The sequence below is a fragment of the Canis lupus genome, chromosome 5 (genome assembly GCF_003254725.2).
Source record: "Canis lupus dingo isolate Sandy chromosome 5, ASM325472v2, whole genome shotgun sequence".
Classification (NCBI taxonomy): domain Eukaryota; kingdom Metazoa; phylum Chordata; class Mammalia; order Carnivora; family Canidae; genus Canis; species Canis lupus.
This window is the reverse complement of record NC_064247.1, coordinates 33,021,184-33,137,500: the sequence shown is the minus strand read 5'-3', so window position 1 is coordinate 33,137,500 and position 116,317 is coordinate 33,021,184. Positions and strand designations below refer to the sequence as shown.

At 53.9% G+C, this 116,317-nt stretch overlaps 7 protein-coding genes, 2 long non-coding RNA genes and 16 other non-coding genes across 40 annotated transcripts; 14 read left to right on the top strand and 11 right to left on the bottom strand.

Annotated features, from left to right (window-relative positions):
* Positions 1-755: 755 nt before the first annotated feature.
* On the top strand, positions 756-16,087 carry AURKB (aurora kinase B). 12 transcript variants are annotated; one of them, XM_049110192.1, is made up of 11 exons: positions 756-1,453; positions 3,167-3,522; positions 4,372-4,481; positions 11,764-11,836; positions 13,462-13,564; positions 13,674-13,728; positions 13,978-14,169; positions 14,476-14,614; positions 14,730-14,878; positions 15,440-15,614; positions 15,782-16,087. In XM_049110192.1, the coding sequence occupies exons 4-11, from the start codon at positions 11,789-11,791 to the stop codon at positions 15,953-15,955; spliced, it is 1,035 nt and encodes a 344-aa protein (XP_048966149.1). In that variant the 5' UTR covers positions 756-1,453; positions 3,167-3,522; positions 4,372-4,481; positions 11,764-11,788; the 3' UTR covers positions 15,956-16,087. The 12 variants fall into 12 exon arrangements, with proteins under 12 accessions (XP_048966149.1, XP_048966148.1, XP_025284228.1 ...); XM_025428443.3 differs by lacking the exon at positions 11,764-11,836 and having other exon boundaries at positions 758-1,453; XM_049110191.1 differs by lacking the exons at positions 4,372-4,481; positions 13,674-13,728.
* On the top strand, positions 922-993 carry TRNAP-CGG (transfer RNA proline (anticodon CGG)). The gene has a single exon. It is a non-coding gene; the product is annotated as a tRNA-Pro (tRNA).
* Positions 1,437-1,508, top strand: TRNAD-GUC (transfer RNA aspartic acid (anticodon GUC)). The gene has a single exon. It is a non-coding gene; the product is annotated as a tRNA-Asp (tRNA).
* Positions 1,936-2,007, bottom strand: TRNAG-UCC (transfer RNA glycine (anticodon UCC)). The gene has a single exon. It is a non-coding gene; the product is annotated as a tRNA-Gly (tRNA).
* Positions 2,536-2,607, top strand: TRNAW-CCA (transfer RNA tryptophan (anticodon CCA)). The gene has a single exon. It is a non-coding gene; the product is annotated as a tRNA-Trp (tRNA).
* Positions 16,088-25,902: 9,815 nt separating the features above from the next.
* BORCS6 (BLOC-1 related complex subunit 6) lies at positions 25,903-27,725 on the top strand. Its single transcript, XM_025428446.3, has one exon. The coding sequence runs from the start codon at positions 25,979-25,981 to the stop codon at positions 27,032-27,034; it is 1,056 nt and encodes a 351-aa protein (XP_025284231.1). The 5' UTR covers positions 25,903-25,978; the 3' UTR covers positions 27,035-27,725.
* Positions 27,726-28,384: 659 nt separating this feature from the next.
* TRNAI-AAU (transfer RNA isoleucine (anticodon AAU)) lies at positions 28,385-28,458 on the bottom strand. The gene has a single exon. It is a non-coding gene; the product is annotated as a tRNA-Ile (tRNA).
* Positions 28,459-28,792: 334 nt separating this feature from the next.
* On the bottom strand, positions 28,793-28,866 carry TRNAT-AGU (transfer RNA threonine (anticodon AGU)). Its single transcript has one exon. It is a non-coding gene; the product is annotated as a tRNA-Thr (tRNA).
* A 255-nt stretch (positions 28,867-29,121) lies between these two features.
* On the bottom strand, positions 29,122-29,203 carry TRNAS-GCU (transfer RNA serine (anticodon GCU)). Its single transcript has one exon. It is a non-coding gene; the product is annotated as a tRNA-Ser (tRNA).
* A 410-nt stretch (positions 29,204-29,613) lies between these two features.
* On the bottom strand, positions 29,614-29,685 carry TRNAW-CCA (transfer RNA tryptophan (anticodon CCA)). Its single transcript has one exon. It is a non-coding gene; the product is annotated as a tRNA-Trp (tRNA).
* Positions 29,686-36,856: 7,171 nt separating this feature from the next.
* Positions 36,857-39,171, top strand: TMEM107 (transmembrane protein 107). 2 transcript variants are annotated; one of them, XM_025428447.3, is made up of 5 exons: positions 36,861-37,099; positions 37,288-37,355; positions 37,468-37,568; positions 38,556-38,652; positions 38,898-39,171. In XM_025428447.3, exons 1-5 carry the CDS (start codon positions 37,013-37,015, stop codon positions 38,965-38,967), a joined length of 423 nt encoding a protein of 140 aa, XP_025284232.1. In that variant the 5' UTR covers positions 36,861-37,012; the 3' UTR covers positions 38,968-39,171. The 2 variants fall into 2 exon arrangements, with proteins under 2 accessions (XP_025284233.1, XP_025284232.1); XM_025428448.3 differs by lacking the exons at positions 37,468-37,568; positions 38,556-38,652 and having other exon boundaries at positions 36,857-37,099.
* On the bottom strand, positions 38,891-45,660 carry LOC125755113 (uncharacterized). Its single transcript, XR_007410741.1, has 2 exons — positions 39,610-45,660; positions 38,891-39,256 (listed from the first exon to the last, which is right to left on the bottom strand). It is a non-coding gene; the product is annotated as an uncharacterized LOC125755113 (long non-coding RNA).
* LOC112647673 (U8 small nucleolar RNA) lies at positions 39,587-39,722 on the top strand. The gene has a single exon (XR_003128420.1). It is a non-coding gene; the product is annotated as a U8 small nucleolar RNA (small nucleolar RNA).
* Positions 45,661-52,233: 6,573 nt separating the features above from the next.
* VAMP2 (vesicle associated membrane protein 2) lies at positions 52,234-56,031 on the top strand. Its single transcript, XM_025428449.3, has 5 exons — positions 52,234-52,332; positions 52,835-52,955; positions 53,410-53,568; positions 53,668-53,719; positions 54,299-56,031. Coding segments are annotated over exons 1-5 (351 nt in total). The 5' UTR covers positions 52,234-52,330; the 3' UTR covers positions 54,316-56,031.
* A 1,767-nt stretch (positions 56,032-57,798) lies between these two features.
* On the top strand, positions 57,799-72,687 carry PER1 (period circadian regulator 1). 2 transcript variants are annotated; one of them, XM_025428451.3, is made up of 23 exons: positions 57,799-57,897; positions 63,367-63,771; positions 63,875-63,973; positions 64,079-64,233; positions 64,330-64,451; positions 64,544-64,745; positions 64,901-64,952; positions 65,090-65,232; positions 65,620-65,698; positions 65,776-65,882; positions 66,038-66,191; positions 66,280-66,388; positions 66,480-66,611; positions 66,839-66,944; positions 67,049-67,220; positions 67,308-67,438; positions 67,651-67,827; positions 68,255-68,497; positions 69,411-70,021; positions 70,448-70,634; positions 70,807-70,996; positions 71,288-71,438; positions 71,793-72,687. In XM_025428451.3, the coding sequence occupies exons 2-23, from the start codon at positions 63,497-63,499 to the stop codon at positions 72,078-72,080; spliced, it is 3,885 nt and encodes a 1,294-aa protein (XP_025284236.1). In that variant the 5' UTR covers positions 57,799-57,897; positions 63,367-63,496; the 3' UTR covers positions 72,081-72,687. The 2 variants fall into 2 exon arrangements, with proteins under 2 accessions (XP_025284236.1, XP_025284235.1); XM_025428450.3 differs by lacking the exon at positions 57,799-57,897 and adding an exon at positions 61,734-61,892.
* A 572-nt stretch (positions 72,688-73,259) lies between these two features.
* On the top strand, positions 73,260-73,333 carry TRNAT-AGU (transfer RNA threonine (anticodon AGU)). The gene has a single exon. It is a non-coding gene; the product is annotated as a tRNA-Thr (tRNA).
* A 443-nt stretch (positions 73,334-73,776) lies between these two features.
* TRNAS-CGA (transfer RNA serine (anticodon CGA)) lies at positions 73,777-73,858 on the top strand. Its single transcript has one exon. It is a non-coding gene; the product is annotated as a tRNA-Ser (tRNA).
* Positions 73,859-81,027: 7,169 nt separating this feature from the next.
* Positions 81,028-85,850, top strand: HES7 (hes family bHLH transcription factor 7). Of its 2 annotated transcripts, none has more exons than XM_035716432.2 (5): positions 81,028-81,818; positions 82,309-82,873; positions 84,284-84,379; positions 84,988-85,075; positions 85,402-85,850. In XM_035716432.2, exons 3-5 carry the CDS (start codon positions 84,284-84,286, stop codon positions 85,848-85,850), a joined length of 633 nt encoding a protein of 210 aa, XP_035572325.1. In that variant the 5' UTR covers positions 81,028-81,818; positions 82,309-82,873. The 2 variants fall into 2 exon arrangements, with proteins under 2 accessions (XP_035572325.1, XP_035572324.1); XM_035716431.2 differs by lacking the exon at positions 81,028-81,818 and adding an exon at positions 83,304-83,410 and having other exon boundaries at positions 82,844-82,873.
* Positions 81,514-81,584, bottom strand: TRNAG-GCC (transfer RNA glycine (anticodon GCC)). Its single transcript has one exon. It is a non-coding gene; the product is annotated as a tRNA-Gly (tRNA).
* Positions 82,916-87,592, bottom strand: LOC118354770 (uncharacterized). Its single transcript, XR_004815841.2, has 2 exons — positions 86,866-87,592; positions 82,916-84,442 (listed from the first exon to the last, which is right to left on the bottom strand). It is a non-coding gene; the product is annotated as an uncharacterized LOC118354770 (long non-coding RNA).
* Positions 86,444-86,530, bottom strand: TRNAR-UCU (transfer RNA arginine (anticodon UCU)). The gene is given in 2 exon segments: positions 86,444-86,479; positions 86,494-86,530. It is a non-coding gene; the product is annotated as a tRNA-Arg (tRNA).
* Positions 87,028-87,109, top strand: TRNAL-UAG (transfer RNA leucine (anticodon UAG)). Its single transcript has one exon. It is a non-coding gene; the product is annotated as a tRNA-Leu (tRNA).
* TRNAQ-CUG (transfer RNA glutamine (anticodon CUG)) lies at positions 87,586-87,657 on the bottom strand. The gene has a single exon. It is a non-coding gene; the product is annotated as a tRNA-Gln (tRNA).
* Positions 87,658-88,339: 682 nt separating this feature from the next.
* TRNAK-UUU (transfer RNA lysine (anticodon UUU)) lies at positions 88,340-88,412 on the bottom strand. Its single transcript has one exon. It is a non-coding gene; the product is annotated as a tRNA-Lys (tRNA).
* A 337-nt stretch (positions 88,413-88,749) lies between these two features.
* Positions 88,750-112,524, top strand: ALOXE3 (arachidonate lipoxygenase 3). 2 transcript variants are annotated; one of them, XM_025428452.3, is made up of 16 exons: positions 88,753-89,369; positions 89,510-89,716; positions 91,709-91,913; positions 93,008-93,089; positions 93,799-93,918; positions 94,184-94,309; positions 96,651-96,754; positions 97,198-97,370; positions 98,293-98,436; positions 98,523-98,726; positions 98,828-98,914; positions 99,416-99,585; positions 100,124-100,245; positions 104,993-105,093; positions 105,693-105,863; positions 111,471-112,524. In XM_025428452.3, exons 2-16 carry the CDS (start codon positions 89,570-89,572, stop codon positions 111,648-111,650), a joined length of 2,136 nt encoding a protein of 711 aa, XP_025284237.1. In that variant the 5' UTR covers positions 88,753-89,369; positions 89,510-89,569; the 3' UTR covers positions 111,651-112,524. The 2 variants fall into 2 exon arrangements, with proteins under 2 accessions (XP_035572322.1, XP_025284237.1); XM_035716429.2 differs by lacking the exon at positions 105,693-105,863 and having other exon boundaries at positions 88,750-89,369.
* The last annotated feature ends 3,793 nt before the right edge of the window (positions 112,525-116,317 follow it).

Sequence of the window (116,317 nt, the reverse complement as noted above, 5' to 3'; positions counted from 1 at the left end):
AGCAGGCACCGAGCAGAGGGGAGGCAGCGCAGGTGGCGGGCACCGGGCGCCACCGTGTCCCGCCGCGACTCCGGGTGGCCCCAGAGCGAGGGCACGCTTGAGGGCGTTAAGCGCTTAGAGGCTCCCGGAGCCCGGAACCCTCTGCGAGGCCCTAAGACCTGGCCTTAGACACTCGTGCGGGCGTTTGCCTCGGATCCCCCTACCGTCTGGGGGCCTTAGGCGGCGGGGGGGGCTCCTGCCTGGCCGTCCTAGGAGGTAAGGGGAGAGCGGAGGGGAGTCGGGAAGATAGCGGTAACCTGATCGCACTGGCGGGAAGTCCTGCAACCAGTGCTGGTGGCCAGACCCGGCTCGGTGCCCCGATCCCGCCTGTCCCCGACCCCGCCCCGCCCCGCCCCCCATTCGTTAACGACTCCTCTTCCGTGGGTCTTCTCGGCCCCGGGAATTATTCCCTGGCCTGGGCCCTGGCGCTGCTCATCGCTCCAGGAGGGTGGACAGGTGCAGGGGCGGATGGAGGCGCAGGTGTGCACCTAGGCAGCTCAGGGCTCATTCATCGTCCCCAACCAGGCACCTCTGCGCCAGCGCACTGGGTCCCAGGGCGGCGGGCGCGGCCCGTTAGAGTCGAGACTCCAGGTGACGGAGACCGTGACCACGGCGAGCAGGTAGCCCCGGAGAGCTGCGCGGGGAGGGAGGGGAGCGCGGGAGGCCGAGACCACTCCCTCCTACTTCCCCGACGTTATTTCCTGGGAGGAGTCGGAGCGCGCGGGCGGCCGAGCAGATCCCCAGAGCCCGCTCGGGAGTCGGCGGCGTCGGGGCGGGTGGTCCCCGCGCGCTCGCCAGGCCGCCCCCACCCAGAGCCGTGGCCCTGGACCGCATCGGGCCTGCTACGACCTCTAAAGGCGTCCGCGAGCGTTCTCTCACGTCGGCTCGTTGGTCTAGGGGTATGATTCTCGCTTCGGGTGCGAGAGGTCCCGGGTTCAAATCCCGGACGAGCCCCATTTGGTTTTGGCGGAGACCGGGACGCCCGGAGGCGCTGGGGAAGGGACCGGCGCCGCGCGCAGGCCTCCCCGCAGACCCCGCGCAACCGGCCAGAGCCTGGAGCAGGTTCGCCGGGAGCTCTTTTGCTCCGAGCGCACAGCCCGGCCGGCCTGCCCGCGGGGGGCGCGCACGGGGAGAGCGCACCGACCCGGGCCAGCCCTTCGCCTTCCCGCCCCCTTCTTCCTGCGCAGGTCCGGGCCCAGGGGGCCGGGGCTGCGGATGACAGGGAGCGGAACGGGCCGGGACCCACCACGACCCGGCCTCCGTGGGCTTGGGGGCAGTCCAGGGCGAGCGGGGGGTCTCCGGCTGTCTCTTCCCAAGCGGCAGGAAGGGTGCAAGCCCCGGCCGATCGCGGCCACAGCTCCAGATCTCCGAGCCGGAGAGCGCCTCCTTCAGCTCCCTCCTCGTTAGTATAGTGGTGAGTATCCCCGCCTGTCACGCGGGAGACCGGGGTTCGATTCCCCGACGGGGAGAAGCGGTGTGCCTTTTGCTTTCTTTCGTTCTTCTCGTCCTACGATAAAATCCTATTCACGGTGAAGTATGCGTCCCAGGGCGTGCGGTGGAGATTTTCTTTAAAAAGAAGGGAGAACGGGAAGGCACAAAGTAGAGAGGATAGCTGGTGCTGCCCCTGGCGCTCGGGCTCATATTCTAAAAGTTCGAGTTTGTGTTTTGCATTCAAGCAACTTGCATGTGAATCGTGCTGCCGAATGAGCCCTCGGTCCCCTCCGTTCAGTGAATGTGCTTAGAGACGCGGTCGGAGCGAGGACAGAAGCGCGCCGTCACGGGGCTCCGCTGGGCGTGCAGCCCCCTGCGCGGGCGGTGACTGGGCCACAGGGTCCCCGCGGAAAAGCCATCCCGGCGCGAGGTTTTGAAAAGTTTGTGGGGAGGGGGAAAAAGTGCTGCGTTGGCCGGGAATCGAACCCGGGTCAACTGCTTGGAAGGCAGCTATGCTCACCACTATACCACCAACGCCCGCCGCAAGTCCCTGTTCCCCACGTCAAGGATTCAGTGCGTGCCCAGGCGCGAGGCGGAGCGGTGGGTGGGTGTGGGCCAGGCGGGGAGACCCAAGGGGACCCGAGACACCCCTGTCACCCCGGAAGGGACAGCGCTTGACCACGCACAGCCGGCACACGACAAAGCAAGATTCCGAGGACCTAGTGAAAGAGGCTTTCTGAGTCGCTGATAAAACCGGGGTTACATTTAAGATTCTAGGGGAGGGACCAGAGCTGCAGCGACACCGCGATGGCTTTGTCACCCCCGGAAATAAGTCACACTAGCTGCTTCTCTGTGTGTCCTGAGGTTAAAGAGCTGGGCTATGCGCCAAGAGCCCCTAAGCATAGATTGCGCACGAGGACGAGGTTCCATCCCCAGGTGACCGCGCACGGCTCTGGAGGTGACGCGGGCTGAACCCCCGGGGGGGCGGGGCTGAGGCTTTGGCTCCGCCCCCTGCTGCTGACGATAGTTCTGTTCACGAGACCCGGGCGACCGCGGACGCGGGAGGGCCTCGTGGCGCAACGGTAGCGCGTCTGACTCCAGATCAGAAGGTTGCGTGTTCAAATCACGTCGGGGTCACGGAAGGTTGCAATTTTCGTTATCTCGATTTGCCTTGGTATTTTCCTTTCCGGCAAAGGAAGAGGAGGTTGAAATTCGTTTCATTGTACCAAAAGAATACTAACTCCGGCACCTCTAAGGTTTTGTTTTTTTCCCCCGAAATGTATGCGTTTTCTAAATATTCTAAATACAAATTTAGGAATTAATGTTGCATCTGCACTGTTTTTGTCAAATCAGCGGATAGCGATACCTTTAGTCTCGTAGATGTTTTAGGTATCCTAACGCGAATTGTTCACGGAACAGCCTCGAGTTCTTGTTCAGAAAAGGTACTTGGAGCAATAGAGATTCATTGTTGGAAAGGGTGTGGCAAGAATTGATAATTATTATAAGTAGCAATTAATTAATTAAATGCAGATGTTCCTCAGACTTCCTAAATGTCCCAGAAGCCTGGAGCCGTGCAATTTTGCTGCTTCTGGTCTGTTGGTGGAGGCAAAGGGAGCAGAGGAATGCAGGCCAGCCACTCCATAGGCCTTCTCCTTCCCAGGGGGAAATTTCTTCCTGGACATCTCTTTCCTAACAGGGCCTCCGTTGGAGGGACCAGGCCTGGGCTGCAGAAGAGGAATTTGGGCGGGCTCAGCACCACGCGCCTGCTCGCCGGCTGGACACTGTGCCTCGCCTTCCGCGTCTGCTCAGCTCCCCAGCGGCTGTCCGGGTGCTCCAGCCACTCCACTCTGTTGGAGTGGTCACTGTGTCACCTGTGCAAAGACGGAAGCAGGGAGTCCGCCCTCACGGCTGAGCTGTGCGTGCTCCAACTGGGGATTGCTGATGACTTAGGAAGGCGACAGCAACCCAGGAGCTCCTGCAACCCTGCCTCGGAAGGCATGTGATGGGGGCAGCATGCAGCCCAGCTCCCCATCACTGCCCACCCTAAGCAGAGTACGTTTTAGGAGATAAAAAATGGGGAATTATTTTTTTCTGTCTTGCATTCAACATTTATTAGCTGACATTCATTCATAAGGAAGATCCTTCTCTCGTCCACTGGGGCCAGGGGATGTGTTAATCATAACCATAGCTGACCCACAGGGCTTGCTGTGGGCCAGGCAGGGTGCTGAGTGCTTTAGTGACCTTATTTCAATTAGTCCTGACACCGACCCTGCAGGGCTGTAGAACTATGCCCATTTTATTTTTATTTTTTAAAGATTTTATTTGTTCATGAGACACAGAGAGGGAGGCAGAGACATAGGCAAGGGGAGAAGCAGGCTCCTCGTAGGGAGCCAGATGCGGGCTGGGGATCACGCCCTGAGCCCAAGGCAGATGCTCAACCGCTGAGCCATCCAGATGGCCCAAACTATGCCCATTTTAGAGGTGACACCCAGAAAGATTGAGCCGTTTGCCAAGTGACAGAGATTGCAGGTGGGTAGGCTCAGAGATTCACCTGTGACACCCAAGTCTACGGACTTTCTGATGCCTGGTGTTCCCTAAAAGCCCACCAGAGGAGTGACCAGGAAAGCTTGGTGGCCCCAGGGAGGGAAGGATGGTTGCAAAGGGTGGTTTACAGTCTGGAAGAGCCCTGGCATTAGGGATGGAATATTTCTAGCCTATAGACCAAATCCAGTCCACAGACGTGTTTGGTAATTAATTTGCCAATAGTTACAGCTCAGTAAATATTACATGTGTATCTAGATTTCTAGCTTCTCTTTAAAAATGGAAAGATCTGTTCACACCTGGGCTACACGTTCACACAGTAACAAGCCACTAGAGCTGAGTCTTGTCTCTCTCTTGCAGACATGCACCCCATGCTCCCCATCACTGACCATCCTTCATAGACCAACTTAGGGCCCATCCAGAAAATCTGGTGTTGGGCAAAAGCCTGGATTTTTGGCAGAAACAACACAGTGAGTTCCCACCCTGCCCTGTTTGCTTCAAATACGTAGCACTGATAGATGAAATCTAAAATACAGTGAGCTAAAAAGGCCATAGCTAGGCTTAGAAATGAACAATTCAGTGGTCCAAATGCAAAGCCCTGAACCGGGCTGATGGTACAGGTCTGCAGAGCTCCCGGCCAAAAAGTGTGCGGCAGCAGCAAGCTGTTGAGGTCTTATAAGAAAACAGGGACTGACTGGGGACAGGGAGGGAAGGCAGAGCTGCAGTGGTGTCCCTGTGTCAGAAAAGGAGGCTGTAAAAAACAGCCAACTCCTTGCCTGGAGCTGCAGGTGCGAAAAGGCAGGGGGGACTCAGGTGCAGCCCCAAGACCAGAAACACATGCAATGTTCCCTCTCATCAGTGATTGCATTTGAGATACCCTCGGTATCACAGAGGGGCAGGAGCCCCCAAATATCATTATAAGAACTGATTGGGGGTGCCAGGGAGGCTCAGCTTCCCACTCTTGGTTTCTGCTCAGGTCGTGATCTCTGGGTCATGAGATCCAGTCCTGCATGGGACTCCTGGGCTCAGCAAGGAGTCGCCTTGAGATTCTCTTCTTCTCCCTCCCCCTGTATGGGTTCTCTCTCTCCCTCTCTCTCTCTCTCTCTCTCCCTCTCTTTCTCATAATAAATCTTTCTTGAAAATAAATATTTTTTAAAACTTGATTGATCTAGGAGCAAGGAGGAAAGGTAATAGCAATGGCCAAATTATAGCTCAGGGAGAAGTGACCGTGAAGAAAGAGAGAGAAAACCACAAAAACTAAAAGCTCTTCCAGCCAAGAGGAAGTTACAAACGCAAATCCCAAAACAGATGAAGTTTCATGGTGAGAATGTAATTGAAACAGAGACAATCATTGGAACATAAATGAAAATAAGGGTATGGAGCAGTCTGACAAAGAATCTTAAGCAAGTGTGGTCCTGGTATGTAAAAAGGTAAATAACAAAATCAAATCATGAGACAAAAAGTCAAAACTGCAATTAAAATCATTTGCATTTGACTTGCAATCAACTCATTAGAAATCTTACACATGAATGACAGATGTCACCAAATAAGTCTGTCTTACATTCGAAACTGGGCACAGGGGAGCCCTGGTGGGGCAGCAGTTTAGTGCCGCCTGCAGCTCAGGTGTGAATGGAGCCTGCTTCTCCCTCTGCCTGTGTCTCTGCCTCTCTCTCTCTCTGAATGAATAAATAAATGAATCTTAAAAGAAAAAAAAAAAAGAAAGAAAGAAACTGGGCACAATCTGGTTGAGAGTTAGCTATTAAAAAAAAAAAAAAAAAAACACGAATTGACCCAAGACACAGAACAGAGGGACAAAGTTTTAAAAGCACAGAAAAAAGAAAAAAATAATAAAATAAAAGCACAGAAAAGAGGCAGGTCTGGCTCACTCAGTGAAGCATGTGACTCCTGCTCTCTGGGTTGTGAGTTCGAGCCCCACATTGGGTGTAGAGATCACTTAAAAATAAAATCTTTAAGATAAATAAGTAATTAAGGTGTGAAAAAGGAGGCTAAATGATGTGGAGGATAGAATTAGAAGCTCTGATTACCTCTAACATGAATTTTTTTTAAGACAATAGAAAATGGCACAGAAACTGTATATACATAGAGTTAATTCTTAAAATTTTGCCCTGGAGCTTTACCCGTATACCTTTTATTTCACTTTTTAAAAAACCAGAAGCAAATAGGGCAAAATGTGTTAATATTTAAAGAACTGAACAGTAGTTACACTTTTTTATTCATAGAGACACAGCTAGAGAGAGGCAGAGACACAGGCAGAGGGAGAAGCAGGCACCATGCAGGGAGCCCAATGTGGGACTTGATCCAGGGTCTCCAGGATCATGCCCTGGGCTGCTAAACCGCTGCGCCACCAGAGCTGCCCAGTAGTTATGCTTTTAAAAATATTCTTTTTTAAATATTTTTTATTTATTTTTAAATATTTTATTTATTTATTCATGAGAGACACAAAGAGAGAGAGAGGCAGAGACACAAGCAGGCTCCATGCAGGAGCCTGATGTGGGACTCGATCCCAGGACTCCAGGAGTTAAACCACTGAGCCACCCAAGGATCCCCTAAAAAGTATTCTTGATATCTGAAATATTTCATAATTTTTTGTGGTAAGATACACTTTTTTGTGTGTGTGGTAAGGTACACTTAACCTACAATTTACCATTTTAACCATTTTGATGTGTACAATGCAGGGGTTTGTAGTGTATCATGCAGTTGTGCATCAATCACCATGACTCTTCCAGACCCTTCTGAGTCTACTCATTCCTGAAAGAGACTTATTGGTTGATGATTAGAATTCACATCTCGGAACTACTTCAGGGGATATTCCGTTCTCAGAAATAAATGAGACTAACATCGGTGCCTCCTGAACATTATAATATCCTAACCATCTGCCCTGACCTTTGGATCACAAGCCAATTCTAACCCTTCCTAGTCTTGGGAAAAATTCAGCCCTAGCAAGAACAGTTGACAGCTCCTCATGACACCTCGAGAACTGGGATAAACAACAGAGATTTTGTTCACTAACTTGAACGGGCAGCTGATAGTTGCCTAGCCGATAGAACAGATAGTTTTTGTTTTGTTTTGTTTGTGAATAATGCGAATCCCGATGCTATGCTGGCCCATCAAATATTCCTGAAAGGCCAAATATCTTCTGGCATAATGTGCAAGTAGGAATTTAAAGACGTGGGGGGTGGGGGGCAGGGACACTGTATTGGGTCTATCAGGCATATCCCACCCAGGCACTGATTCCAGAAAAATCTCCCTTCACTAGGTCATGAGAAATAAAGTACCCTGGGGGTACTTTATTTATTTTAGAGAGAGAGAGAGACAGAACGGGGCGGGGGTGGGGGAGATGCAGAGGGACAGAGAAGCAGACTCCCCGCTGAGAGCAGAGCCCATCATGGGGCTCCATCCCAGGACCTGATCATGACCTGAGCTGAAATTAGGAGTTGGCAGCTTAACCAACTGAGCCCCAGATCTCTGATTTTTTTTTATATTAATCTCGGGCTCCCCAGAATGAAATTGTAAGCCTCTGTGGCACACACATAAGTCTGCCACCACCCCTTGCCACTTTCACTCTAGCGGCTGCAAGAGTCATGAGACACATTTTTGATGAATGAGAAATCTACTGGGTATGTCTAGAAAGGCTTCTCCCCGTCCTGATAAAAGGGGCAGAGAACTTTCGTGGCCATCTTGCAGTCATAAGGGACATGCCAGAGAATCATAGAAAGGCCAGTCCACATCTCTAACACAACCACCACCTACCTGATAACTTCTTGCTGTGTAAGAGAAAACAGGTCCCTATGGTTCATGCCACTGCTAACTGGGTTTTTTGTAACTTGCAGCCAAAAGCGTTACGAAGTGATGTAGAAACCCATAAGAACTTCATGGATTTAAATTTGGCTGAATCATACGAAAACAGTATTTTTGTAGATCAAACGATTGACTCTCAGTAGTTTTGCCTCGTTCATTCACCCTCTATGGCTAAGAACACTCTAAGTCTGTGGATGTGTGTCAGTCAGTATGCTTTTGGCAGCAAATGACTAAACTCTTAAGTCAGTGCGTTAGGGAAGAGACCTGCCAGTTCCCATAAGGAAAGTGCAAAATAAGCATCCAGAGGCTGAGGAACACCTCAAGGTCTTGGGTTCCTGACCCAGGCCTTCTCCAAAACTAACTTCATTCTCAGGCTGCCCCCTTCCAGAGCACCACCAGCAGCAAGGTGGGCTTTGTGGAGAAAAAAAGTTTCTGCCCAACATTCTGGACAAGAATCCTAAAATCTCCATGCCCTGGGTCACTTGGGTCACATGCTGATTCCTGAACCCACCATCCCAGAATAAAATATGTTGACTGGTGTAAATCAATCAGCATCCAATCCTGGACCTGCAATGGGGTCAGCTTCCCTCTCAGACCCAGAAAATTCTAGGTGTCTTCTGAAAGTGGGAATGGCTGGGAGAATGGACACTAACTAGATAACCACATGGTCCATTACAATAGGTCTCCATGAAGTTAGGGACCAGGAATTGGCAGAAACAAACTGACTACACTGGAAACTGACTACCCCGAAGAGCCGTGGGGAGTGGAGGCCGGGGGCGGGGAGCAGGTGGTCCCCTAAAGCAAAGTTAGGGTGTTGTTTGAAGAAAGAGGAATGGTGTTGGACAGGTGACGGTTACAAATACCCACTACTTATTCCACAGAAGGCCCCAAAATGTATTTATTAACTCTATTATGACATTAGTGTTTGGAAAGAGCCTCACAAGACTTTATTTTATTTTTTTAAAGATTTATTTATTTATGATAGAGAGAGAGAGAGAGAGAGGCAGAGACACAGGAGGAGGGAGAAGCAGGCTCCACACTGGGAGCCTGATGCGGGACTTGATCCCTGGACTCCAGGATTGCTCCCTGGGCCAAAGGCAGGCGCTAAACTGCTGAGCCACCCAGGGATCCCAACTTTAAAGAATAAGATAGTAATGGCACAAGAATGAACACAGGCAGAAAATGTAACAGAATAGAGAGCCCAGAAATATGTGGATCCAAGTATCTACTGTGACAATATATCAAGAATAGTTTGTTTAAGATTTACTTACTTACTTACTTACTTACTTACTTACTTATTTATTTATATGCAAGAGGAGAGTGGGGTGGAGGGAGAGAGAGAATCCCAAGCTGATTCCATGCTCAGGACAGATCACATCGGGAGGCTCAATCCCATGACCCTGAGATCATGACCCGAGCCAAAGCCAGGGGTTGGGTACTTGGCCCACTGAGCCACCCAGGGGCCTCAAGAATATTTCCCTCCCTCCATTTATCCTGCTAGTATAGTAGAAGAAATAATACCACACACGTTTCAGCTTACTTTTTTCAACAGTATAATCATCTGTAATCAACTAACATTTATATCTGTATCAGTTGGCTATTGCTATAATGATCTGGGGTTTTTTTTCTTCTTCTTTTTTTTTTTTTTTTTAACATTTTGACCTCCTCTTCACTCATTTCTCCCACCCCCACCACCTCTGGCACCCCCAATCTGTTCTCCATATTCATGAACCTTCCCTTGTTTTGTTTTTGGATTTCACTCATAAGAAAGATCCTACGCTATTTGTTTTTCTCTGATTCATTCTACTTAGCATAATGCCCACCAGGGCCATCTAGGTTGTTATGACTCACAAGATTACATTATTTCTCATAGCAGAATAATATTCTAATATTCCAGGATACACACAAACATACATATGTACACACCACATCTTCTTTATCCGTTCATCCATCTGTAAACATTTGGTTGTTTCTATATCCTGGCTGTTGTAAATAAGGCTGCAGTGAATGTGGGGATGCAGATATCTTTTTGAATTTTGCTTTCCTTTTTGTTGGATAAATGCTCAGAAATGGAATTGCCAGATCCTATGGTAGTCCTGTCTTTAAGTTTTTGATGAGCCCTCCATACTATTTTCCATGGTGGCTGCACCAATTTGCATTCCCACCACAGCACACAAGGGTCCCTTTTTCTCTGTATCCTGACCAAAACTTGTTGTTTCTTGTTTTTTTTGATGACAGCTGTTCTAACAGGTGTGAGGCTATATCTCATTGTGGTTTTGATTCATATTTCCCTGGTGATGAATTACGTTAAGCATCTTTCATGTACTTGTTGGTGACCTGTATGTCTTCTTTGGGAAAATATCTATTCCAATCTTCCGCACATTTTTAAATCAGATTTTTTTTTTTTTTTGCCATTGAGTTGTATGTGTTCATTAGATATTTTGGATATTAGCCCCTTATCAGGTATATGATTTGCAGATATTTTTTTCAACTACTAGATTGCCTTTTTGTTCTGTTGATGGTTTGCTGTGTAGAAGCTTTTATTTTTTTTTATTTTTATTTTTTAGAAGCTTTAGTTCGATGTAGCCTCTCATTTGTTTTTAGTCTTGCTTTTGCTTTTGGTGTCAGATTTAAAAATATATATAATTGCCAAGACTTATGTCGAGGAATCTACAGCCTGTGTTTTTTTCTAGGTGTTCCTTGGTTTCAGGTCTTATGTTCAAGTCTTTAATCCATTCTGAGTTAATTTTTGTGCATAGTGTAAGACAGTGATCCAGTTTCTTTTCTTTTTTTGCATGTGTGGCTGTCCTATTTTCCCAGCCCCGTTTGTTGAAGAGACCACCCCTTTACCCATTGTGTATTCTTGGCTCCTTTTCCAGAAATCGATTGACCATATATGTGTGGGTTTATTTCTATTCAGCTCTCTATTCAGCTCCATTTATCTACGGAGCAGTTTTTATGCTAATACCGGGCTGTTTTAATTACTACAGCTCTGGAATGTAGTTCAAAATCAGGAAACTGTGATGCTTGTGGCTTTGTCCTTTCTCAAGATTGCTTTGGCTATTTGCGTTCTCTTGTGGCTCCATACAAATGCAATATTGTTTTGTCTTGTTTTTTTGTTTTTTTCTATTTCTGTACAAAATGCCTTTGGAATTTTAATAGAGATTGCATGGAATCTGTGCTTTGCTTTGGGCAAGGATAGCGTTTAAATCCCACTGAGAGCAAGGTAGTTTAACAAATGGTGCTGGCATGAGGAACTCTCCCATCTGTCCAGAACAAAAACCCTAGTTCTTACGCACAGGAGGAAAACTTCCAGATATATGGAAATTTTAAGTGAATGAAAGAAGGCAGGCGAACATCTGACTCCAGGATGCCCCAGACTCGCCCCAGCCAGAACCCCGGAGGGCCGCCTCTGGCATTCAGCCTCTCTGATTGGGTCCCAAGGTCTACGTCACAGGGTTTCCAGCCAATGAGGGTCGGGCGTGGACAGCGCGCTCAGCCAATGGGGCCAGGGCGGGAGATTTGAAAGGGCCTCGGCGGGGGCCCGGCCCGGCAGGTTCAGTCGTTTGCCCGCGGCCAGAGGGTGGCTGTGCCACGGGCTCCAGGTGAGCTGGCTCCCCTTCGCGGGTCTTGCGCTGGGAGAGGACAGGTGATCGGGCAGGTCGGGGGTCCGTTGGGCGGCCCGCGCGCACCTGCGGGGCCCCTGGGAGCTCAAGGGCAGAGGGAGGGTCCTGAAAGGGCGGATGTGCAGGAGCAGGGGCTGGGGGAGGCGAGACGAGCGCCCGGGTGCGCCCCGATGAGCCAGCAAGGTGACCAGCTCCCTTTCAGCAGCCCCAGCCCCGCGCTTCCGCCTCGATCGGCCCAACCCCTCCCTCCCTCTCTCGCTCCCTTTTTTCCCCTCTTCTTACCGCCCTGTTTCCCTTGTCTGCCCAGCTCTCCTCCCCTCTTCCCTCTAACGATGACCCAGAAGGAGAACGCCTACCCCTGGCCCTACGGCCGGCAGACGGTAAGGGCTTCCCCACTGCCCCTTCCCCAACCCGCGTGGAGATTTGCACCTCACCTGCCTGGGGCTTTGAGGTCTGGCGGAGGGCGACCCCTCCCAGTCGTCTCCGCTTTGCCCCTACGTCTGGATCCCAAGAGTTCGCCGGCAGAATCCGGTCTGGTCATTTGCAACCACATCCTGGCAGGCGCTGCTGCCAACCGGAATCTGATCAGCCTGTCAGGACTTTTGCAGGGCTGGAGCCTACTTGTCATATATACAAACGATATCTGGGACTGGAGCAAGCGGGTTTGCCCTTGGGCCGTGATTCCCAACCCTTGTCCTGAACAAATAGGCTACACAAGAAGTAGAGATAAACCCTGAACGGATTTTTACTATAGGTTTAAAAGATGCAGGACATGTTAAATTAATCATTTGGAATTTGTTTGAGTGAGTGGTGTGAGATCCGGATCCAAAACGGTTTATTTTCCAGTGGTCCTGAGACCTTTTAGTGGACCCTCTACCCCCTGATTTGAAATGAGGCCTTTATCATATAAAAGCCCCATCTATATGTGGGTCTTTTCTGGACTCTCATTTTGTTCAACTTGCTTATTTGTAAGTTCTGTACTGATATCGCTACTCAGGAATGGGTTTTTAGGGCACTAGGCTTTCTTCTTTTGGCTAAGAAAAAGGAAGGTGCTCTCACAGGCTTTGCTCCCTGTTTGTGGGGCTGGGACATCCTGAAGCATCCATCTGTCCCCTCATCCACCAGCTCCTGCCCTCACGGAGCACTTAGTGAGGCTGGCAAGAAAGAGGCTGAAAGAGAAACCATTGTCACTTCTACAGTGGTCACTCCCACAAGAAAGTTGTGTATATTATTTTGAGAAAATGCAAGAGAGAAGTGGTCCCGAGCCACCAGAGTAGCCCCCAGTGTCTGCAAAGTCTGTTGTAAAGGGGTAAATATTGGAATCTATTGTAACATTCAAGACCTCAAGGACCTTATCTAAACCTTAATAGACTGAGGTTTTAATTTTTTTAATAATTTTTTTAAGATTTTATTTTTAAGTAATCTCCACACCCAACACAGGCCTCAAACTCATAAGCCTGAGATCATGAGTTGCGTGCTTTACTGACTGAGCCAGCCAGGTGCCCCTAGACAGTTTTTTAGGGGACTGTGAGAATGTCTCTGCTAACACCCCTGGAATTGTGGGTGGTTTTGTTTTTTTTTGTTTTGTTTTGTTTTTGTTGTTGTTGTTTTGTTTTTACCTGGCCCTCACCTCCCCAGTGGAGGCGAGGTGAATGAGTGTGGGGTTCTGGATGGTACCATAGAAGTTGGACAGTTTCATGCCTGAAAATGTGATGTGGGCCAGCCCAGGGAGGTGAAATGTTTGGTGTTGGGGTGAATCTTTTGCTCCTTACCTTAGGCCAACCTAGGTCACTTATTAAGAACCCATTTTAATACAGAGGGAGAAGCAGAGGGGCCTTGGGCTGAATAGCAAAACTATGGTCTCAAGTGTTCCTCTGTGAACAGGGGACGGGTGGGTGGCTGGCTGGGTGGCCCTACCACAAGTACTGAAATGCTGCTTGCAGCACATTCCAGCTGGGTGCCCAGGACAAAGGCATCCTCAGAGCTCCCCACTGCTCCTTCTCAGACTCAGCCTGGCCTGAACACCCTGCCCCAGAGAGTCCTCCGGAAGGACCCCGCCACCCCGTCTGCACTTGTCCTCATGAGCCGCTCCAATGGCCAGCCCACAGGTAACTGGGATGTGGTACAGGATTGAGGGGAGGCAACTAGAGTCTCCAGGGAGGGTGCAAGGCTGAAAATGTCAAAGGCGGGGCCTCAACTCACCTGTTGCTTCCTTAGCTGCCCCTGGCCAGAAGGTGGTGGAGAACAGCAGTGGGATACCCAACTTCTCAATGTGAGTACCCAAGCCTTGCTTGGGGTGGCACAAGAGAAGGTGGGACATGAGAGAGGTGGCCACCCAGGGGAGGAGCATGGATGCAGGAATGTGAGAAAGTCTAATTCCATCCTTAACTCATCCTCAACTCCCTGGGGAAAAGGGGCAGGGCTGAGCAGGGGCAGGCGGGCTGGGGGACAGGGGAGAATGTGGCCAGCTCGGGGGACCCACCAGCCACCACTTGGCCCCTTCCCCCCCACCTCCAATCAGGCGGTCCTTCACCATCGACGACTTTGAGATTGGGCGTCCTCTGGGCAAAGGCAAGTTTGGAAATGTGTACTTGGCTCGGGAGAAGAAAAGCCATTTCATCGTGGCTCTCAAGGTCCTCTTCAAGTCTCAGATAGAAAAGGAGGGCGTGGAACACCAGCTGCGCAGGGAGATTGAAATCCAGGCCCATCTGCAGTATGAGTCCTACCCTGCCACTGGCCCCAGGCCCTTTGCTCCTCCCCCAGCTCCTCTTTCACCCAACCTGCCCCATCCAGACTGCTCTGTACCTGTCCCAGAGCCCCTCTGAGCTCCCACTAAGCTCCCAGCCCCAGCCAGAGTCTTGAATCCAGAGAGCCACCTCTGGCTCCCCTTCACCACCACCAGCCCCACTGTCCCTGGTCTGGTCCAGATGTGACCCCAGTGTGTTCCCCCTGCCACTGTCATCGTTCCCATTTCCTTAGGCCAGGATGCCGCCTGAGTCCCCGTCCCTGTCTCCCGCAGGCATCCCAACATCCTGCGTCTCTACAACTATTTCTACGACCGGAGAAGGATCTACTTGATTCTGGAGTATGCCCCCCGAGGGGAGCTCTACAAGGAGCTGCAGAAAAGCCACACTTTCGACGAGCAGCGAACAGCCACGGTCGGGGAGGGTGGGCACTTGGGGCCTCCAAGGGGGCCGAGCCTGGGGGTCCGCTGCGTGGAGCTGTAGCGGGGGCAGCCTTGGCTAACCTGCTGTCATTCGTTGGCCCCCCCAGATCATGGAGGAGCTGGCGGATGCTCTGATGTACTGCCACGGGAAAAAGGTGATTCACAGAGACATAAAGCCAGAGAATCTGCTCTTGGGGCTCCAGGGAGAGCTGAAGATCGCTGACTTTGGCTGGTCCGTGCACGCCCCCTCCCTAAGGTACGGTGTGAATGGTGGGGGGGGGCATTCAGAATAATACTACTCCAGGCCTTGTTACCCAGACATGTGTGGGCTCGTCCACGCGTACCTATAGACGCGGCACTCGACTTACAAAAATAGGAGCCTCACAATTCTGCTGCCCAGACTTCCTACCTGGTATACTGGGGGACCCACTCATCGTGTCGCCCAGCTCATTTGTAATGACCTCGTAGCAGTATTGTAGCTAGATGTGTAACCTGGTCCATTTCTGCAGGACATGCCTGATGCACCTTGAGGCGTCCCCACCCAGTTTTCCCGTTAATTTTAAGATTAATTCTAAAAGCATTGCTCTTAGATCTGATTATTTTGAGACACGTCCCTCCCCATGGAAATGCCAAGAGGGTGTGTAATGCTACCCCTGGGGCTCCAGGTTATATCTTCACCCTACTCCTGCCCAAGGGCCCTGCCGGGAGTTTGGTCAAAACACTCCCCTGGCACATCCTGGGGTCGTCCGGCTCCCTGTTGGGCAGCTGGGGAAAGAGGGAGGTGGTCTTCATCCAGGTCCCCCACCCTCCCACCCAGGAGGAAGACGATGTGCGGCACCTTGGACTACCTGCCTCCAGAAATGATTGAAGGGCGCATGCACAACGAGAAGGTGGACCTGTGGTGCATCGGGGTGCTCTGCTATGAGCTGCTGGTGGGCAACCCGCCATTCGAGAGCGCTTCTCACAATGAGACCTATCGGCGCATCGTCAAGGTGGGAGGGTGCCCCAGTGCCTGGCTGGGGCTTTGTGCCCACTTAGGGGGGGCCAGGGGCTGGCAGGTGCAGGGGTCCTGTGTAATTTCTCCAAATGGAATGGGGGTGGTCAAGGAGGAAGCAGCTGGGATCGAGCTAAGGGGACCCTCCTTCCTCTCCTTCTGCAGGTGGACCTGAAATTCCCCCCTTCTGTACCCACGGGAGCCCAGGACCTCATCTCCAAGCTACTCAAGCACAACCCTTCAGAACGGCTGCCCCTGTCCCAGGTCTCAGCCCACCCTTGGGTCCGGGCCCACTCTCGGAGGATGCTGCCTCCCTCTGCCGTCCAGGCCATCCCCTGACTTGTCCCTATCACTTATTCGGTTGTGTCTGTCTGTTTGCCTGTATATGTGTAGTTGGAAGAAGGGGTGCCTGGCCTGTTTTTACCTGTCTTCTACCTCCTTTTTATTTAATAAAGGCTGAAACTTTTTATACGGATGAGTTTAGATGCTTACAGGTGGAGACTGCTGGGGGTGGGGGGTGCTTCCCCAGAGGGAGAGGATGGGGCCTGGCGGGCACTGCACCACCTACCCTCGTTCTCAGCACCTCCCCATGTTGCTTCTCCCTGCTCTGACTCCCAGGGCCTGGCTGCTGGGGCCTGGGCTCCCCTCTGCTGCTCCTGGACTCCCACTGCCTCATGTGCTGCATCTAGTCTTTCCTTCTGGTTCAGTCTCTGCCAACTGAACATAGCTGCACCCTAGAAGCCGTGTTTATTTTCCTGCTCTGGTCAGGATCTAGTATAGGGCACAAAGAAGTTACATAGTCCCTAAAATCACACACCCAGACAGTGGCAGAGCCCAGTTTTAAAGTCCATATCTGGGGGCACCTGGGTGGCTCAGTGACCGAGCAGCTGCCTTCGGCTCCAGGCGTGATTCCAGGTCCTGGGATCCAGTCCCGCATCAGGCTCCCCGCAGGGACCTGCTTCTCCCTCTGCCTATGTCTCTGCCTCTCTCTCTGTGTCTCTCATGAATAAATAAATAAAATCTTTAAAAAGCAAAAAAAGAATTTCCTTTTTACATCCCTGGTTTCTTTCCCTTCTCTCTGCCGATCCCATCCTTCCTATGGCCCACGAAGTCCACGGTGTCCCAGCCGCATTCCTTATCCACTTCTCTCATGCTAATTCAAGCCACCATCCTCTGGCTTGGGTCGTGGCAACAGCCTCCTAACTGTTCTTCCTGCTTCTATTCCTGGCCCATCCTCCACATGAGGAGTTCGGGTACTTTAGGAATAAAATCCAGACTAATTCCATGGCAAGGTCTGATTTTCAATCCTGGTTACACTCCTCAGAATCACCTGGAGGGTTTACGAAGGAAATAGAACTCTCAGACCTCAGTCTGAGAAATGCAGATATAATTTGCCTAGGTTGAGACCCAGACATCCATCTGTTTTAAAACTCTGAGTTTAGGGTGCCTGGGTGGCTCAGGAAGTTAAAGGGTCTGCCTTTGACTCAGGTCATGATCCCAGGATTCTGAGATTGAGTTGGAGTCTCTGCTCAGCAGAGAGCCTGCTTCTCCTCCCTCTGCTGCTCTCCACTCCTTGTACTCTCTCACATTCTGTCAAATAAATAAAATGTAAAAATAAAACTGAGTTAAAAATCCCTGCCTAGGGGATCCCTGGGTGGCACAGCGGTTTAGCGCCTGCCTTTGGCCCAGGGTGTGATCCTGGAGTCCTGGGATCGAGTCCCACGTCAGGCTCCCTGCATGGAGCCTCCTTTTCCCTCTGCCAGTGTCTCTGCCTCTGTGTGTGTGTGTCTATCATGAATAAATAAATAATCTTAAAAAAAAAATCCCTGCCTGACTTGGGGCTCATCTCCCAACTGTTCTTCCCCTTCGATCACTAAAGCGCTGGGCTCCTTGCTGTTCCTTGAATATTGCCAAATTTGTTTCCACCTCCAGGCCTTGGCACTGGCTCTTCTCTCTGTCTAGAATGGCACCCACAGCCTACCTTAAGCAATGGGAAGAATCAAGAGATCTGTGTCATGACATTTTGTCAGTGACAAAGGCAAAGAGGCATCATCTCCTTACTCATAAAAATTCCACATATTCTAGCAAGAGCCACCCCCTTAATTAGATAATGTGACAATATGACAATTCCATATCCCACATAAACCCTACATTCCACCCCACATCCCACACAGCCAACATCCTACTTGACCAACCCTACAAAGAACACAAGGGCTCGTGTCCTGGGCATGGGGGAAAACTGTCCTTGTTGACATTCTTTTAAGTAAAGATACTATGCTGGGTCCAGCTGACTGGAACATTTGTTCACTTTGGGTGCTTAATGATTACCTTATCTTTCCACTGATGGGACGATGGCAGGAAAGAAACAGAAAGCCACCATTCTTCTTCCTGGGGTGGGGGTGGGGGCTCTAGTTGTATCCTCCTGGTAGGTTGGCCAATATTTTGTTCTTCTTTTCTTTTAAGGTTTTATTTATTTATTCATGAGAGACACACAGAGAAAGGCAGACACAAGCAGAGGGAGAAGCAGGCTCCCTGTGGGGAGCCGGTTGTGAGACTCTATCCTAGGACCTTGGGGTCACAGGACTCCAGGATCACGACCTGAGCCAAAGGCAGACATTCAACCACTGAGCCACTCAGGTGCCCCAATAGTTTGCTCTTCAATGCCTGTCTAGATTTCCGTGGGTGGTGTAGATGCTGGCAAGACTGGCGAGTGGTGGTTGGCTCCCCTCATTGTAGCCTGATAGGCAGCGGGCAGATCTGCGGAAGAAGAAGCTTTAGCTGCTGGCTAGCACCCCTGAGTCTTACTCCTTTCTCCACTGTTCTATAGCCATGTGACGTCGGCCAAGTGGTTTAACCTTTATGAGCCTGTAAGATGGAAATAACAATTCTACCCTGCCTATAACATAGTCTGTTTTCAAGTGCAGTCATGTGTGTGTTATAAATAGCATTTAAAAATCTAGCCTCCATTAGAAGGAAAGCACAGGAAAACATCCACAAAATGAAAAGGCAACTTACTGAATGGGAGAAAATATTGGCAAGTCATATTTGATATCTGATAAGGATATCCAAAATATTTAACTCAGGAGAAAAAATATGTATATGATTCTAAATGGGCAGAAAATCTGAACAAGTATTTTTCCAAATAAGATATACAAATGGGGCACCTGGGTGGCTCAGTCAGTTAAGTGTCTACCTTTGGCTCAGGTCATGATCCCGGAGTCTTGAGATGGAACCCCACATTGGGCTCCCTGTTCAGCAGGGAGCCTACTTCTCTCTCTGCCTGCTGCTCTCCCTGCTTGTGCTCTCACTCACTCGCTCTCTCTGTCAAATAAATAAAATCTTAAACACACACACACACACAAATGGTCAAGAAGTACATGAAGAGTATGCTCGGCGGCAGTACTGATCTTCAGGGAAATGTAAATCAAAACCACAAGGAGATCACCTCACACCTGTTAAAATGGCTGTTATCAAAAAGACAAGAAGTAGGGGCACCTGGCTGGCTCAGTGGGTGGAGGATACAACTTTTGATCTTGGGGTTGTAGGTTGAAGCCCCTTGTACAGTTTATTTGAAAATAAAATCTAAAAGAGAGAGAGAGAGACAAGAAATACAAAGTGTTGGTGAGGATGTGGAGAAAAAGAAGCCCTGGTGTACTGTTGGTAGGAATGTAAATTTGTGTAGCCAGTGTGAAAAGTAGTATGGAGAGTCCCCAAAAATGTAAAGATAAAACTACCATAGGATCCAGTGATTCCAAAGAAAACAAAATACTAACTTGAAAATATACATGCATCCCTGTGTTCATTGCAGCATTATTTACAACAGCCAAAATGTGAAAGCAATTGAGTGTCTACCAATGGATGAACAAATAAAGAAGATATGACACACACACACACACACACACACACATACACACACACACAGTGGAGTATTATCTGGCCATTAAAAGGAATGAAATCTTGCCTTTTGCAACAACATGGATGGACCTGGAGGGCATTGTGCTAAGTTAAGTCAGGCAGAGAAAGGCAAATACCATATCTGGAACCTAAAAACAAGGAAGCAAACAATAAATCAACAAGAAAACCCAAAAAGCCCAGAGATACAAAGAACAGACAGGGATAGGGAGTAGGGGGTGGGAGAAATTGGTGAAGAGGGTCGAAAGATAAAAAAAATATGTATTTATGTTTATAAATATGCTATTATAAATGAATATTTATAAATAAGTATAAATATATAGTCTTATTCTAGAAAAGGTTTTAAGTAGTTTACAAGATACGTGAAACAGAAAATAATAGAAAAGTGGAGACACACTCCCCGAAGAACATATACAGATGGCAAATAAGCATGTGAAAGGATATTCAACCTCATTAGTTATTAGGGAACACAAATTAAAACCATGCTGAGAACAATGGCTAAAAGACGGAAGACAGGACCTAAAGAGTTTTCAGGTTTTCCAAAGGAACAGAAAATGGAATTCCCAACCAGGAGACAAATTCCCACACATGATCTGTAATTCCAAAGAAGTAGCTTTCTAAATTTGGAATAGATTGAAAAGACAGAGGGTGGAGAAGCCCCCTGGAGAAATTCATGTTCTCCTGGGGACCCTATACCTACTGAGTTTTGCAGGCTTATAAACCTTTTTTGGTCTGGTCTTTGGCAAGATTCTTTCTTGCTAAATTTATTTATTTGTTTGTTTGTTTGTTTATGAGAGACACACAGAGAGAGGCAGAGACCCCGGCAGAGGGAGAAGCAGGCTCCCTGTGCGGAGCCCGATGTGGGACTCAATCCCAGGTCTCCAGGATCAGGCCCTGGGCTGAAGGCGGCGCTAAACTGCTGAGCCATCCGGGCTGCCCCCCAGGTGCCCCTCTTACTGAATTTATATATTGTGCTCCTCAGCTGATCATGGGAATGAACGAACGAGTCTAATAGTGGGAAGAGCCGAGCTAGTTTCACACACTGTCTCCTTGTGATGTGACTTGGACATAAAGGGGGTGGTATTGATCTCACTGACTAATCTACTGATTTCTAATGCCACATGAAGCTGGTTCCTGAGATGGCTGGATGTGCGGCAGTCCTTCCGCGCCCATGGGGACAGCTGAGGTCAGGAAGATGGGTAGCAACCTGTTTCAAAGCGCAGGGTGAGAAATTTTCTCCAGGCTACCTGGGTGGGGAACTGGTCAGTTGGGACTATCAGTGGACACTCTGAAAGATGTTCCACCCCCAAAGCAGCAGCCAATGGTATATATCTGCGGAGAATGTCACATGGTAAAATGGAATAAAATCCAGGGATCTAATCAGATGGATGCAGATGTAGAGAGTGGATACAGAATAATGTACAAGAGAAGGACAAAAAGATTGGTGATTTGGGGTGCCTGGGTGACTCAGCTAGTTAAGCATCCAACTCTTGATTTCGGCTCAGGTCATGATCTCAGGGTCCTGGGATGGAGTCCCATGTGGTGCTCCATGATCCACAAGGAATCTGTTGGAGATTCTTTCCCTCCCTAACTGCCCCTCTTCCTGCTCATGTGCTCATTTTCTCTGTGTGTGTGTAAAATAACAAATCAATCAATCTTTAAAAAAAAGATTGGTTGGGATCCCTGGGTGGCGCAGCGGTGTAGCGCCTGTCTTTGGCCCAGGGCGCGATCCTGGAGACCCGGGATCGAATCCCACGTCGGGCTCCCGGTGCATGGAGCCTGCTTCTCCATCTGCCTGTGTCTCTGCCTCTCTCTCTCTCTCTCTCTGTGACTATCATAAAAAAAAAAAAAATTAAAAAAAATAAAAAAAAGATTGGTGAAAAAAAATAAATAAAAAAAAGATTGGTGGTTTTGATGCTTGAAGAAACACAGAAGTCAGAGCATCATCTTTGTATTTGGAGTTGCTGTTAATGTGGGATAGCTTCTGATTACTGTGCTTATCTTTATGAATACAACTACATACACATGGTTTCATTTTTTTTTACATGACTTCATTTTAAAATAAAAAAAAAAAGACAGATTGGCAGAATGAGAGTGGTTGATAGAGCATAAAGATGGAAAGAACCAGGGTCCTCCGTGATTTTGTTGAGCTACTGAATTTATCAACCTTGGAGTCCTCAGAAGCCTTCCTGCCATATAGGTCTTCTGGCTAATTTACTTGTAAGGTCAAGAAATATTAACAGTCTGTCATATCCTTGATCAATATTTTTTTCTCCCTCTCTGCAATTTGTCATTTAACATAGCTTATAGAGGAGTGGTTTTCCTGTGTTGGTATTCTCCAGTATTATATTGTCAAGTCTGTCATCTGTCTCCTCTGTGGCATCTGATTTTTGGTTTTACTTTAAAAAGACTTCCCCGGGGGGTGGGGATGAATGGGTGACGGGCACTGAGGGGGGCACTTGAGGGGATGAGCACTGGGTGTTATTCTGTATGTTGGCAAAGTGAACACCAATAAAAAATAAATTTATTATAAAAAAATAAAAAATAGGGATCCCTGGGTGGCACAGCGGTTTGGCGCCTGCCTTTGGCCCAGGGCGCGATCCTGGAGACCCGGGATCGAATCCCACGTCGGGCTCCCGGTGCATGGAGCCTGCTTCTCCCTCTGCCTATGTCTCTGCCTCTCTCTCTCTCTCTGTGTGTGACTATCATAAATAAATAAAAATTTAAAAATAAATAAATAAAATTTACAAACCTCCATACTGTGTTCCACATTGTCTGCAACAATTTAAAAAAATAAATAAAAAATAAAAAAATAAAGACTTCCCCACCTTAAAGCTTATAAAAATAAAACAAACATGTACTTCTGTTTCCTTTCATTATTGTCTGTTTTTCATTTAAAAATGTGATCAAGGGCAGCCCGGGTGGCTCAGCGATTTAGCGTCCAGATTGAGTCCCACATTGGGCTCCCTGCATGGAGCCTGCTTCTCCCTCTGCCTCTGTCTCTGCCTCTCTCTCTCTCTCTGTGTCTCTCATGAATAAATAAATAAAATCTTTTTTAAAAAAATGTGATCAAAATTATTTTTTGTAACATAAGGGATGAAATCATTGTGTGTTTTTTTTTTTCCATTTTTGTTTTGGTTCAAATCACTGGTCTCTTTTACTTGCACTATTTATATAAATTGATCCCAAATGCCACACTTTCTTCATATACCAAATTTCCACATGCGGGCATGGCATGGTTGGCAACCAAAAAAAAAATATGTGTATTCATGGAGTAGTGGGGAAAACATGGGCCTTTAAAAATACATTTGTCTAGGGGCACCTGAGTGGCTCAGTTGGACAAGGCAACTTGATTTCGGCTCAAGTCATGATCTCAGGGTTGGGAGACTGAGCCCCAAGTCAGGCTCCTTGCTGTGCATTGAAACTGCTTGAGGTTCTCTCTTTTTCTCTCTCTCTCCCTCAGCCTCTCCCCTCTCAACCCCCTGCTCATTCTTTCTAAAAAATAAAATAAAATAAAAACATGTGTGTCTAAGTAAATAAATATGAAAAGACATTTATCCCTAATTGCAACAAAACCTATCCTTTTCTATCTCCATGCACTGTGTAGTACAGGCCTCTTTGACCCAAATCAGCTTTTATAAAGTCCTAAAAAAAGAGTATTCCAAAGCCTCGTGAACAGAGTGTGCTCATGAATGAAAACATGAGTCCATCAGGCCACCAGCAGTGACCCCATGGCCACCGACACTGATAGGCAAACAGGAGAAATGAGCCCCTTCTGGGGTGGGCTCCCAATTCCCCTGCTGCTCATGGTGCAAGAGGTTGCAAACTATCTGTGGAAAATCCGGGAGGTAAATCATGAAGTCTCTGCAGGCCATCTGGCTTCTGTTGAAACTACTCAGCTTTGCCATTATAGCACAAAAGCAACCAGAGACAGTTCACAAATGAGCAAACATGGCTGTATTCCTGTAAAACATATGGACACTGAAATGTGAATTTCATATAATTACATGAATTTTCATATCCTTTATTTTTCAACCATTTATTTTATTTTTCTTAAAGATTTTATTTATTCATGAGAGACACAGGCAAAGGGAGAAGCAGGGTCCTTGCAGTTAGCCTGATGTGGGACTCGAGCCTAGGACTCTGGGATCACACCCTGAGCCGAAGGCAGATGCGCAACCGCTGAGCCACCCAGCCGTCTCTATTTTTCAACCATTTAAACATGTGAAAAACATCTTCAGCTCTCAAGCCATATAACAACAGTAGAAAGCGGATCTGGCCCATGGGCTGTACTTGGAGGACCCCTAATGTAGGACACACTCTGGTTGCTTCCATAGCCCCTCCCGGCTCCGCACCGTGTTACAGCTACTTGGGTGTCGAGGGAACTGACCCACCTCTAGCTCCAGGAAGAGCATAATTGTTTTATTTTATTTATTTATTTATTTATTTATTTTAGCATAATTGTTTTAGCCTGATAAGTTGGGTCTTGTCACCTTGCTGGAGTAATTACTGCTGGACACTCAGTCCTAAGTCCATCAGACATGGCATTACCCTGGCCAATGTGACCAGATTGCACATGTGATCCAGTTTAGGTCAACAAGATGGAAAAAGAAATTAACTTCCCAGACTCTAGAAATAGAAGCGTGAGACATAAATGTCTGTTGTTTAAGACACCCAGTTTATGGTATTTTGTTATAGCAGCTCAGGGAGACTGAATACAACCCCCCAAGATGAGAAAAAACAGCCGTTTTGCCACCCTGAGGAAGCACACTTGGGATACAGCTGCCCCCAAAGAAAGAAATCAGGTCCTTTGTGACAGCCCTTGAGCACTGGATCCAAGCTTCTCTGAACACACTCTGCCTTGAGATTGTTATTGCATGACACAACGCACTGCCCTTGTTTTATTTTATTTTTTAAAATATTTTATTTATTTATTCATGAGACAGAGAGAGAGAGGCAGAGACACAGGCAGAAGGAGAAGCAGGCTCCCTACAGGGAGCCCGATATGGGACTGGATCCCAGGACCCTGGGATCAGGCCCTGAGCCAAAGGCAGATGCTCAACCGCTGAGCCACCCAGGAGCCCCAGTCCCCTTGTTTTAATGTTGCTGTTGGTTTGACTCCTGTTTTGTATTACTTGCTAAATAAAGAGCCTCTGCCTGCTGGGAAGTAAAGGGAAGACAAGGGGGAGGAGAGAAGCTTAGAGCAGCCCACTGCCCTCATGGTTTATTAGTCAGGACTCCGGGTGCAAGTGACAGAAACACATCTTGAACTATTCAGGTCACAAAGAGGAAGTCAATGCTTTCCGTCATTTACTTACTGTATATTTAGGAAATGCCTACGATATGCTAGGCTCCATTCTCAGCACTGGGGATACAGATCCAAACAGACCAAAAGCAAAAATCAAAAACCCTTTACCCTCAGGGAGCTTACATGAGCAAGCAAGCACAGCTGTAGTACGTTACATGGCAGTAAGTGCAATGAACCAAAGGAAAATAAGGGACATGGGGAATTGCTGGGGAAGCTGGCTACAATTTTTACACAGGTTGTCAGGGGAGGCCTCACTGAAAAGGTGATATTTGAAATAAGGAACTGAAATTGAAATTTTCCCTGGTAGACTTAGCCTTAAAAAAAAAAAAAAAGGCAAGAACAAGTGTAAATTCCTGGGGCTGAGGAACAATAGTGTGACTCCAGCAAGACCAGCCAAGGGAAAAGAAGGAAGAGATGGGCCCAGACTGGCACCAGGGCTCTGCTCTTCGTGCACAGCCATTCATTTATTGCATATTTTATCTCGTGGCAAAAATCACACACCATCATCCTCCAAGGTGAGAGACCCTCCCACGTGCAGGGGGCCGGAGACAGAGGACAGAGTTGCAAAAGCACAGGAAAGCCTTTAAGCCTGCTTGGTCGTCCATCGTGAGACTCTCCGGACCCAACCATCCGAGCTCTGATGAGGATCCCCGCTGCATCCCTCCTGATGGACTGAGTGTGCTTCAATCCCCACGGCCCAACCAGGAGAGACTCGTTCCATCCCCACCAACTCTCTAGGAGCCGCATCTCTGGTGCCCGCGGGGTGTGTTTGCTAAGCAACAACTGTGGGCGTGACAGCTGTGGGTGCAGAGTCTGAGCCCCGCCCCCGGAAGGAGGACTCGGGTATTTCAGGGACTTCCTCTTTAAGACTTGCCCCGCCTCCTCCCGAAAGGGCGGAGCGACGGCGGCGGCTGTCCCCTCCTTCGCCCCGCCCCGCCGGTCCTCACGTGGGTTCGGCTGCTCAATAACAGCCCTTCTTCCGGGACTTCCTGGTCGCCACGACCAATCAGCGTGTTTTTCCTGTCCTGACCATTGTCAGCCGGCTGCCAATCGCGCGCCTCGACCAACGCCCCTTAAAGGCGCCGCCGACGCCGCGCGAGCCGGGGCGAATCAGTTCCTAGGTGCCTGCCCCCAGCTGCGGCATGGAGTCGTCCCGGGGGCGGCCTGGGCCCGAGGCGGACCTTCCGGCTCCCGGGGAACAGCAAGCCGCGCTATGGGGCGGCGGCCCGGGCCGAGCGCCCTCGGAGCCGCCCTCAGGCCTCCCGCCGTCCGCGCAGGGAGAGGCCGAGAACGTTGGGGGCGCGCGCCGCCACCCCGCGGCGTCCCCGAAGACGCCGAGTCGCGGCGCCGTCCACCGGGCGGAGCGGGAGGCTCGGGACGACGACGAGTCCGGCCGCAGAGGGACGCCGTCCGCGCCAGGGAGCCGCGCGGGGGAGGCTTGCGAGGACCCCGAGCCGCCGGAGGCCGAGCCTGCGTCCGAGAGGGGCTGCCGTCGAGGGAGCGCGGGAGGCGGCGGGATGGAGGCTGAGCCGCGGGAGGGAGACGAGGAGGAGGAGGAGGCGGCGGCGGCCGGCAGGGCTGGTCGCTCGTTCTCCAGCCGCCTTCAGGACAGCCGCAGCCTGGACGGGCTGAGCGGGGCGTGCGGCGGTGGCGGCGGCGGAGGCGCGGGGTCCGCGGGGGGTGCGGAGCCTGGCGCGGGCAGCGGCCGCCGCGCCACTATCTCCAGCCCCCTGGAGCTCGAGGGCACCGTGAGCCGCCATGGCGACCTCACCCACTTCGTGGCCAACAACCTGCAACTCAAGATTCGTCTGAGCGGCACCCCGCAACCGCCGCCCCCCGCCCCAGCGCGGCCCTGTGCGGCGCCCGCGCCCGCCCCGGCCATCCCCCCCATCGACCCCGACGTGCTGCGGGACCTGGAGCGGCTGAGTCGGGAGCTGGGCGGCAGGGTGGACCGTCTGCTGCGCGGGCTGGGCGGCGCGGTGCAGGAGCTGACGGCGCTGAGCGTGGGCTGCATCCAGACCTACCGCGATGCCGTGGACTCCCTCGGCGAAGCGGTGGACATGAGCATCAAGGGCATGTACACCCTGCTGGCGCGCTGCGAAGAGCTGGAGCGGGCTTTGCAGCCCGTGCAGGGGCTGGCGCGCCAAGTCCGGGATATCCGACGCACCCTGGAGGTGTTGGAGGCCCTGTGCAAGTGACCTGGAGGGCAGGAGAGGCTGGCCGAGCCGGGCCGGCAGAATCTTGAGGCCTCTTCAAGGAGCCCTGGTGGGAACCGCCCGCAGAGGGGAGGCCTGTGTTTTGGAGGCTCTTGCGGATGCATTTAGCAGGCCTGCCACCACTCGCTGGGCCTTATTCAGGTGTATATGGGGAAGCCTCTCTGGGTAGGAGGGAATGATGCTCTGCTTCTATTAAGTTGGCCATTTGTAGCAACCCTGTTCTCTTCTCCAGCTAGAGCGCCGTCCCTGGAACCCAGGGCTTTAGGTCTCGGCTTGGGGACATGCCTGCCATGTGTGGTCAAGAAAGGAGAAGAGGCCCTAGCCCCCACTGTGGCCACCCTGACTCCAGTGGCCATATCTCAGGTGTCAGGGGCTGTGGGAGCTTGAGTGCCCCTTGGCCACACACCATGCGGAGAAAGATGCACACCTTCAGGTGGATAACCCCCTGCTTCTGCCCTCTGGCCCTGGACGATCCCCCTTCCCCAGGCGGAGCCGGGTTGAGCTGGAAGGAGTGTGCATCGATGGCACAGGGGGTGAGGTGGGAAGGGTCTCACTGCTCTCAGGGTTCAGGCAGACTTGTTGCTGGTTTTGAAGCCCACCTGTTGTGGAGTGTTCTAATCAGTTTTGGCTTTCTGAGTTTTTGTGGAATTAAAGTGCTGCTGCTAAGGCTGAAGTGTGTCTGTGTGGGATTCCAGGGATTGGTGAGCTGAATGAGGGTGGGTCTTTTTCATGGAGCTCTCTTGGCAGATGCTGGGAGCAGGGCGGAAGGGGGTCCCAGGCATCCCCCGCAAGTGTATGGTTCCTGTTCTCAGGCATCACTGACATGGGGCTGGAGGCTGGAGGGGGGAACACGTGAGAGACACAGATAGGGTCTCAGAGATCCAGTAAAAGCAGAAAGACAAGGTGTCCCAGTACCGAAAGGGAAGGGGCGGACTTCTGAGATCTTGGAGGGGACATGCAGGGGCTGGCTGAACTGGACATCTTGGCCCAGGAGGAACTGGAAACACCGGTTGCTCCATTCCTGACCCCGTTTCCCACATTCCCCCAATCAGTGTCCTATTGATTCCAACCTCTCCAAGCTTCCTGTCCACAGTTCACATGGTAAATTCCAGGAGCCCCAAGCCATAGCCGGGACCATTATAGAGATCACAGAAGGAACTCCAGTTTTATTAAACCTCCCTCCTCTCCACTCAAGACAGTACCATTTTGGACTGAGTTTCTACACTTTTCTATTTGGGATGTGAAAAGTCCTGGGATTAGGAAAGATTGCTTTACAGGCTTTCCCCAGTAACAAGAAATTAAATGGTGCAAAGTTAAAAAGGGAACCACTCCTGGCCCGTACGGGGATCGAACCCGCGACCTTGGCGTTATTAGCACCACGCTCTAACCAACTGAGCTAACCGGCCAGTTGATGTTGGCATCTCGGTCTAAAGCTATATAGAATTTATATTACCCATCGGTCATGTATAAAGAAAATTAAATATGGGCAGGGCCATTCCGAGAGACATGATAAACGACTTGAAGACGAAATCACCGAGCGTCTCGGGAAGGAACAGGAAGCGCAGATGCCACTCTGGTGCTCGGCGGCAAATACGGAGGCTGACGACCAGCACCGCGGGGTCCAGGGACCCAACCACAAAGGCCAGAAATGGAAAGCGCATCCCGTGGAGGCTCCGGAGAGACAATGATGGTTCGTTCTGCGGATGCTCAAAGGCTCTCCGCAAAAGCAGCAAAGTGTGGAGGCACCGCTGGGATTCGAACCCAGGATCTCCTGTTTACTAGACAGGCGCTTTAACCAACTAAGCCACGGCGCCCACCGTGAGGTTCCCCAGCCTCTTCTTTCCTTGGCCAGGTCAGCTCTACCGCAGGTGAATGGATGCCCAGATGCCCCTTGTGGCTGACCTCGGGCCGTCCCCGAAAAAGGAGCGGAAGGGACGAAAACCACGGCTGGGGGCGACTGCAGTGTAGAGGGGTGACGCGGAAACCGAATCGGAGTAGGTAAGAGGTTACAGAAGAAATTCGTGCTTGACGATGACAAAACGGAAGCCCCAGCCGCGGGAACCGCACGCCGACGAGGATGGGATTCGAACCCACGCGTGCAGAGCACAATGGATTAGCAGTCCATCGCCTTAACCACTCGGCCACCTCGTCTGCCGGGCTGCGGCTTCCGCTCTCCTCTCTGGGGTCTGAACTCGTCCTCCCGCCCGCCGGGCCCGCCCACGTGGCGGAGGGCGCGCGTCCCAGGAACCCCGCCCGGCCGACGCGCCCCGCAGGGCGGTCGCCCCCTGAGCCACCTTCTCGCCCGCGCGCTCCATCCTCTCCTCCCCGGCACCCAGAGACCCGCCGCGCGCGCCCGTCCCCCGGAGCTCCGCCCCCCGTCCGCGCGCACCGGGCTCCGACCTCTGGGCTGCCCGACGGCGCGGCTCCAGACGCGGCCCCCGGCGCGCTCCCCTTCCGGCCCCCGCGAGGTGCTGCTCCCACTGGGCGCCGGCGCTCGAGCGTCGTAGACGCGCCCGGGAGGGAAACAAATAAAAGTGACGGAAGCCCTCGCGAAAAAGAGCTGACCCCGACGTGATTTGAACACGCAACCTTCTGATCTGGAGTCAGACGCGCTACCGTTGCGCCACGAGGTCGGCCGGCCGGAGGGGTGGACAGGTCTCCCCATGGCCACTTGGCAGCCGGCCGGGGTCCTCGGCGACGGGGTGAGAGCCGAGCGCCTTCCCGAGCTCCTTAGGCTCCGGCGACACGGTGGGTTCGCCGACCCGCGGGGCCCCCGCAAACCCCCCACCCTCCGGCGTCCTGCCCACGAGCTGCTGGCCCGGAGCCGTCACCGGGGGCCCCCAGAGCACACGGCCGGGCGGGGTGGGAGGACGCCCCGCGGAGCGTGTGGGAGCGCGGCCGGAGCCCCGGGCACCTGCGGGGCGAGAGAGGAGCTCCTGCAGCTGCGCGTTCCCGGGGTCCGCGGGGCCTCCAGCCCCGCATCGGCCCCGCATCGGCCTGTACCAGCCCGCACCAGCCCCGCACCAGCCCCGCACCGGCTCCGCATCAGCCCCCGGCTCGGAGACTCTCTGATTTCTAAGTCCAGGGCAGAGACCCAGCCTCGGTCACTTTGTCGCTCGCTCGTTACAGCTCTGAGGAACAACTTACATGCTGTGACAGACACAGACCCGAAGGGTGTGTTTTGATTAAGTTTTAACAAATGCCACCCACAACCCATTCAATTCGTAGGACATTTCCTCCACCCCCAGAAAGTTCTGCCCTGCCCCTTTCCAGAGGCTAACCACTGTCCTGATTTCCATCACCACAGGCGTCAGCATGTTTTGGGGTTCCCCAAGTGAGAAGGAGCCGCGGCTTGGAGAGAGGGGAACCAGAAGCTAGCAAGAGACCCCCAATGGCCTCTTGAGGAAGAGGAGGAGTGCAAGAGGCCAACCTGGAGAAAGAGGTCATGCTGTGTCTCACCCCTTCCTTCCCAGGTCAAACGTCTGCACATCCCATACAGTGGTGCTCCTAAAAGTCCTCAGGTCCCACCTCTGGATTCAGACCTCCAGCACCTGCTGGACATCTTCACTTGACCCTGTCACCCTTCCTTCCCACTCCTGGACCATCAGCCAGTGGCTAAGCCAAGGCTGGGAGTCTTATCTTGACTTCCCTCTCCCGCCCTCCCCATTTCCAGTCACCAAATTCCCGTCAATTCCATGTTCCTTCATAATTCTCCTGCTAGCCCTAATTCCCCATCCCCACTGCCACCCTCTCACCTTCTCTTGCTGGATTATTCTAATAGACTCCTCTCTGATGGCTCTGCCTCCGGAATAGCCAAAAAGGATCATCTTTCTAAAATGCGAACTTGATCCCATCGCACTGTGGCTGAAAATCAGTGCCCCATTCCCTTGGAGATTAGGTCCTAACTTATTGGCAGGGTCCCCAGGGCTACACACTTCTTAAGTGAGCCCCTGGAAGCAGGTTGCCAGTATTCACACATAGGCTTTGCTACTTACTAGTCGTGGGATTTGGGTTGGTTATGAAATCTCCCTGCGTTTCAATGTCCCCATATGGAAAATGGTAAAAACCTTAATGGATCACTAGTAGTTTATTTACTGAGATAAAGTGTTCAGAACCTGACTGGCCACAATCAGTTATTATGGTTATTATTAATATCTGGCCCTTGCCTGATTCTTCGGCCACTGCCTCCTCCCCTCCCAGTTAGCAACCGTGGTGACTCATTTAGAGTTCCTTAAACTCACTTTAGCCTTCCTCCCTGCCTCTTTGCCACTGTCTCTGACTCTCCTTTACCTGGATGACCCTTACATACCCCTCAAGACTCAATTCAGAAGCTCCCTCCTCCGGACTTCTCCCCACCTCTGGGGGAGGAGGCTCGTGATGTGTCTCCTCCAGGGTGACACTGAGAACACTACTTTTAATTGTCTCCCCCGCCACATGGCAAGTTACTCAGGAGAAGGAAACACGTATTCCCAGCACCCCATATGATTCCGGGAGTATAATGTGTATTCGATAAGCATTTGTGAAATTAAGAAGGAATGGCGTTAGCGAAAGCCCTAGAGTGGACAAAAGCCTGCTTTACAGAGGAAGGAGTCATGTCTGAGTAGCTGGAGAGCATAGGAAGAGGTGGAAATTTTTGCCACAAAGGGAAGTATCAGGGAATGTGGACTTGATCTCTAGGCTGAGAAAGGTTCTGTAGGAGGGGTGAGGTATCATCAGTCCAGGAGTCACTATCCAGAGTACTCACTTGGAGGTTTAAGACTCCATTTATCCTACCCCAGTTTCCCAGTTTTAGAAACCAATAGATTATTCTGTTCAGAGCTGCATTGCCCAATATGGTACCTGCTAGGGTGGCTATTTGATATGGGGCTTTTCAAACTAAGTTGAAATTTAAGAACTCAGTTCTGTAGTCCTGCTAGCCACATTTCAAGGGTTTGATAGCCACATGGAGCTAGCTGGCTACCGCAGTGGACAGAAAACACTATGAAAAATTTCCGTCATCATAGAAAGTTCTGTTGGACAGAGCTGATCCTGAGGCTGAAAGTTGGTGGCTTGAGGCTGTCGTATGCTGTATGCTGTCATCAAGGTTATTTTTCTTCCTTTTCCTTTTTTTTCCACCATTAAGTTGGCTACTAACATTTATAATTGGAGTAACAATCTGGATTTCTGGCCTCTCTTAAAACAAAACAACAACAACCACAACAAAACTCTCAGGAATCTGGTAATGCTGGACTTCTATCTCCTTCCTCAAAACAACTGTCTGAAGTTGAAGCTGAGTAGTTGCTGTCTCCCAAAACCCACAAAAGATGTTAAATCTACCAGTTCACAATGATCTTAAGAATAATGAATTGGTCCCTTGTGGAGGAAGGTAGGGAATCAACTTATTATTCTGAAAACTGGTAAGTAATGGGGGAAAAGAATCACACATTTATCCAGCTTTTCCTGTATGACCTATATCTCAAGGTAAACAATGAGTTGATGAAGGCACATTCTTACCTATAGAAGAATAACAGGTGACAAGCACAGAGAGGAAGGATGGAATTAAGACATCCCTGTTTTGCAACTCCTCATGAAATAATGCAGCGAGGCAGTGGTGGTCAATGAAAGCAGTAGGTGAAAAGCTGACGGGAACTTTATAATGCCAGCCTCAGTCTGACTACACCTGAATCCAGCGCTCAGATTTAACACCAGAAAAAGAGAGAGAGGCAAGCAGCCAGGATTAGCCTTCTGATGTGATGGAATAGGAAGGACAGGCCAACTCCCAAGGTGTCTATTTACCAGGAAATCGAATGTGAGACTCCTCAACCACTACTAGATCTAACAACCAGTTTACAAGAAGGAGGAGGAACGGGTTAAATGGCAAGACCAGAGCACTGCCTATAAAGGGCCCCGTGTCTTGATCAGAGAAACTTCAAGGAAGGAGAACAAGAAGGAACAATCTAAGATGAGAAAGGAAAGAAATAAAAAAGAAAGAAAGAAAGAAAGAAAGAAAGAAAGAAAGAAAGAAAGAAAGAAAGAAAAGAAAAGAAAGAAGGAAAGGAAAGGAAAGGAAAGGAAAGGAAAGGAAAGGAAAGGAAAGGAAAGGAAAGGAAAGGAAAGGAAAGGATTTAAGAGACATATCAACCAAGTGCAACGTATGGACATATGGACATATGATGGGTATTGGGCAACCTGAGCTCTTTGGTCATGTCTGGGATTTGCTCTGCAAAAACCTGGTGGGCCTGGGAGGGAGCCAGGAGAGTCTTGCTGAAACAAGGGTGGCTGCGTCATGGCAACCGTCGGAGCAGAATGGCAGGCTTCGAAGGGGTTCATCCTCCGATTTTCTTTATTTTTACATCTATTTGAATTTTTCCATGATGAAAATATTTTTTTCCCCTAAGCTCTTTTCTGACCAAATCAAATGTTAGGAGGTGTGGGTTTCGACGCTGGGGCCAGGTGACCCCGCCCCTCACCTCACCCGTCTCCCGCTTAGGGAAGGACACCCGGTCACCAGCAGTACCTCCGACGGCCACGGGGTGGCTCTAACACTCACTTTTGTGTGACCTCTGCGGAGCACGCTTCTGTGAACGAAGGTCAGGGGGAGCAAGGGGATAGACCTAAACGCCTGCTCACTGTTTATTAATTCATAATGTGAAATGTGACTACCGAGTTCTTACTATCTAGTAGGTTCCCGGGGCAGGAAGCCTATTATAAACAGAATGCCCCAAACTTTCCATTGCGGGAGCCCAAAATCTAACTCACCGTCAACCTTGACCCCTTCCTTTTTCCCACCTACTCGGAGCCCCGTGTTTAGACCTTCCTATCTTTTAAAGATCTCTTGATTCCTTACACTTTGCTCCACTTTCCTTATTCCACCCTGGTCCACTCTCATTCTGTCTGTTGGCTTCTTCACAAGCCTGTTACTTAACATCTCAAAATCGATTCTCCGTGTTGCATCTTCTAGAATACAGACCTACCGGGTCTGTTCCCATGGCGGCAAAGCCATGCACCTTGTCTGCTCACCCCACCCCACCCCACCCCACTCTACCCTGATCTCTTCTTCCCCTTTGGTTACTAGACTTCAGATATGCTAGCTTCCTTTCTGCTCAATGAACACACACTGGCCTGGCCACCTTCCAACCTAAGAACCTTTGCACTTGCTCTGCCTCTCCCTGGAAAGTTCTTTTCCCGCAGCATCTCCACACGGCTGACTCCTCTTCATTCTGTTTGTTCCGGGACCTTGGAAAATTTTGCAAAAAACAGGTCCTGGGTTTTGCTCCCTTTCACTGGATGATAGTGCTTTTTTTGTGAATAGTCAGATTTGATAAACTGTCACTGGGGGAGCTTGTTCTGAAGACCTGGGCTTCCCATTCCTAGGAAAAAAATCATGTGAGTTATAGTCAGACGGAGGCAACCTTCAGTCCTTGCATCTTATATGTGTGCTCAGAATATTTCCGTGTTCCCTGTGCTGACTTCTGTATTTCCCATGGTGGAGAGCACATGGAGCCCCCCTCATTGGACTTAGGACGTCAACATTATCACTGTATTGAGGGTCTCATGCTGGTGAAGGTCACCTCAAGGGTGAGAAGCAGTTGGGTCCACTGTACTTTGCCTGTCTCTCCACTCCTGAGGTGGGGGAGGTTTGAAAATATTTTCAGGACTTTAAAACAGTTCGACAATTAAAGAGAGAACCTCCCCTACACACCTGAGAGCTCAGAAACCCATGCAGGGAATAGTTCATTACCATCCAAAATTTTAGGAGTAAAAAAATAAGAGACTTGGCTGACTCTTACCCTTTATACAAATAATTCCTCTGAAGAGTCTAAAAGATTTTGTTTTTTAGTTTACGAGTTTTGGTGACCACATAGTCTCTGTTATGAGATTAAGGCTGTATTGCCTTAATCTTAAAGAGGTGGTTTAATGTGAAAATGTCACTGCATAGTTTCAGTATATAGGAGTTCAACATGAGGGACCATCAGTCCTAGAAAACATTCCTTCTTTTTATAAAGCAACTTAATGCCTTAATGATACTACTACAGAAGACCCAGAAGGAAAACAGAAAGGGTTGTCATTTAAAACCTTTTATTTTAAATAACTTGAATTACTGAAAAAATGCAAAAATAATATAGAGGGGCACCTGGCTGGCTCAGTCCCTAAAGGATGTGACTGTTTATCTGGGGTCGTGAGTTCAAGCCCCAGATGGGTAGAGGGCTTACTTATAAAAATAGATATAAATATAAATACATAATAAAGAGAATTCCCATGTGCCTTCAGGACAATGTTCAATGTTCATTTTATTATTGCCTCTCTTTCTATCTCTACAGACACACATGTATTTTTCTAAACCATTTGAGAGTAAATTGCAGACATAATGGTCCTTCACTCCTATTTCAGGAGTGTATTTTCTAGCAAGAAAATACATTCTCTTTCCTAAAGGCGGAATTATAAAAAATCTGGAAATTAACACCGATAATACTGAAGCCTAAACTAGAGACCTTATTCCCAATTTGCCAAGTGTTCCACTAATGTCTTTTGCAATAAAAGAGAAGAAAGTCTTTGGGTTTCTTTTTCTCGTCCCAGGTTCATGATAGTTCTCGTCAAATATGTCACAGGTCTTTATAAAGTCTCCCTAAATCTGGAAGAGTTCTTCCAGTCTTCCTCTTTCGTGACCTTGGGCAAACGTCTCTTTGCTCTTTGAGCTGCATTTTTATGCACTGGTTTAGAAAAAAGGAAATTATATTGGGGTCCTCAAATAGAGAAATGCGTTTCCTCTCAATTTTGATGTTTCCTACAACAAAGTTTAAGAATAAATGACTCGGGATCCCTGGGTGGCTCAGCGGTGTGGCGCCTGCCTTTGGCCCAGGGCCTGATCCTGGAGACCCTGGAACATAGTCCCACATTGGGCTCCCTGCATGGAGCCTGTTTGTGTCTCTGCCTCTCTCTCTCTCTGATGAATGAATAAATAAAATCTTAAAAAAAAAAAAAAAAAAACTCCAGGAAGGCAGTGAGCCTTCTGTCTTGTCAAGAACACGAGCCCAGCACTTGCATAAATATTTGTTGCACGAAATTAGAAATGAGCCCCCCCCCCCCCCGTCTCGGCCCCCCCCGCCCCGGCGTGCGTGTTCAGCTCAGCTCGGCCAGAAAGCACTGCGATGAGATGATCTGGAAGCCGGGCTGAGGAGAACTTTCCGTTCTGCAAGGGTCTCAGATCTCGCAGCCGGGGCCCCAAGGTCACCAAGGACACCGACAGGCAGAGCTTCTGGGATGCAGCTGGGCGAAGTCAGGGGAAGGAAATCCCAGCAGAGACTGCAGCCTGGCCTCCCCGGGGGCGGCAGGGTTGCGTGCCCTCAGCCGGTCACCTGCTCCCTTCCCCACACGCGCCCCTCAGCCACGCAGAGGGCTGGCCATTTTCTGCTCTCTGCCATCCCCCCCGCCCCCCAAACGGAGCAAAGTCGTCTGGGGACTCGCGGCGGGGGTCAGAGGATCAGGGAAGGTTCCGGTCCCGGGTCCTGTGACAGCCTCGGGCTCCGTGATCATCTAAGGAGTGATGGTCGGACGACGCAGGGACATCCACCTCCCGAGAGAGACAGACACAGACACAGACACAGACGCAGAGACCCGGCCTTAGGCCCGGCGGCGCCCTCACGCCGGCAAGGGCGGGACCGCTGTCTCACTAGAGCACCGCGGGCGGAGGGTCTTTCTGGGCCACGCCCCCCGCAGCCGAGCCCTGGCTTGCGTCACGGCCCGGGGCCGCCGCCGCCGCTCGAGAATGGACTGCTCTCGCGAGATTTGCCGAGATCCCGCCGCAACGCCCGTGGACGCGGTTGCCAAGGCAACTGGGCGGGGTCGGCGCGAGCGGGAAGGAGGCGTCGGTCGAATTTTTGCGTGCGGGCCTGCGAGGCTTGAGCAGAGGGCGTTTCCCGAGCCTTGAGCCCCGCCGAGTGCGGCCTCCGCTCCCGTCGGTTCCCCTGCGCCGGCGGGGCCATGGGGCGGATCTCGGGGCTCGTACCCTCTCGCTTCCTGACGCTTCTGGCGCATCTAGTGGTCGTCATCACCTTGTTCTGGTCGCGGGTAAGACCCACGGCCACCCCCCTCTCGCCCCCTCCCGCCCCCACCGGATCCCTACGTTGGGGTGCTCCCAGCCCCCCATGCCCCTTCCCCAGGGCCGTACGTGGAGGGTCCTCCCATCCCCTGTGACCCCAGTGCTGCCCCGCAGCCCGCCCCTCGTTCACTTTGTTCCTCTTTGCCCTGCTCCCCAGGACAGCAACGTCCAGGCCTGCCTGCCTCTCACGTTCACCCCAGAGGAGTATGAGCAGCAGGACATTCAGTGAGCACGTGGGGTGGGGGCGGGGTGGGGGCTCAGAAGTCAGCAGCAGCGGGAGTGGAGGGGTCTTTGACGAAGTCCAGGAGGCCCGAGCCCGCCTCCTTCCTCTCTGCAGGCTGGTGGCAGCGCTCTCTGTCACGCTGGGCCTCTTTGCCGTAGAGCTAGCCGGTTTCTTCTCAGGAGTTTCCATGTTCAACAGCACCCAGAGCCTCATCTGTATCCTTTTATGCACAGGCCATTGTTTCCCTCCTAGGTGGGGAGCTACCTAACTAGGCGTTTCTGGCGCAATGGTGTGTGCTCTGGTGGGCAGTCTGTCCAGTTGATAGATCATCTTAGGCAGTGTGGAAGACTTAATACAATCTTCAATCGTTTGTTAAGCTCCCCGCGATGCACCAGATGCTGGAGATCCCAAACGGGAGTAAAACAGTTTTGTACCTCAAGGAAGAGGCAGAGACACAGACATCTGTAATTCACTGTGAGAAGCACTGTGCTAAGGGCGTGCGCCAAGATTTGAAGCTCTATAGAAACTCAGACAGCAAAATGAATACAGAAATAAAGACAGAAATGAGGAGGATGGATCAGGGAAGGCTCTTGATGCTTGAACTGTAGACGGGGAGGACCAGGGTGCTGCATGGTGATTCCAGCGGTGTATCAAGTCACTGTGAGCATTCTTGTGTGCCTGGGTTGTATGGGGAGCCAGCTCCTGGACCTGAATGGTCCAGGCTAGCCCCTGGATACCGGGGTTTGGGTAGCCTGGGGTCCCAGCGCTGCAGGCCCAGCCCTGGTCTCTACTCACACGGTTCTTCTTCTTTTTATTTTATTTTTTTAAGATTTTATTTATTTATTTATTTGACACAGAGAGAGAGACATAGAGACAGAGAGGGGGAGAGAGAGCACAAGCAGCGGGAGCAGCAGGCAGAGGAAGAGGGAGAAGCAGACACCAAACTCCATTCCAGGACTCTGGGATCATGACCTGAGCAGAAGGCAGACACTTCACTGCCTGAGCCACTCAGGCGCCCCTCACATGGCTGTCCTTAAATTTAGAAGTCAGGGTTGCTGGTTCTGGCCTTTGCAGCGTGGTGAGGGAGCAAGAAGGGAACCTGAGTTGCAGGTGTCAGTCCCAGCAATGGTCTTTCCTGGCTCATCACTACTTATTCTACCTATTGAACTAAAGGCTTTCCTTGACTCTGGTGCATTCCCAAGCCATTGCAGCTCACTGTAGTGCCTCGGTGGCCCTATCCTTTTTCATATTCGAACGTTGGGAGTGCACCACTTACTGGTACATTTTTGTCTTCTGCAGGTACGGTAGCATCCGATGTTTGGGGATGGGGGAGGAAGGTTTACTCAATCTGAAGGTTCTTCTCCCCGCCCCCCCCCACTACCCAGGCCTTTACTCCATGCCCATGCAGAAGAAACCAGACCCACTCCACATCCTGTAGTCCCTTGAAGTCCCCCTCTTCCACACTTTGAGGGTGGAGTCTGTAGTTTGGGAATGTGGGTCATTTTCTTGGAAGGAGCCTTGAACCCATCACCTTCTGTCCGCAGTGCCCTCCCAGCTGTCACCGAAATGGCATTATTCGTCAGTGTCTTTGGGCTGAAAAAGAAACCTTTCTGATACCTTCCTGACGCGAGCACAGGGATGAAGGCTGGAGGAGCAGGGGACCACTCAGCATTGCCAGAACAAGGAAGGCAGTCTACAGTTCTCCCTCTGACCCTGCAGTTGGAAGATGTCAGTGTTCGCGTTAGGGTAATTATCACTCCAACCTGCGATGATCATCGTTTTATTTAGTGCTTTGTAATAAAATATATTTTAGAGTAAGATCAAGACTTACAAAACTTTTAGGGGAGTCCTGGGGTAGCCACACTACTTGGAGAAACGGAAGGCTCTCTTCCAGCCTTGCAGACTGTAAAAAAAAATCAGAGGTATCGCTTTTATTTTGGCTATTACGGTAGCGTTTGGCGGAAGGGGGTGGGCGGGGATATGTAAATATCCAGCGGCGTCCGCGGCTAGCGTGCCAAGCTCTGGAGTGGAGCATTCTGGGAGAGATTGGTTTATGTTTTTATGCAGCCAAATGGGGGGGGGGAAATGTTTTTTAATATCTGCAAGACATATAGCAATAGAGATGGCAGATCCTAGATAGCTGCAGGTTGCTGGGGCTAGCGCGCTCTTTACTCGCCCTAGCCGATAGCGGCATGGTGTGCCCTGAGTAAGGAAGGCGCACGGAAGCTGGTTATCGTCAGGTAGGATAATCCTTACCTGTTCCTCCCTCGGGAGGGCAGCTCGGAACATGATGATTGGAGCTCGCATGATTCGTGATTAGCGTCTCTGCGTAGTCGGGACTTGCAACACCCCGGCTGCTCCTATCTGATTCTTCCTGACGATCTTTTCTTTCATGTGTGTGTAAACGGGCAGATTTCGGCGGCCCCTGGGGCGGATGGGTTGTTCGCGCTTTCGTTGCCGGTGCAGGTCTTTTGCGGAAACACGGGATCTCTGCAGGGGATGGGGTTGCGCGTGTCGGGACCTCACGGTCTGGATTCACTGTAGAGAACTTGTGTGTGCGGTACGAAGCCCTGTTCCTGTCGCTCGGACTCGGTGGTGGCGCTGCCAACTCTTCCTCTCACCTTGGCCGAGGAGCACCAGCTCAGGTCCCTGGCCACCTCTTCCCCGGGGTTGCGTCCGCGGTCCAGGATCGTGAGCCGTGTGTGCGCCGCAGAGGCTCAGGCCCTGCCGGTGTCCCAGGGTGGATGTTCCCAAAGTCCTGATGCCCAGCGAAGGCTCAGTGCCTGTCCCCGAAGCTGCTCTCTATAGTTTCACTCCTACATGGTGGAGCCCAGGGCATCCTAAGCAGGCTTCCTAGGACAGGCATTCTGGGGAGGCCCTTCCCTTCACGCCTGTCCCTTCTGGCAGCCCTTTATCCTGGGCATTTATTCAATGAATATTTACTGAGCACTGAAGTATATGCAGAGCATCCGGGAAGGTACTGAGGGAATAGTGACTCTGATCCAAGTTCAGCCTCAGCCAGCACGGATCCTGTGACTCATGGAGAGGAACAAGAAGCGCTCTTCCCCTACTCCCAGAGGCACTGAGCAGCACACTGTGGGAAGAACTACCACGGAGACTTCCAGATGCCCTGGTCTAGGGAATCTTTTGCCCCGGGTGACAGGACTGGTGCTCCTGGAGGAGCAGTCTGCCTTAGGTCAGATTGTGCCTGAGGCCAGGAAGGTGGACATTTGGGGCCCGGCCAAGGTTATGGGTTCAGGAAAGTCCCATCCCCCCACCCCCGCTATTGGTGTGGTTTACTGATTTCTGAAAGCCAGCTTGTTTTTCAGAAACACTGTGGGCTAGTTGCATAACAGCTATTATCAGAAATTATGCAAACTAACATTATACTCAAAAACAGAGGTAATACTCAAACTCATTACTTCCTGATTCATTTTTCTTGTTTCTTTTTTTAAGTTTGTTAGGAATTTTATTTTTTATTGAATATAGTTGATGCGCAATAGTCCATTAGTTTCAGGTTCCTGATTATCTTCTACATTTTACTATAATGTGCTAATAGTAAATAGTATTATTTACTATTTGAGCTTATTTACATTTATCATATTTGTATAGTGCGAGTGCTATATAATAATGGGCTACTACTTGTGTGTATCTCTTCACAACTTATAGACATCAAGTTGGGATTTTGAATATGGCCCTGGTAGGAGTATTTACAGAAATTGGCGAACACTGTGCATCAGGCTTTGTTGTCTAGATTTAAGAAGACAATGGAGAAAATGTTAATAATGCAGATTAAATTTTAAAATGTCCTGCCTGGGCAGCCCTGGTGGCACAGTGGTTTAGCGCTACCAGCCCGGGGTTTGATCCTGGGGACCCTGGATCGAGTCCCATGTTGGGCTCCCTGCATGGAGCTTCCTCCCTCTGCCTGTGCCTCTGCTGCTCTCTCTCTCTCTGTGTCTCTATGAATAAATAAAATAAATAAAATCTTTTAAAAACATAAAATGTCCTGCCTGTAACCATTACATTGTGAATAGCACACAAAATGGAGGACATATTGCCCTGGAGGTTGAACATTATTGTCAGATTCAGCAAAGAAGTCAGTCATTGAAGAAAGAGTGAAGTCTCTACATACTCTCAGGGTTTGTTTCATTTTTGTCTTCCTCAAAAATATAAATAAAAGTATCAACCAGCATTCATACTGGAGCTACTCCTGTGGTTGGGACACAACTCCATCTATGAAGTCATGAAAACAAAAGTGGAATTTACAATAAACAATATTGTCTTTTATTATTACTTGTAAATTCTGTGTTACACATCCTTTGTATCAGTAAGATAATAAACACGCACATACATAAGCTCATACTATTTCTGGAGAACTGGTTGTTTTGGGGGTTTCTTAAAGATTTTATTTATTTGACACAGAGAGAGAATGAGCACAATCGGGAGTAGCAGAGGGAGAAGGAGAAGCAGACTCCCCGCTGAACAGGGAGCCTGAAAGGGCCAGATCCCAGGACCCTGAGATCATGACCTAAGCTGAAGGCAGAGGCGTAACCAGTTGAGCCACCCAGGTGCTCCCAGATAGCTAGTTAAACATTTATCAGCAGTTCCTGCCCCCACCATCCCAAGAAATGGCTCATCACCAATCCTTGTTTCTAAATCTGGAGGGCATTTCTCAGACTTTGGCATGATCTCTTTTCAGCATCTAATATGTTGACCACTCCTGCCTTTTTTTAAGATTGTATTTATTTATTAGACACACAGAGGCAGAGACACAGGCAGAGGGAGAAGCAGGCTCCATGCAGGGAGCCCGACATGGGACTCAATCCTGGGACTCCAGGATCATGCCCTGGGCTGAAGGCAGAGCTAAACTGCTGAGCCACCAGGGCTGCCCTACTCCTGCCTTTTGAAATTTGTTCTCTGGCCTCTGAAAAATAGTTCCCCTCCTTCACCTCCCACTCTTCTGGCTGCTTCTCAGGCTTGTGTAATATTGACTGTGCTTACAGCTGGTCAGTCCCTGGGGACATGCTACTGGGTTGCTTCCTGCCCTTGCCCCTTATGTGTTCCTGAACGCTGCTCTCTGGATAGCTTCACCTGCCTCTTGTCCATGTAAATGCCGCTGGTTTCCAAGCATTGGCTCTCTTACATGAGCCCTTGTCCAGGGCACAGCCTATGGGAACAAGCTGTGGAGTCCATCCTGGGTTCATCCTGTTCTTGGCTGTGTGATTGGCAATGGGTCACTTAACTTCTCTGTGCATAGCTCCCTTCACCCACATTCCAGAAGTAGGTACTATGAGCACTTCAACTATCCGTCTCTTAGTCAACACCAGAGGCTTTGCCAACTAGCATCAGAAGTGGGCTTTCATTTTATTGTGAATTCAGTGGCTCATCAATCAGAATAAGCCAGTCCCAGGAGACAAATACTAGGGTAGTCCGAGTCCTACAGAGGGAAAGTAGAATGGTGGATGCTAGGGACTGAGGGTAGGGGGTTGGGAGTTGTTGCGGGGGTAAGAGGGTTGCAGTTTTGCAAGATGAAAAGAGCCCTGGAGACCAGTTGTAAGACAATATTAACGTACTTTACGCTGTGAGCCACATGCCTCAAAATGGTTAAGATGGCAAATTTCATGGTATGTTACTTCTGACAGTTTAGAAATTAAATCAACAATTTAAAAAATAAAAAACCCAGTGGGGAAAAGAGAAATCTGTTAATAAAGGTTATTAGAAAACTAGTAGCCATCTGGGAAAAAGTATGGATCAGTACCTTACCACCACTATTATTGATAGATCAAAGGTCACAGTGCAAAAAAACACAAGCATAAGAGATCCGAAAGAAAACTTCCCATTCTAACCGTGTATCTTGACATGTCAGGCCTACAGAAAAGTTGCAAAATAGTACAGTTTCCTGAATACCCTTCCCAAAGCTCCTCCAAGTGTTAACATCTTGCATGGATGTGTCATGATTATGGGAACCAGGAAATTAGCTTGATGCGGCACTATGACCTCATCGACAGCTCTGATTTGAATTTTGCCAGCTTTCCCACTAATGCCCCCTTTCTGCTTCAGGCTCTAATCCAGGATTTCACATCACAGTACGAAAACAAAACAGAAGTCCTCAAAGAAAAGCCTGATGAATTCATTTTTAAAAATGTATTATTTTTTTTTTTTTGAAAAATGTATTATTTTTTAAAGATTTTATTTATTTATTTATTAGAGAGTACAAGCAAGGGGAGCTACAGGCCGAAGGAGAGGGAGAAGTGGACTCCTCCTGAGCAGGGAGCCCCATGGGTGTGGGGCTGGATCCCAGGACCCTGGGATCATGACCTGAGCTGATGGCAGAGACTTCACTGACTGAGCCACCCAGGCGCCCACCTGATGCATTTAAATACATATTAAAAAGATAAAAAGTGGGACACCTGGGTGGCTCCGGGGATGAGTGCCTGCCTTCGGCCCAGGGTGTGATCCTGGAGTTTCAGTCTTGCATTGGGCTCCCCGCAGGAATCCTGCTTCTCCCTCTGCCTGTGTCTCTGCCTCTCTTTCTCTCTCTCTGTGTCTCTCATGGATACATAAAATCTTAAAAAAAAAAAAAAAGGTAAAAAGTATACATGATAAAGAATCATAGGCAAAAGCTAACAGATAAATGACAATCTAGGGAAAATATAATTCATATTGCAGAGAAAGGGCTAATTTTGAAACATGAAAATCTACAAATCTATAAGAAACATACCAACAATCCAATAATAAAGGCACAGAAGAATTGTATGCATATTTCACAGGAAAGGAAATAAAAGGACTCAAATATATGATGCCTAAACTCATTCACCATAAGAGAAATGTAAATCGTGTTTATCTTATATTTGTAACCCTCAAAAAGTTTCATTAAGAGTTAAAGAGAGTCATCTGGGTGGCTCTGTTGGTTAAACGTCTGCCTTTGGCTCAGGTCATGATCTCAGGGTCCTGGGATAGAGGCCCACATTGGGCTCCCTACTGGGGGCATCTGCTCCTCTCCTCTCCCTTCCTGCCTCCCTCAAACTCCCTCCCCCTCCCCCTGTTGGAGCTATCACTCTTTCTCTCTCTCAAAGAAAGAAAGAAAAAGAAAATCCTTAAAAAAAAAAAAAAAAAAAAAAAAGTTGAGGGTATGGGTTTAAGGAAACAGGTCTCACCTGTTGGTTGGTGGGAGTAAAAATGGGTCATGTACCCACAGTGCCCAATTTGGCAAAGGCCACAAAAATCCAAAGCAATCAAAACCACAAACACTCATGCCCTTTTGACCTAGGATTTTCACTACTAGGAATTAGCCCTGCATATTGACACATAGGTGAAATGGGAACATGCAGATTGTTCTTTGCAGCTTGGCTTGAGTTGGCAAAAGTAGGCCTGTCCACAGGAGAGTGGTTGAATTATGTTACAGTGTCAAGAGGGGTCTGTCTCAGTGGGAGGAGCATGGGACTCTTGATCTCAGGGTCATGACTTTAAGACCCCCTGGGAGTACAGAGTTTACTTAAATAAAGAGAAAACTTAAAAAAAAAAAACAAAAAAACAAAACAAACCCAATATCCAAGATCCGTTAAGTGACAAAAGGACCTTGTGGGATGGTTCCTATGGTTTGCCTCCATCTGTGTAGAAAGTGGAAGTGGAAACCATCCGCACTGCACTTGCACTGAGTCTAGAAGGAGGCCAAGGTTATGGAAGATTGGTGTTGAGGGCAGAAGCTGGGAGGTGGGGAGTCGGGACAGGAGGAAGACCTTCTCCAGGTGCTCTTTTAAACTTTTGGAGTTTTGAAGCACATGTATTATTTAAAAAGACAAAACTGGGGATTCCCTGGGTGGCTTGGCGGTTTAGCGCCTGCCTTTGGCCCAAAGCATGATCCTGGAGTCCCCTGGATTGAGTCCCACATTCAGGCTCCCCACAGGGAGCCTGTTTCTCCCTCTGCCTGTGTCTCTGCCTCTCTCTCAGGAATAAATAAATAAAATCTTTAAAAAAATAAAAAGACAAAACTGTAACATTTGAATGTGAACCCATAGCATACAGCATCCGATGTTTCCTGTCTGGAAATGAAGCTAAGTCAGTCTCAAAGCTAGAGAGACAGATCCCTGATGACATCCTGTGAGTGTCTGTTAACTTAGACTTTCCAGTCAAGTTGCAATATGCGAGGCCTCAGCTTCTCCTCCTTGGTTTAAATCTGTTTGAGCAAATAAAAATAAAAATAAATCTGTTTGAGCTGTGTTGGCAAGTGTCTTGATTGTTACTTCCATCAAAGATTGCCATGTGTGGGGTTTGTTGTTTTTTTCCCCCCAGCTTTATGAGGTCTAACCGACAGACATACTGTGTTTTGATGATCTTTCTTGTGTATTATTGTCGCTCCTGGTGCCAGCACGGAGCGAAGTGGAATGAAAAAGTCCTCAGTTTGCCAATGAGGAACATGAGGCCCAAGGAGAAAGCCATTACCTTCATCGGCAATAGAGAGCTGGGGCTAGAACCCGAGTCTCTAGCTGTCAGGCCAAATCAGTTGACTCAACTCAATCAGTCCTCATTGAGGGGCTCAGGTGGTAGAGCATGTAACGCTTGATCTTGTGGTTGTGAGTTTGAGCCCCATGTTGGGTGTGAGATTACTGGGAGTAAAAAAAAGCCAAGAAGTCTTCATTTAGCATCTTCTACCTCCCAGGCTCTGGACATGGTGTGTGAGATGGAGGGGAAATAAGGATGATGTGGGTTCATCCTGAACCACGGAGTCTGGAGCTCCCCTACCACCCAGAGGAACCTGTTAACCCCAGTGAGTTTCTAATGAATAGAGGGTTGCAGAGTCAGGATTTGGGACCAGGAGATCTCCCAGGTCTGGAAAACTGTGATCTGCCTATGTCTTGACTTACCCACATTGGGCTCTGGCACCTGGGTTTCCCACTACTCTGAGGCCCAGGCCTGTCCTGCAGCTCTGACAAGAGCTGGCTCCCTGGCCACCCTGCCCGCAAATGATCAGGGCTTTACCAGCTCAAACAGGGCTGTCCTCACAGGACAGGGACATAGGGGGCACACAGGCCCTGCCTGAACCCCTTCTCCCCAAACAGGTGCCTAGGCACTCACCACTGGCAATCCATCTGACCGCTCTGCTGGGTTGGCGTTGAAAACAACCCCCCCCCAAAAAAAAAAAGAAAGAAAAAGAAAGAAAGAAAGAAAAGAAAACACACCTCACTGGGACACCTGGGTAGCTCAGCAGTTGAGTGTCTGCCTTTGGCTCAGGGTGTGATCCGGGGGTCCCTGGATCAAGTCCCGCATCAGGCTTCCTGTGAGGACCCTGCTCGGCCTCTGTGTGTGTGTGTCTCTTCTGAATAATTAGATTAAATATTTAAAAGGAAAAATAGAAAACACTCCTCACTGAAACTGTAGTCCACTGCTGTTCATTAGTCACACGCCTGCCTTGTTTCTGGCACTGTGCTTGGTACTTGTGTAGGGAGAACAGAAAAGGTATCGCTTTGTCAATGTCTGTTTTATACAAAACAAACAAAAAACACCTTTTAAAAGAGGTATTCTGTATGTGAAAGAAAGTAGATTACCAACTTAAAAAGACTCCACCAAGGCATTTCTGTGAGCCTCATTTTTCCCAAATACAAAATCAAGACCTCACATGGTCGTGGTTGATCATAGGATTTACAACAGCATTCCTAAGAGCACTGTTACAGGAGCAAAAGAATTGGAAACCTAAAAAAAAAAAAAAAAAAGAATTGGAAACCTAAAAGCTGATATCTGAAGGACTAAACTGTGGTGAGCTTTCTGGCTAAATATGGAAGTCGGCCATGAGCATTTGTCTTCCCTCCCCTCCAAAACTGAAATAAATCACAGGAGAGAGGAGTCAAAGATGGATAAATTGACAAGGACCAAGAGACCGGAGAGACAATAGTGGACGAGAGATTTCAACAAAGCTTTGGAGGCTGGATAGTGGCTGAAGGGGGGTGGCAGCACGAGCAAGGGCAGGGGGTGTCAGGACAGGACATCCAGAGATCCCGGAGGTCACCGGATCCCTAGTCAAGACCAGGCTGAGAGCCCAGATCCAAAGTGTTGAGACTGGGGCCCCTGGGTGGCTCAGTCAGTGAAGCGTCTGCCTTCGGCTCAGGCCATGATCCTGGGGTCCTGGGATCCAGCCCCGCATCCCATGGGGCTCCCTGTTCAGCGGGGAGCCTGTTTCTCTCTCTCCTCCTCCCCCTTACTCTGTTTGTGTTCTCTCTCAAATAAATAAAAATCTTAAAACCAAACCAAACCACAAGTGTTGAGACTCTTGGTGCTCCCTCACCTCTCACACCTTAGTCCCACACACCATCCCCCACATCCCGATTTTCAGGGAGGCTTTTTTTTTAAGGGATATTTATTTATTTTATTCATTAGAGACTGAGAGAGAGAGAGAGAGAGAGAGAGAGACCCAGGCAGAGGGAGAAGCAGGCTCCCTACGGGGAGCCCCATCCCAGGATCCCAGGGTCATGACCTGAGCCCAAGGCGGATGCTCCACCACTGAGCCCCCCAGGTGTCCTTTCAGGGAGGCTTTGGACTTGGAGATGGCAGGAGCAAAGACCAGAGGCTTTGGAGGCTACAAACAGGAGCCTCAACCCTCTTTCCAGATTCTGCCCCTTCCATTTACAGGGAGGAGGGATGGAGAGGATATGCTTCTCTCTGAACAGCCCCAGCAGAAAGCCTGCTACTTATCAACATTTCAGAGTCCCTGTGAAAAGGCTTCCACTGTCCTGCAGGAAAGCCAAGGGCCCGTGAATGTTCCCCCAATACACACACACATCTTCTAATCAGCCTGTTGGTGCCTCCGTATTAAAGCCAAGGAGCAGCACACCTGCAAAATGAAAAAGAGAATCCTCCCATGTATTAAAAAAAAATCCATAATTAAAAAAAAAAAAAGTAGGGATCCCTGGGTGGCGCAGCAGTTTAGCGCCTGCCTTTGGCCCAGGGCGCGATCCTGGAGACCCGGGATCGAATCCCACGTCAGGATCCCGGTGTTCTCCCTCTGCCTATGTCTCTGCCTCTCTCTCTCTCTCTCTGTGTGACTATCATAAATAAATTAAAAAAAAAAAAAAGTGGAACAGGGCCACCTGGGTGGCTCAGTCGGTTAAGATCCAGCTCTTCATTTTGGCTCAGGTCATGATATTGGTATTGTGAGATTGAGCCCTGAGCTGGGCTCCACGCCGGGTGTGGAACTTGCCCAAGATTCTTTCCCTCTAACCCTCTCTCCCTACTTCTGTTCATTCTTTCTCTCAAAAAACGAAACAAAACAAAAAACCTGGAAGAGAGCTGAGAGAGATGGGGGGTGGGGCAAGAAAAAATAGCCTATAATTGGAAAGCTAAAAAAAAAAAAAAAAAAAGGAAGGGGCTTAATGCATATAGTCTGTGAGCATTTGTGTTTTTGAAAAGAGAAAATAAGTATCTATATCTTTCTGTCTCTGCACCAAGCATTCTGGAGGACTTAAAAACCTGGAGAGAGTAGCTGTGTTGCATAGGGGTCTGAGGGCAGCTCAGGAGGGTTGGCTGTGCATTCTTTTGAACCTTGGAATTTTCAGTTTTGATTGTGTAACTTATCACCTATTTTAAAACCTAATACTGGGATGCCTGGGTGGCTCAGTGGTTGAGCGTCTGCCTTCGGCTCGGGGTGATCCCGGAATCCTGGGATCGAGTCCCGCATTGGGTTCCCTGGAGGGAAAGTGTTCTCCCTTTGCTTGTATCTCTGTGTCTGTCGTGAATAAATAAATATTAAAAAAAATAAAATCTAATACTGAATAATGGAAATATAATTATTATCGTCAGAGAGATAAGAGAAGAAATTGCATTTTGGGGAAGGAAAAAAAATCACAAAAACCGTTTTTTCCCTGCCAAAAGAAGAATACACAAAACTTTCTAGGGCATAAAACAAAAAGATGAGTTGGGGAGTGGCCAAGGGAACCTCAGCTTTATGTCTAATGTTTTAATATTTTATAAGGGAGAATGCAGTCACATTTTTTGTGTAATTAAAAAGCAGTCCATTGGCAATCCCTGTAAAGCACCTAGCACAGGATAGGCTCCTGGGAGTTTGTTTTCCCTCCAGGAGCCCAGGGCTGGGCAGGCAGCCCCGAAGTCTTCCAGAACTGGAGGGCTCAGCCAGAAGTCTCAGGGGTCACAAGGCTTGACAGCTGATTGGGATAGAGGTGGGGCAAGCCCCTGGGTCCCTGTTCCAGGCAGCACTCCCAAGGGCGTGCTCCTTCTGTTCCTAATTAGAAGGCCTTTTCCTTATAAGCATTGAGGGACACACGAAGTTTCTGAAATTAATTACTATGTGGTCAGGTTTGACTCCCAGATGGAGCAAGTTTATGAGTCAGTGTGAGAATGACCCAGCCCTGTTCCATCCCAACTTCTAAGTCAGCCGTTGTTGCTAGAAGAGGAAAACATAAAAGAAAACCTTTATTAAAGTTTTTCCCTGTGCGTCTCACATCCCAGGCACCAGAGGTGCTTGTTAGAAATGAACTTGGGCCCCCCACCCCATCTTTTGAATGAGCCTTGGGAGTGGAGCCCAGAGATTTGGTTTGCAGAACCCTCTGGAAATAGGCAAACACAGAAGCCACCATCTCAGTCTGCAAATATATTATTCTATTTTTCTTTAGTTCAGCTTCTATTTTGGGTCTCCATTCTACTGCTTGCAGAAAACATTACCTTACCCACTTCCAGATGAACTGCCATCCCATGCCACCCCTTCTCCTGCCTCCACCATTAATCTAAATTTGGGGGAGCCCCTTAGCACTGCAGCATAGGTGGGGTGGCAGGGAGAGCTCTAGCTCTGAGCTATATTTTCCTGGGTCCTCACATCCATGGATCATCCATGCCCTTGTTTCCATGCTCCTGCTGCTACAGCCCCCAGGACCTCAATAATGATGTGCCAGCTTTGAAAGCCACACTCCACGACCTTGGCTTCCCAGATGTATTCTGAGTTCTGTCCCTTCCATGTTCTCTTCACATGGCCATTGGGGAAAATGAAGATCCCTGCTAAAACAATGTCTAATGCCTTGTCTGGTCCTCCAGTAGCTTCTCCCCAGCTAGGGCCAGGGTAGCAGGGCAGGTGGGGGTGGGGGCTTTGCCTGTTTGTACCTCCTTCCTCGTGTTAGACCCAGACCCAGACACTGCAGCTTTTGAACTTAAAAGCCTGGAATTTGGCATCTTTGTTGTCAGGCTAGAAAATAGACTAGTCTAGGGGCCAAAAAGCAAAAGCTAGCATCCCATAGTGCCATCTGGGCCCTCAGACAAGCCACTCTTTTCTCCCTTTTCACATAGGCCAAGCCAGCCAGCCATTCTGTGCCAGAGTACACCAGGACCAAGGAAGTGGCTGCTCCCTGTAGGGGGAGGGAGCTGAGAGGATCTTATCTTAGATCTGCTGAGTCCCCACACCCAACACAAGCTCCCTGTTCACTCACCTCCCCCAGACAACTGGGAAATGACACCTCTGGTGTCAGAGCCAGTCCCCAGGCTTCTGCTGGGAGGGGGTGGGGCACTGCATGAGGGAGGCTCTCACACCAGAGGCCCTGGGAAACCTGGGTGGGGGAGGGAAGAAGCTGGCTCCTGTTTGTTTTCAAGAGGCCAAGACCACCAGCCTCCCTCTGCTCCCCTTCCAGGTATGGAAGGAGCACCCCTGCCCCAGAGCCATGATGCCTCCACTAAGACACCTCCTTCTTCATTTTTGAGGCTTGCTTTGACCGACCTCACAAGATAGGTGGCTCATCTGGTCCCATCTTGTCCCTGAAGAGCCAGGCCTGCTGGGGATGAGAGGACTGAGTGTGTGGAGCTGCTGTTTAAAAGATCTAAAGAGAGACCAGTCAGGGATGGAGGGGGAGTGGATAATCCTTTCCTACCAGGTTCCGGATCAAACCACTGAACATGTGTTAGTGCCTACAGTTGTAATACACGTGGAGTCCAGAGATAGGACAGGAACTGGCCAAGGTCACACCTATGAGGCTAATGCACATGTAAAGTAGTACCTTGTACCTGGCTACTGCAGGGGGTAGGCAGCCCTTGCCTACTGTCTTTCCCCTTGAAGAAGAAAAACAGAACGAAGAGAAAACCTCCAAAACCCCCTTTCTGTCGCAGTCTGGGATCAGAAGCTGAGCTCTCCTCTGTTACCTGGGAGCGGCCCCAACTCTGGGGCAGAGCTGGGTTTTGGCCGGGTCCGCAGCCACCACGGCCACCACGTGAAGCAGCCGCATGGGACAGCCTAGTGCCCTCCTCCGTCGGCCTTAACCTTGCCCTACCTCGGTCAAGCACCTCTGGTCTGCGCCCCGGTTGGGTTGTGAGGAGCTCACACACCCTGCAGTGGCTTGGTGGGGGCGGGGGCGGCCTGCCTCTTCTGCTTTCCTTCACAGCCGAACTCAGCGGCCGGGGCCCCAAGCCCGCCAGGCCTCCCCTGAGCTGTCCACCTGCAGGGCTGGCGGAGGGGGGGGGGGAGGGCCCCAGCTCCCGCCGCCGCTGGCCCACCGCAGCAGCAGGGGGCCCGGCAACCTGCACCTGCCCCTTCCCACGGCCCACCCAGCCGGCTGCAAACGCTGGAGCCGGTCGCCAGCGCGCAGGCCGAGGCCTCGCGGTGTGTGGGGGGTGCGCACTGGTTTGCGGGTTTCGCGGGTGCGGGCGGACGTAGCCTGGGGCTCACGGGCACCCTCGAGGCCGGAGGCGGGGGACGGAGAGGCGTGGGGCTGCCGTGAGGGCTGCGGCCGGATGCGCGGGGATCGCGGCTCCCCAAGCTGCGGCAGGTGGGGGGCCGCCCCGCCGCGCCCCGCCCCCACCGCCCCGCGCCCGCCGCGCCCCGCCCCCGCCCGCAGTGCCCGGATGTGGGTGACGTGCGGCCGCCATCTTCCCGTCCCGGGCAGCCAGCGCCAGTCGGAGCCAGCGCGAGCCGCCGCCGCCGCCGCCGCCGCCGCCGCCGCCGCCGCCGCCGCCGCCGCCGCCGCCGCCGAGCCGTCCGCCTGCCGCCCCCGCCATGTGAGTCGGCCGCCCGCGCCCGCACCGGGCCTGCCCGCGCCGGCCGCCGCCCTTGGGAGCCGGTCCGGGGAGCGCCCGGGGTTCGGCCGGCGCCCCGAGGCCAGGCCGGCGCCCGTGACTGCGCGCGGGCGGCTGCAGAGAGCGCCGCGTCCCGGGCTGGCCGCGCGGGCGGAGGCCGCGGGAGGGAGCGGGCCCGCCGTCCGCCGCCCCTGGCCTCGCCGCCGCCCGTCATTGCGGGTCGACCCCGCACCTTGTCTTGGAGGTCGCCCTCATTTGACGGACGGGGAAACTGAGGCCCCCTCAGGAGGGGGGAGGGGGCCTGACTCAAGGTCACGCAGCTGGGCGGCCGTGGGGCCGGACGCCGCGCAGGGCTCCCCTCGGTGGCCTTCCTCCGGGGAAGGAGAAAGGGAGGGACGGATGGATGGACAGGAGGATGGGCGGAGCCCTGGCCGCGGGGCCGGCGGCTCCAGGCCTCGGGTCTTACTCCGTCCCTGCCCCTCAGGTCGGCTACCGCTGCCACCGCCCCCCCTGCCGCCCCGGCTGGGGAGGGAGGCCCCCCGGCGCCCCCTCCAAACCTCACCAGTAACAGGAGACTGCAGCAGACCCAGGCCCAGGTGGATGAGGTGAGTGTGGGGGGTGTCAGGCGGCGGGAAGGACCCCGACGGTTGGCACCGGTGGGGAGGGGGCATCCTGTGTTGGAGATGCTGAGTTTATGAGTTTAGGGACAAAGACGTACCCTGCCCCTGCCCAGCTCAGCTTGCATTTGGAACGGCCTGGGGTGTTAGTCAACCTTGATGGGCTGGGGAGTTTGGGTCCCGGCAGGTGTGGTCTGGCGACGGACAGGCTGCTTAGAGGGTGCTGCTCTGACATCTGAGATGTCTTGTCTGGCTGTCAGCATGCCCCTGATGTGTGCTCCTTACATGTCCCCAGGTGTGCTAGGGATGTTCTCTGTGTGTCCTTGGCATGTTAGCCGGGCAGCATCGGGGTGCATGTTCACTCTGTGGGTGCATGGTTGAGGACTGTGCCCTCACTGAGGCGGCCTTGGCACACCCCCTGCCTCGTGGGCCCCTCCTTCAGGTGGTGGACATCATGAGGGTGAATGTGGACAAGGTCCTGGAGCGGGACCAGAAGCTGTCCGAGCTGGACGACCGTGCAGATGCACTCCAGGCAGGGGCCTCCCAGTTTGAAACAAGCGCAGCCAAGCTCAAGCGCAAATACTGGTGGAAAAACCTCAAGGTAAGGGTGGAGGCACGCAAGAGGGCTGGCATGAGAACTGGTGGGTGACGAGGGTGTCACGGTCTGTATCACTGACCCTCCCCCCTTTCTCGCCCCCAGATGATGATCATCTTGGGAGTGATTTGCGCCATCATCCTCATCATCATCATCGGTGAGTAGGGCAGGATTGGCTAGGGCCCTTTCTCTGGAGGGGTTTCCCCTTCTAGGTCTTGAAGGTCATTAACCTAGTTTGTACTATTCAGCAGAAAGTATATATAGCTGGCAGTGCAGCTCTGATTCATCTAGAGCCCCAAACCTTGCTGCACTTTGTTTGGTTCTAGGCAATTCTTGTTAAGATTTTTGGAAACAGGAAAGCTGGTGGATCAGCACTGCTCCCTTGAGGATCCTTTTTGGGCCTAAACCTAGTCTGGGAACCCTGGAATTGGGAAGTGGGAGAGCAGGTGAGGCCCAGGGGCTTGAGACATGGCTAGGAAGCCAAACACCCTACTGTTTGAGAGCTTGTGGGCCAGACACACAGATAGATGATTGGAGTCTGTGGCCCCAAGGCCATACTGTGGAGTTGTAGAGACCTTGGAACCTACCAGCCCAGTCTGTTGCTTTACAGATGGAGAACCTAAGGCCAAGAGGGCTGGGGAGTGGGGAGGCTGGGAGCAGGGCCAGGCCTGATACACTGCTTTCTCTCTCTTTCTTTCTCCCCCCTCTCTCCTTCCTTCTCTTTCCCTCTCTACAGTTTACTTCAGCTCTTAAACCCCTGAGGAGCCCGCCCTGCCCAGAGAAGGGCCTCTCCCCATCTCCCCCCACCCCATCCCCAGCAGCTCCTCCACCTCTCAGCCATATCTTCCAGCCCCCTCCCCTGGATCCGCGTGTGTGTGTCCCCGTGTGTGTGCACCCCTGTAAATAGCCAGCTGTTATTTATACATATATAATATTATATATATTTGGTCTGTTTGTAGTTTTATTACTAGAAGATTTTTCCGGTTGTCCTTAACACCCCTTCCTGAGGTTCCCATCTCTTTTCTCTTTTCCTCCTTCCCCTTCTGTCTCTTCCTGACCAGCCCTGAATCCCTTCATTTGCATCTGCTATGCAATAGTCCCTCTTCCTCTTTTCCTTCCCTTGGATTTAGCAGATCCTTCCTCCTACCCTGGCCTTCCCCATACCTCCACTACCTACAAAAAAAAGAAAAAAAAAAGGAAAAAAAAGAAAAAACGAAAAAAAAAAAAAAAAAAAAAAAAAGCAACTGTCCAGGCCTCCCTGGGTGCATCTTTGCATCTTTGGGAGGCCCTGAGACTGGCCCCACTTGGTCCTAAGAATCCCAAGGTCTTCTGGGAGCTTCCAGCATGTTAATTAGCATTCATTTACATACTGACATCCCTTTTGGTTTCCTCTTTTTTTGTTCCATTACTCTTCATTCTTTGAACCCGTGTTTCTTTTTTACTGAGGAGTTAGTCCCCACGGTCCTTGTATCAGTCTTTCATTTGCATGACATTACTTGCAGGTGGTGGGAGCCTGGGCTTTTGGGGAGCCAGGCCCTTCCGGCCCCCCAGAATCACCCCCTCCTGGCCCCTCTAGTCTGGTTTGCCTCCCTATCCCCATTTCCCAAACCTCTTGTCCCTTCCTCCCCCATCCCCCAGCTGGTGTGTAAGTGTCTTGGAGTTCAGTGTGTCTTGATGGACCAATAGTTTTGCCACTTGGAGTCTCTCCCCACATTCCTGCTCCCCAGTTTTCATGTGGGGCACTCAACCGACATTCCCATGGGGTCTCCCTCCCTCCCATCCTCCTGATCTGCCTCCTCCTCCTCCCATCAGGAGAGTTTGGGGGTTGGCCACAATCTGACTCTTTGGGAGAGATGGCTGCCAGTGTGTGGGGGGTCATCACTGCCTTGGGGAGGAGTGGGGCAGGGCAGAGAATCCCCCCAATTCCTGCCTGAAATCTGGCCCCACCCTTGCTGGGGGTTGGACTGAAAACTCCCCTCCCCAATTTGAGGGGGTGTTGCTCCCATCACTGCCCAGCTCCTCTGACTGCCCCCCTGAATTCAGGGCGGGGGTACTAGTCACTGCCAATGTGTGTATGGGACTTGCTGGAAGATGGGGATTCTCGCCCCTCTCCAGGGCAGTTGAGCCCAGAGAGTTGTCTTCTCCTTAGGTGAAGTGATAGAGGAAGGGTCTAATGTCTTTAAATGGCACAATTTTAGGGGTCTGAGGGTGCAGTCCCTTAACCTGGAGGGGACCCCCCCAAACTCTTTCTTCCCCCCACACTCAAGGTTTCTGTATGGAGGGGGAGCAGGGAGATCTAAGCTGTGGTGTGAAAGGGTAGGGAGAGATGCTGGGGGTGGGGGTGCTGTGTTCTATACCCCCCCATATTATCCCAGTGTCCCCTGCCCCCCCCCTCCCTCCCCCCATGCCCCCAATTCTGTGACGCATCCAGATTGTGAAAATGTACAATAAATGTGTAATGAGTAACCAGTTAGTGTGTGTGCTGAGACCTTTTCTTAACCAGTGGGAAGGGTACAGGATCTGCAGGTCTAACAGGAAAGTTGAGAAGATACATTCGAAATGGACTGAGCTTTGCTGGAGGGCCTGACCTTGGGCAGAGCCAAGTGTGATTCCCATAGTGGCCACGGGTGGGCATCAGGCGCTGCTGGAGGAAGTGTTGTCGATTGCCAGGGTCAGCCTGGTGAACCTTGAGACTCCAGCTTCCCAACTTCCCTGGTTTCTCTTCTCTGGAGGCATGCTCTTGCGCTTTATGGCTCCCTCTCTACCCCTTGATTTAATTCCCAGATGCTCTGCAGTTGCTCCCGGGGTCATTTATTCCTAGGCCTGAAGTAGATGGCCAACTTCTGCAAACGTCCCCTCCCCTTGGTGCCTCTCACAGGGCTGGCATCCTGGAGGGGTTAACAAATAACAGAGCAGGGCAGCCCTGGGTGGCTCAGTGGTTTAGCGCCTGCCTTTGGCCCAGGGCGTGATCCTGGAGACCCAGGATCTAAGTCCAACGTTGGGCTCCCTGCATGGAGCCGGCTTCTCCCTCTGCCTGTGTCTCTGCCTCTCTCCCTGTGTCTCATGAATAAATAAATAAAAATCTTAAAAAAAAAAAAAAAAAAAAAAGGTCTAGAGGCGCCTGGGTGGCTCGGTCCATTAAGGGTCCTGGGATCGAGACACTCCCCCCGCCCCCCATTGGGCTCCCTGCTCAGCAAGGAGGCTGCTTCTCTCTGCCCACCCCTTGTGCTCTCTCAAATAACAGGAAATCTTAAAAAAAAAAAAAAAAACAAATAAACGTTCTAAGGGTCCCAGGTGATCTTAAAATTACGCCGTCCTAAAAGCCTCGTTCAACGAGGACTACGTTCCTCACGGTGCTCAGGGCGCTCGCGTACTGCATCTACGGAGGTTTCCCTGCTGCCCCGGACCCGCCCCTTTACAGTGTCAGGGACCTGGCTTTAAACTGCGGCCTGATCCCTGACTGGAGTGTTAATCCAGACAGATTATGCAACCTCTCTGGAGCCCAGGCTCCTTTGTGGGGCGGAGTAGTAGTGGGACGGCCTCTGGGCTTGTGACAGGCGCCTAGCTTGGTCCACAGAGAACGACCCGGGGGGCAGCCGCCATCATCATCATCATCATCATCATCATCACGGAGCGCTGAGGTCTGAAGGCTGCTCCACAGTTAGGCCGGCCCCTTCCAGCTTCACGGGGCCTTAGAGACACAGGGCCGGAGACCCAGCGCGGGGGAGCGCCCCGGTTACGCCCGGGTCGGCTCGCCTGGGTCTCGGCCCAAAGCTCCCCAACCACGCCACCGCCGCTCACATCGGCGCTTGCGTGCAGGTCACATTCGCTGCGCCTGCGCACACTCCGCGGGCTCTGGTTAGAGTGTCGTCAAGGAAAATCCCCAGCTTCCAGGTAAACAAGTTGCCGCGTGAGACTGCCGGCACGTGTCCTCTACAGCTCCGAGACCTCCCGGCCTATGAGAAACTTTGGAGGGCGGGACAGGCAGGTCGGAGGATGGGCCACAGCCAATAAGAACTTCTGAAGTGGATGGAGGCGTGACTTTCGGCCAGGCTCCCAATCAACGCGCCGGGGCGGCCCCTCTCGCACGTGGAGCTGTCGCTGCGGGCGGGCAAGCTGACCAATGAGCAGATGACGGCGGCCACGGGCGCCAATGGCGGCTGCGCGGGGGCCGGACGGCCGCACGCGGCGCGGGGCATGGGTCGGGGCCCCCGGGCCAATGAGCTCGAGGGGCGTGGCCGCGTGGCGAGTGGGCGGGCCTGGGGTGGGGGGAAGCCTGTCCCGGCGCCTCGGTTCGGCAGGGGAAGAAGCCGTGGCCTCTGCTTGCGCGCCAGGGTGAGTGCTCGCGGGTGGGAGGAGACGAGCAGCGGCCGTGTGTGCTTCTCCCGAGTGCTGCGTCCAGATGGGGGCGGTATCAATGGAGTGGGACGGGGGGTCGATCGAATGCAAGATCGCCGCGGGGGGAGCTCTGAGGATCGTGGGGCATGGGACCCTAGGCTCAGCTCCGCAGGGACGAGGGCGGGAGTCTCCGACATCTGACAGATCCCTCACTGCTCTAGGTGCCTGGACCACTCCCCACCCTCAACCCCGACTGGCCCAGGGGGTCCTGGGAAGGTGGGCTCGGAAGCCCTCAGCTACCCGAGGGAGCCGAGACCCCTACCCCCGGGGTCCCTGACAGTGCGTGGGAGCCGTTCCAGCCCTTGGCTACTGTTTAGATAGGCACCCTAAGCACTTAAAAGACACAGGGGTTCTGAGGCTGGAGGGAGGCCCTGGTAGGGCAGGTCGGAGGGTACCAAAGGGTTGACATGGTGATTCGAGAAAGGGTGGTGAGATGATGTGTGTGATCCTGAGCCCGTCGCATCCGTCGCGGATCTGGATATCGTTCTCCTGCGTAGAGCGGAGGGGCTCCAGAGGCCCACCTTAGAGCCCTCCCTGGGAGTAAAGGTGGAGTAGCTACTGTCCTGAGAGGGAGGGCAGGGTTGTGCGGATTGTCTGTGCATGTGTCTTCCTGAGCCCCTGGACGCCAGGAGGCTCCAACCTCTCCGTATAGCTTTGCTTTCTGTACAAACAGCCGGACCTGTGGCATGGTGACCCGGGGTTGGGTGGAAGAGTGAGCCGGTGGGGCCCCTAGGAAATCCCTGGGTTCAGTGGCTGCTGGGGTGATCACAAGGACTTTGTGAGCGTGTGAAAACTGGGGCTAAGATGATCGGGGGCGCATGTGGGGAGTGCAGACTGGATGTCTGAGACCAGGCTCTGGGAGAGAAGGGGCTGGGTAGATCTATGTTCTAGGCACCAAACTTAGAATCGGCTGTATATTAGAGAAGTGCTGATCCCCCAAATGCTGGGAATCACCGCACAGGTGCCCAAAAGGTAAGATGCCAGAATGACAAGCCATCATCAGAGCTCAGAGCTTAACCGTGGGCTCCATTTCTTAACAGCCGAGAACACATTGTGAGGCAAATTCAGTAACTTCTGAGCCTTAGTTGGTTCTGTGGAATGAGGGTAATCCCCATCACCCAGGGTTGTTCTGGGGATTAAATAAGATAATAGACGTATGGTGTTTAGTGCAATGCCTGGGGCATGGCCTAATGTTTTTGTTTGGCTTTTAGCTAAAAAACCAAAACCCAAAAAACAAAAAAGCCTATAGGATCTCAAAACAACAGTGACAGGAATGCTGTGGTTGGGAACTATTCTCATTCTCAAGTTTTTCTACAAATTTTGGTGACTCCCTCCTCATTTCCCTCTTGGCCTTCTGTTGGTCAGGCACCAACCCAAACCCTCTCCCAGGATCCAGGCCCCGACCTGGGCCACTTGCTCTGTCCCAGTTCGTTTTCCTCATCCTACACCCATTCTTCTCCGCGCCCCTCCTCCCCTCTCTTTGCTGCCATAGTAACAAGAGATTCCAGCTCCGAGGGGGCCTCTGGGAAGGAGCAAAGGTGCGTGTTCTCTCGCAGAACCTGGGCCTCCAGCGTCTCCGCCCCAGCTCTTTGGGATACGGCCAGCAGATGTGTACAGTTTGGCAGAGGGGGGAAGCCAGTGCCAGGAGCTGCGAGAACAGGCCGAGGGGAGGGCGGCTGCGAATCTCGAGAGGAGAGCCAGGCGCAGGGGCGGGGGCGGGGGACCCCTTCCTCCTAATCCTCTCTCCAGGAATCCCTGGCTTTGGGACAGGACGGCTGTCTTCGGTTGGGGGAGGCGCCCAGGCTGGGTGCATGTCCTGGGCCGCCGGCCAAGAGAACACGATGTTCCCAAGTGCGCTGGCCGCCGCCCTCTCGGGCTGGCCGCCTCCCAAACCGCTGCCTCTCCAGCCTCCCCGTCCCACATTCCCCGGCTGACTTGCTCCGCCCTCTTCCTCCGCTTTGACGTCACCGCTCCCTCCCGCCCCCTCTCCTCCATTGACGGCAGCAGGGCCTGGTTACTGTGGGGACTGGGAGGCAGGACAGCCGGGGCCTTGGGAACTGGTGGGGTGGCTGCGGGAGCGCTGGACCCCTTTGTCTACGCAGAACACAGACGTGGAGGTGGGGGTAGGAGAGCCCGGGCTGCCCGTTTATGCGGAGATCACACCCATACCCCGGAGGAGAGCCGGGGAGCAAGGAAAACCGGGTTTCCAGAGGAGAGGTGTCTGCACATGAGACAAGGGACCAGGCCACAGTTTAGGAGTTGGGGGGACATTTCCAAGGAGATGACACTGAAGAACCAGACTCCTGAGTCCTTTGTTTACTGTGTTTCCTGGCTTTGGTTTTTCTGGGTTGTTTTATGACCCCGCTGTGCCCCATCTTTTGCACAGAGCCCTCCCCTTGCCCCCTCCACAGGGATGGCCATTGTTAAGGAGAGCTTAGGCCACGTGACAGTGAGGGAGTGCACCCCCATCTGATTATGTCAGCGTCAGCTTGGGGACCTCTTCAATTGCCACCCACAGTAACAGGGAGCCCTGGGAGGCACTACTCATGGCCGTCTTGGATGGAACAGTGTGTCACTGCGGTTGTTCCCCAGCTCATCCTGGCACTTTATTTCCCCAAATCAGGACTCAGTGTTCTGTCCCCCTCCCCTTTACAGAAAGCATGCTTTCCAGCTCCTGCTCCATCGCTGAGACCCCTTGTCCTCCCTCAACCTATCCTTGTTTACAACAAAGTCACTGTATTTATTGATCACCTATGGTGCTACATCAGGCTGTGTCCTGGGTACTGGGGAATACAATGAGGTGACAGATGAGGTCCTCGGCTTTCTATTGTCCCAGTGGTGGGGATCTGAAGCCCTTGCCGCCCACCTGTGTCTCTCTAGGGTCCCACTTGCTCTCTTCCCTTGGCCACTCCCTTTGTTTCCCTGTAGTCCTGGCTTCCTGGCCCCCACTTTGGGGCAGTCCTGACTGTGGGTGGCTGCATCCTCAGGAGAGAAGCAGCAACTGTCATTGGGTACGGAAGCACCTGGCATTGTTTCCTTTCACAGCCTTTAAGGACCCTGGCTGCCCCTTTTGTCCTCCCCTGCACTCCACCCCCTATCACATGGGAACTCTCAATTGCTATCGTCGTGGCTGTCCACAGGATCTGAAGTCTCAGAGGAAGAGGCTGGATAAAATGGCTTTATTGTGATGACAAGGGTGGACGGAGGAACCCAGGAGAGGCCAAGCTGGGTTTCTGTGTGCCCCACCCCCTCTCACCTGTCCTCCCAGGGACCAGCCATCTCATCCAGCCTGGCCCACCCCCAGGGTCTGCGTTCCTTTCCCCCACCTCTGGCAAGGCCAAGGTGTCCTGTTCTGCAGGGCTGTACAGTCCAGGGAGTGGACTTCTCTTAAGCACCCACCGCAGCCCGGCGATTCCCCTGAAGGGCAGCTTACCTCCCGACCCCTCCCTCCCTTCCTCCCTCCCTTCCTCCCTCCCTCTTTCCCTCCCTCCCTCCTTCCCTCCCTCCTTCCCTCCCTCCTTCCCTCCCTCCTTCCCTCCCTCCTTCCCTCCCTCCTTCCCTCCTCCCTCCCTCCTCCCTCCCTCCTCCCTCCCTCCCTCCTTCCCTCCCTCCCGTTATTCACTGTGCAAGGCGTTCTAAGCCCGTTGGCTGCGTGGTGGTGTCTGGGGCCCTTCAGCCCAGCGCCAGCACCCAGGTCCACGTGCGCCCGTGTGTGTGACACAGCCCTGACCTCAGTAGGGGCCAGTAGCCAATCAGGCGCCGGGACGGGATCCCCAGCCAATCGGGGGCGGGGCCTGCGGCTCCGCGGCAGGAGGCCAATGAGGGGCAGTGCCTGGCATTATGCAACCCGCCTCCTGGCCCCGCGAAGCTTCCACTCGGCGGAGGGCTGCAACGGCGGCGGGCAGGAGGCCGGAGAGAGCTCGCGCGGCCAGGTAGGCATCCCCAGGGCCCCCCGGGGCCGGTCTCCTGCGCCGAGTCGGGCCGCCGCCGTTTCCAGCCTCAGGCTCTGCTTTGGGCCCCGGCGCTCGGACCGCGTGCCGGCAATCCGCCTTCCCTGGCGCGGCCCACCCCCTCTGTGCCGTCGGGAACCGAGGTGTTCCTCGCAACCCTGCATCGGCTGTCCGCGCGCCTGATCCGCTTACCTGAACCCCGGCCTTGACCTCTCCTCCCAGCGAGCCCGGACCCACACCCGAACCTCGGCAGGCAGACCCCCGCCGCCTTTCTCGTCACTCGGGGGTCCCTGCTTTTGCCCCGGCTCCGGGACCCCTTCAGGCTTTCCGCGCTCCCCGCCCTCCCCCCTCCAGGCCCTGGCCCCGCGCCGGCCGTGATGTAAGCCTGGTTCAGGCTGGAACATCCCGTTCCCGGCGCTAGTTCCTGCTGCTGGCCACAGCCTTCCTTTTTCTACTGGCGCTCAGAAAATGCTCCGGGGGTTGGGGGTGTGGTTGGACGAGGAGTAGGGGACGAACTACCCTCTGGCGGCGGTGTGGCCCCTGCTCACAGCTCAGTGTGTCCGCTTCGGATGGGGGTGGGGTGATGGGGTGGAATCTGTAAAAGTAGAGGGCCGAGGAGAGAGGATTCCCGTGTCCCTGACAATGGCGGGTGCCGGCGTGGGGTCTGGGGGCCGGGAGAACGAGCAGGGGCCGGTGTCGCCTCGTCTTGACCAGAATGGCCGGGATCCCGGCGAGCGCCGGGCGGAGGAGCCTTTGAGCCGAGGGCGGTGGCAGTTGTGTTTTGCCCTGGGGACCAGGGTCGGCCGCTGGAAACCCGATGGGCTGCCCTTCTTCGTGTGGCCACCGGGCCCTCCCGGGCCTGAGGGTGCATTCGAGGTGGGCGACCCGCGGCCGCGCCCGCCAGCGTGGGAGTGGGTCGATCCCCGGCTCCGTCGGGAAATGGGGGAGGGGTCGCCCCTCCCGCCCTCCCGTGGTCCCTCCAGCAACCGCTGAGCTCAGCTGCTGACGTCGGTTTCCTTGGCGACCGCGGCGGCGGCGGAAGCGCGTGGTGGGGCCGCGCGAGTCCGTGCGCATGTGCGGCGGGGGTGGTGCCGCCCCCGGATAAAATTAGCCCGGAGGCCTAAATATAGGAGGCGACCGGCTTGCCCCCTGCCCCGAGGCCTCGCAGTCCGGGCAGAGTGGGGGCCTGCTGGGGATCTGGGGATAGAAAGCGCCCGGGCTTTGGCTCCGCTCTCCTGGGCCACGGTGGCAGGGGCCGTGGATGGAGGAAGGCCCGAGAAAGGCCCCTTCCCACCTGCAGCAGCCCCCCTACCCGCATGGGAAGCAGAACTTGCCCAGGCTCCCTGTCGGCGGGATGCCTGGGTCTCCGGGGACGCGGGGGCACACGGGGGAGGTCTGGGTGAAACCCGGCTGCTCACCTTTCTCCAAGCTTGCCTTCTTTGGTCTCCCTGTCCAGGTGCTGTCTGTGATCGAACTTCTCAACCCTCTCACCTCACTCCCCCAGCCAGGCCGCCCGGCCCCCTTGTGTGCTCGTGGTGGCCTCTCTGCCTTCCCTGTTTTCCTCCTGCCCTCCCCATGGCCCAGACATGAGCGGCCCCCTAGAAGGGGCTGATGGGGGAGGGGACCCAGGGCCAGGGGAGTCCTTTTGCCCTGGAGGGGCCCCATCCCCTGGGCCTCTACAGCACCCGTCTTGCCCTGGCCCTGGCCTGGCAGATGACACAGATGCCAACAGCAATGGCTCCAGCGGCAATGAATCCAATGGGCCAGAGTCCAGGGGAGCATCTCAGCGCAGCTCCCATAGCTCCTCTTCTGGCAATGGCAAGGACTCCGCCCTGCTGGAGACCACTGAGAGCAGCAAGAGGTGTGTAGGGATGTATATTGCAGGGTAGGGGAGTAGCTGAGCTAGAGGATAGGCATATGCTGTTGGCCACTTTCTCATCTTGGGTCTGTTGCTTCTCCCCCAGCACAAACTCTCAGAGTCCATCCCCACCCAGCAGTTCCATTGCCTACAGCCTCCTGAGTGCCAGCTCAGAGCAGGACAACCCGTCTACCAGTGGCTGCAGGTTCGTGGGCTTGGGGGCCAGAGGAGAGTGTGGGGGGAGTGGGGAGCCTGTGCCCTGATCTGGGGCTAATGTCTCTACCCCCCTCCCTCCCTGTGGGCCCTGCAGCAGTGAACAGTCAGCTCGGGCAAGGACCCAGAAGGAACTTATGACGGCTCTGCGGGAGCTCAAGCTTCGGCTGCCGCCAGAGCGCCGGGGCAAGGGCCGCTCTGGGACCCTGGCCACGCTACAGTATGCTCTGGCCTGTGTCAAGCAGGTGCAGGGTGAGTGTGGCGCTTCCGGGGAAGCCAATGCCAGGTCCTGGGCTCCTGCACTAGGGCAGTCTCCGCACTAAATACCTCACTGCCTTCACCCCGCAGCCAACCAGGAATACTACCAACAGTGGAGCCTGGAGGAGGGTGAGCCTTGTGCCATGGATATGTCCGTCTACACCTTGGAGGAGCTGGAGCACGTCACGTCTGAGTACACGCTTCGCAACCAGGTGAGCCGCAGCCCGGCCTCTCTGTCCTTATGCACCACCCTCCTCACATGCATAGCTGCTGAATCTTCCTCCATCTTCACTTTCCTGCCTAGGATACCTTCTCCGTGGCTGTCTCCTTCCTGACAGGCCGCATCGTCTACATTTCTGAGCAGGCAGGCGTCCTGCTGCGCTGCAAGCGGGATGTGTTCCGGGGCACCCGCTTCTCAGAGCTGCTGGCTCCCCAGGACGTGGGCGTCTTCTATGGTTCCACTGCCCCCTCTCGCCTGCCCACCTGGGGTGCTGGGGCCTCAGCAGGTGAGGCTCCCAAGTGCCTGCGAGGAGGGACCAGCAGTCCCAGGAAGCTCCTGCTGTGAGGGACCCAGGGACCCCAGCGTTTCCTGGCTGGGTGCTTTTCAGCCCAGGGTGAGGTTGGCAGGGGTCATTCTTAGTGCTTTTCTGGTCTGTTCCAGGTTCGGGCCTCAAGGACTTCACCCAGGAGAAGTCTGTCTTCTGCCGTATCAGGTAGCTGGGGGAAGTGGGAGCGGAACCCCTCCCACCCTCCGCTCCCTGCCTCTTTGCTGCGTGGGCGGTGGCCTTGAGGTGAAGGGTGGGTGGCCCTTCACGGAGAGTCACTAATGCCTCTTTCTCTCCCTTGGTAGAGGAGGTCCTGACCGGGATTCAGGGCCTCGGTACCAGCCATTCCGCCTAACGCCATATGTGACCAAGATCCGGGTCTCAGACGGGGCGCCTGCACAGCCATGCTGCCTGCTCATCGCTGAGCGCATCCACTCGGGTTATGAAGGTATGTGGGCATCAGGCCTGGCCTAGTAGGAGGCAGGGTGACTTCCCTGGGCTATGGGTGAAGTCTCCATCCTTCAGAATTTTGGGACAGAGAAGGTACCGGAAGGAAGAAGGTTTGAGGCCGTTTTTAGAGGGTTTGAGGCCGTTTTTAGAGGGAACATTGGACGAGCACCAGGAGCTAGGAGCTGGGAAAGGAGTATGCTTTGATCCTCAGGTTCACTCTGGGTGTGGAGTAGGGGAATTCTCCAGACCCTCTTTGTAGGCTACACAGCCCCGGGCTGAGCTGTGGGGAGGATTGCCAGCCAGCTTGGGCCCTAGGTGGCATGGGCGGGCAGGGAAGCTGGACCCTTCTGGAGAGAACCCAATGGCCACGTTTGCTGTGCCTCAGCTCCCCGGATCCCCCCTGACAAAAGGATCTTCACCACTCGGCATACACCCAGCTGCCTCTTCCAGGATGTGGATGAAAGGTGAGCTCAGGACCTGGAAGAAAATGGGGTGGCCAGGGCTGAGGCCATGGCCACTCTGATGCCACCTCCCTTTTCAGGGCTGCCCCACTGCTGGGCTACCTCCCCCAGGACCTCTTGGGAGCTCCAGTGCTCCTGTTCTTGCATCCCGAGGACCGACCCCTCATGCTGGCCATCCATAAGAAGAGTGAGTTCTCTCTCTCCTGCTCTCCCTTCTCAGCTATCTGCAGGGCTTCTCGATGGCCATGCTTGTGGTTGTATCTTTCGGGGCCTTGGTCTCCCAGGTCCCCAGGGGGTGGTCCTCCGTCCTGCTGAACCTCACCTCATTTCCCACCCCTACAGTCCTGCAGTTGGCTGGTCAGCCCTTCGACCACTCCCCTATCCGTTTCTGCGCCCGCAATGGGGAGTATGTCACCATGGACACCAGTTGGGCCGGCTTCGTGCACCCTTGGAGCCGTAAGGTGGCCTTTGTCTTGGGCCGCCACAAAGTACGCACGTAAGTGGGCCATGCCCCAGGGCTGGCTCCATGGGCTGCGTCTCTGCAGGAGGGGGCAGGCCTCAGCTTACCCTCCCCCACCCCACAGGGCACCCCTGAATGAGGATGTGTTCACTCCCCCGGCCCCTAGCCCGGCTCTGTCTCTGGACTCTGATATCCAGGAGCTCTCGGAGCAGATCCACCGGTTGCTATTACAGGTGAATGTGGAGGGGTGGGGCTTGGAAATGAGATGAGGTAGGGGTGGGGAGCAGGGCTGAGCCATCTAACCCGTTTGTCCTCCTACCTCAGCCTGTGCACAGCCCCAGTCCCAGTGGGCTCTGTGGAGTGGGCCCCATCACTTCCCCAGGCCCTCTCCTCAGCCCTGGCTCCTCCAGTGATAGCAACGGGGGTGATGCCGAGGGGCCTGGGCCTCCTGCACCGGTGAGTGTCCCTCCTCCACTCCACCCTCCAGGCTTGCATTCCCCTGGTGCTCTCAGAACCATCATGGCCAGGCCCAGAGGAGCTCAGCCCCATCTCTCTGCCTTTTCCTTCTGGTCCTGCTCTCACCATGGCCTCCCCGCCTGCTCACTGGTACCTCTCGCTACTCTGTGCCCTGGGCTTCTGATGTTGGCTGGACGCTCCCAATGCTGGCCTGCTCTGTCGCACAGGTGACCTTTCAGCAGATCTGTAAGGATGTGCATCTGGTGAAGCACCAGGGCCAGCAACTTTTTATTGAGTCCCGTGCTCGGCCTATGCCCCGGCCCCGCCTCCCTGGTGAGTTGTTTGGGGTGTGGGTGAGGAGTGAGACCTGGAGGTTCCCTGACTTCCACCCCAACCCAGACAAACTTGTCTCTCTGTTTTCTCTGTCCTTGGCCCAGCTACAGGCATGTTCAAGGCCAAGACACTTTCTGGTCAGTTCCCGGACCCAGAACTGGAGATGGTCCCTGCTCCAGGCCCAGCCCCACTCACCTTGACTCCTGAGGAGGCTGAAAGGAAAGAAGCCTCCAGTTGTTCCTACCAGCAGATTAACTGCCTGGACAGCATCCTCAGGTGAGGCCACTGTGAAACCTTCCCCCACTCGGGCCCTGGCTCACCCCACCTCTAGCCCCACTCTCACCTCCTCTGCCGGCCCCACAGGTACCTGGAGAGCTGTAACATCCCTAGCACGACCAAGCGTAAATGTGCCTCCTCTTCCTCCTGCACCACCTCATCGGCCTCCGACGATGACAAGCAGAGGACGGGTCCAGTCCCTTTGGGGACCAAGAAAGGTAAAGACCTGGCATGTGCCCTGCCCCTGCTGCCCTGTCCTGCTGGCTCTGTGTCTCTACACATCTGCCTTTGGGGCCCCCCACCTTCCTATACCCTGTCCCCCTCTGGGCCTTCAGATATGCAGACTCCTGCCTCCTGTCCATGCCCTCCACCCCTGCCAGATTTCTTCTTCAGATCTCCTGGGGGTAACTGGCACCATCTCTCTGCACAGATCCACCGGCAGTGCTGTCTGGGGAGGGGGCCAGCCTGCAGAAGGAGCCAGTGGTGGGAGGCGCCCTGAGCCCGCTCGCCCTGGCCAATAAGGCAGAGAGCGTGGTATCTGTCACCAGCCAGTGTAGCTTCAGCTCCACCATCGTCCATGTGGGAGACAAGAAGCCCCCGGAGTCGGGTATGGGCCTGGCGTCAATTCGCACACAGAGCCTAGGATGGGGGGGGGGGTTCAGGCGTCAGGTGCCTGCAGTGTTTGAGGGTAAGGGCTGTCGAAAACTCCCAGAGGGTCTTTGGGCATCATCATACATGTGAGGGAAGGGTGAAGGGTGGTGAGCTTTCCTTTGGAGGAGAGAGGAGAGGCATGGAGGTGTCACCCTAAGGCACTGTCACTGGAGGGGACTCTATTCTCTCTTGCTCAGGACCACTTTGCACAGAAATGAGGGCCCAGAACGGGTCCTCAGTGGGGAGGAGGTCAAGAGATGCACCTGGGCCCCGGCTTGGCCGTGGGGCAGTGGCCAGGGGTTGGCTGGGCCACTGAGGGGAGGCTGTGGTGTGGCTGCAGGAATGCCTGAGGTAATTCCAATGACCTGTCTCCCCTTTCTCAGACATCATCATGATGGAGGACCTGCCTGGCCTGGCTCCGGGCCCAGCCCCCAGCCCAGCCCCCAGCCCCACGGTAGCCCCTGACCCTGCCCCAGATGCCTACCGCCCAGTGGGCCTGACCAAGGCCGTGCTGTCCCTGCACACACAGAAGGAGGAGCAGGCCTTCCTCAGCCGCTTCCGAGACCTTGGCCGACTGCGGGCGTTCGACAGCTCTTCCCCGGCCCCCCTGGCCCCTGGCGAGCGAGGTAGCCATCCAGGATGTCCCTGAGCCTTGTCCTCTGCTCAGTCTAGGACCAGACTCTCGGGGGCCAGGGGGTGCTTGAGGGAGACAGTCCTGCTCCAGGGCCCTGGGCTTGTGCTGCCTCCATTGCCAGGGCCGGGCTTAGGGACAGGCCCCCAGCTGGCCTCTCCCCACAAGGCTGGGGTTCTGGGCTGCAGCCAGAGGAGGGCAGCCCTGAGGGGGGCTGGCACTGAGACAGGCAGGCAGAGTTGCTCTGCTCCAGGTAAGCAGTTTTAAGCCGAGTTTGGGGCCAGGGGCCAAAGGACGCCCTCCTATGACCAACTTGTCGCTGGTTAAGAGACCCATAGAGACTCCTGGTTGAAGTCAGGCCAGGCGAGGGACACCTCCCGCTGGGGTTGGGGCTTCAAGGGCAGGATGTCAGCCCTCCAGGTGCCTGAGAGAGGCTCCCTGCAGGCGGACACAGGACCTGGGACTGGGCTTTCCCGCCCGCCTCATCGCTCGAGCTAGGCCGAGCGCGGCCTCGACGGGCAGGAGGAGCGCCCAGGCTGGCATTGCTGTGGGAGTTTGGCGGATGGACCGGAGCCGCCTGCCCCCTCATCCGCGGACCCGCCCTGCTTCCTCCCATCGGCCGACGTGCCCCCGTCTTCCGTACACCCCCAGCTCCCCACCACCTGTAACTTTTCCTCTCCTGGCTCCTTTTGCAATAAATCCCCGTGGCCCTGCCTCCTGTGATTCTTCCCTGAAGGTTCCCTCTCCTTCCCCAGGGTCCCTCCTTGTTCTGTGTGGCCCGGGGGCCGAGCTCTTCCTGGGGCCCTCTCCTGCCCTCACCCTGGTCGGAGTGGCAGGGCAGTGAGGGTGGCAGGGATGCCGACGGCCAGGTTGAGGCCCTTGCTGATAACCCTGGTCTCTCCCCACAGGCTGCCACCATGGCCCCGCTCCCCCCGGTCGCCGACACCACTGCCGATCCAAAGCCAAGCGGTCACGCCACCACCAGACCCCCCGGGCCGAAGCCCCCTGCTATGGCTCCCACCCGCCACCTGTGTCACCCTCCGCCCCCTGGCCCCCCCCACCTGCCACTACTCCCTTCCCGGCTGTCGTCCAGCCCTACCCTCTCCCGGTGTTCTCCCCTCGGGGAGGCTCCCAGTCTCTTGCCTCTGCCCCTACAGCTGGGCCCCCTGCAGCCTTCCCTGCCCCGCTCGTGACCCCAATGGTGGCCTTGGTGCTTCCTAACTATCTGTTCCCTACCCCGTCTGGCTACCCCTATGGGGTCCCCCAGACGCCTGCAGAAGGGCCTCCCACCCCTGCCTCCCACTCCCCTTCTCCGTCCCTGCCCCCACCACCCCCCAGCCCTCCCCGCCGGTCGGACTCGCCTCTGTTCAACTCGAGATGCAGCTCCCCGCTCCAGCTAAACCTGCTGCAGCTTGAGGAGCCCCCCCGTGTTGAGGGGGGTGCCACGGCGGGGGGCCCTGGGAGTAGTGCTGGGCCCCCGCCTCCCAGTGAGGAGACTGCTGAGCCAGAGGCCAGACTGGTGAGCACTGACCCCCTGCCCTGTGTCCTTTCACCAGCTCCCACTTAGCCCCCTTCCCTCCTTCTTCCTCCTCCTTGCACATGTCCCTGACCTGTGTCCTGTGTCTCACTGTCTCAGTCTCCAGAAGATGGTGTCGTAGGGTGGGAAACCCCAGCTAAATTTCTGAAGGAGGCAGAAATCCACTGCCTCATCTGTGGAGTGGGGACAGTCCTGTCTGACAGGTGGCGAGGACATCCCAGTAGCTTCTGAGAGCACTCCTGCCTCCTAGGAAGGGTCCGGCACCTCGTCCCTGCTCTTCCCCAGCTGGCCTTGCTGTCATGGGGTGGGAACAGGGAGCACTGGGCCCAGCCGTGTCCCCACCACCCCCCCAGCCAAAGGAAGCCTTGGTGTTGATCTCTTGATCCTGTCCTGTCCACCCCCCTCCAGGTGGAGGTGACAGAGTCCTCCAACCAGGACGCGCTGTCCGGCTCCAGTGACCTGCTGGAGTTGCTGCTGCAGGAGGACTCTCGATCTGGCACAGGCTCTGCTGCCTCGGGCTCCTTGGGCTCCGGCTTGGGCTCTGGGTCTGGCTTAGGCTCCCATGAGGGAGGAAGCACCTCAGCCAGCATCACACGTGAGTGCCCCTCTCCCTCCCCAAACGCCTGCACCTCAGGGCAGGGCAGTGGAACGGGGAGGCCAGGCCCTCCTCCTGCAGGCCTGGGGGGCTGCAGACATGGCCTTGAGCAAGGGCTCACTGGTGGGTGCAGTGGCTTGATTCTGGTGGCTGCCCCCCCTTTGCTTCACAGGCAGCAGTCAGAGCAGCCACACGAGCAAGTACTTTGGCAGCATCGACTCTTCAGAGGCTGAAGCAGGGGCTGCTCAGGCCAGGGCTGAGCCTGGGGACCAGGTCATAAAGTACGTGCTCCAGGATCCCATCTGGCTGCTCATGGCCAACGCTGACCAGCGTGTCATGATGACCTACCAGGTGCCCTCCAGGTGAGGAGTGTTAGAGGCCCCCTCTGTCCACCTCCCAGTCCACCCTCACTTCCCACCGAATTTAGGGGGTTCTTTTCCCGGGCTGGCTCTGCCCTAGGCCTTCCCGCCCTGCCCCCTGCTCCTCGGAGCCCCACCATTAGTTCCTTTCAGAACAAATTTTCCTGGGTCTTGGAAGCCCTGAACTCCCTGAGCCCTGGTTGAGGGCAGGAGGCATGGGTGGGAAGAATAGTAGCCTTGTGGGCTCTAGCCCTGGCTCCTAGCCTCTACCGTCCAAACCCCCTCCCCGGGCAGGGACATGGCCACTGTGCTGAAGCAGGATCGGGAGCGGCTGCGGGCCATGCAGAAGCAGCAGCCTCGGTTTTCAGAGGACCAGCGCAGGGAACTGGGTGCTGTGCACTCCTGGGTCCGGAAGGGTCAGCTGCCTCGGGCCCTCGATGTGATGGTGAGAGACGATAGGATCGAGGCTGGGGGCTGATCCCCTCCTTGTCCTCGGGGGGGGGGGGGGGTTGATTCTGAAGGATGTTTGCTGCAGGGTTAGATAGCATTTAACCACACGAGTCTTTGTAGACCTTTTCTGGGCCAACGCTATGCAGATGGACACTGTCTTGTGGTGGGTTCTAGATAACAGGGTACAGTACACTTTCCCATCTTGTTGGCCCACATGCATGTGTGTAGACGAGTCTATTTGTTTGGGAGGACATTCTGGGAAGTGCTCCTGGGCTGGGGGACACGAGGAGCTGGGGTGGCAGGTGAGCAGTGAGAATCCCTCCTGACTTCTCCCCTTTCTCCCTCCAAGGCCTGCGTGGACTGCGGTAGTAGCACCCAAGACCCCGGCCACCCCAATGACCCCCTCTTCTCAGAACTGGATGGACTGGGACTGGAGCCTATGGAGGAGGGTGGAGGCGAGGGCGGAGGCGAGGGTGGAGGTGAGGGTGGGGGTGGTGAGGGTGAGGGCGGAGAAGAGGCCCAGGCTCAAGCTGGGGCCAGAGTCTCCAGCTCTCAGGACCTGGCAATGGAGGAGGAGGAACAAGGGGGGAGCTCATCCAGTCCAGCCTTACCTGCCACAGAAAATGGCACCAGTTAGACCACATTTGGGGGCCCCCTCCGAGAGTGCATGAGAAGCTTCCTTCTCCCATGTTCCACCTCTCAGAACTCGGATGTGGCTGGACCAACCAATAGGAGACTGGCCTGGCTTCTCCCACTTAGGGGGCGGGACCCCCGCCAGCAGCCCAGGGTACAGGGGCTGCCAGGGCTTCTGAGGGGGCACAGGGTGGGATTCATAAACCCGGCCCAGAGAAGCCTCATTTCCCACCTCTGGTGAAGAGCCCTTCCTTCCCCTGGGCAAGGTTGCTGACAAGCTGCTGAAGTGGTCTCTCCAAGTCCCGGCTGAGCCCAGTCCCGGCTGAGCCCAGTCCCGGTCCCTGAGGGTTGGGGCTGCACTTATTTATTGGGGGGAGACAGCTCTCTCTCACCTCCTCCCTGGGTGGGAGGAGGAGGGCCTGAGGCCCAAACAGGACCCAGCGGTCCAAACCCCTAGCTGCTCCAGGGTGGGGGAGGTTGGTGGACCATGGAGTCCCTGGTGCTGCCCCTCAGGTGGGACCCAGGTGTTCTCAGCTGTACCCTCTACCGATGGCATTTGTGTTTTTGATATTGTGTCTTGTTATTTTTTAATACAAAGAGAGAAAAACAAACCACCCCGGCCTTTGTGGAATGAAATGTAGGGTTGGGGGGAGGTGTGGCCCCGCTTTCGTGTGTGTGTGTGTGTGTGTGTGTGTGTGTGTGTGCGCGCGCGTGTGCGCCCGCGCGCGCGCAGGGAGAGTGACCGCCCCCTGCCCTGGTACCCCCAGCCCTTGGCGCGGGGCACCCCTGCGGGCAGAAGGGCCTTGCCCTGCCTGTAGCATCTCCTCGGCCCCGGGCGGCTGGTGCCGTCGGGCTCGCCCGCAGAGAGGGGAGCCCGCCCGGCGTGCAGGGGCCCCGAAGCAGGTGAGGGTGCTGCTCTGGCACCGGATCCCACGCAGCAGAGGGCCCCGTCGACGGGGGCTATGGGGCGTCAGCTCACGTACCCACTCAACGCTCCGGTTGGCCCCCCGAGGTGTGGGGGACGGCCGGGGCAGAGCGTCAACCCTCCGGCTCGGACCTGGGAAGGGTGTGGGGAGGTCATGGAGACCCGCGGGACCCGCAGGAGCCATCGTCTTCAGGCTGCGTCTCATTTCCCGAGTACTCCGATAGCTCATCTACCTCCAGAGGCAAAGCGCCTTCCGCCGGCGCCGTGGCTTAGCTGGTTAAAGCGCCTGTCTAGTAAACAGGAGATCCTGGGTTCGAATCCCAGCGGTGCCTGGTTCCGTAAGAAGCAGTATATTATTGCTGCGAGAGCACCGCGCTTCCAGCCCTCTCCAGAGCCTGTGGGTGGCCAGCGCCTTCCGGAAGATTCTTATTCTTCCCCAGCTGATCCCACTTTGAGCTGCCGCTCCGCGCACTTTTAGCGTGAATCCGGAGCCTGACACCCCACTTTGCTTCCAGGAACCGGGGTGACGCGGGCATCCCGCGTTCGAGGGCGTGGGGCCCGGGGCTCGGGCTCATTTTGCCGGGGCCGTGCCGGGGCGGTGCGCGCGGAGGGGGGCGGGAGCACCGCGGCCCCGGCAGGGGAGGCGCGGGCGGCTGCAGGCGGAAGTGCGGGCCGCGGCGCACGCGCACAGCCGTCCCGGGCGGAGGGGCGGGGTCGGCGGGAGGCGGGCCCGTTGATAGGCAGCTATAGTGGCGCAGGCCCCAAGCCGCACGCGGCTGTGATGGCCGAGTGGTTAAGGCGTTGGACTCGAAATCCAATGGGGTCTCCCCGCGCAGGTTCGAATCCTGCTCACAGCGTGTGTACTTTTGGGAATGCGTGCGGAGGAGAAAGCTATTTGTTTTCCTAGTGCTGCCTTCCCCCCGGGGAGGAGGACGCCGCCCGTTCCTCGGAACCTCCCCCCGCCCCGCCCCCGCTACCAGCCCTTCAGCGCCCCTTTGCGGGCCCCACGCGCCGGTGTGCACCTCCTCTTACGGCTGTGCCTGAAAAAGGCACCTCACCACTAATTTGACTTCTTGTCTTCAGCCGACTGGGGTGTGTGTGTGTGTGTGTTCTCGGTGCTACTGGGCCATCGTATTGCATTCCCTTTACCTCCCCGCAAGTCTCCCTTTGACTGTTTCATCCCTTCTCCTTTCACCCTAGACCATGAGTCCATCCTTCCTCCCTCAGTCTCATTCCCTGTGTCAACTGAGAAAATAAGGCTTTCTGGATAGATGTCCCCTCGATACCCACAGTCGCACCTGCCTACCTACCTGGCTGCCTACCTGTCTGTGGTTCCACTCCGGTCCTTCCCCCTCAGGGGTGTGGGTGAGCCTTCCATCACCTAACCCAGGCACCCAGGCCCACCCCTAAGCTTCCTAGAGCTCCCATTCCCTGCCCCACAGGGGCTCAAGGACATTGCACCGTCACACTTTTCCTCTCTACTTGGATCACTTCCACCAGCCCGCACACATACCCAAAGGCATCCCGATTAGCAGGACACCAGAAGCTCTCCTGAAACTACACAATCCCCCTTCAGCTACCACTCTGTCTCTCTGTTCCCCTCTTCTGCAAAACCTGGTATAATATACCCACTCTCCCCCAATTCCATCTTCCCATTCTCCTCTGAACCCTCTCTAATCAGGTGCCTCCCCTACCCCATCCACCAAAGATGCTCTTGCTAAGGTTACCAAATGCCTATGTGTTGCTAAATCCATCGATCACTACTTACAGGTGCTTACTCTCCCCTTAGAAAGGCTCTCTTCACCTGCCCTCTGGGACACCCTAAGGCCTCTGATACTCCTTCAACATCATCAGCAGCTCATGCACAGACTCCTTTGCTGGTTGATCACCTTCTGATCTCTAAATGTCAGAGAGTGCCCAGGGTTCAGCTTCCCAACCTCTTCTCTATCTGTACTCACTCCCTTAACGATCTCTTTACGTATCAACTAATAATATATTAACACATCCAATATGTTCATCTTCAGCCCCACAACTCTTCCCTGAATTACAGATGCATATATACTACCATCTACTTATCATTCCCACTTGGATATCTAATAATCATTTCTGTTTGTGATATCTGATCACAAACAAAATGGCCAGACCAACTCCTGGCTTCTTTCACCTGTAGTCTCTCTATCTCAGTAAAGGAAAGAAAATTCCATTTCTTCAGTAGGTCAGACTAAAAGCCTTAGGATAGTCCCCGAGTCTCTCTTCCTCACACACACGCTGCATTGAAGCAGTCAGCAGTTTCTTATTTAAAAGATGTTAAAATCACCACGTCACCATAACACCCCGGTCCAAGCCACACACATCTCTCACCGAGATTCTTACAATAGCCACTAAATTATTTCTTTGCTTCCTTTCTTGTTCCTTGTTCCTTTACAGTCTGCTGGGAACATACTGGGCGTAGTGATCCTTTTAAAACATGAACCAGGTTCTGTCATTCGTCTCTTCACCATCTTCCCGTGGCATGTTGATAGGAATTCATGGTTTTCAATGTGTGTAGATATAGAAATAAATGTATGTTATAGTAACATATAAACATACATACATAAACATAAGGATATATACATCTATGTTTATTTCCTAGCTTAGGAAGTAAATTTTGTGTATATTTCCTATATATATATTTCCTCTATATATTCATATATATATTCCTAGCCTGGAACGTATGATACACAAATAGCAATAAGTACATCAAGTGCCCAGATCGTGGTTACTAAAGACCATTCTCCTCTAAAATGAACCAGGGCTCCTAGGAAAAAAGGCTGATTCCAGGGCTGCAGTTAGGGAATTATAAGACAGTTTTGGAACATTTTGTTGCAAGAAAGTTAAGAAATTTTCAAAGAATATTGGATATCTATAAAGCAACAACAACAACATAACAGCTAGGGATTATAGCGAAAGGTGCTCCTGTTGGTTTAATCTGGGACAATTTGGGGCTTAAAATAAGGAGTGATTGTGATGGATGATAATTCCTTAAATCAGGTAAGACTCCAGAGTTCCTAACAGTATGAATAAATAAAACGAGAAGGAAGGGAACAGCTCTTTTTACAGTAAACTGCCACCTAATAAATATAGAGTTAGAGAAACCACCAATGAATACTCGAGCAGTGAGTGAACGTTAATGGAGCTATAAGTAGCAAAAAGTCTCAACGTATCTTCTGACAAATTACATATTAATTATTCCTGGGGGAGGGGATGATAACTTTACAGTGGACAGCCCTGGCCAACGCCACCTAACCACGTGACCAAAGTCAGCATCTCGGTGTTGAGACAAACCTACATGTGTCTTCAGACGTGATGTGGAAGACTTGAGAAGGCTCTGGCATCCATGGTGATGTTCCTGCCAAGAAGGTATAATCTGAATAACTTGATTCTAACCATGAAGAAACATCTGACAGACCAAATGGAAGGACACTCTGCAAAATAATGGTCCTGAGCTCTTCCAAACTGTGAAGATCAACAATGAAGATTCTTCCGGATTCAATGAGATGGAAGAGGCATAACAAGGAAACGCAATCGTGTGATCCTGGGTTGGCTCTGGGATCAGGACAGAAGAGCTATAAGGACATCACTGAAACCCTGATATTTGAATGTGGGCCAGGGGATGGAATATGGCATTATATTAATTTTAACATCTCGAAACTGGGAACTGTCCTATTGTGTTAAGGATGTCCTCGTTCTTCAGAATTACACACCGAGGTAACTAGGGGCAAAAGGGCCTGATGGCTCCAATTTACTTCCAGATGGTTTCGAAAGCAAATGTTTTCTACTCATACTGTATTTGGAAAGAAGTGACGAAGCAAATGGGGCAAATGTAAAAAACTCTTGGACTTTTCTAAAGGTTTGAAATTCTATAAAAATGAAAAGTGCCAGGAACAGAACAAAACAAAAAGGCTAGTTGTGGCTGGAGTGGGGGTGGGGAAGAGACCTCCAATGGGCTCTCATCTCACTCAGAAATGGGTGAATCCTGACAAAGTCCTTGGAACAGCCTAGAAGGTCCTAGGTGATCAGCAACCCCCCTCCTCCCCAATCTCTCTGATGTCAACTCCATCACTACCTTCACTGTGGCCATGCCAACCGTTTCCTATGCCGCCATCTGGTCCTCTGACAAGCTAGGCATGTCCTCCCTTCAAGACTTTCCTGCCAGCTGGTCTCTGCCTGGGGTGCTCTTCCCCTCTTTCCTCTTAAATTTCACTTTCTCATTGAGTCCTTCTCTGATCATACCCTCTCTGAAATGACAATCCCCACTCTCCACTCCTTTGCTTGCTTTTCTCCAAAGCACTTAACCACCATCTGAGGAATAAGGTTTGCATAATGTTCCTGTGACTGTTTCTCCTACAAGAACATCTGGCCCATCAGGATCCGGGATTATCCTGTTTTGTTTTGGACTGTTTGGGGTCTTCTATCCTGATTCTTCCCTTAGCCCCTAGGGGCCTGGTCCTCCTACTTCCCAACCCCCAAAGCCCCAGGACCCAACCCTCCCTCCAGGAACTCCCCCTACCTTGGGACCCAGGGGGTCCCAGGAAGCCAGCCTCCCCTTTGAAGAACAAAGAGGGAGATGCTGAGCCTTGGAACCCAGGCCGGGGAGACGGCTCAGCGGGGGAGGGGAAGCTCAGACACTCCACCAGCTGTGCTGTCTCCCTTCCGTTCCTGCCGTGCCTCCTGCCTCCCTAGGGGCCCAGCACGTGTGGGACACGAGCTCCCCTCCCCCAGGCCCAGATGCGGTCTCCGATGAGATGGCCACTGGCTAGGAAGAGACTGGAGGCCCAGACACCCATATGCACACCATGTGCAGGGGACCTGCACCCAGGCCCAGGCCATCGGAAGCCTGCCACCCACATGGAGACCCCCACCCCAAACCCTCAGAAACACTGGCCATCTGCTCTCGGCCACATATCTGTGTGCAGGAGCGACAGCTGGAGAAATAGTGCAGCCAGGACAACAGGTCTCAGATTTGGGGGGCCTGAAATGTATATCATTTAGCAGGAAGGCTTTTCAAGGAAATCATACAAAAGTGGGTACCAAAGTAATACTCAGGGTGCAAGGAGAGATCGCAACAACTGACAAATTGAAAACGCTGACCAATGCCACAGATGTCACAAAGTCCAGAACAACTTATTTGTGTTAGTGAGCCGCCTGCACATTGCTATCATACCTTCCTCAGACTAGCTACTGGTTCAATTTCAAGTCTTGCTTCTCCTCCACTGTCCACGTACTTCAGGTGACAAGAGCCACTGGATACATGCATATCATGTGTGCCCTCTGGCTTTGCACCTTCACAGCACATCACCAGGGCCTGGTGATGAACACAGGTGGTGGGAGCTTTCTGGAAGCCGTTCCTAACCCACTCTACATGGACCCACTTAACATATCCCACAACACAGTAAATTGTATGTCTCTCTGACTCACCTGTCCCATAGCTGGATCCCAGAATAGCCACAGAGGGAGGGAGTGACAGGCAAGCAGAGTGGAGAGACAGCAGTCTTTACCATTTACAGTTAAAAACTCTTACTTTTGCAAATTTTACAGAAGCACATGGCCACATGAATGCATCTGCTAGGGCCCTCCCAGGAGCCTGGGGAAGCCTGAGGTGGGGATGGGGGGTGGGGGGTGGCGGGGGTGGTTCCTGAAGCATAAACTTAATTAGCTTCATGGTGAATTGGCCTCTGCACTTGAAACTTTTGATCCCACATCTAGATGGATTCTCAACCTGCCTAGAAATCCTACTCTTCTAGCCTCCAAGGCTTTTCCTTCTCTCCAAAATGATCGTTTCACACCTTCCTTCTCCTCAAACGACCTGCAGTGAGCTGGACTCTTCTTTGAGGACATGAGAGCAACCAGAAGAAACTGTCTCATCATTTCCTGCACCCCAACTGATCCACACCCTCTATCTCCCCTCATCTCCCTGTGGGTGAGGAGTCTTCCTACTACCTGAGGCTGATTTCTGGCCCTGCAGTCTACTGCCCTGCCCCTGCCCCCCTCCCCACCCCCCTCCTTTAGCCTCCTGGATGGCCAGTACCCCTCCCCACCACACACTGTTCTGCTCACCATTTGTGGCAGAACTTGCTGGAGATATCTACAGCTGCTGTCTGCATGCCTTCACTGTCATTCCTCTGTCAACCCATCCTGGTGGGACTGCACCCAGTCACCTCTCCTCCCAGGTCCTCCATGATGTCCAAGATGCTAAACTGATGCTCACTTAGCTCTCTTGTCCTGACTTGACCCCCCAGCCGCTTAGCTAGAACTGGTGCCTCCCTCCTTCATATACTTGCTGTTCCTGGTTTCCCGAATGCTTGTCCCAGGGACACTGGCTCCCTTTTTGAAGCCTGAACTCCTCTGGCTTTTCTGCTACCTTCCTGGTCATTCTGGATTCCTTTGCCAATTTCTCCTCCTCAGCCTGGCCTCTAAGTGTTGGGGAGGTGGGGGGGGCAGCGCTCCTTGCCCAGCCCCTCTCTTCTCTCCACCATCTCTCCCTGGGTGCCTTTGTCTCATAGCATTAAAGCCACCTATCTCCCAGGGACTGCCCCACATTTACCCTCCAGCTCTGACCCCCAAATTTATATATCCCTGGCCTACTTGGATAACCAAGGGGATTTCAACTACCCTGCCTAAAGCTGAAGTGTAATGTTTGGTCCCTCTCTCCAAAATTTTCCCATAGCTCCACATTCCTGGCATTTCCCAACTCAGTAAAAGGCATCACCATCATCCAGCCAGTTACTTAAGCCAAAAACGGAGAAGAAACCCATTCACTTCTGTCTCCACTGTTTCTGCCTCACAGGCCACCACCCATGTCTTGCCTAGAATGCTGCTCCAGCAACCCAAATGCTCTCTCTGCTTCCATTCTTCACATAGCAACCAAAGCAGTCATTTAAACAGAAGCCAGTGAACATGACCTCACGGATTAAAACCCTCTGCTTGCTTCCCATTGCACATAAGAGTACAATCCAAAGTCCTTGCTGAGCTTGCAAAGCCCTGTGTGATGAGGACATGCCTGCCTCTCCCTTTTATCTCTGCAGCACTCCAAATCTTCCGTCTCAAGGACATTGGTTCTCACCAGCACTCACTCTCTAGCTCCCACCAGCAAAGTCCATTCCTGCCTCAGAGCCTTTGCACTTGCTGTACCTGTCATCTGTGTCTTTCGTCTGCCTGGGCTGAAATAGCACCACTTCATTGAAGCTACCTCTGGCCACCCGGAATAACATAGCACTGTGCTCTCAAGCCACTGCCCTGTCTGGTTGTACCACCTCTCTCCCTCAACCTTATAACCATGTTATATGATTTTCTGCTTCCTTAGTTACTTTCTGGTCTCCTCTCCCCCCATCGTGTAGCTTCAGGAGAGCCCTGAGCCAGTGCACCCTCAGTGAGTGAGTAATAGGACAGACAGATGCCCAGATTGTTGCCCAGTTTCCTTCTGGAAGTCACTCTCGCCTTGCCAGCAGTGAAGAGAGGATTCCCTGGTAACGGACACAACCCAGAGATAGGAAACCCCCAGGAAACAGGCTGTAAGAGACAGAAGGCAGAAACCAGAGACGGAGCAGGCCCAGGGCGAGCTCCAGGGAGAGACCCCGTCTCAGCGAACCAGAGCTCCGGGCCGCAGGAGCCCAGCGGGCAGCAGCGCGGCAAGCCGGGGTGTGTTTGTGTGTGTGTGTGTGTGGGGGTTGGGGGTCGCTCCCGCCCCCATTACCCGCTCACAAGTGGCCGCGGCAGCTGGCGGGGGCGACCCGGCCGCCCGCCGGCCCGACGCGTGCGGGATCAAAGCGGCCGGGAAGGGGCGGGCGGGGAGGTGGCGGGGGCCAGGAGGTGTGAGCGAGCCTCCCAGGGGGCCTGGCAGGAGCGTGGGAGCGCAGAGTGTCGGAAGGCGACAGAGACCCGGAGAGACGACGAGAGATCAGCGAGCGACCGGGGCGCGCGGGAGCCGAGTGGCGCGGGCGGGAGAGGGAGCTAGAGGCGAGCGCGCGCAGGTGCACCGCCAGCCCGGCCGCGCGGACGTTGCCGAGACGCCCAGGGGCGGCCGGGCGCACAGGAAGGCCGCGACCCGCGGATTAGAAAAAGCAGGCGCGCTTCGGAGAGGATAGTAACTAGGATAGACGGAGCGAGGAGGAGAAATGGCCAGGAGGGCCCCGCCCCGCCCCCGCGGAGGGTGGGAGGCCCCCCGGGGTAGGGATCCGAGCTGCGTGGCCTTTCTCAGGGTCAAGCCTGCGGAGGTTCAGGGACGGGAGGATGGGTGGGGGGGTGAGGCGTAGAGGGAAGGGTGTGGAAGGCAGCAGGAGCAACCCTGGGTGGGAGGACAGGAGTGGGAGCATGTGGGAATCCGGATCTGGATCCAGAGCCTCCAACTCTGCCACAGGGTAAAAAAGTTGAGGATTAATATTTGCTACGAATGTTGGACGGAGATGCTTCTCTGACACTTCATCAGACTTCTCCCATTTGGGGGCAAGGGGGGGGGGAAAAAGGAGTAAGTCAGTGCATTGGCCGGGAATCGAACCCGGGCCTCCCGCGTGGCAGGCGAGAATTCTACCACTGAACCACCAATGCAAGTAGTAACTGTCTTCTTGGTGGCCCTACCTGAGCTTGAGGACACTGGTCCAGCAGAAGGTATAGGCCCAGGGCTCAGCAAAGGAGTGCTCCCAGGAGCTGACGTGGGTGGAGCGCCAGGCCATTCTTCCTCCCGCCCGGATCCGGCCACCCGGCCATAAAGTCGCCCCATATGGCCAGGGGCGGCCCCACACCCGGGTGCGAACAGCCCGGGGCCCCAAGCCTCGCGTGCAGGTGAGAAAAACTCAGCCCGAGCGCAGGTTCCCAAGGAGGGGGGCCGGGGGGCTGTTGGGGCCACACATCTGCGCTCCCATTTGGCTCAGGTAGGGGGAGGTGGGATGTGCTGGCGGCCCTGATCCCAAATGGGAGCACCCACCCCAAAGTCTATGTCTCTCCAGGCTCAGGCTTTGGCAAGGAGGGCTCCGTGAAAACAACCACAACCACCACCACAACAAAAATCTCCTCAAGGTGTGGAGAGGCCCTGGGAGGGCTCTGAGGGCCTCATCAGCTGGGACTCGGCAGCTTATCTTCCGTCGCAGTCTGCAAACTTGTCTCCCTGTGTCCTTGTCCCGGGCAGTCTGGTTGTTCCGTGAAATCTCTGATTTTATCTACTCATACTTTATTCTGAAGCCTCCAGGTGTTCACGCATCATTCTGCAGAGGGTCATGTTCTTGGCTTGAGGTGGGTGTTGATCATTTTTCGTATCTCTTTCTTGTCCCTTTAGGAAGACTGCCGGCCCCTTGCCCCACTGTGGGCGGGAGGGGTCCCCAGGAGCAAGTTGCCGGAGCTCTACTGGTGTCAGGTGTCCTGGAAGCCATTGGCCTGAATCTTCTAGAATTAGTTTTGAATCAAATACTTCAATCAACAACAACAACAACAACAACAAACAAACAAAAAAAACCAAATACTTCTACGTGGGGAGATGTCCCCACGTCCTGCCCAGGCTTCAAAGCCTTGCTTCCTCTTCCCTGAGGGCCCGTCCCCCTACTCCCCCGTGCAGCCACCCGTCAGTATGACCCTTTCCCCAGCACCTAATTCACTCTGCTTCTATACTGGCGACTTGATGTCACATCGTCTTTTCCACTAGATCCTGGAGAGCTAAGCTGGGCATCTGGTGCATATGTCAGTATGAACCACCCCAGCCTAGACCAGTGCGCGCAGTGTTGGGGGAATAGAAGAAGATTCACTTAGATGGAGCCAATGGGCTTGTTCACCTCCGGACAGACAGAGCCTCAGTTGAATTAGATTTCACCCAGCACATTCAGATGACACCCTTACCCAATTAGGAGGTGAATTTTGGGGAAAGGTGCATATGATCCAGACTGGGAGGCTGAGGGGTGCTAACTTTTATTTCAGAGTCGGTGGGGGGAACCGTGAGCTCCTAAGAAAGCTGCGACTAGTGGTGGTGGTGGAGGTGGTAGTGGAGGGGGGTGGACTCTGAACATTCCTAAGTCCTGTCCCAAATCACTTCAACTCCCTCTCTCCCTAATAACCTCCTCCCTTCAGCTGGGTTCCGCCTCATTATACAGCCATAAGGGCCTCAAACCGGCCGGTGCTCCACTGGCCTCTCATTTCCCACACTCCCAGGCAGTTCCACGCCTTCTCCTCTCCCTTGCGCTCCTCCCCTTTCCGGGAGCCTCGTGCCCGGGGTAGCGCCGGGCGGGATTCGGTGCCGAAAGGGGCGGGTCCGGGACCAACCCCCCCCCCCCCCCAACCCAGGGGCCGGCGAGATATAAGGCACAAGGCGGGCAGGGGCTCGGTCCACACCAGTGTCCGGAGGAGCGATGGTCACTCGGGATCGAGCGGAGAATAGGGACGGCCCCAAGGTGAGAGGCGGGAGAGGAGGGAGCAGAGGCCCCTGGTCTGGTCAGGGGACAGCGTCCCTGAGACCCCGGAGAGGGCGCTGAGTTGGAAGAGGGGAGAGATGCGTGGGGGGACCCAAGGAGCAAAGAGCTGGGAAGGAGGCTTCGACGTCTGATGAAGGGGTCAGGTCAGAGCAGGAGCTGCTGGGGTGCAGAAGTAGAGGTCTTGGGTTTGGGTAATGGGGTTTGGCACCTTGCGGCTTGGAGGGTGTGGGAGGGGCCGGAGTCAGAGTTCAATAAGCCAGGGGAGCACAGAGATGGATGGCAACAAAAAGCCGAGGGGGTAGGCACTTGCTCCACGCGTGCCCAGAGTTGGCCCAGGGCAGCCTTATAGACAAGGCCCGAAGGCACTGGTTCCAGAGGCCTGAAACCTGGCGGAAGATTTTAGAACCAGTGGAGAAAGGTGACTGCATAGATGCGTTAGAGGGGGAATAGGAGGCGCAGTTGCGCTGGTTATCCCCCTTTCTACACTCAGGGCCGCCAACTCAGAGCCCGCACCTTGCGGCCCACGTGTCTGGGCGCAAAGAGGGGCCCCCAAAGTTCTCCACTGAGACAGAGACTGCACCAGGCGGAGACGTAGAGAGAAAAGAGAAGGAGAGACACAGAGAGGGGAGGAGGGAGGACGAGACGAGACCCGGGAAAGAGGAGGCGAGCTACAGGCATTGATTGACCCTAGGGGCGTCGGGAGGGGGAGCGGAGAGGGATCCCCGAGGGGCCCGGCCTTAGGCTCCGGTGGGGGCGGAGGCGGGACTATCCCAGCCGCGGGACCCGAAGGCCGGCGCGGCCGCGCTGAGCCCCGGTCCGGTCGGCCCGCTCTTCCTTTCCTGCTGGTCGCAGATGCTGAAGCCGCTGGTGGAGAAGCGGCGCCGGGACCGCATCAACCGCAGCCTGGAAGAGCTGAGGCTGCTGCTGCTGGAGCGGACCCGGGACCAGGTCAGTCCTTCTGCCGGCCCCGGACGGCCCCCAGCACCCGGGTCCTCGCGTCCCATGGCTTTCCTACGGGGGTGGGGGACACATGCTGCATTGGCGACCCAGGCCCCCAGGCATCCTGACCCGAGTCCCGCCCTTGGAATCCCATCCCAGAGCCCCCTGTCGCCCTCAGAACGCGATCTTCAGGGCCGCCCCTCGGGTCTGTAAGTTTCACACGGGGCTCTGTAAATTTCACTCCCAGGGTCGGTCAGCGTTCCCACGTCTGGGTCTGTAAATGCTCCCTCCTCCTCTTCCCCCGCGCCCCCCTCAGAACGGCCTGCAGGGTGGTTAACTTCAGGCCCGGGGGTTGCCGGTTTTCAAACCCCCCTCCTCACACTGTGGGGTCTGGTTTCATCCCCTCGGGTTGGACGGTGTGGTCTCCAGGTTTTCCCAGGACCATTCTTGGTCATCGCCAACTCCGCGTTTGGTGGCGCGCTCCGTGCGCAGCGCGCGCACGCGATCGGGGGGCACCCCCAGCTCCCGCATCCCCCCCTCCCTTCTTCCCCCTGCCACTTCCCCCCTCTCTCCCCACCCCTTTCTGTCTCTGCGCCCAACCCCCCTCCCGTCTGTAGAACCTCCGCAACCCGAAGCTGGAGAAAGCAGAGATACTGGAGTTCGCCGTGGGCTACTTGAGGGAGCCGAGCCGGGTGGAGCCCCCGGGTACAGCGCGGGGGGGTGGCGCCGCGGAGGGCGGGCGGGGGGGTCCCGGAGGCCCGGGCCGGGGTAGCTGGGGCGGACCGTGCGATGGACGGGGGGGCTTGGGGAGTGGTAGGTCTGCTCCGAGGCGAGGTTAATAACGCCCGCGCGTGTCTGTCTCTGTGTCTCCCTCATTTTGCTCCCTCTGTCCGTCCATCTGGCTTCCTGTCTCTGTCTGTGCGGCTGTCGGGCCTCGGTATCTCTGCGCCCCGCCCCTCCCCTCACCCCTGCGGGGCCCCCGCCCTGCCCGCCGGTCCTCCCGCCGGCCGCACCCGCCGCCGCGGCTCCAGGGGTTCCCCGGTCCCCAGCTCAGGACGCCGAGGCGCTCGCCAGCTGCTACTTGTCCGGCTTCCGCGAGTGCCTGCTTCGCCTGGCGGCCTTCGCGCACGACGCCAGCCCGGCCGCCCGCGCCCAGCTCTTCTCCGCGCTGCACGGCTACCTGCGCCCCAAGCCGCCCCGGCCGGAGCCGGTAGATCCGAGGCCCCAAGCGCCTCGCCCTCCGCTGGACCCCGCCGCCCCGGCGCCCGGCCCCGCGCTGCACCAGCGCCCCCCAGTGCACCAGGGCCCCCGTAGCCCGCGCTGCGCCTGGTCCCCGTCCCCCTGCTCGCCCCGCGCCGGGGATCCCGGCGTGCCGGCGCCCCTCACCGGACTGCTGCCGCCGCCGCCGCCGCACAGACAAGACGGGGCGCCCAAGGCCCCGCCGCCCCCGCCACCCGCTTTCTGGAGACCTTGGCCCTGAGCTTGGGGGGGTGGGGTGGGGGTGGGGGCTGGGGGTGAGGTAGAGACTCCAGCCCGAGGGCAGCAGAGGGACCCGGGCGTCGGGGCGAGCAGGTGTTGGGGAGGGCGGAGGGGCGCGCGGGCGCAGCGCGCGGGTGAGATGTGGTCTATATTAGAGTATCTATATAAATATATATTTCCCTGGTTCCTGTCCCTTTTCCCTGTCCCCCTTGCGTCTAGGATTGTACCCTCTCTGCCCCCGGCCCAGCCCCAGCCCCTTCCCGAGTCCCTAGTGCATGGAATAAAGTGGTTATTAAATCCCCGTGTATCCCCGAGCCAGGGGCCTGCCTTTATGTCGGCGTCCACGCCCACTTCTGTCTCCCTTTCCTTCTGTCTCCCGCCCTCCCTTCCCCCCCCCCCCCCCCCCCAGTCCTGCTCTCCATGGCCCAAGCCCCGGGGCAGACAGGTAAGTAAAGAAGAGAGCAGAGCGGAGACTGAGGTTGGAGCTGACACCAGGTGGAAAACACTGAAATAGGGTAGGGGAGAAGGGATGGGAGCCTTTAAGGAAGAGCCGGATAAAGAGGAAGGGGGATTAAAAAAAAATTGAAATAAAATCGACTCTGGTGGGATTCGAACCCACAACCTTTGAATCGCTCTTTCGTCACTAGAAGTCCAATGCGCTATCCATTGCGCCACAGAGCCACCTGGCGGGCGGCGGCGTCTGACGGCTTACGGGTACTAGCACGGGCGCAGGGGCGGGGAGGGAGAGGGGTGCGAGGGAATTGGGCGGGGCGTGCCGAGAGCGCGTGGTTGGGACGTCGCAGGCCTGCTCCCGAGCGGCAGCGGGCCCAAAGCAGGCGCGCGGGCTTGCGGGCGCGCACAGGTGGAAGAGACAGGGAGAGAGCATAACCGAATTGCAGCGAGCGAGCCCAGAGCTCCGGCTGCCCTCTTGGGGGATGCTTCCAGCCCCGGCGCACCCCACTCCCAGATACGCCCCCCCCCCCCCCGTGGAAATAAACTCGTTCGGTTGTAAATACCGGTGTGTCTCTGCTTCCTCCGCTCCGTCGGCTTCGCCGCCCGCTGTTCACCACTCTGCGGCTTCTAAAGAAGGCCGGCTGACCCGCAGGCACAAGTATCGCGAGCCCGTCTCGCCCCTCTAGTCTCTTAGGAGGACTACGGGGAGGACTCTCTTCCACGCAGGTAGCGTGGCCGAGCGGTCTAAGGCGCTGGATTTAGGCTCCAGTCTCTTCGGAGGCGTGGGTTCGAATCCCACCGCTGCCAAGATGGAGTTTTTCTGGTGGCCTGGGCACCCCAGAACTCCTAAGACCCTCTCCTTCGGGGGATGTAAGCTCCTTGTTTTTACGAGGACTCACCATCCTCTCCTCTCTGGCATTCTGGTCGGCCTAGTAGGTGCCAGCCAGGACGCGGTGGGAGCTGCCAAAGTGACCTTCCATTCTGCATAAGGCACTTCCGCTGTATGATGCATCCTCAAAAAGCGTCCTTCTCTCCCCAAACTAGAACGATCTGCTAATTTTGTAAGTGCTGACCGAGTGTTCTGACGGTGTCTGGGCTCCAGTGCCCAGGTCCGGAAAGCTCAAACGACAGCACCTTCGTTTGCTGACCTTCTCAGACTCGGGTGACAAAAGCTGCTCACGTACGAATCTGATACGTAAGAGAGTCCAGAGGGTACCCAGTAGAGACAAAAAAGGCTGATACATAACAGAGCCCAGTGGGTACTGGGTAGAGGCTAAAATGCAAGGTTCCACCGAGATTTGAACTCGGATCGCTGGATTCAGAGTCCAGAGTGCTAACCATTACACCATGGAACCAACTTCAGGAAAGCTGCTTCTGGGAGTGCACATATTACTGAAGTTCTTGGTCTGCGCGGCTCCCTCCCCTCCCATCCTGCCATTCATAGGAGACAAAAGAAGAAAATAATATGCCTGCCGGAAGCAGTGGACACCTCTACGCAGCACCTGAAATACAAATTGAGATGCGCTGTGACGTTTAAAATCCGCACCATCCTCAGAAGACACGGGGCTTACTGAAAAGGTTGTTAAGATCCATTCATAATTTAAAAATAGTGATCACGTGTTAGGATGATAAGATTTCATTGGGTTAAAGAAATTGTTATTAAAATTAATCTCAAAAAATTAATCTCACGTGATTCTTTCTACTTTGTATTGTGCCTACTAGCGCGTTTAAATTATCATAAAAGAGCTCTACTTTCCCTCCACGGTCATTCGTTCTACTTTTTGAAAACTAAAGTCCTTGACGGGGTTACTATCATATCTCTTTTTTAAAGTCATGTAACAAAAAAATAAAGTTATGTAACAGCACTTTCACGATCCTTTTCCCCTTGGTTTTGTTTATTTATTATTTAATTATTTATTTATTTATTTTCCCCTTGGTTTTGTTTAAAAGAATATAGATATTAAAAAAAAAAAAAAAAAAAGAACATAGATATTCAAGAAGAGATCTATGCTCCTTGAGAGGGGGAGAAAAAGCAAACGCCCGAACAGGGACTTGAACCCTGGACCCTCAGATTAAAAGTCTGATGCTCTACCGACTGAGCTATCCGGGCTCTTGTCTGTTGCTTGCTCTATTGCCTATAAGAGCTATCTACCCACGGAAGTCCAGGCTCTTGGAAACCGAGGCTGATTGCATGCACAAGCGCAGCGCCCCGGGCGCGCTCCGGGAAAAAACAGGGGCAGCCCCGCGGCTGCCGCCTGCGCTCTCCCGGCCTCGCTCCAGCAAGGTCCCCTCCCGAGTCGGACCGCCGGGGCCGCAGCGCGGCGGAGGCCGGGCCGCTGCGGTGCCGGGACTGGCCGCGCGGGGCCGCTGCCGCCTGCGGACCTCCCCGGCGAAGCGGTTCATCTGCCATCGGGCTGACCCAGATCCCCGCCACCCCGGCACCCACCCCCGCCCTGCAAGCCGCGCGGGAGCCTTCAGGAGCCGGGAGCTCCGGGAGCACTTTGGGGCTCTGGCCGGCCCCATCCCAAGGGAGGGACCGAGATCGGACGGGCGGCGCGGGGACCCGGGGGCGGGCGCCGCTTGGGGACGGTGGTGCGCGGTGGTGCGCGGTGGGAGCTGTCTGACTCCTCTGCACGGTGCCCCCAGGGCCACTCGCCTGGTCACGCGCGGTTTATCCCGAGGATGGCTCACTTGCAAAGCCTGACTCACGTGGATGACTTGCAAGTAGGGAATGCGGGTGCCGCGTGCCCAGGCCCGGCTGAGAGGGGGAAGGGGTCTTGGGATAAGTTGGTGACAGGGCAGACTGGGGCCCCAGGGTATCGGTGAGCCCCTGACCGAGAGCAGGGCAGGGTCCCACTCATACAGGTGTCACCTGCTCCTCGCCTCGCTCCCAGCCTCTGGTCCCTCCCTCCCCAGTGGGACTCGGGCTCCTGATATCCATCTGGGTGAGCCCTGTCCTGCCAGCCAGAGAGACCGGCTGTGCCAGAGGCAAACAAACAACTATTAGGGTGGAGAGAGGGAGCCAGCAGTGAGCCAGGACAGAGACTGGGAGCTTCGAGGGAGAGAGGTGAGTGAGCCCCAGAGCATCCCAGAGAGAGCTGGGCCTTCCCGCGGTGGCCCCCCTGTCCCTGCCCCAATCCCCCACTCAGCAGATCCGCAGCCACCGCTCAGCCCCGCTTTGCCCTCTCTACACTCACCTCCTCCCAGGCCGGCTGCTGCTGTGGCCACCGCTTGTTCTGGGGCATCCCTCCCTCCCTCCTCCCCACCATGGCCGTGTACCGCGTGTGTGTGACCACGGGTCCCTATTTGATGGCGGGGACACTGGACAACATCTCTGTCACTCTGGTGGGCACCTGTGGCCAGAGCCCTAAACAGCTGCTGGATCGCCTGGGCAGGGACTTCGCCCCTGGATCTGTAAGTATGGAGGAGAGGGAGGAGGGACCAGCAGGGTCAGGGCCAGCAGGGGACCCTGTCAGAGGGGAGGGTCATTCCCCCGGGCAGAACTCAGGGAGCCCGCCCTGAGCTCCTCACCATCCTATCCTGGTCTCTGGCTTTGCTGGGGTTGTTGACACCTTCTACCCAGGCAGGACTGCCAGGAAGGAGCCCTGGGCAGAGGGGGTCGCGAGAATTTTGCCTGCTTCCTGGCTCCCCCACCTCGTAACTGAAGGTGGGCTCTGGGCAAGTCGCTTGCTCTCTCTTCTCTGGAAGGGACCTGCTTGCCTCCCTGCCAGGCCCCAGGATCATGTGCTGGGGGCCTGTACAAGGGCGCGGGGGCCAAGGAGGCTGGGCGATCCGGAATCCACTCTGCTCACACAGCATGCCTCCGGGAGCCAGGCTGCTTCTGCCTGGACGGAGGGGAGCCTTTTCCTTTCTTTCTTTTTCTTTTTTTTTTTTTTGTATTTTTTTTTTATTGGAGTTTGATTTGCCAACATATAGCATAACACCCAGTGCTCATCCTATCAAGTGCCCCCCTTCACCCAGTCACCCCAACCCCCCGCCCACCTCCCTTTCCACCACCCCTTGTTCGTTTCCTAGAGTTAGGAGCCTCTCATGTTCTGTCTCCCTCTCTGATATTTCTCACTCATTTTCTCTCCTTTCCCCTTTAACCCCTTTCACTATTTTTTGTATTCCCCAAATGAATGAGACCATACAATGTTTGTCCTTCTCCGACTGACTTACTTCACTCAGCATAATACCCTCCAGTTCCATCCACGTCGAAGCAAATGGTGGGTATTTGTCATTTCTAATGGCTGAGGAATATTCCATTGTATACATAGACCACAGCTTCTTTATCCATTCACCTTTTGATGGACACCGAGGCTCCTTCCACAGTTTGGCTATTGTGGACATTGCTGCTAGAAACATCGGGGTGCAGGTGTCCCGGCGTTTCACTGCATCTGTATCCTTGGGTTAAATCCCCAGCAGTGCAATTGCTGGGTCATAGGGCAGGCCTATTTTTAACTCTTTGAGGAACCTCCACACAGTTTTCCAGAGTGGCTGCACCAGTTCACATTCCCACCAACAGTGCAAGAGGGTTCCCCTTTCTCCACATCCTCTCCAACATTTGTTGTTTCCTGCCTTGTTAATTTTCCCCATTCTCACTGGTGTGAGGTGGTATCTCATTGTGGTTTGGATTTGTATTTCCCTGATGGCACGTGACGCGGAGCATTTTCTCATGTGCTTGTTGCCATGTCTGTGTCTTCCTCTGTGAGATTTCTCTTCATGTTTTTTGTCCATTTCATGACTGGATTGTTTGTTTCTTTGCTGTTGAGTTTAATAAGTTCTTTATAGATCTTGGAAACTAGCCCTTTATCTGATACGTCATTTGCAAATATCTTCCCCCATTCTGTAGGTTGTCTTTCAGTTTTGTTGACTGCTTCTTTTGCTGTGCAAAAGCTTTTGATCTTGATGAAGTCCCAATAATTCCTTTTTGCTTTTGTTTCTTTTGCCTTCGTGGATGTATCTTGCAAGAAGTTGCTGTGGCCAAGTTCACAAAGGGTGTTGCCTGTGTTCTCCTCTAGGATTCTGATGGAATCTTGTCTCACATTTAGATCTTTCATCCATCTTATCTTTGTGTCTGGTGTAAGAGAAGGTCTAGTTTCATTCTTCTGCATGTGGCTGTCCAATTTTCCCAGCGCCATTTATTGAAGAGACTGTCTTTTTTCCAGGGGATAGTCTTTCCTGTTTTGTCGAATATTAGTTGACCATAGAGTCGAGGGCCCATTTCTGGGTTCTCTATTCTGTTCCATTGATCGCCTTTTCCTAACTCGCACACAGGCATGCTTGGGTGAGTGGCAGCTCAGGTTTATATGCCAGGACAGGTGGGGGCGTAGATGCTCCTTGCAAGGTGTCAGAAGGCCCCCGCGGGTCCTTGCCTCTCACCTGCTGGCTGTTTGGTCCTCTCAGGTGCAGAAGTACAAGGTGTGCTGCTCCACGGAGCTGGGCGAGCTCTTGCTGCTGCGTCTACACAAGGAGCGCTATGCCTTCTTCCCCAAGGACTCATGGTATTGCAGCTGTGTCCGTGTCACTGCCCCCGATGGCACCTGTTCCCACTTCCCGTGCTATCAGTGGATTGAGGGCTACTGCACCCTAGAGCTGCGCCCAGGAACAGGTGGGCCAGAGGCAGCGGCTGGCCTATGTGGTGGACAGCACCCACGGGGGTCAGGGCGAGGGGCCTCCTGGAGCCCAGGCTGTGGGGACAGGGGTGGGGTTAGGGTAGCTGCACCTTGGAGTCCCCAGTAGATGCTTTCTGAGCCGAAGTAAGCCTCTAAAGCTCTGAAATGCAGGGAATTTCTGGGCCGTATATACCCCTCTAGACACCAGACACGCACTCTCATCCACTCACACTACACACAGGCACAGATACACACACAGACACAGACACACATGGTTTGCTTTGGGCTGACTCCCTCTGCACTCCGAGTGAATCCTTCTAGCATCCAGAGTGGACTTAAGCTGCAGGCAGAGTAACTGGGTGCCAACAGGTGCAGAAGCCCTGAATGTTGAAAGAATTGAGCTGGGAAGGCTCTGCCGACTACTACTGTCTTTCCTGGTGTGGAAGATGTCCCTGTGAGGTGCTGTTAGGATTTCCTCTTGCCGCTGTGTGTGTGGGGGGTGGGGGCTTTCAAGGACACCGAATCCAGCTCCTTTGGTGTCTGGACTCCCTCGGCTCCTTTGGTGTCTGGACTCACTCGGCTCCTGAGCCCAGAGGCACGACCAGGGCTGGTCTAAGCGTTGACATGAGTCTTTGGGATGAGAGGTGATATCCTAGGTCGAGATGAGGTGAGTGATGGTCACTCACCCCCTAGCGAGTTCTTCACAGACCTCGGAATCCCCACCTATCATCATAACACGTCCATCCATCCACCACTTCCCCAAAAATGTTCATTCATCATTTGTCAAGTGCACGTTATGTGCACAGGGCCGGGGTGGCATGCTAGGTGCTGGGAAGACACAAAATGACTGCAATTTCTGCCCCGAAAGAGTCTTGGGAAGGGGACAAACATACAAACAATTGGGACAGCTGTTACAACTTTGGGGTAAGATTGTCTTGAGTCACTTCTGCTGATGAATACTCTTGAGGGCACGGGGTATCAATGTCACTGAGTAATTGGGTTCAAGAGTTAGGGCGCTCAGGCCAGCTCTGCTGGAGGTGGTGGCGTTTGAAACGAGACCTGTATAATGAGTAATTTTCATTCCCTGCAGCGAAAACGATTTGTCAGGACTCCCTTCCCCTCCTTCTGGATCACAGGACTCGGGAACTCCAGGGCCGACAGGACTGTTACCGGTGAGGATAGCCTAACCTGACTTCTTTTCCCATCGTTATTCTAACTTCAGCCTCAATGAGACTGTTACTAACTTTGACCTCAGATCCAGCCTTGAGGGCCTGGCTCCAATCAGGATCCTCGTGTTAACCTAACTTCCATCTAAGGTTAAGTCTAGACCCAGAACACCAGTACTGACAGTTGTCCCTATACCATCCGTGACTCCACACTCAACCCCCACCTCCCTCAATAATGCTCTTGATATCACCTGGATGTCAGATATGACCCTGGTGTTGGCCAGTCTCAGCCCCAGCCTCACCTCTCACCCCGAAAACCAGCCATGGTCTTAATCTCAACGCAAACCTAACTCAGGTCTAGTCATCCTCAAATGCTACCCTGATCTGTGCCTTCAGGGAGAAGATTCCAATTCTTTGTCACCTACCCAGAAAATGGGGGTTTCTGAGAGTTTTAATTTAAAGTCATGTCTTTATTTATTTGGGAGAGAGAGACAGAGACAGTGAGGAGGAGGAGAGGGAGAAGCAGGCTCCCCGATGAGCAGGGAGCCCGAAGCAGGACTGGATCCCAGGACCTTGGGACCGTGTGTCACCTGAGCCAAAGATAGACGTTTAACAGACTGAGACCCCCAGGTGCCCCAAAGTCACATCTTTAAAAGCTAAAGTCTATTAGTACCCTGAATTTGACTAGCCACCCCTGACCTCTCTCCCCTGAAAGCTGGAAAGTCTATGCCCCTGGCTTCCCTGGCATTATAGACGTCAGCAGCTTTGAGGAGATGGAGACAGACAAGAAATTTGCCTTGACCAAGATGACACCTCGGGTGGACCAAGGGGACAGGTGAAGGGGGGCCCAGGCTGGGGACCAAGGTTGGGACCATGGGGCCGGGAGGCCGGGAAAGAGGATGGTGCAGGGAAATAAATCCAAGAGGCAAGGGCAGCAGGGGCAGGGTGACCCCGAGGGTCTGGTGGGGAGGTGGCTACAGGTGGACAGGGTCGGGTGGAGTCTGGAGCCAAGGGAGGGCCCAGGGCAGGAATGAGGGGAGCGGGCTGCAGGTTCCCCTGACCAGTGTCCGTCTTTCTGCCTCCCCCGCCACCCTCCGCAGTAGCGGGAATCGCTACCTGCCTGGCTTCCCCATGAAAATTGACCTCCCGTCCCTGCTGCACATGGAGCCCAATATTCGCTACTCGGCAACCAAGACGGCCTCCCTGCTCTTCAACGCCATCCCCGCGTGAGGCCACTGCCCTCCCTGCACTCCTGTCACTGTCCCTTTGACCTCTACCCTGCCATGCATATCCCCCCTCTGTCTCCCTGTCTCCTCCTCTCTGTCCCCTGTGTCCCCGTCTGTGCCCCCCATGTCCTCCTCTCTGTCCTCCATGTCCCTCTTCTGTCCCTATCTCCCCCCTCTGTCCCCATGTCCCATTCTCTGCCTCATTCCCCCTCTCTGTCCTCCATCCCCCCTCTCTGTCCCCAGTCTCCCCCATTCTCTATCTTCCCATCACTTCCTCTTTGCTCCTTTGTCATCACTTCTCTCTCTATTCCTTGAATCTATGAAATGAGCTGAGTGCCTTCTCAGTGCAGAGGTTGGTCCTAGGCGCGTAGGTGGGTAGGACAGGGAGCAGGATGGGAGCAGGATGGGGGACAGGACGGGGAGGCACCCTTGTTAGGTGCCTCTGCTCTGAAGCCATAAGGAGGTGAAGTCAGACCACCTCGCCTTTGCATCCTAGCACCCACACTTTCCAGCTGTGTGACCTTCATCCGCAGCCTCTAAGCAGTTCCCTCACTTGTAAATGATGGTAATAGCTGTGCCTACCTCCTTGGTCTAGGGGAGAGTAAGCCAGATGACACCAAGTACCAAACAATCTCTCAGCGGATGTGACTGAGCATTAGGATGTCATCTTCCACCTCGAGGAGCTCCGTGTCCCCAGGGAGACATGTGGCACAGTTCGTTAGGACCCGGTGAGGCCGTGAGCAGACTAAGTCCATAGCTGAGGCTCTGAGTGTGACTTGGTGGAGGGGTACAGTCCACACTCCTGACCAGTGTCAGCAGGGGTGAGCCGGGGCCAGGAGGTGGCTTCCGGGGAGGCGGGTGGGATGGAAACAGGCTTTGGGCCATGGAGAGGACAAGTGAGCAGAGAGTGGGTGGGTCCTGGGCAAAGCCAGGTTGGTTCGGCCAGAGGACGGAGAGGCTCACCTGGCCACCGGTGCAGTAGCTGCATTAGAAGGCCCGGTGGAGTCGAGGGCAAGGGGCTGGATCCTCATCCTCGGGGCTTCTGTGCCGAACTGATTCTTTGGGAGAAGGACTAGTGGGAGGTGCAGAGGTGGGGTGAGCAGGGAGCTGGGGGGTGTCTGGGCTGGAGTGCAAGGCAGTTGCAGGTAGCTCGGGGCCTCAGGGCAAGGACCCGTGCGAGGCCCTGGCAGGGCTGAGGGACCAGGATCGGCTGAGCTGGTCCCCAGATGGACATGTGGGTCTAGGCCAGGGAAGGCCCGGAAGGCCACTAGGACAGCCTGCGGGGGGCTCAGAGAAGGGCCTGTGGGCTGAGGGAGCTGGCATTGGGCAGCCATCAGGGATTCAGAGAGGAGGGCTGGTAGCTGAGCTTCCATGTGGGCAATGGCAGGGTGTTCTGAAGGACGGTTGCACCAAACCCTTGGAAAAGGAAGACATTATCTTTCTTCTCCTTTCTCTCTGCCTTTTTTTTTTTTTTTTTAAGATCTTATTTATTTCTTTGAGAGAGATAGCATGAGTGAGGGGTAGGGGGAGAGGGAGAGGGAGAAGCAGACTCCCCAACAAGCAGGGAGACCGACATGGGACTTGGTCCCAGGACCCTGAAATCATGACCTGAGCTGAAGGCAGATGCCTAACCCACTGAGCCACCCAGGGGCCCCTCCTTGCTCTCTGCTTTAACACCGGTCTCCTGCCCCTTTCCCCTCGACTTTGGGGCCTTACTGGGCAGCTGCTCAACAAATGCTGCGAACTGAGGGGCCGGCAACTCAGTGGACACTCAGGAAGTTGTCCCTGGGCTTGTCAGGTCATGGCACCCCCACCCTTCAGGGCACCTGAGCACACCTGCCCACCGCTTGCCACACACCCACCTATTAGATGTTGCATTCCCTTCCATTTGACTTGATGCAGTCAGTGAGTGATTATTATGAACCAGTATGTCGGGGCATCCGGGGCCAGTCCTGGCCCTAAGAGGCCCATAGTATACTGTGTCATCCCAGGTGGTAGGAGTACATGGGATTCACAGTGTAACACAGGGAGTGATGAGCGTTTTGTGGAAGATACACACCAGGTGGGGCACCAGCCAGCCAGGAGCCAGTGATGGTCGGCAACAAGACGGGAGCTTGGGGAAAAGGCCAAAGCACCCATGAAGGTGACCTGTCTGCCACAAGTGGCACGTATACGTGTGAAGTCCACCCTACGAAGCCTCAGTGGGCCACTAGACTTTTCTCACCCTTGTTAGGTGCCTCTGCTCTGGACGGTGACCTTGTCAGGTCCCTGCAGGCCTCTAGGCAGGGGGCACAGTGCCCCTGTGGCTCCAGGCCACACCCTCGCTTCCCCTTGCCCTCAGGTCCCTGGGCATGAAGCTCCGTGGGCTGCTGGACCGCAAGGGCTCCTGGAAGAAGCTGGATGACATCCGGAATATCTTCTGGTGCCACAAGACAGTCACTTCAGGTGCGCAGAGCCAGGCAGATGTCCAGCCTCCTCCTGACCCCATGTTCAGAGCCCTCTGCCCCATTCTGGGAAGGGGACCCTCTCCCAGCCCCCTCAGGGAGACTGCAGGATCCTAGTGGGTGGGGCTCCTGGTTCCATGGGTGGCAACCTCACATATTCCCCTTGGGAGCTCACGTCACCTCCCCTTTCTCTGGGACGGGACAAGAATAGGGGAATGAGGACAGAGAGACACTCTGCTTCCCTGGGAGATGGCCAGGGGTCCTTTAGGGAGTTCTGATCCCGATCAGGGGCACTGACCTCTCTTCCCCTTTGGGGCCAGGCTACACCTACCTCGTAGGGTTGCTGTGAGGAAAGCCTAAACCATAGTGAGCAAAGGGCTGGACTCGAGCAGGCTCTAGGGGAGAACTTTCCAGACTGAACAGTGCCCTCTCTTGCCCCCCTAGAGTATGTTACAGAGCACTGGTGTGAGGACTCCTTCTTTGGGTACCAGTACTTGAATGGCGTCAATCCCGTCATGCTCCACTGCCTCTCCAGCTTGCCCAGCAAGCTGCCTGTCACCAATGACATGGTAGCCCCCTTGCTGGGACCCAACACCTGTCTGCAGACAGAACTAGAGGTAAGTGAGGGGCATTATGGACAAGGGATGGGTGTGGAGGGTAGGAGTGGGATGGCTGGGGCTGCATCTAGCCTGCAGGCCTCATCCTCTGGGCGGCCCCTTGCACATTTGAATTGGAGCAGGTGGGATGAGAGCCGGGGGGGGGTGGGGGGCGGGGACAGTGAGCATGACTGGGAGCCAGAGGTGAGGCTTGGTGAATGGTATGAGTGAGCAGGACGGCGTCAAAGAGAAGGCCCTGCCTATGTTCTGGGGCCCCAGTGCTGAGGCCCAAAGAAAACTATTTTAGGGGCACCTGGGTCCCTCAGTGGTTGAGCGTCCTTCTTGGGCTCAGGGTGTGATCCAGGGGTCCTGGGATCGAGTCCCATATCCAGCTCCCTGCCAGGCACCTGCTTCTCCCTCTGCCTGTCTCTGACTCTCTGTGTCTCTCATGAATAAATAGGTGAAATCTTGGGGCGGGGTGGGGGGGGAGCTATTTTAGGGTAGTGGACGGCAGTGCCACTAGATATAAGCGGAACTGTCATGGAGATTAGGAGCTCGGAGGATGTGGGAGAAGATGATGCTCAGTCTCTCTGGGGCAGCCAAGCCCTCAGGCATCCTCCAGAAGGCTGGAGATGTGACAGTCAATTCTCAGTGTGGGGCCATTTTCCTGTTGTTGGATAGACCGACAGGGTCACTGCGTTGAGAGGGCAGGAAGGACCAGGTAAGGGGGGACCGGGAGAGGATGCCAGCTTATCCAGGCGCGAGGTTGTGCAACGCGGGACGCAGCTGGACCTCATTCCGGTAGTTCTGCGGAGGGTGGGGTACCGGCCTCGGGCCCTGAGTGCAGGCACCGCTCATTATTGAGGCCCCGGCTGGGGTGCGAGTGGGCGGGGAAAAGAGGGGGCGCGCAGCGCGGGTCAGAGGGCGGGTGTGCCTTCCGCAGAGGGGGCACATCTTCCTAGCCGACTATTGGATCCTGGAGGAGGCCCCGGTCCACTGCCTCAACGGCCGCCCGCAGTACGTGGCCGCCCCGCTCTGCCTGTTGTGGCTCAACCCGCAGGGGGCGCTGGTGCCCTTGGCCATCCAGGTGAGACCTGGGCGGGATTCCGGAGGCGGGCCCAGCAGGCACACTAGCAGCCTCGAGCCTCACCCCGTTCTTATTCCTGGGCGCAGCTCAGCCAGACCCCCGGGCCCGCCAGCCCCATCTTCCTGCCCACTGACTCCTACTGGGACTGGCTGCTGGCCAAGACGTGGGTGCGCAACTCGGAGTTCCTGGTGCACGAGAACAACACGCACTTTTTGTGCACGCATTTGCTGTGCGAGGCCTTCGCCATGGCCACGCTGCGTCAGTTGCCGCTTTGTCATCCAGTCTACAAGGTCTGTGTGGGATCCCCTCACCCCAGGCGGGCCCAGAAGGGACGGTCCAGCTCGGCCTGCTGCCCTGACCTTCGGCCCCTGTGCCCTCATCCCGCTCGCAGCTCCTGCTCCCCCACACTCGCTACACGCTGCAGGTGAACACCATCGCGCGGGCCACGCTGCTCAACCCCGAGGGCCTAGTGGACAAGGTGCGGCCCGCGTCTCTGAAGCCCCGCCGCATCGCCGAGGCCCCCTCCGAGGCAGCTTTTCCCCGCCCACAAACATCTCCGGCCTCCAAGCCGGTTCCACGGCCCCCGCCAGACCCTGCCCACAAGCCCCGCCTCTCCGCGCCGGTCCCCTGCTTGCCCCGCCCACAAGCCCGGGCCCCGCCCCCTCGGGCCCAGCTTCCAAGGTCTCCAGGAGGTGGGCAGGGCAGCCCCCCTCGGTCACAGCCCCCGGCCCGCCCTGCGCCCAGTAAGCTCTCGCGTCTCCCACTCCCACCCCCCACCCCGCATCACTGCTTTCTTTTGGTTACCAAATACCCAAGCATTTCCTCCTATGCACATAGTAGGGCCACCACCTCCGCAGCCCCAGCCGGTCCCCCTGGGGGTTCGGCCCGAGGTCTTGGACTTCTTGATTACGTGAAAAATCCTCTGGGCTGAGTCATTGGCCTTGTCTGGACCCCAAGCCAAGCGGTGTTGTGTTCTCAGGTCACCTCGGTCGGGAGGCAAGGCCTCCTCTACCTCATTAGCACTGCTCTGGCCCACTTCACCTACACGGATTTCTGCCTTCCGGACAGCGTGCGGGCCCGCGGTGTCCAGGCCATCCCCAACTACCATTACCGGGACGACGGCCTGAGGATCTGGGCAGCCATTGAGAGGTGTGGGGTGCGGGCCTGGGCCCCTCCTGCAGCCAGTCTGGCCCAAAGAGGGCGCAGGCAGTGTGGCTCATGTACTCATGGGGCCCTTGGTGCTGGGGGTCACAGGTGCTTCAGGCCCCAGAAGGGAGCACCCCAAGGGTGAGAGTTGGGGTCAGGGTACTTAATGAAATGATAGGTAGCCACGGGCTGGGGAGAGGCTGGGCTGTGCATGGGCCCCGTGGAGGAAGGAAAGGACAGAGTGTCCAGAGGAATCAGGGCAGGTGCAACTGTTTGAGCTGGGGCCCTCCAGCTCTCCTCAGGGGTTCCCCACCCCCAGATCCCTGCGTGGGAAGGAGGCCCCGAGCACGCATGACTCAGGGATGCCTAAACCTGGCCCTCGGGTTCCATCTGGATCTGGGGGCTCCCACTGGGCCCTGATGGGCTCTCAATGGACACTGGCTGTCTGGCTCTCCCCAGCCTGAGTGGCACTGGATCTTGGATTTCAGGGCAGGCCTGAGCCCAAGGTCACCCCCTCAGCACGAGCATCTCTTTCCTGCAGCTTTGTCTCAGAAATCGTGGGCTACTATTATCCCAGCAATATGTCTGTGCAGCAGGACTCGGAGCTGCAGGCCTGGGTCCGTGAGATTTTTACTCATGCATTCCTACGCCGGGAAAGCTCAGGTACCAACCCCTGACCTCGGGCTCCCAGTGACCCTGTGCTCCCTCCCCTTGGCCTCGCTTGTGACTCAATTCTTATTTATGGACAAGGGTTTGAAGTCCATCCTATTATTAACCCCACTGAACAGATGAGGAACAGGCTTTGCAGATAGTAAGTGGCAGAGGCAGGATCCAGAGCCAGCTCTCATCATCCCCAAAGTCCTTGCTTTCAACCACTGCACTGTGACCCTCTCATTCCTCCTCGACTTACTTGAGCCTGTCCATTCACCGCTGCTTGCTGAGCTTTGTGGTTGTGTCCCATCATGTGGTAGGAGCCATGTCCAGCCTCAAATGTTGAGGCTTCTGGAACCTTCTCTCATACTTCCTCATGCTTGTCCCCTCTAGACACTGACCTCTTTCATTTCATTTGGCCTCATGAGTGACATGGTTCTGATGCCGCCTGATTCTTCCCTATTAACACCTGTCACCTGGCTTTAACTCTTCCTTCTTCTGACACTGCCTGAGAGGCTTTGGCTCCCTCTTCAGCCTGCTTTGCTCAACTTCAGTGCCAGGCAGATGCCTCAGGCCACCCTCCCTTAAAATCTTACCTTGGCCCCAGGGAGGAGATGTCCTCTGTGCCTCCCACCTCCTCCCAGGCCCCTGCCATGTCCCCACCCCCGCCGTTGTCTTGTCCTGCCTGGGTCTCCATCTCCTCTCTACCCTTTCATAATGGAGTGATCCTTTCTTGGCTTCTCTTCGGTAGCTGATTGCATACTTGCAAATCCCTCTTCCTTCCATTCCCTGAAGAACTTTCCATTTTAGCTGTCTCATCGTCACCTTTGAGACCAGCACACAAAATCTATAAGCCATCAGTTGTCTTCTGGCCCTGCTCAGGGTATATACCCTATTGCTTCTCTTTGTAGCCTTCCTCCCTCGTGTCATGGTATTTTTTTTATTTAATTACTTAATTTATTTATGATAGTCAGAGAGAGAGAGGCAGAGACACAGGCAGAGGGAGAAGCAGCAGGCTCCATGCACCGGGAGCCCGACATGGGATTCGATCCCAGGTCTCCAGGATCGCGCCCTGGGCCAAAGGCAGGCGCCAAACCGCTGCGCCACCCAGAGATCCCGTGTCATGGTATTATGTGGACTCCAGACACTGGAAAAAGTAGACAGGCCTTCTTCATACCTGGGTGCAGTGAAAGACAAGGAAAAGCTCAAAGTGGCACAAATGTTCACCCTGCAGTTCCCCCAGCCCTGGCCCCCAGGGTGGGAGACTCTCAGGGCCTGGGATGCGGCTTCTCAGCTGACTTAGTGCGTAGGTGGCTTCATGGAGGGGCTCCTGGCTGGGGAGACCCAGGGAGGAGGGATGGTCTCTTGTCACCTGCAAATAGAACAAACTACTGCAACCCTACCTATAATAGGTTCTGAGGCTTCCCCCCCACCTTAAACAACAAATTTTAAACATATAGAAAAGTAGAGAGTATAATGTAATGAACACCTGTTCACCCACCGCCCAGATTCAACAAGCGCTAATTTGATCAATCTGTTGCTTTTCTTTATTGCTGAAGTTTTTTAAATTACACATATTTCATATTTTATTACTGCTCAGTATGCAACTAAAAAAAAAGTTTTTTCTACACAACCATGATACTGTCATCACGCTAGACAAAATTGACATTAATCTCCAATGTGGCGTATATTCAAATTTCCCACTTTCCCCACATTTCCCCAATTGATCCTGTGGATTCCAGAGCCAATCAAGGACCACACGAGTCTCTTTAAATTTCAGATGGCCCCTCCCCCTCTTTAAATCACATGATGTCTACCATCAAAAACCCAGGACTAGTTGTTCTGCAGTGTCCCACCTTCCGTGAATTTATCTAATGGTTTCCTGTCAACTGGAAGGGATATGTAAAGGTTAAATGTTTTTGGCAAGAATATTTCTCAAGTGATGCTGTGTTCTCCATGATGCATCATAGTTGGAGGCACATAGTATCAGGTCTTCTTACTATTGGTGATGCCAAGAGTGATTTCTGGGTTTTTATTATTTATTTTATTTTATTTTATTTTATTTATTTTATTTTATATTTTATTTTATTTTATTATCTGAGAAAGAGAGAGCATAAGCAGTGGGGAGAGGGATAAGCAGGCTCCCCACTGAGTAGGGAGCCCAACATGGGACTCAATCCCAGGACCCCAAGATCATGACCTGAGCTTCAGGCAGATGCTTCACTGTCTGAGCACCCCCAGGCGCCTTTCCTTTGGAACTTTAAAAGATGACCCATCCCTGCTTTACAAACCCACTGCTAATCCTGGGCTGGCCTGATCCTGACTGCACCTCCCCCATGGCAGTTTTTTTTTTTTTTTTTTTTTTTTTTTTCTAGTTGGGGCTGTTTCCTACTTAAGACCTGGAGTAGGGGGGTGTCTAATTACTGTTGGCTGACTCTCCTATCTTACCTTATTCGACCTGTCTCTGACTCAGTACATCAGAGCCTTCTTCAGGTTGACAGACATCTCTGTGCAGGCTTATCGCAGATTCCTGTTTTAAGGCAAGGCACACTCATTAATTAACTTCAGTCAGTGTGCCTTTTGCTTCCACATTTCAAGGGGAGCGAATAAGTAAGAGGAGCTATGGAACAATCCCCACAGATAGTCCAACCTCCTTGCCTTTTAATCTCAGCCCTCCAGGTTAGAATATCTACCGCAAAGGGAACATTCAGGAAGTTCACACAGGCTCCCTGGCAGACGCCCAGTCCTTCCTCCAGCCCTCTGGGCCTGCTCTGCTGAACTTGAATCCGTCTTTGGTTCATGTTCCCCTCTGTCTTCCCGTTTCCCTAAATCCAGTTGGGTGGCCAATTCCTATTGTCCCCCTTGTGTCCCACTGTCACCACCCAGTCCTGGTCCTCATACTCCTGCACAGTGGCAGCTGCTTCTCTATAGGCCTCACCATCCCCAGCCTCTTGCTGCCCACCCTCCAGGTCCGTGGGCCCCCCGCCCTGGCAGTCCTCCGAAGTTCTGCCCAGAAACTGTGTGGCTGGTCGCACTGCTGTGACCTTGCCTCCAGTGAGTTACCCTCCCTGCCCCCTCGCCTTGCTACTGCCTCAATCTGCCTTCTTCCCTTCTTAGGATTCACACCAGTCAACCAATAATTACTGGGCTCTTAATATTACGTATTTTTCCGGGTGCTGGGGCTCAGTAGTGAATATGACAGACAAAAGTCCTGGCCTTCAATGGAGCTTCACATTCTCAGTGGGGAGATTCAGATAATCAACAAACAATTGTATTAGGTGGTTGGTTATAGAGCGCTCAGGAAAAGGAATTGGCATGTTGAGGTAGGGGGGTTATTTCAGGTAGGTGGTTGGTCTGGGAGGGCTTCTTAGGGGAGGTGATGTTTGGAGGAGAGACCAGAAGGAAGTGAGAGAGCTTGTTCTGTGGATCAGTGGTTTTAGCAAGGAGGTGACATGACCAGATTTATGCTCCTAAAGGATCAGTTACTCTGGCCGTCGTGTGAAGAACGGGCTGTCGGGGGCAAGGGTGGAAGCAATTGGATCCCTGCAAGAGTTACACATTGGAGACTGGGTGGCTGGTGGTGGAGCCCCCCGGAGGTGGTGAGATGAGATTGGCTTCTGGAAGTATTTGCCGATATGCATGGTACGAGATAAAAAGAGGAAAGAGCACACAGATTGTGGCCTGAGCAACTGGATAGAGACGGGGATGGGAGTGTTGTGTGTAGGGAGCAAGGCAGGCATCAGGCTCTGCAGATTTGCAGATGTGACATCTGGGAGACCTTATTGACACCCAACTTGGAGTGTCAGGTGGCAGCCGTAGATTTCCTGCCACAATTCAGGGGCCTGCAGGAGCCGGAGGTGTGATTTTGGGAGTCGTTGGCCAGCAGGAGGCGGTTAGAGCCATTGATTTGGATGAGGGGAGTGATTGACAGAGGAGAGGACCCAGGACTGAGCCTGAAAATGCCTTCCTCTGTCATCTTTTTCCCATTCAAAGCTCACTGACTCTTCAGCTCAGGGGGAGCCCCGTCTCTTCCTGCTGGGGAGTCTCCCCTAAGCACCTCAGCCCCAGTGCCCGATTCTGACCCAAACCTGGTCTTGGGGACCCCTTCTGCTTCCATCACTGGGACCTTAGGAGAAACATACTCTGGTCACCCACCTCTCTCGCTAAAGCCCAGCTGTGGGTGTTCCACTACTGGGTACTTGGACAAATCTTGGTGAACAGGGTAAAGTTAAATCATTAGGTGCTGGGGTGCCTGAGTAGCTCAGTCTTTTGGGTGTCTGGCTCTTGGTTTTGGCTCAGATCATGATCTCGGGATTCTTGGGATCAGGAAGTCTGCTTGAAATTCTCTCTCTCCCTTTGCCTCCTACCCCTATTTTCATTCTCATTCTCTCAAATAAATCTTTAAAATAAATCAAGTGCTATCGGGGGCTGCAGATAAAAGTGCCTTGGCAGTCGGGGAGAAGAGCCAGCTTGGCTGTCAGCTTGAACTTGGCTCCTCCCTTGCGAGTTCTCCTGGCTGGACATTTTCTGGTTGGATCCCAGCAGCTGGCTCCTATCCTGACCCCATTCAGAGACCACAGACCTTGATGATGACCGTCCCTAACCTCAGCCCAGCCCTCATCTTAGTCAAAAAACAGTGGTGGCCAAATGCTCAGCCCTGTCATCCCCAATCTCCCCTTGCAGTAAGCCCCAGCCCCACGCTGCCCCCAGGAATCCAGTCCCCTCCCTCCACACCCTTTCTCCTTCCTCCCACATCCAGGCTTCCCACACCGGCTGTGCACTCCAGGAGAACTGGTGAAGTTCCTCACTGCAATCATCTTCAACTGCTCCGCCCAGCACGCCGCTGTCAACAGTGGGCAGGTGAGGCCGCTGGGGGTAGGAGGGCAGGCCTGGGGGCACTGGGCTAGGCAAGGTTGGGCTCAGCATGGGACAGGAGGCCAGTGTTGGGGTTGAGAGCATGGGTGGGTCAGGGTTGGGATGGGTTTAGGATTGGGGCTGAGGTTGGGTGGTGACTGGGTGGAGTGAATGAGTGAAGGGCCGGCTGGTATTGGATGAGAACTGGGGTGGAGCGGGGTTCAGGGTGGTAATGGTGACTCCAGCTGGTGTTGTGCAGGGAGTAGAACCTGGACCTGTCATGGTGGGGATGAGGTTAAAGGGGAGTATCAGGTGGCTCTGGGTGGTGTGCTAACCCTTTGCTACAACCCTTGTTGGACTCTGCTCCTTCGTTGATGATTTGCAACCCCCCAGTCCTGGAACACTGGGTGGGGAGTGACAAGGGGTGAGCCTCCTACCCCACATCTGGAACTTCCTACCCTATACCTCTTTGACTCTTCCCTTTCCGCCATCCTCTCCTTTTCCAACTGCCAGACCTGGGGCAATAGGTGCAGGATGGGGGATGATGAGGGAACTGGTTCTCCCACCTCTGGCCAGCTGACTCAACTGGGGTGGGGTCTCTACAGCATGACTTTGGGGCCTGGATGCCCAACACCCCGTCATCCATGAGGCAGCCTCCACCCCAGACCAAGGGGACTGCCACCCTGAAGAGTTACCTAGACACCCTCCCAGAAGTGAACATCACTTGTAACAACCTTCTCCTCTTCTGGTTGGTCAGCCAGGAGCCCAAAGACCAGGTGTGTACAGGATGTGGGATGGGGTGGGGGTGACGGTTTACAGGGCGTAGGCAGTGACAGTGGCAGTAGCTGTTCTAGAGAGGGCTTGGGGACTGAGTGCTGCCATTTTTGCCCACTGCTGAACTAGTCTTGGGTTCCTCGGTTTCTTTAGGAGATGGTAGTTGATCCCCAAAGGCATACATTGAAGCAAATACCAGCTTAGTGGCTGGGGCACAATGCCTATTGAATTCACCAGTTTATCAATCCATCCACCCATCCATCCAACCACCCATCCATCCCCATCCATCCGCCCATCCACCCATCTGTCCATCCATCCATCCATCCACCCGTCCATCTATCCATCCACCCATCTGTCCGTCCATCCATTCATCCATTCACCCACTCACCCACCCATCTATCCATCCATCATCCATCAACCATTCATCTGTTAACTGCTCATCCATTCGTCTAGACATTCAACATACATTATTTTGGATTCCTTCTACATGTCAACATGGCACTGGGCACCAGGCATATAAAGCAGAATGAGACCTTCCTGACTTTAGGAATCCTATGGTTTGGTTGAGGAGGCATACAGGAACATGAGAAAGGTACCACAGTGCTGTAGGAATCATTTAGGTATGAACACATACATCTTGAGCACTTGCAATGTGTCAGACATTGGTGGGCAGATATGAACCCTCTCCTCATGAGCTTAGTCTTGTAACAGAGGTGAGAATGGGGACTTGTGGAACCTGAATGAGTGGGCGAACCTGGGAAGGCTTCTTGGAGGAAGTGACATCAAAGCTGAAACCTGCAGGACAAGTAGGAACTTGGCAGGCAGAGGGAGGGCAGGGTTAGTTTCTAGGCAGAGGAAGGACATAACCAAGTGCAACAAAGTGAAGGTAAGTTGGTGTGTTGGTAGGATTGCAAATGGTTCAGTGTGGGCACAGTGTTTATTCAGAGGAGGATGGGGAGCCATTGAAGAGCTTTAAGCCCCAGGGTGACGCGGCCAAATCTGTGTTTAAGCAAGGGCACCTCTGTGGATGGTTGGGAGGGGCAGTTCTAGGGAGGAACAGATGAGACAAGGAGGCTGTCAGGTCAGCTTGGCGAGGGGAGCGGCCCCTTGATCCCCAATTACCAATGTTTCTGTTCACACATGGGGTCATCGGTCCTGCCTCTGCCCTCCTGGTCTTATTCACAAGCTCTCTGATGTCACAGGAATGTCCTCATTTCTCATACTTGACTCTGTTCCGTGCAGATGTGTGTTATCTTCCTACCAAGTTTTAATTACAATCTCATAGCCTAGGAATGCCAGGAACTCGTCCCTGGATCCTGCTCCTTCCTGGTCCCATTTCCCAAGGGCTTGGAGACATTCATTGTCATTATAGGGGAAAGCATGCTGGGTTTTTTGGTCTATTCTATGACTATTCCCAGTACTCTCACTCAATACTTCTGGCCACTGAATGTGTGGGGGACGAGCTGGGTATCAGATAATTTAACTCTACTTGCAGATAGTGTCAGATCCCACGGGTTCAGACTCAGACCCACAAGACTGCCCCCCTGACTCCCAATGCCAACCACAAGCCCAAGTTGTCACCTGTGCTTCTGATCCACCAGCTAAAAATCAGAGGTTTCTAAGACCACCCCCCCCTGCCCAGCACCCGTCAGTTTTGGTCATTTGCTATAATGGCTCACAGAACTCAGGAAAACCAGTTTACTTATTAAATTACTGGTTTACTTTAGTATTTTTTTAAAAGAGAGAGAGAGAGAGAGCACAAGCAAGGGGAGCAGCGGACAGAGGGAGAGGGAGAAACAGACTCCCTGCTGAGGAGGGAGCCCAATGCGGGGCTGTATCCCAGGACCCAGGGTCATGACCAGAGCTGAAGACAGATGTCTAACCGACTGAGCCACCCAGATGCCCCAGATTACTGCTTTATTATAAAACGACATAATTCAGGAACAGCCAGAGATGTGCTGGGTAGGGTGTGTGGGAGGGGATGCTGGGCTCCCATGCAGTCTCTGGGTGCACCACCCTCCCAACACCTCCACCTGTTCACCAGCCTGGAAGCCCTCCAAACTCCTGTTGCTAGGGTTTTTCTGTCTCACTACCTAGGTGTGATTGGTTGAATCATTGGCCATGGGGGATGAAGTCAACCTCCAGCTCCTCTCTCCTCCCTGGAGGTTGGGGGCAGGAATTGAAAGTTCCAACCCTCTAAGCATGTAGCTGGCTCTCCTGGCCACCACCCCCATCCTTACGGGCTTTCCAGAACACCCTATTAACGTAAACTCAGGTGTGGTTGAAAGGGCCTTATTATGATAACAAGAAGCCTTTAACACTAACGCTTACAGAATTATAAGGGTTTTAGGAGCTCTGTGCCAGGAATGGGAGGAAGCCCAAATGTATATTCCTTACTGTAAATCACAATATCACAGTAGCAAGGGATGATAGGCAAGAGATGAGGGTGAAGGGCTCCCACCTAGAAGCCAGTGAGGGGTCTCATTAAGTCAGGTATCTTGGGTGCCTGGGTTGCTCAATCAATTGAGCATCCACCTTTGGCTCAGGTCATGATCTCGGGGTCCTGGGATCAAGCCCCACATTAGACTCCTTGCCCAGTGGAGAGACTGCTTCTCCTTCTCCCTCTGCCCTTCCCCACCCTGCTCATGCTTGCTCTCAATCTCTCTCTCAAATAAATAAAATTATATAAAAAAATAAATCAGATACCTCACGTATGCTATTTTAAGACACAAAGTAAGTAAGAAGCTTACTTATTTAAAATGCTTAATACAAAAAAATGCTTAATACAGTGCCTGGCATACAACTGTTCAATAAATGGTATTTGCATTTTTTTAAAGATTTTTTTTAATTAATCTCTACCCCCAACGAGGAGATCAAGACCCTGAGACTCACAACCCTGAGATCAAGAGTCACGTGCTTCACGGATGGAGTGGGTCAGGTGCCCCAAATAGTAGTTGTATTTTAAAGGGAAGAAAACTAAACAAATTGGTTCAGAGACGCTAAGCAGGTTGCCCAAGGTCACAGAGCTAGGACATAGGCTTTGAACCCAGCCTGTCATGTTTCTGCGTTCTGCTTTTTGGAAAGCTACACTATAGTTTTAGGAATTAGATGTCAATCTGGTAAATAAGACACACAACTGATTCTTTGAAAAGACCAATAAAATGAAGAAACCAGAGACAATCCCAATCAAGAGAAATGAGAAGTGCAACATTAGGTAGGAGTGGAAAGACAAACAGCCAATAACTGAGAAGGTAGAAGAAAATGCTACTTGTAGTTTTGCACAAACAGCTTTGGAAATCTAGGTGAAAGAGGTGATTTTCTGGGAAAACAATAAAGAAAACTTTGATGCCGGAAGACATGAAAACCACACATAAATAGAAAAGGGTGTAAAAGATCTGATCCCTCTCCTTGCAAAGGGATATTCTATGATTATATTAAACCTTCAAGGACCAAATGATTCCTAAGTCACTCAAATGGCTCGAAAGTTTAGAAAAGAAGTGGAAGCTCCCCAGATCGTTTTACTGGGAGCCTTGGTACGAGCACCCGGCAGAGGAGTACTCTTAAGAAGTAGGTCTCCCGTAGAAGGTTCCAGTCCCAGATCCACATTTCCCACCCGTGTGACCCTGGATATGCAATTAGGCCTCTCCAGGGCCTGTTTCTTTATCTGTTAAAGTGGGAATGATAAGAGCAGCCGTCTCACAGGATTGTTGCCCTGTCGTGAGAGTCCGCGTAAAGTGCTTGCGACACGTTAGCTGTAATTAAGAAAATGAAGTGACAAACTTGTTTCACTTAGCTACAATAATCTTAAAAATATATCATTAGCCAACGAAGGCCAGTGCTACCTAATAAGACAATAATCCGACATGCGAGGTCTAGTTTATTCTAGGAATGAGAGGAATGAGAGGTCGGCTCAATCTGATGAAATCTAACAGCATAATTTCTTACATCAATAAAGAAACACACCGTGTAATCATCTCAATATGTGAAGGAAGTGTGTGGTAAGTGCGAACAGTCATTTCTAATGAAAACTCAGTGTAAAATGAAGCTCCCATGCCAAGGTGTTTTTTTTTTTTTTTTTTTTTCTTTAAGAGAGCGAGCTCAAGCAGGGGCGGGGTGGAGGGAGAGGGAGAAGCAGACTCCTTGCTGAGCAGGTAGCCTGACATGGGACTTGATCCCAGGACCCAGGGTTGGAGGCCTGAGCTGAAGGCAGAGGCTTAACCCATGGAGCCACCCAGGTGCCCCCCTCTACTGAATTTTGATTAAAAGTATATTTCAGGGGGTGCCTGGGTGGCTCAGTGGTTGAGTGCCTGCGTTCAGCTCAGGTCGTGACCCCAGGGTCTCGGGATTGAGTACTGAATCGGGCTCCCAGTAGGGAGCCTGCTTCTCCCTCTGCCTCTCTCTGGGTCTCTCATGAATAAATAAATAAAATCTTTTTAAAAAAAAGTATATTTCAGGAAACACTGTCTTTTTGGTGAAGCAGCAGAGGCCTCGCCAACAGCAAAGTACTGTGCACCCGGACTGCCCTGACGTAGCACTGTTCTGGAGGGCTCTGCCGGGGCAGGAAAACAAGACCAGGCGTGTTTATAAAAAGACTGATTGATTGATTTTAGAGATGGGGGAGGGGCAGAGGAAAAGAATCTTCAGGCCGACTTCACAGGGATCACGGAGCCCACCTCCTCGAGGCCCCATCTCATAACCCGGAGATCGTGGCCTGAGCTGAAACCAAGAGCCAAATGCTTTAATCGACCGAGCCACCCAGGTGCCCCGAGACCAAGAATTTTTAAGCATCAGGGTTCTTGGCAACGGTTACATTGGTTACATCGTATGAAGGGTACAGAGGATGGGAGGCGCGCGTGTTGGGGAGGAGGCTGGACTGCGGAGGTGAGCTGGTTGAGCGGGCTGATCACGGAGAGGGGGGCAGGGGGTGTGTGGAGGGCCCTGTACTGCCACGGGATGGCATCCGCTACAAGCTCACTGCGATCCTGGCCGTGGTTGGGCAAGTGGTTTGCCGTGCTGTAGGGCGAGCTGGAAGGGGCTGTGGTGCTGGGCGCATTGGCAAGATGCCTTCAGACCCGGTTGTCTTGGGGGGTTGAATTCTGTGCAACGGTGGGGTAGCAGGTGTCTCCTTGGTCGTATTTGCTGGAACGTGTTTATGTTGATTTCATAATGTGTCGTGTTGATTTGTGTGACAGAAGTGCTTGCTTGTGTGCTTTGAGTTCACAGAGCAGTGGGCCAGGCCCTGGAGGGGCCTTTACAGGTGTTCTGGTCCCCAGTTTCATTCAGGCCCAGGTGCGGAAATGGTCTCCGACCTGAGGAACAGGCCCAGGGCTACCAGCAGAGGGAGCACTAACCTTGGGCTCTGGGTGCCCGGTCCCATTCCTCCCCCAACGCACTCCCTGGGTGTCAGGTGTTGGGTGTTGGGGTGTCAAGGTGTTGGTGGGGCTGCTCCGGGCAGGTAGCCTGGAGTGGGGGAGTGCGGGTTTGGAGGGCTTGCGTTTGCGGTAGCGGTGGCTGCATCATGCCCTTGGAGCTACCTTGACTATGTGTTGGCAAATTTGCTCCTTCATTATCCTTCATCCCATCCTGAATGTCACCCCGATTTCTCCCAGAGGCCCCTGGGCACCTACCCAGATGAACACTTCACAGAGGAGGCCCCTCGGCGGAGCATCACCGCCTTCCAGATCCGCTTGGCCCAGATTTCCAGGGAGATCCAGGAGCGGAACAAGGGCCTGGAGCTGCCCTACGCCTACCTGGACCCTCCCCTCATCGAGAACAGCGTCTCCATTTGACCCCCTCCTCTTACAGCCCTGGAAGAAGGGCTCCAACATGAGGACTCGCGGAGGGCCAGCTTGTCAGGGTCCTCCAGGCCTCCCGTCCTTGGTCCCAGTCAACCCAAGCCTTCTCTGCACTTGGGGACCTTTCTTCCCAGGATGGCTCCAGCCTCACATGGGCGGCCCCTGAGCCGTGAGGGACCAGTACAGCAGTGTCCGGGCTGAGAAGCCGCTGCCTCCCATCAAATGCACAACAGGCCCTTGGAGAGGAAGGAACCCCATCACCCCATCACTTCCCTCTACTGTGAAAACCTACCTCCTGGGGCGCCTGGGTGGCTCCGTGGTTGAGCATCTGCCTTCCACTCAGGGCGTGACCCCAGGGTCCTGGGATTGAGCCCTACATCGGGCTCCCCACAGGGAGCCTGCTTCTCCCTCTGACTGTGTCTCTGCCTCTCTCTGTGTGTCTCTCATGAATAAATAAATAAAATATTAAAAAAGAAAAGAAAACCTACCTCCTCCCATTTGGGAGCCCCACAGGGACTCTTGAGCTCTCCCCTCTAGTTCTCCCCTTTCCCCAAACTCTTCCTCTTACCTGGTCACCTCGTTTTTGCTTTGCTCCAAACCTAGGACTGACCAGTCTAACTCCCCTTTCTGGGAGAGCCTGGGAAATGGGCAAAAACAGACATCTGCCCTGGGTCTGTCCGGTGGTCCCCTTTGACCTCAGCGTCTTTAAGGGGAGGGTTAGGATCAGAGAGCAGTTTACCTGGACTTATAGCCGTAGTCCTCAGGGCCAGGCTCCTTGGCCTTCCCAGCCCTCGCCCTGTCCCCTCCCTCCTATTTTCCTGTCCTAGAGCTCAATGAATTTAATAAAATCAAACACATTTGGCTCCCATTTCATTCTTTTTGTTTTGATGTATGTATGTGTATCTGTCTGGGAGGCCAGGGGATGGGAGAAGGAGGGAGTAGTCCCTGGGTCATCTGCTCAGCCCCCCACCTAGCCAGGCCCTAACGTCCTGCCCTTACCTCCCAGAGCGTGTCATCTATCCAGAGGTGAAGGAATATCCAGATTCAAGGGGCTGATAGGAAAAAAGTAGGTACTTTGCAAAGCTTGAGAATCCAGCTGCTGCTTCTAGTCTGCCCCTGGGATCTGGTTCCTCTTCTGGACGCAGGGAAAGCTCTGTCTCTGGCCCCCTCGTGGATGGGGGGAATCATGATGCGCTCTGGCCAGCCGCTCTGAGCAGAAGGGATGCGGTCATCTCCAGGCTGGGGCACTTAGCCGCCAGCACGAGCCCCTCCAGAGTTCCCGTCTCTCTGCCTCTGCTGTTTTAGAAGAAGCCCACGCGGAGACGGCGTAGCCATCCGCTCCTGTCTCAGAGGGACCAGGATGGAGCAGGGCTGGATGCAGAGCTGAGCGAGAAATATGCCTTCACTGGGTCTCCCACCTCTGAGATTTGGGGATGACTCGTCATTGCAAGATTACTGACACAGATGGTGATCTGGGGAGTCTGATGTTCTCACTCACTTCCAGCCCCCAAAGCCCTCAGCTTAGCCCTCCGTATCCGTATCCAATGATCCCTCCTCTGTTCCTCGTTTCCCTTGACCTCAGATCCAGCCCCTTTACCTACTCTACCTGTGGAGTCAGATTCTATCCCTGAGGAACCCTGGCATAGAAGGTTCAGCCTCTCTCTGGCTAGAGTCACTGTGTCTTCAGCCAGTGACATGTAACTAATCCTCCATCCCTGTAGCTATGGTGGCAGGGGACTTAATCACATGACTTTACTGCCCCCTAACTGGTGACCCATCCAGAGAATCCCCTGGGTGAGGGTTTTGCTAGACTGCGGAGTCTCCCAGCCCTGCTCCAGACCCCACCTGGCGGGGCCTCGGGAGTGGGGTCCTCCAGCTGCCATGGCCTTGGCCACCAAGGTTGGGGATGACAGGAGTGCCAAAGCCCTTCTCCCTCTGCCACAGGTGAGAGGGGACAAGTGCTGGGGGCAGGAAAGGACAGTCTTGGGCCATCGTTGGAGGTGGGGTTTTCACTTCCTGCACCTGTGACCCTCAGGGAAGAGCATCCCAGAGCCACGGTGCACGAGGAGGTGCACCTGGGAACATCTCACTGGTAGGTTCCAATCCGAGAATTTTGCCAAATCTCCAGATTCCGTTCACCTTCAAACAAGATCAAAGGACTAAGAACTGGCCAGAGGCACCCCTTTGGGGCTGGGACCCTGGCAGAGGCTGGATGGTCAGTTGGGCCCCTTACGCCTGGGCTCTGGCTTAGCGCAGTATGACAGGCTATGCTACGGTGGTGGCGGGACGCACGCACTCACGCAGCCTGTCCCTCCAGGAAGCCAGATACTCCTTGGTGTCCACCGGAGTTAGCATTCGAGGCATGCCCAAGCTAAAAATGACCCCAAGCTGGAGAGGGAGGGATGGGGGTGGATCATTAGAATCTGGTTTCCCAGAGAGCCAGCTTGGAGGAAGATTTACTGGGGAGACACACCCAGCCATGAATGGGATTCTGCACCCGCTCTGGGGACAGAATGGAGAGTAGGGGGGGGCTCAAGCCCTGTCAGATAGGGGCTTTCCTTCAGCCCCACTCTGGACCCCTGTACACTGTTTGGTCTGGAAAGCAACTGGTATAGTAGGGAGCACACCAGCCTCTTTTCCCAGCTGGCTCTGAGCCAGCACCTCAGCCTCAGTGGCCCCAATGTGTCATATAAAGGGGAAGGCCAAGAAGACCTGGAAAGTCCCTTTGAGCAGGCATTCTAGGATCTGCCTGCCTCACGGCTCCTGTGTCCCTGGACGCTGTTCCATGTCAGGGAAGCAGTCATGAAGTCCCCTGGCCCCATCTCTACTGCCTCCGGCTTGTGGGGAGACCAACCGACTGGCACACAAACAAATCAATCCTTTCAGACAGTTGTGGGTGGGGCTGGGAGACGCAACAGGGTGGTGTGTCAGCATGACTGACTGGCGGTGGGGTGACGTTAGGTCTGGTGGTCAGGGAAGGCCCCTAGGGGGAGGTGCCAGCCAGTTGAGACCCAGATGACTGAACAAACCCACTGAAACAGCCTGGTGCTGGTGGGGTGGCAGGTGCCACAGACCATGTGTTCAAGGAACAGAGAGAAAGCCAGGGTGGCTGGGGTAAGGTGACTGAAGGGTGGATAGGAGAGAGTCATGCATAGTCCTGAAGTCTGCAGTACTTCCTTGGATTTATTCCTTTTTCTTTTAAGATTTTATTCATTTATTTATTCATTTATTTATTCATTCATGAGACACAGAGAGACAGAGACACAGGCAGAGGGAGAAACAGGCTTTCTGTGGGGAGCCCGATGCATGCAGGACTCGATCCCAGGACCCCAGGGATCACTCCCTGAGCCGAAGGCAGACACTTAACCACTGAGCCACTGAGATACCCCTTGATTTGATTCTAAGGGCAACATCATGTTATGCTCTGGTGAGTTTTAAGCAGGAGAGTGACCCCATTTGATTTTTTTTTCTGTGTCCTAGGGAGGTGGGGCTTGCCTTGCAGGACTTGGGGTGGGGTAAGCAGGGGGTGCCTCAGCAGCAAGGACTCAGCTTCCTGTGTGGGTGGCCATTGCGAGCCAACTCAGCAAGCTCGCATCCTTCCCAGAGACCTCCCCTGCTCCCTGGTCCACCCCAGGTCCAGGAGAACCAGTTCTTCAGCCCAGTGAGCACCTACCCAGAAGCACGCAGTGTCCACGTTTTAGCCCTAAGTGGGAAGTGCCCAATCTGCGTTCTCATGCTTGGTCCCATCCATGTCCCCAGCCAAGTTTGCATCCCTACCATCCTCCACTGTGCCTGCTTCCTTTAGGGACCTAATTCCCAACTCCAGACTCTTGCCCTCATCAAACCATCACTCAACAGCCATCACTCCTGCTGTTTTGGGGGGGGTAAAAACAGATTGGCAGAGGGAGACCTTATTGCGATTGTGTTATGATTTGAGAAGGCAGCTTTTGGGGGATGGAGGTAGATCCCCACGGTTTGTGATGACACCCAAACACTTCTACACCATTAGCTCCCTGCTCCGCTTCCCCAAATTCCCCTTGCAGGCCCTCTCATGCCCCTGCCTCCTCCACACACTCCACTGTGTGATTTTACCACTGGATTAGAAGGTCAAGGCCGGCCTCTCACCCCCACTGCCCAGGAGTCTGGTCCCAGAGGGGCCTGCAAGTGCCACTTCCCAAACTCCTAGGCCTCAATCCCCAGGCCACCCCGCCCAGCCCAGCTCCTCACCAAGATAAGCAGCCCCCTGGGGCACAGTCTCAGGAAAGGGGAGTGGCGCTACAAGGTCAGAGGAGGCTGGGAGAGCTGCCCTGCATGGAATTTGCATCTTATGATGCAAATTTGCACCATCAGGCTCCTAGCATCCCCGCTCAGAGTCATCTCCGTGGCTGAGCAGAGCCCAGGAGGGCAGGCCCGACCTGCCTGACAGCTCCTGTCCTCAGCCCAGGGCAGCCCTGTGCCCTGGCAGATGAGACAGCCCTGCCAGTCACCCGGCACAGGCATGACTACCCCCAGCCTTCTCCCCAGGCCAACCCCCGCAACCTGTCCCCTTAACCCATTCCTCTCCCCTCCACATTGCCACCCACACCCCACCCCTGCCTGGTGCTTACCCTCCTTGAGCTCTCCTCTCTGAGTCTCCCCCTAATCCAACCCCATCTCTGATG

Excerpts from the sequence above, each read along its gene's own strand:
- AURKB (XM_049110191.1), top strand. The coding sequence starts at position 3,484 with ATGCAGCCCAGCTCCCCATCACTGCCCACCCTAAGCAGA. Across the intron at positions 3,523-11,763 it reads CACTGCCCACCCTAAGCAGA|CTCTCCTCCCCTCTTCCCTC; the intron begins GTACGTTTTAGG and ends TTGTCTGCCCAG. Across the intron at positions 11,837-13,461 it reads GGCCCTACGGCCGGCAGACG|ACTCAGCCTGGCCTGAACAC; the intron begins GTAAGGGCTTCC and ends GCTCCTTCTCAG.
- BORCS6 (XM_025428446.3), top strand. The coding sequence starts at position 25,979 with ATGGAGTCGTCCCGGGGGCGGCCTGGGCCCGAGGCGGACCTTCCGGCT.
- TMEM107 (XM_025428447.3), top strand. The coding sequence starts at position 37,013 with ATGGGGCGGATCTCGGGGCTCGTACCCTCTCGCTTCCTGACGCTTCTG. Across the intron at positions 37,100-37,287 it reads TCACCTTGTTCTGGTCGCGG|GACAGCAACGTCCAGGCCTG; the intron begins GTAAGACCCACG and ends CCTGCTCCCCAG. Across the intron at positions 37,356-37,467 it reads TATGAGCAGCAGGACATTCA|GCTGGTGGCAGCGCTCTCTG; the intron begins GTGAGCACGTGG and ends TCCTCTCTGCAG.
- VAMP2 (XM_025428449.3), top strand. Across the intron at positions 52,956-53,409 it reads CCCAGGCCCAGGTGGATGAG|GTGGTGGACATCATGAGGGT; the intron begins GTGAGTGTGGGG and ends CCCCTCCTTCAG. Across the intron at positions 53,569-53,667 it reads ACTGGTGGAAAAACCTCAAG|ATGATGATCATCTTGGGAGT; the intron begins GTAAGGGTGGAG and ends TCTCGCCCCCAG.
- PER1 (XM_025428451.3), top strand. The coding sequence starts at position 63,497 with ATGAGCGGCCCCCTAGAAGGGGCTGATGGGGGAGGGGACCCAGGGCCA. Across the intron at positions 64,953-65,089 it reads TCTGTCTTCTGCCGTATCAG|AGGAGGTCCTGACCGGGATT; the intron begins GTAGCTGGGGGA and ends CTCCCTTGGTAG. Across the intron at positions 66,192-66,279 it reads GGCCGCCACAAAGTACGCAC|GGCACCCCTGAATGAGGATG; the intron begins GTAAGTGGGCCA and ends CCCACCCCACAG.
- HES7 (XM_035716431.2), top strand. The coding sequence starts at position 83,369 with ATGGTCACTCGGGATCGAGCGGAGAATAGGGACGGCCCCAAG. Across the intron at positions 84,380-84,987 it reads TGGAGCGGACCCGGGACCAG|AACCTCCGCAACCCGAAGCT; the intron begins GTCAGTCCTTCT and ends TCCCGTCTGTAG. Across the intron at positions 85,076-85,401 it reads GAGCCGGGTGGAGCCCCCGG|GGGTTCCCCGGTCCCCAGCT; the intron begins GTACAGCGCGGG and ends CCGCGGCTCCAG.
- ALOXE3 (XM_025428452.3), top strand. The coding sequence starts at position 89,570 with ATGGCCGTGTACCGCGTGTGTGTGACCACGGGTCCCTATTTGATGGCG. Across the intron at positions 97,371-98,292 it reads GTCTGCAGACAGAACTAGAG|AGGGGGCACATCTTCCTAGC; the intron begins GTAAGTGAGGGG and ends TGCCTTCCGCAG. Across the intron at positions 99,586-100,123 it reads ATCTGGGCAGCCATTGAGAG|CTTTGTCTCAGAAATCGTGG; the intron begins GTGTGGGGTGCG and ends TCTTTCCTGCAG.